At 45.0% G+C, this 144,179-nt stretch overlaps 4 protein-coding genes, 1 long non-coding RNA gene and 1 other non-coding gene across 13 annotated transcripts; 4 read left to right on the plus strand and 2 right to left on the minus strand.

The window, feature by feature from the left end:
* Positions 1-1,675: 1,675 nt before the first annotated feature.
* Positions 1,676-14,867, minus strand: ggps1 (geranylgeranyl diphosphate synthase 1). The gene is made up of 4 exons (XM_076742264.1): positions 14,562-14,867; positions 12,295-12,387; positions 9,734-9,804; positions 1,676-3,326 (listed from the first exon to the last, which is right to left on the minus strand). Exons 2-4 carry the CDS (start codon positions 12,365-12,367, stop codon positions 2,523-2,525), a joined length of 948 nt encoding a protein of 315 aa, XP_076598379.1. The 5' UTR covers positions 12,368-12,387; positions 14,562-14,867; the 3' UTR covers positions 1,676-2,522.
* Positions 14,868-15,290: 423 nt separating this feature from the next.
* On the plus strand, positions 15,291-52,169 carry arid4b (AT-rich interaction domain 4B). 8 transcript variants are annotated; one of them, XM_076742337.1, is made up of 24 exons: positions 15,291-15,501; positions 17,830-17,878; positions 27,043-27,153; positions 30,466-30,531; positions 30,838-30,928; positions 32,147-32,226; positions 32,628-32,719; positions 35,146-35,287; positions 36,585-36,664; positions 39,521-39,597; positions 40,305-40,453; positions 40,545-40,617; positions 41,107-41,201; positions 41,311-41,408; positions 41,719-41,917; positions 42,012-42,214; positions 45,542-45,724; positions 46,705-46,789; positions 46,876-47,083; positions 47,218-48,447; positions 48,594-48,698; positions 48,873-49,097; positions 49,218-49,364; positions 49,894-52,169. In XM_076742337.1, exons 2-24 carry the CDS (start codon positions 17,873-17,875, stop codon positions 50,040-50,042), a joined length of 3,894 nt encoding a protein of 1,297 aa, XP_076598452.1. In that variant the 5' UTR covers positions 15,291-15,501; positions 17,830-17,872; the 3' UTR covers positions 50,043-52,169. The 8 variants fall into 8 exon arrangements, with proteins under 8 accessions (XP_076598452.1, XP_076598455.1, XP_076598454.1 ...); XM_076742340.1 differs by having other exon boundaries at positions 46,876-47,011; XM_076742339.1 differs by having other exon boundaries at positions 40,548-40,617.
* Positions 52,170-52,857: 688 nt separating this feature from the next.
* Positions 52,858-54,949, plus strand: tomm20a (translocase of outer mitochondrial membrane 20). The gene is made up of 5 exons (XM_076743205.1): positions 52,858-53,047; positions 53,335-53,381; positions 53,485-53,566; positions 53,881-54,023; positions 54,334-54,949. The coding sequence occupies exons 1-5, from the start codon at positions 52,927-52,929 to the stop codon at positions 54,376-54,378; spliced, it is 438 nt and encodes a 145-aa protein (XP_076599320.1). The 5' UTR covers positions 52,858-52,926; the 3' UTR covers positions 54,379-54,949.
* On the plus strand, positions 54,079-54,213 carry LOC143328708 (small nucleolar RNA SNORA14). Its single transcript, XR_013077842.1, has one exon. It is a non-coding gene; the product is annotated as a small nucleolar RNA SNORA14 (small nucleolar RNA).
* A 24,292-nt stretch (positions 54,950-79,241) lies between the features above and the next one.
* On the plus strand, positions 79,242-82,590 carry irf2bp2a (interferon regulatory factor 2 binding protein 2a). The gene is made up of 2 exons (XM_076743088.1): positions 79,242-81,163; positions 81,471-82,590. Exons 1-2 carry the CDS (start codon positions 80,329-80,331, stop codon positions 82,187-82,189), a joined length of 1,554 nt encoding a protein of 517 aa, XP_076599203.1. The 5' UTR covers positions 79,242-80,328; the 3' UTR covers positions 82,190-82,590.
* Positions 82,591-140,125: 57,535 nt separating this feature from the next.
* LOC143328510 (uncharacterized) lies at positions 140,126-142,842 on the minus strand. Its single transcript, XR_013077822.1, has 3 exons — positions 142,628-142,842; positions 141,877-141,969; positions 140,126-140,964 (listed from the first exon to the last, which is right to left on the minus strand). It is a non-coding gene; the product is annotated as an uncharacterized LOC143328510 (long non-coding RNA).
* Between the last annotated feature and the right edge of the window lie 1,337 nt (positions 142,843-144,179).

Below are 144,179 nucleotides of genomic sequence, written 5' to 3' on the forward strand. Positions count from 1 at the left end.
TGTGCCACACTGTTGGATGAGGTGACGTGCTGTAGAGCACTCTGCTCTCAATATTCAAAACTGTCTCAGCCTTTCTTAAGAATTAAAGTGGCCCGTTTCAAAATCAAATGTCTTCAGGGAGAATGAATGGGTTTGGGCTGAGAGCAACAAAACAAGGTGGTGAAGTTGCAAAGTGCTTGTTTTGGTCCCTTCATGGGAAAATAACAGGTACAGAATATCTCTCACTTTATCCCTGAATGCAGCAGGGAACAAACGAATGAGTCGCTCCTTCAAAGCATCCTTCATGGGTACCATCACGCGACATGCTTCAATATGTAAGCCAGTTTAAGTCACATTGAAAGCATTCAACAGTGTGCTGGTGGTTTTCATCTCAGGCTCTTGTAGAGGAATAAAATGTGCTGCCAGTTGCTCCAATGGAGCAGCTCGGCAGCCCTACAGCGAAGGACCGCAGTTGTTCTGGCATCTCCAAAAAGCAAAATGTGTGTACATCTGTCAAGCAAGGTGCACTTAAAGGGAAGCGCAATCTCTGAAAACTTCTCCCAAGCGAGTCATTTTTTTAAAGAATATATAATTAAGCCAACACTGAAATCGGTGAAGCCGTACAAACTCAGCGCTTCTCAACATTTTGTTGTTGCCATAAGAATATTTATGAAATATCTATTGGAGAGCTACCAAGCATCACAAATGTGTAAAGTGCAGCCCAGTGATAAATAATCCAAAGCTTGCAGAGGATGAGGGAGACAGTGAGTGAGCCATGTCGCTCTTCACACAAAACCTATTCTGTTTTGCTCTCAGAGCTCAGACGCTGTGGGTGGAGAAAATCAATCCAGTAAACCTAGAGCGCGAGACAGAGAAGAAATGAGAACTGTGAGAGGCTTTGATTACTGTGATGGACTTATGTCAGCTCTGTGAAAGCCACTTCATACGTCTCTGCTGTTTATCAAATCACAAATGCATTTGCATCACATTTTCCTGCACTTGTGGCTGCTTGGAGGGAAAATTAGCAGAGGAACCGCTCCCTACAGGTTTTCAAGAATTTGACATTTTGATGAATAGATGTTTTTTCAGTGAAGCCACAATTCAATCTGAAAGACACACAATTAACTGAATTGCAGCTGTCAAGAGCGAGAGCTCGGGTGAGTCAACAGAGCTGTCTGGGACAGATAGCCTCTGTCCAAAGGGCTGCGCTTCCTTTCAGCGGCTGAAGAAAAACTCACAACAGTATTAACAGAAGCAACAAATAATACAGGATTTAGATGACTGGTGCCTTGTGTTTCAGACCCAGCTCGCATGTCCATAGCAACCGGGCTGTGTGAGCGCTCTGTCAAGGTTCCTCCAAACAAAGCACAGTACAAGCAAATTCTGCAATAACTTGAATCAGCACGCAGTTGCAGAAGTACTGGCTGCTGTGGACAGAGAGCTTATTATCGCATATATTATGGATAATGATGGCTCAGAGTTCTGTAACGCTGGTGTGTGCAGGGTATATGTTCCTGGATAAGACATCAGGTCCAGTGTAGGAAGAAGCCCAGAACTACAGACACAAACACGTTTGATTTCAATTACAGCTGTGTGCTCAGTAGATGGTGCTGCTTACATGCATCTGAGGACAAGGCTCCCCCTCCTCCCCCTTTACATTTAACATGTTCTGTTCAAGTCAGGACAAGGCCACAGATTATCTTTAAAAGGTTTTTTTTTTTATTCAACAGATAAGTTATCAACTGCAGCAGTGTCTACTCACAAATTTCAAACTTAATCGCCCTAAAAAAATATTGGAGATGTGAAGAGCTGTGTTGAATCTGAACCAGATGGAAACAGTCTGCCGATAAGCCAAAGCATCAACAGAGTATTCATATACAGCCGAGCATAAACAGCAAGAGCGCTACTTTGCATATAATGCCGGCGTGTTACGTAACAAGTAGACAGTTGCAGAGGTCTTTTCTACAGGATTGGCACTCTGGCGGCTTAATGATTAAGGATCCCCAATTCACACGACACACAATCGAGACCTCCACGTCTTATTTTAAACAAGGATTTCAGAAAAAAAAAAAAAAAAAAAACACCCAGCATTCACGCAACCCTAGATAAACAACTTTCATTTGGTGGCAAAATATAAAAAATACATGTATATATGCACTGCAGTACACGTCGAAAGGAAGGAAAAGGAAGGCTGTGACGATCCGCTGCCAGCTTCTTATTTTTCCCCCTCAGAAAAGCAAACCTAAAAGCAGAAGAAGTTCGTTTCTATTTCAGCTCATTTCCTCCACTGACAGCGCAGCTACACCTGGGTACAAAACTGGCTGATGCGTACTTTGTTAAGCAACACTTGAAGGATGCCGTCCAGCACACGGAAGAGAGGCGACGTTTGGGGCTGCCGGCCAGAATTCAAATGCTCAAGTTAAGTGATTCCTTGTGAATGTAACATACAGGTATGTGTGTTGGGCAGAATATGTCTGCGTCGGTGTATTAGCAAAGGTGTGTGGAGTGTGCGTGAGTCTCGTAGCAGTCAAAGGTGGATGAGGTCAGTGGTTGTGGCTTGAGTGTGGCTCAGTGCTGGACTCCGCTGTGGCTTCGGCCTCGTGATGCATTTGGCTGAGGTGTTTGACGAGGCTCTCCAGCTGAGGGTTTCCCCCGAACTCCCTGATGAGGCGGTAGGCCTCCACCTCCAGGTCCCGCAGAGTCTGACGGGTGTAGGCGAACGAGCCCACCTTCTCCAAGTAGTCCACACAGTACCGTTTGATGTCCATGTTCTCTGTGCGCTGCCTCAGGATGTTCTGCACCTGGGTGCTCTCTGGACGCGACCAAATGGCATGAATGGTGGGGAACGAGAACTTGCCCTCGGTCAGGTCCTCGCAGAAGCTCTTGTTCTCGCTGTACTCGCGAGAGCTCAAGTTGGCGTAGTCGTCGCGGATCTGGAAGAAGAGGCCCAGTGTGTCCAGGAGGGGTTTCAGGTCCTGCTTCCAATCTGAGAAGAGCTGCATCAGACCGACAGCCAGGCCAAAGAGACCTCCGGTTTTCTGCAGCACCATGTTGCGGTACTCCTGCTCAGTGGGGCAGGTGTAGGTGTCCCTCCAGTGGATGTCCAGGCCCTGACCGCGGTGCAACTCCAGCAGCTGCCGGGTAAACACCCGGACAGCCTCCGGATGCTCCAGAGTCAGCACCTTCTCCAACCCCAAGAAGTAGACGTAGTTGGCTGAGTTGATGACGGAGGGAATGCCGTAGATGCTGTGGGCCACGGGGAAGCCCCGCCGCAGCTTGGAGCTGTCCTCGATGTCGTCTATGAGCAAGCTGGCGTTGTGCAGCATCTCAGTCACCTCGATGATCACCTGAACAAGACAAACGAACCCCATCATTAAATTATACGATTATGCAGAAATGAATTAATAGTTGGAGAATTATTGAACCTGGAAAAAACACTCAATCATATTTTCCATTTCATCGTATTGAGTGTTTCTGAGTTTTTCTGTACGAACTTTCAGGAGCTGTCGTGATGATGTATACGCTGAGAAAACTTGCTTTTCCCTACTGTTGACTACTAACACAGACAGCTCTGTTTAAATTATGCATTACATCTTGTATACAGCAGAGGGTGCCATGTCTACACTCTTGCCTTCACTGCTCCACCGGCTACAGTCTTCATCAGCAAACCAAACAGATGTTGCTGAAACAAACCAGGTAGTCATTCAGAGGGAGTGAGTTCAGACTGCTGCTGTTTCACATTCAGATTCAGAGACTGACCACTGTCCATTTTATTAAAATGCAGGTGTTGTGACCAGGAGAGCCACAGCAGCATGATGAGCTTAGAGGAGATGTATTCACATGGTTGAGTAATTACATGTGACACTACAGGGCTTAGCACACTTTCACCAGGGCTCAGTACTTAACTTAAGCCATAAATGACAACAAGCTCCAACAGGGTAAACATTAACACACATGCACTGCTGTGGTGAGACGACGGACACGTCCTTGTTTAGACTTTTTCACCAATATGAGGCAGGAAGGGCCTCAACCTGATAACAAAAAATGGCTTTGTCTCAAGACCATGTGTGACACAAAACAGCCAGAGCTGCCATCAGGTGTCTGCTGTCTTGAGCTGGCCCTGCAGCCTGCTGGAGTGCTCCGCTGATTTAAAAGACAAGTGGTGTGGCCCGGTAATGAAAGCTGTTTGCATGGGGCTGGGGGAGCACAAAGAGAGGCTCAGTGGGTCAGGCAGATGGCCAAGGCTGGGCCAGTCGAGCAGTTTATCCGCCAAACACAACCTTTCCTTCTGCAGGGTCTCAACTCTCGCTCGCCCTGCAACCTCCGTGAGCCACTTACACGAGAGGGGGGCTGCGGGTAAAGCTACAATGAACGCACACATACACAAACATACTACAGGATTCAGAGGTTTGTTGCAAAAACGCTGCAGTCTCTCTGAATTACAACTCCCTGTCAGGATAAAGGGAAACAGGCACAAAATTCACATCAAAACAGCCTGAGAAAACAGCAGCAGCTATCAAACCCGAACACAAGCACCAACAATTTTCAAGTTTTGGTCTTTGAGTGTCGAGGCTCTCCAACTACTCTTTGAACTAGTCAGGCTGTCGCTGTGTGATGCTGCTGTTTAAGTGCCGAAAGCCTTCGCTACTCCGCAGGACTTCATTGATTATCACCGGAGGTTACTGACTCAGAAACTCACTGTTTGCCAAAGCTACAATCAGCGGTCCATTAAGAATGCAGAGCCTCCTTCAGAACAAACGAGTGCACCGAGTCCAATATGCTGAGGAGAAATAACTCCGAAGCAGACAAGTCAGTTAGGTGCATGCATAAACCTATCTCACTTAGAGGGACTATAGTAGGTGCTAACCACTACAAGTACACCTGAGTCAGACTGCAGCACTGTTGAAGTCTGGCCAAGGTTTTAACATGTTCATCCCACATGATTACACAGCACGCCTACTGGATTGTGTCATTCAAACATGCTCTCTCATTCAGTCAAAACAGTGGTTTTAGTGTGCAAATATAACAAAATATGGCAGACGTCCTGCCATTTTTGCTAATCTGATCAAGAAACCACTCTTAATCTTTTAATTCATGATGTTTGCTGATGCCCTGTCCCTTCTGTGTGCCCTCATCAATAGTCTTACATTGTTTTTGATGCTGTGTGGTGAAGCCAAAGGCAGTTTTCCCCAGTGTGTGTAATGGAGCCCATAACTGGTCAACTCCATCATACTACAGGGTTTCCTTGCATTGTTTTACAGACAAGCAACACCTTTACCCCCATCATAAAGAATTGATACTTTTAGGAAATAAAACATTAACATTTAAGGAAAAGAGCAGAGGAGCCATTTCAGCAAAGGTCATATATTCAATGAGTGTGGCAACCGTTCAGTCTGTCATCCAGTAACTGTATTGATCTTGAGATGAGATGTGTCAGGATCTGTCTGGTTAACTACAGCAGCCAAACTATTTCCTGGGGAAAACGCTACAGTGCAAATGTATTACAGATGTACCGTCTGGCCTGATCCAGGCTCTACTGCAATATAATCTGCTGTTGTCACAGCTTATCTGCTCCATGTAACGATAACCCTCTGACACATTACAGGTTGTATCTCGAAAATTGACCTGCTTAAAAAGAGATAATTTTTATTATTATAATGTCATCCAGCATTCATGAGTAGCTGCTTAGGGTTACAACAGTATGAAAATATCACTGTAAAACACTATTATTATAATTATTATTATTATTATTATTAGTAGTAGTAGTAGTGGTATTATTATTAACAATATCCCTTAAAGTGTCAAAGAGCAGGAAGACAGCTGAAGGCCACAAGGCAACTGATGTGTGTACAGAGGGAATTTCCCAAACCTCCACAAGCTGTGCTGTACTACACTGTAGAGGAGCACATATGGGGGCCTGATAAAAAATTCATTGCCGAATGAATGAGACAGTGTGCCACTGTCGCTGCCTCCATCTATCTGAAGGCACGGTTGTTTCCATGGTGGCGACTTCTTGGCAGCAGTGTGCTAATGATGACGAGAGGAGTCTGTATGTTGGGTTCAGCAGGAGTTTACAGAGCTACTACACACACAGAACGAGTGTGTGTGTGGGGGGGGAGTCACATGGGGAGATAACTGCCCAATGTACCATAACAAGGAAACTGTGTCTGAAGTGGAATCATCAGGAGAACAAGAGATCTGGCTCCAATCTGACATCTATAGTTTAATCTCAAAAACCGATCAGTCAAACTCAAAACTCTCAGGCTACCGTGTCATCGCAGCCTCCAGGTGCATATACGCTGCCGCTTTGAAAATGTCAGCGCTCCAGTCAAGAAACAGCAGCGCGTGACGCGGAAACATTCAAAAATGCCACTTTGAACGCTGAGTCAATCGTTTGATTCGAAGACATACAACCTGCTGTAACAGCAGCAGTGCGAAAGCTGGAATTAAATACATCTCTACCGATGCAGTGTGTGAGATGTAGTAGCAGGAGGAGGGCTGACATGACAGCACTGATCTATAATATTCCTGAGAAGAGACTGACAACTTTATTACTCTTTCGCGCGCACCTATTTTTCTCATTGAGGCTTTTATCGTGCACTGGAAATGACCGCAGGAGACAACAGTGCCACCTCTGAGCTTCGCTGCAGAAGCAGGATTCCCCGATTTGGGGGAGGGTTTATAAAACATTCAGGACAAAGGGAGACCTGTTGAACAGCAAACCTAATGAGACCTGACAGGCTCAACACTTCGCATTCTGCAGAGGCATGTAGATTCAGAAGAACGCAGATTAGTCTCCATATCTTCATCGCTGGACACAGAACCAGTATTCAGCCGTAACAATGCTAATGCTCTCAGTATAATAAGGTCGATGGCCTGATCTCCCTAAGCGGACAGTGGGGAGGGTCCTGCTCAATAAAACCAATAAATCCTAAATGGCAAGTCTGAAATTAATCGGAGGAAAAGCAGTAATGCCTATCAGCCCGCTATCTGTGTATGTGCTTCAATATGTCTGTTGCAATCTAATCAGGCAGCATTCAACAAGATGTTACAGCACTGTAATGGATGAGTGGAGGCGTACGTTTGCCTGCTACTTGAATCATGCTAATCCTTTGCTCACAGAGGTGATCAGGGACACAAGAAGCTGAAGAAGCAGTAGCCTCTCACTGGAGATTAATGTGGGTGCAGTATGTCTTTAACTACACAAACAGTCCTCAAATGCTGCCAGATATTTCCTTCTCACTCTCATTCACTGCCCCGACAGGAACAGACTGTACAGTAAACCAGTTAGCTGCCATGATCTACCCGTTTTCATTTCAAAAGCATAAACCAGCACTGATTTTATGCCATTCTTTCACCTCACTTTCAAAATAAAGCGTTGCATTTTATCACGCGACATTAGCATACAGTAAGTTTATCCGGCCCAGCCACATTCAGGGAGACCCCTGGATTAGAAACAACTACTGCAGCTGATATCATCTCCATTGCGGTCATTAGAACTTCCGTTTTCCATCCAACTTTTCAGACAAATCCAATGTGACAAGGGAAAAAACACAATGCTTTACAGTCTGGGATTTCATTTTGCAGCACTTTGCTTGACAACAGCTCACCTGCAATCAGTTAAAGTGCTTTGTGAATACAATTTAAAGACCACCTCAACTCGCAGAGGACTCATCCTTGTTAGAAACTCTGTTTGAATAGATTGTTGTTCTTTTCAGATGATGTAGAGGAATATTAAGAGTATGACAGACAGAAATCTGACTGTTTGGTCTTGTTCAGCCAATTGTCTGAGTAATAGTAGTAGTAGTAGTAGTAGTAGTAGTATTAGTATGAGTAGTATGAGTAGTAGTAAGAGGGTTGGATGTCACATGACCACCATGCATACAAAGCCACAAAGATGTGGCCTGAATGTGAGGCTGATATGAATGAAGATGCAGTGACGTGAATGCAGTGCACACTGTGCATCATTTGCACCTGTCGTCAGGCACATTCCCAACCCAAAACTGACACATATGGATATGGACACTAGCAGCCAAACACAAACTACAGTCTGAGCAAAAACCATCATGACCGGACTTGGAAGCAACCTGCAACTCTCCAAGATTTAAAAGCAGAAGTGAGAGAAAGTGGAAAACCTAGAATCTGTTTCATGTCAAAATGCTGCTAACCATTATGGAAATGGTAGAAATACAGTTTTAGTGGGCAGGTTTCCCTTCCCTTCTGCATGGAAACTTCATGTGAAAGCCTTTGATGACTGTATTATGTTTCTGCTGTGTCGCACTTTTGTTTGTATCGTAGCCAACAATAGCTACTTAGCCGACATTGTTTTACTTTCATTTTGTTTTGTGTTCTTTCAAACATAATTTTGAGAAGTGCTCTTTGTAATATTATTAAATGAAGTTATTTTAAATGCACCACCACTGAGCAACTCGAAAGCCCTGAGTCACGAGCAGACATGAAACAGTCGACGCAACAGAAAGCGCCTTTTCAAGAAGAACAATAGAGAGCAAATAGTGTGAGTGTTATGAACAAATCGACAGTGGGAAGGACTTCATCAGTGCCACAGTTTGAATGATACTTTGTGATTTAGGTGCACATATTTCATTCATTTCAGGCTACATTTGTATGCAAAATGTTCTTCCATTATTCTTTATAAAAGGGGCTCGGCTGTGGATTGTGATAAGACAATGAAGAAATATGAACAGAGCATAAGACGCCCTGATCTGACACAGCTTGGTACCGTTAGTCACATCGACCGTAATCTTAACCCACAAATTCACCGATGAGCGCGGTTGTTCTTCCAGCTGGCTGAAAAGCCGTTCACCAGAGCAACACCAGACCTTCCTCAATTGCTCCAAAATGTGTGAAGTGGGTGGCAATTCAGAGGTCTGGTAATGGGCTACTGGGCTGAGCCTTAAAGCAGTAAACCTCACAATCATCTCTTAAACTGTTTGACAAACCCACAACGAACCACTCTATCATCCAACTCTGCAGCTTTTTGGCCTTCTTTTTGCCTCTTGCTCTGTTTTTAGGCCCCACCACTTTACTGTGTGGCTCAGTCTCACTTCAACTTGTTTGCAACAGCCACAGGTAGCCATTTTCGGGGGGGGGGCTCTGATAAACCCACTTTGAATAACCAAACCAAACCACAGAAAACAACTAGCTGATGAAGACAGTCAAACATAAAGCAAGTTTAAGATCCCGATAGAAACACGGTTCAGATCGGATGATAACGTTGGACCATGTCTGCTGGATGCTGAAGTGGTTTAACTGGTTGATAACATGCTAGTTTCTCTGCCCCCTGTAGTTTAAAATGGTTTAATGCAGCTTTAACATCTCGGTTACTCAAGACTGAAGCTCCACCACCTTCATAAGGAAAAAATGCACCCAACATCAACAATTCATGAAATCCGCACTAAGGAAAAGCTGCAATTTTCAACCAACATATGAAACAAATATAGAAGAGGTTTGTTTCTGAAAGCATCGCTCCAGCTTTTTCAGTTCTTTCCACTTGATCCTCGGCTGCATTAAGAACCTCCTGTAATCAATCATGGATGCTCTGCGCTCTACATCCTAGCTTTACATTTACATTCAGTTTGGAACAACCCAGCTGACAGAACACTCTGGCTGCATTACAAAATAAATTGCCTATTCGGAACGAGCGCGGCATCGTTTCACCTTCGTGGGCCCATCTGCAACAATAAACATCAGACAACCCTGAATGTTAAGAGGCTTGAAATGGCTGATTTCTCACCTGCAGTTTGTCCTCTGGAACATTAAGCCAGTGGTTAAACGCTTGGGATAGTTTTGTCCTCACTTGCTTTCCTGAGAAGAGAGAAGAAAACAATTGTTTTAATGGTCAAAAACGTGCGTACTTTAGTATACAAAGGAAAAGACAAAGATATCCCTAAATTGCATCCTGCAAATCATCAGCTCACTCTACACTCAGAAATGGGGCGTTACTGCTCAGGCTTTGCTGACACTAGTATTTTTTTCTTTGAATCCTTTTGTCGCTGATATTTGAGAATGAACACGTTGTTGAGGTCTATGGTGACACAGCTGGTGGGTGGTAGCTACACATTCCCGGAGAAACTGAACTTTAAATGAAAGTTACATTGTTTTAGAACAATGGTTCTCAACCTTTTTCGAGCCAGCGCCCCCAAATCATTTATACAACTCCCTTACTGACCCTGATCAAACAAAACACAGGCTAACTGTCCTCCCTGAATCATAATTTTGTATAATTTTTCTGTTACATCATTAAAAAGTCTGTAGACTAAGCTGACTTGGAGCTGATGTACTCGGTCACGTCCTTTGTTCCCTCTGACACAGTGTGCTTGGACAGTGGTCTGGATCTCTCTGGAGGTGAAGTTGGAGTGTTTTTTGTAGTGAGCTTTTTTGGGGGCTTTAGATACGACTTTCTTTGAGCCCTTTTAACTGTTTAAGAAGCTGCAGAGAAAAATATCTGCTACGTAACCTCCCCCGTCTCTGCTGGAATTAAGCCGGTTGACGGTGTAGCCGTGACTCAGCTTGTCAGGTGGCAGGTGTCTGGCTTTAGAGTGGTGTTATATTGTGTGTCTGAATGCTAGAAGCTAAGTTGATGTCACATGAAGTCCAACGGTGGAATATCCCTCTCTGAAAATGTGTGCGGCGATAACAGTGTTCACTGTGTATCCTCGGCTTTAAGAGGAAGAAAGCTTGTTAAATTTCCTCCACGGGGAGTGCAAAGGAAGATAGCATCCATTTTCCTGCATTGACACAGTAAACGGCATGTTGATGAAATTTTAGAGATGATACGACCCCACCTCAACGTCGCCCTTTCAAAAATATTACTTTCAGGGCCCCTCAATGTTCTCTGAGCTCCCACTGGGGGGGTGGCACCGCCCCCACTGACAAACACTTTTCAAACTTGTATCTTATTGTGATAACTTCAGCCAGTATAACCACGTAAACATGACACTGATCACGTCCTCGCTGCTGTAAACACAGCTTACATCAATGAGACCAGAAAACACCAGCATGGCACACAATTTGAAATATCTCAGTCCATCCTATCGCATGCAGTTATCAACACCACGAACATCAACTCCGTTCTTTCTTTTTCTACTGGAGAGCTAATTCAGAGTTGAGCTTGCCGAGGCACACAGCTCTGTTTAGGCAACAGCGGAGGTGGGATGTGACCTGACTACAGGAACTGTCAACTGTCAGGAAGTCAAAAAAGAAAAGTCGTCCAGCTGCTCTAAATTAAGCACAGGAAGTTTTCTGTTGTTCACAGACACAAGTTTAAGGGGAGTATCTCTTTGACCTGACTGGGTTTTGTTCTAAGGCCATTTCCCGCTGAGCGCTCACATCCACAATCTAAACAGTGACATGGATGAGTACAATTGCCAAAACTATGACAAAAAACTCTCCTTTAAGGAAAATGTCTGTGGCAAGACTTTAAAATAATCTTACTTTATGAGCCTGAATGACACAGCGGCACCGCAACAAAGGAAAGCATCCCAACTAACCGAGACCTCTGGGACTTGTCCTATTTACCCAAATAAAATTCTGGTGTTAGGTCAGTCACTTCTCCACTGACAAAAAGTGACCAATCAAAACTGAACAAACAAATAATGTCTGCCTCCTCAACAGCTGCACATGAGCTCTCTATCAAGAGAAAATAGACTCCAAAAAACTGGGATGTGAAACATTTGCAGAAGTACGCACAGCTTGCTGACTTCTGGGTATTAAAATTGTAATTTCTCAAACTGTTCTGTTTTATTCCCGTTTGGAGTCATCGTTGTATAAAGACAGTCTCACATACCGACCGTCTACTGTTTTTGTAGTGAAATATTTACATGAAAAGCCCATCATTTAGGCCTGGACAAAACAACATCTTTAACGTGGTGAGACCATATGCTGCTGCCAAAACGCACATTTGAAATTTAGGCACCATATTAGTCAGATGTCGCAACTGTGTTCCAGGCACACCATGTCAAACAAAGTCTGCAGTAACATGCATGCACTTACATGCGACTTGCATGCAACACCTTGTAATAACACAAAGCTGGGTGTTAGCATCGACCAAGAACTTACAACACATCACCGTACATGTTGTGCTTGATGGTGTACGTTTTCTGTGATTATGTCTACTGTGTGCACACTGGAGCCTTTCATCACATTCCTCATTTAAGGCATCTTGCTGATGCTGTGAGCCAGTGTGGCTAACAAGATGTGAGTGGGTCAGGGCTCGGTGTAGCTCTAATTTCTCCATGTCTGTCTCTGCCCACCTCTCCCACCTCTCTGCAGTCAGTGACATGGAAAAAGACTCACCTGGCAGCTGCAACAGGTACTTGTATGGCTCTAGGAGAATTCGCTCAGAGGCGGCTTGCGAGTCACTGTCCATTGCTTCAAGTTTACACAAATCTATATGGGAGGACAGGGAAGGCAAAAAAAAAGTAAGCAAAACCAAAACGCAACATTTTTGAATAAAAATGAGCAGCCTCGAGGGCGTTCGGGACGTGGGAGGCAATTTGTTTAGAGAAATGAAGACAGAAGCGAACGCCATGTTGATATTTTTAAACGAAAAGATTTCTCTGTTAAAGCAGAAAACAACAATTTTCCAAGTGCTAATCTCTCAAGACTCGGATGTGAACTGACAACGAAGATCAATACAGACACAACACACAAGAAATACAATTTGCACTTCACTTAATGTTTTCAAGCGGTGTTGTTTATCCGTAGTCTCATGACAGTAAACAGTTACTTTCCAAAAAACAATTCAGACATTCACTCTCTAAACTAAGAGATGATTACTTTAGAGATTAGATAACTACAGGTGGCTTTCTGAACCGGTGTCGCAGCAGTTCCAAACCACAGAGGTCTGTCATCCCTCGAGCCTGTTGTTTAAATGGGAGCTGGTTTAGAGAAATGACAGTGATCACTGAGCCCTCAAAGCTAGAAGGCTTGGTGCAAGTCCACAAGCTGGTGAAGATGTGTAAAACTATAATGAGTGAATGCTTGTGGTGTGTTCTTGATACCTGAATCTCTTATTTCTCAGCACCAAACTAGACGCTGGCTATTTACTGACAGATCGGGGAGCCAGTGCTGAGTAGAGCCGCGGCTGAAGAGACTGCAGAAAGGAGCTTGTTGACATGACAAAAACTATGTCCGACTCGAGAGCCATCTTGGTGTAACTGACATCAGATATGACACTGCACAATGCTGCGACACACTTAGCGGCATAACGCACGGGAATTGTGCAGGTGTCATTTGTGAGCGATACTTTCACTCGCTCATTGTATTCTCCTTTTAAAAAAGGCACATAATTGAGACACACGCTTGTCAAGCTTTACATTAGGCTTGCTCTCATTCATTTAAAGCAAGCAGGAAAATGGGAGGTTTCAACAAATGAGATGAAACATTTTCATGAGGTCATGCACTCTGCGCCAGACACATGCAGAGCCATAAAATCCCCATGTGCATGATGACACACTTAGCACATGATTGGATAGGTGAAAACAAGCACATTACTGGTGAATCACTGAAACTGGTAACGAGTGATGTAGCAGTAAAAAATAGAAAAGCTCGGCCTTGCGTGGCAGCTAGCTCACCAAAAAATGACTTAGGCCTTACATGAGATGGCACTTTAGGTTCAGTTTCATAGATTAAGTTCATTCAGTCACATCATGAAGATCTATAAACCAATCCACCTAAAAAAAAGTTTGAAACTTTTATCTTGAGAAAATAATATAAGCAAACTAAATTCTGTTGAAAAAGGAATCAATTCACTGCAGCTCTGCGTCTGACACTGATGCACAGCCTCACAGCAACTCATTATAATTAAATTATCAGACTGCCATGGACGTTTCTATCAAATAACACAGTGCTGCATTCCATTTCCACCAAGAGACGATGCAGTATTATATCTGACAGAGCTGATCTCTTGTCAAATAATATTATTTACAGAGTCGTCATTGATTTTGAAAAGCTGACACAGCCTCGAATGTAGCTGGAGAGAATAAGTATAAATGCATTATTGAAGACAGCTCTGAAATAAACTTAAGTGGTAATTGGAGAGCAGTATAAATCCACAACTTCAATTGACAGTTAACAATTTTTGGATTGATGTAGAAACATACGTTATGAATTCACATTTTTCTCTCATCTGGTCTGCAACAAGAGCCTAACTACTGGAATAATCACAACCTAGGTTAATTTCTCATTAGATAAGCCAATTTCACTTTAAGACACAGCCACTAAATCAATTAGATCGATTCCAGACGTACACTTTAAAAATTTGTGATATAGATTCAACCAAAAAAACAATATAGAGAATTTTAAAAGAACCAATAATTTTTATTAAGTTTGTGAAAAGAGAAGTTAAACTTTTGCAGTAAGTTTTCTCATCACGTTGACAATGTGCATCCCTTAAATTTCCCCTTCTCTTCAAATACTAAACACGGTATTAATTACTTCAAACCTGCAGGGACCAATATGACAGACATACATACATACATACATACACACACACACCACGTCTCAAACGCTATTGTGAAAGCTTCCTTCAGGTCCCCTCCAGTGTTTTTAACTCCACCCACCTCGGCTGCTGTCTGTCAGTCTGCTGACTGGCCGGTCCCGTCTTCCTGTTAGCCAGACTGCTAGTTAGTTAGCATTAGCAGGCTAACATAAACGCGCCGGTATGCCACAGTTCACCATTTCTTTCTTTCTTTCTTTTTCAAAATAAAATCCTCCACTTCGACGCTGGTCGACTAAGGCACACGATATAAATGCCACATCCACACTTTCACATCATTTTTAGGTCCGTGTGTTAGTGGCTAATTCACCACGAGCTAAGCTACGCTAGTGATATCAACGTTACGCATTATACATACAGTTTTCAAGACAAGCTAGAGTTGATGAGCTACCTATATATGCTTCGACTGCGTTACAGAGCAGGCGCAGAGTAGGTGGGGAATGTAACATGGGTGCCTCTCATATTGTGTATTGCAATTCTATTGCTACATTTGCCGGTAAAGCTTCCGTCCTTTAAGTAAATCGGACAAACGCATCCCCGTGCTGTCGGGCAAGTCTGTAATACAAATCGAACACACACATGTTCCTGAACTGGGTGTTGTAGTTTTTCAGTGTTTTTCCTCTCTGTATTGTGAGAACCACCCAGTAGGATTACTTCTTACGCCTGGCCATGGATATTTTTCTCCTCCATCAGCCAATCACGTGCTGCTAAGGTGTTTCTCCACACTGTGCCATCCAATGGAGAGGCGAGGCGGGGTCAGTAAACCCGTCAATCATTCTCAGGAGGCGGGGCGAAGGATCATAGAAAGAGCTAGGCTAGAGGAGCTACTCAACAAGGCAAACAGCAGCGCTCTGCAAAAACGACTTTTACCCATCCGCATCCAACATCAACTGGGGGCCAACGGACGACGTTAAAACCCGTCAGATTTTTCACATAAATGTTCCTATGGATTACTAATTCACTTTCGTCGAAAAACATAAGTGTTTCTCAACTTGACAGCATAGGTAAGCCTGCTTTTGTTCGGCCAAGCCATCGCTATTTTGATTATTTTACTAACGTTAGCTTGCTTCCCTGCTGCTACCAAGCCAACCTTGACGTTAGCTAACTTGTTAACTAATGCTGTGGTGTGTTTAGGGGGATTTTAAGGAATGAATGAATTAGGTGACTGTACAGCAAAAAGCTGACGGTCGAGAATACAGAAAAAAAAAACTTGGGTCAGCTCGATAACAAAGTTATGCTGTAGCCAGCCAAATTAAGCTGATGAGCACAGTGAAAGGTTATGCTACTCTGGGGTGGAATAGTTTGAAGCCTGCTGGACAGGCACCGGAGTGTTGTGTTGTTGAGCGGAGGAATCCTCGGAGAGGTTGTCGTCGAGCTGCGCTTGTCATGGTGTTCCCTAATAGCCGTCAAAAGTGAGATTACACGAAGCCAACGGCGCCCTGTATGTGCTTGACATCGCTTCACGATGTGATTTGTCGACCAGCGACTAAACGGTGTCATTTAACAGGTAAATTGCATTGTCAGGCTTTTCTTTTGTGACCCCCATATCGTTAGCTTCTCTCGGTTGACTTGTCCAGTGTCGGTTGGACCAGATCAGCTACCTTGTATCAAGGAGCTCACCCGTTTGATCAGTTGTGGCTATTTTCCCAGATGCGAGGTGGACTATTTTCCCTCTGCTACGGAGGACTTGTGTTATTCTCTACGCTGTGTGTGCGTGACCAGTATTTTGCACATTTCCTTAACTGGCAACATCACCGCTGACAAAACTGACTGGGCAGGAATCATCACTGAGGAGGTTTAGATGGGCTCGACGGGCTTTAGTTAATCACAGTACCGGGCTTTAGGACGGGAGAAAAGGCGGCCGAGGCTCGGACTGTGTGTGTGTTGTGTGTATGTGTGTGTCTGTGTGTGTGTGCATTATTGTTGGCGGTGGTCAATCACTCACTTGCAGCGGCTGGTCTAGCAAATTGTCTGGGGCGGATGACATTGTATCCTCCGCGATCGTTCACCGCCACAAATGAGGGCTGCGACCTTGGCTTCTGTTATAACAATAAAAATGCTGGAGGTATTAATGTCGCCGCTACAAGTCTTCCTCGAGCTTGACCTTGTTGCGAACCGTTTCGTCGACTTGTTTCTTTGTCAGAAGCAGCCTCACTCATCGTTACTCAGTGAGCAGTCAGCGAAACGCCAGACCAGTCGATAAAGAGAACATTTTGTGAAGAAACAAAGTGACTTCTAACAGGGCTGCACGGCCGATCCGCACTTTGTTCAACTCAACGCTGTTATTGCGATCGGCTTTAATGACATCTGTGTATAGGTCTGGTTCGGTGGCCGTGTCGCCTGCACATAATCAGTGTTATTATCGCTCTCTCTTTGCTGTCGAGCGTACTCTCCGCAGAGAGCAGCGCACCGAGACAAGGGAGAGAAGCGAAAACGAAAATGAACGGTGTCGGGGCAGTTTTTCCGGTAAAAAGACGAGAGATTCGTCTCCGGGAGAGAAAAGGCTCGAACGGGGGCAGGTGAATTGCGACCACCGTTCCCGCAATTTCCAGTGTTTGGGCGCTCAAGTGTTCTCCTTTTTAGCCGACTGTCAGCTACAGAAATGGCGTCATCCTCTGCTGTAGTGTTGGTACAGTCAGTGCAGTGCAGACAGCAGGCGCACCACGCTGCCGTACTCAAAGAGCCGAGCACCGTGCGGCGTTCACTGTACCTATCGCTTCATCCCAAACCTCTTCATTATCCGTGCATTTGTGTAGCCCCACGGAGGGGGTCGTGGTTTTGATCGGCGACTAGTTACTTTGTGTTTGCTCGCCCTTCGTAGCCACAAGCCAAGTCTGACTGCTGACTGACTGACTACAGCGCACTGGGCATTACATAAACGGCTTTAAGGGCTCTGCGAATGAGAGTGATCAGCCCTGCCACGGTTTACTTTGCAACACAGATATTTTTGGGAATGTGGCTCGAACACTCGCGCGCGCACACGCACGCATGCACACACACACACACACACACACACACACACACACACACACACACACACACACACACACACACACACCATTAGCCTCTTGTGTTCGTTGGGATTATTTAAACTTTTCTGAAATCAATTGCAGCCTCAATTCCGATTGAACCCCCTAAATCCCTAAAAGCAGATTTCGTGTATTTTTCTAAGCGTTGTGAAAGTGTGTGTCAGCCGCCCAGCTTTTTTTCATGGCACCCAGCAGTGTGGCAGAACAAGTGATGTCATCATAACATAACCGTGTCTTGTTGTGGCAGACTGAAGTTGGCACTGTCTGTAATGCCTAACAGCTTCTCCAACCTTTGTTTTGCAGCCTCGGATTCGTCACACTGGTCACCTAGAGGACTCATAGAGAGATGAAGGTACGTTCATTCATTTTTCTTGCATGCCTTTAATGCCGCGGGGTAAACTCAGTTAGATCACTGCTACTTCTGCATCACCACCAGCCTTTGCTCAGTTTCATTTAACTCCTGTATAAACATGCCTTAACCAGGCGAGTCAAACAGAAGATGTTAAATGTAATATCAATATTTCCTATGCATGGCATCATCCCTTTGTTCTCATGAGTAAGGCTGGGGTGAACTTTTGCTAAATGTCAATTTTGGTCTTGTTCAAACACAATTGCCTTGGACATAGGCCAAAGCAATACATTTATTTGATAAGCATGATATTGAGTTTCCAGTGGCATCAGCTGAATTTGCAAACACAAATTGGGATCTGTTATTTTGACGTTATGCTTTGTTATGCCATGTTATTGAATTACATGCCGAGATAGTGCCTGGACATGTGGTGATATATGTGAATTTGATTTTAAAAACTGCCTTTATAGACAGCGTCTAACCTAAATCCATGCTAAAGCTGTTGGTGCATAATAGTACAGTAATAGCAGAATAAATGAGCTGTGAAGTTTCCAACACATTCAGAAGCTCTGCCATTGTTTTCTCCAGCCCCATTCAGTTGTGAAAAGCCACAACTGTCATTGTATGGGAACTTATATTTTCAATGGATCATATCTGTGGCAGGTGTCATTTTGTGTCCTGTCATTTGTTGCCATGTGAGCCATGCGTAGTGTCACAACCCACAGAGGTGTTTCACTGTTAAGTTAACTGGTATGTCGTGCAGAAACTTTGGTAAGCAACAGTCTGCGTTTTTAGTTCTGCTTTATTTGCAACACATAATATATAGTGTAACAGGATCATGGGGAAAGAATAAGGCAAGTAGAAGGTGGGAGCACTTCGATAAACTTTGCGATCGGAGAGTTAGCGGTGGATAAAATTAAAGCTGCTCTCGTAGTGATTAGTAGTGTGTCACTTTGGCCCTAATGATGTTATGCTTATTGCGGTTAATCAAAGTATACCACCACCCACTAACAGACACTAACAGTCTACCAAAGGCTCCAATTAAAATGCAACCTAAAGCATCAGGTGATGTGAAAATAGCTGCCACCACATTTTCCTGCATTATTCATTAAATTTGGTCAAAACTTGACCAAATGAGGAATGAGGATTTTTTTTAAATTTCTCTGGTGCAAAGCTTTAGTTTTCCTTTACTTCACAACAATTTCCCCTGCATGCATTCATACTTGTACTGCTGACTTGAACTGCATGATGATTTGTATGGTTATGTAATGAATTGTTTGTATCAGAGGAAGACGGTAGAATTCTGATCGTCATGACTGGAAATGCATCCCGGTGAACAGGGAGCATCTAGGCACAGATGATATGGAAACAACAGGAGATAGCTCTTAATTCGCTCCTTAGGCTAGCTCTGCTGTTTAATTTCCTACAAGTGTCTGCTTGAATAAAGCTTAATATGTGAACATTCATTTAACTGTTGCCGTTAGTGCTCATGATCATTTTGCGGTTATTATTCTCAGCAGCTGGATAGCAGTGGGCTCTTATTAGGTGATTATTATGCTTACACTTGGTTATTTTCCAAACTGCTGACAGGAGTGATGTTTTCACATTGACATTTCTGGTTTAATGTTGTAGCATTTGTTGTTTTCATTGTGCTCTGAGTCATCAGGCTCTATTGCTGCTTGAGGAGTGCTCACTTACTTTACTGCTCTCTATAGTAGGAGCATCTGCTCGATGCCAAACTGTAAATTGCTTTGTAACTAGGACAACTTTTCATTGTGTTCGCTTAGCATTTCATGCCACTTTGGCTCCAAGGCCGCATCCTGTCTTCAGCACTGCTGTAACATTAGGGTCCTAAAAGTGGACCAATGTGTTGGATAATTGTTTGACTTCTTAATTATTATCTTCAGACAATTGCTTGAATTCTCAGTTCACTTAATTTGCAAATATCACGTAAATGTCTCTGCTTAAGCTGGAATAAGGAAAGTCCTTGCTTGAGCGGTATTCTGGTAGATGTACTGAACTGTTGCATTTTGTCCATGACCTCGGTAGCCTGGACAAGATGTATTAAAAATGTCCCAAGCCCATACTTAATATTTCATTTCAGATGTAAGCACTGTCTCATACTGTCCATGCCATCCATTCACCCCATCAATAACCTGATGGTGTAGTCTTCATGCATGCAACTGTGTGCTAAGACAGTGGTGCCTCTAACAAGTGTCTAAAGCATTACCTCACACCACAACAACCAACACTGACTGGTGTGTATGTGACAGTAGTGTGCAGTAGCATAGTTATGTTAAAGGCCCACTGCACCCATTTTACACATGAAGTTTAGTTTGCTCGTCACTTGTCATGAGGAGTACTACTCAGCCTGTAGAAATGGATGTCAATGGAGGCATGTAGGAGGCAGGATCAGTCTAATGAAAGATGCAGCTGAGTTGCATTATGGGAAATGTAGGATTCAGTATTCATAGAGCTTGACTTGTGCTACAGACAAAAAGCTGCTTCAATTTTAACCACTCTGTTTTAAACCTGTCTTTTGTGAGTCCCCCAGCTTCATGGAAATGCAAGACTAAATTGCTGGATTACTCCTTTAACTGCAGCTGGCAGTTCAAAGTTGCTCTATTGTGTCAAAAGAGTAACCATTGCGACAGATTTTGATCGAAGCTGTTGGTAAGAAAATTGCTGTGCCGTGGGAGAGAAATGTTGAGTTATTCCTGCATTTAGACAAGTTGACAGCATGTGGTGCTGTGGTAATATGGTACATATAAGGAGCATTTGGGAAGAGACCCTCAGCGGACCAGGTGCAGCAGGCTGCTGTTGTTGAGGGTGTCCCTGCTTGGGAACCAAGCACAAGTACTGAAGCCCCCACTGAGGCCTCATGGCAAGTGAGAGACTCCTACAACTCATTCAGAAGGCTTATGCAAAAATAGGGCATTTGCATTTTGGAGTTGTCCATACTTGTGAGTCCACATGCTTGGTACATGGTCAGGAAATGGATTGCTTTAAGGTTTCAAGCATCTGTGATTTATTTTAATGCAGAATTTTATTAGACTTTCTAAAGGTCTGTTCTTGGTTTGGATTGTATGCTATGCTGCAGGCGAAGTGGATTTGCCAGACTGCTCTAAATTTTGTGAATAAGTTAGTCAAAAAAAAATATTAAGATAGTTATATTTGTTTCTAGTTTGAAGCTGCCATGGCATTGCCAAGGCAACTCCTGCTGAAGCACCAGTCACTGGAATTGTGGTGACTCTGGTTTGGACAAAGAGGTGATTCACAGCAGGATTATTGTACGTGTGAGCTTGGCTGGGAGCAAGCTTAATTCTTTCCTGCATGCCTCTTGCATGTTCCTTTGTTCAGCCTACAAGCCTATTCATTACTGCACAATATAATGGGTCAAAAACTATTGTTTATAATATTCCAGTAACGCTGCTTAGTGCCTGAATGGTATGTTGAAAAAGAGGAGGTTTATACAGACATCAGTACATGTAATTCTCAGAATGAAAATAATTGATTTGTTGCTGTGAAATCTAGTTCACTTGATTTTCACTTATACATCTAACTGTCATCCTGTTTCCCACCGCCCTCACTTGGAACGACAGCTGATTATTAAGCACTTTATGTTCCTAACATGACCTTGCCCAGTTGTATGACTTGAAACATACCAACATAGAATATTGACACATTATATGACACCAGTAGTGACCCTACAAAAATCAGGTTTTCCTTAAAATGAAGAAATCATTAAGAAGATGGTGAATCGTTGGTGTGAAAATAAGACACAAACTGAAACTCTGATCTGAAGTGGAAATCACACATGGTTATATAATCGGATTTCCGATGCCTTAACAGGAAATTCGGCAATTAGCTGAGGCACTCACATGCTCAGGGAAATAGTGAGAAAAAGTTAATAACACAGCATAGGTAGTTACAAGGTGTGCCTCTAATTTCAATTATGTGTAGTCTGTTAATCTTATCTGCTTCTGCATCATCTCTGAGTTAATTAGCAGTTATTGGCAGTGGTAAAAGTTACAATACCCAGTGGAAAAATGCTGCCACTAGTAAAAGTCCCGGACTTTACATAAGTAAAATCTCAAAGTGACTGCACACCCATAGACCATGTCGATGCTTAATTAGACCTCTTCTCAGATCAGCGTCAGTACAAACTAATGCATGAACATCAGTGATTATCACCTCCCTAACCCTTCTTTATGTTTTTTTTTTTTTACCAGTCAGGGCGGATAACTTACCTCATTATTATACTTAATAGTACACAGAGTCAGGTGAAATCACATTACTCCCAGCCTAGCTCTACTTAACTTACACCTGACTAGAGGTTTAATGAGCCAACGTAATGGAAAACACCTTTTGTGTGTGTGTGCGTGTGTGTGTGTGGAAAGCATTTAGTAACTATTAGCAATGGCTTTCAAATACATGTGTGCAATAAAAAGCACAATATGTCCCTGTGAAATGAAATAAAGTATAACGTTGCATAACATGGAAATACTTCAGTAAATTACACTTAAGTACAGTGCTTTAGCAAGTGTACTTAGTTACATAACTTACATTCCACCACTGATTCTTCTTCTGTAATAATGACAGTGGAGTAGTTGACGTCACTGTGACATTTCCAAAAGGCTTGTATCGAAAGTATGGGTCCATCAGACTTGGATTAAGTCCAGCGAAACAGTCCTGCACTCCACACCAAAAGAGGGATTTAATGGGTCTGATGTACATAATGTGGAAATAATGATCTGAGCAACAACAGGCTGTAAATAGTGTGTGATTACAGTCTATGATAGCGGACACAGTGGAGCTAAAATAATTGACTTTGCCACAAACACATCTACAAACAAACTGAAAACATTGGTACTGTTGGCTTGCAATGCAAATTCGTAGGGGAAAGTACAGCAAAGGTGAACTTTGGCTTGCGAATCTGCAGCACATGTGAGACTGAAACACATTCTTGAATGTGGCATATTTGCAGAAACGGATGCATGTGTTTCTGAATACATCAGCAGAGGATATCTGCAGGCTTCCACGGGACAGCCTCCAAGAAACGTCCTGTGGTCTGTTGAGTAACCAGGGGTTCCTTGAGCCACTCCCTGATGACTGATACAAAACCACCGTCAATTACAGTCCGCAGTTTATATGCCACCCTGCAACTGTGCCATCAGTATTTATTTGTTTGTTCATTTTTTTTGCAGCTTTTACCTTTTGATGGCGTTCAGGAAGCTCTTTTCACTGAGTTGTAGAATGAAAACGCTACAGTCACTCAGGCTGTCCAAGAAATGCTCCATAAGCAGCGGCTTATTTTCAACTGGCGCTCTGAGGAGTTGCCTGTTCAATTTTTCATGACCTGAAAGTCTTTATTGAGCAGAAAGCGATCTCATTCTGCTGTCGCCAGTGTCACTCCAATATGTTTTGTTTTGGTGAAGCTGGAATGATTTCAAAAGCTCACGTAGCAGCATTCCCTGTTTTGTCCTCTCACTAGAAACACTTGCATAAATACTGAGTAGGCTTTGCATCACTAGTAATCAGTACTCAGTTTAAATTGTCTGTGTGATCCAGCAGCCAGGGCAGAGGTACTTTATAGCTGACAACACTGGTGCTCCACCCCTCGGGAATTTGTTTTAGGTGGTTCCTTTGTGGAGGGGACAAAAGCTTTTATGGCACGAACAAACGTAGGTTGTTGTCTAATGTGATATCTGTGCTCGTCTGATTGATATCCAAGTAGATCACCCACCCTGTGCATGCCCTTTCTTTCTCTCAGACATCACGCATTCAAGCACAGTCAGCCACAGTTTTTCAAACAGTTTAGGTTTGTTTCCAGCTGCAGGTGCGTTTTGTCACCCCATGCCAAGTCACATTTGTGTGTGTTTAATCAAGCACGTGTTCCTGGAGAGTATTTTCCACATCAGCGGCACTAGGTGAATAGCCAGAGAGGTGGTCTCGATTGTAGCACTGCTTATTACCATTGGCTTTTTCGTGCAGAAGCCGAATTGGCACTTAAGGCTCATGATAGATGCCGCTCTGCTCTTTTAATGACAGAATCTTAGATGCGAGCCGTTCTTCTGAGATGCGTGGCGTTTTATCTTATTTTAAGTCGGTGAGAGGATGTAACGCCTCCAAAGGCACAGGAATTCTGCCTCTCTGAGCTTAGTCATCTTGATTGGTTGAACTTCTGAGTGGGGAAACATTGTCTGACGTTCAGCACCGGCAGGAACAAGGAAATTCAAAAAAAGGAGGCAGTGTTTTTCTCCAGACAGCTGAAGGCTAAATGGCAATCTAATCCAAGGAATGGAATTTTCTTTCATAGTTTCAGCTGAACACAGGGAGGTGGAGCATTATCTGTGGAAACAACAAACTGTCCTCTGTTTGTGTTGGCATGTGAGCATGACAAATGTAAATTTGGCCTCAGTGGTACATTGTCACCCCTGCCTTGTTAAGTTTGGGGCGTTTGGCAGCCACAGCTGTCAAACTGCCCCCTCTGACTCAGTCCTCTTCCTGGCTTGGGGCAGGGGAAGCAAAAGGAGGTAAGTGTTAGTATGACAGAAGAGCTTGAACAGCACACAGTAGCAGGCCATCTCTGTGGCACAGCCATGACTGACAAGAGCGGCGGTTAGCCAGTGGAAATGGCTTCTGCGTCATGTAAACCTGGTGTTGGCAAGGGCAGCTGGTGCTGAGGCCAGACTGCACTAAAGACTAATGAGGTGTTTATCTGAGAGGTGGGGAGGCTGAAGTGCACTGGACTCTGCCCCTGAATCCCATCTGTCAGAATCGCGGAGACACTGGAGAAGAGGCGTCTTGTCCTGGCTTGACTGAGACAGGCTCGTGGCCTTCTCAGCACAGACGATGCAATTTGTCCATCTGTTAACAAACATGTTTCTGGGCTTTTTTTTTTTCTGTTTGCAGCCAGAGAACAGCACAGAGAACCCCATCAGTAAGAGTTTCAAGTGCAAAATCTCTCAACACAAGATTAAAAAATGATGTGAAACACTGCTTTTTAGTCAACACGGTTATTTCTCACAAAGCTGCACTGGTTTGTTACAGTTGATATAGAGCATCCCATTTGCACAACAGCCAAACTTTGGCCAACAAGAGTTGAAGTAATACTTGTCTGATTAATGGAAAGGGAGGATTTCCTCATCAGATGCGCTGATCCAGATAATCTTCACCTCTGTTAATGTCTCATAAATCCTATTATTTTTATGGTTTGAGTTTGTGGCCCACAGTTCGTACTTGTTTTAGTTCTCAGCCAGATAAGATGATGTAGAATTTAGCCTCAGGCCACAAATAAATTAAAGAGGGATATGAAACCCTAATGTTCATTTGGATAATTGAGCAGTGGATTTTTAATCATATTGGTGTTTCACTTGTCTGAGTTGCATGCATGTGCAGTGAATTTCACCGAGTATTATTAGTGATCCTGTGATAACTCTGATTAGGGATGCTCTGATCATGTTTATGTGACCCAGATACCGATCCTAGTTAATTAGTATTAAATATTTGCAAAATTCAAATCCTGATTGAATGTTTCTGTGTTATTTTCCTACATGTAGCAGCTGTACGCCTATGTTTGATGTAGACCTACATAAGTAAATTCAATACAGGTGACGCCCTTAATGTTAAAGTGTGTATGGTTCCACAGAGAGAGCAGCGTCGGTGAGAAATGATTGTAGCAGGAAGGTTTGAGCAGCATTTCAACGGCTTCTGTCTCCAGATTGAACAAAATACACAAGTTCAAAAGCAGTATTCAATCAATGCTAGCACTTAAGAAGCCCGATGCACCTGCAAAATGTTGCTGACATCAAGGCGTAGCAGCTGCTTTTCTTTGTACTCCTTCCTCCCAAAAGCTGCTGTGCTCACCTCTGCTAAAGCACTCTCTCAATGTGGAATGCCTCTATAAAGCCGCTTTTTTTTTTTTTTTTTTTTTTTTGATGCACTCACGGATTTGCCCACGTGCAATACGGAGCAGGTTCAAGTGTTTACATGAAGGTCGGAGGTCATTTTTGGTCCAGAGCCCAGTGGGCTACAATAAACAAAGGATCTGACTTGGATCGGGGTTTATAAAGTTGATAAAGTCAGTCACAAAACGCCTTGATAGGAGCTCATCTCTGTGGAAAAAAATACTATTTAATCTGCAAACAGTTAAACATGTCAAAGGTCTCAAATTCACAGATGTAGACTTTTACCATTCCAGTCCTGAAAGTGGTTCGGTCATGGCACAAGTATGTGCCACGGAGGCTTACAGCAGCTGGTTTCAGTGATTAGTTCCTACACCGCTGGCTTAGTTGATAGTTGGAATGGCAACCTGTACACTCTTTGCCCTCGTGGTGGGAACAATGAACAGCTGTGATGAACTCAGACACCGCCGCTCAGATTTATGTACTTGATTCATATCTCTGAAAGTGAAGTTATAAGAAAATGAGAATGAAAGAGGAAAAATTGGACACTTGACGTATCTTATTGAGTCTTACATGTAAATAACTTGTTGAAATGTAATATAGATGATGTGTTTTCATGTTTCATGATCTAAATGAGATATATTTGTAGTTTTGTGCTTTGAGTATCGCTTGAGTCGTCATGTGCACACTGTTGAAGTTGGTCCGGACGTGTCCTGTCAGCAGGAAGTGTGGCCCACTTTGGGTCTTATTCTAGAAAGATGTCTAAATATACCGCTGTTAGGATAGGCCTTTCCTCAGGCCTTAGTGAAACACCCTCACTAAATCCATCCCTACACTCCACGAACCACAAACATCATCTGCCCTCATCCACACACAAAAAATCTGTTTTCTCTGTGTACTCTACCCTCCGCAAATCTGTTCTTGAGGGGGGGGAGAAAAGGTTTGATAAACATCCAGTGATGACACAAGATGGTGCTATGTGTTTCGGATAGCTTCTTCTTTGTAGTCATCAAAGCAGTAGTGAAGTGGCCTTTTTGTTTGCTCCCTCAGAGGCTTGTTTTCCAATACCCAGAGCAGATGGTATGTGTTTTCCATGGATGAATCACTGAGCCGGGTGGGTTTTTACGTAGCTGGCCTCGGATGTGTGTGTGTGTATGCGTGTCCTCCTGGCTTTAGCTATGAGAATACACCTGTGTCAGTAATCTATATATAAAAAGGGCTTTGAATTCACTGGTTTCTTGTTTTTTTTTATTTCCTCAGACTCTGGAGGAGCCCCCCTACTTGACAGTAGGGACGGATGTGAGTGCCAAGTACAGAGGGGCTTTCTGTGAGGCCAAGATTAAGACTGCCAAGAGGCTAGTCAAGGCCAAGGTAAGTCACATTTCAAAGTGCTCATGATCCAAAATGAAAAATGTATTGTCTGTCTGTGTTGTGTGTGAAGTGGAGTGCAGCAGGGCGAGGGGCTCTTGTCTTTGTTGGAAGGGTCTACAATCAAGATCACAAAGCTCTAATGTACATCAAGCAATTAGACTGGAGATGGCCACATTTAAAAGACAAAACATTGCTGCAGAAACCAGGTTGTCAGGACAATTAGAAAGTCCTCATATTAGATTGATTCTGAGACATTTAAATTATTTTCTTATCTTTGATATTCCCGCTGTGCTGCTTGCATGCTAGAGCCCTACCACCTGGTTTAGGTTGTTAGTACTGCTCACACAGTTGAAACGCCAATCAGGGCCCCAGCTGTGTCTGATGCGGGGTCTGGCGTAGCCCACCTGGTACCCACCAGCTCCTCAGGCGTCCGTCTCGCCCACGGCTTCCACGGCTTGTGGCGAGGGGCGGTGCGGCTGCTATTTCCCCGCTGGTTTTATGCCTTGCTGATGAAGGCATTGCATGATGCTCGTACTACAGTATCTCATTTCCCAGTGGGACTGGAGCATCTGGATAATACAATAGAGACAGATCGCTTGTCTCTCATTCTGCTAGTGTGTGAGTGGGAGGAACAAAGATTGGATGCTGGCTTTTTCACTGTGTCAATGCACTGTAGTTCCCCCTTTAGAGACAAAAGAGCAGCGATGTTCCGCTATTCTGACACACGAGCTGAAATCATCAGATGACATGCCTTTTTGTCTCATGGACAGGGACAAACAGCATGACCATGTGATGTTCTCAGTTTAAATATTGTGGACTAAAATGAAGCTAATAGGACAGTCTCAGCTCATAGATTAATTAGCATGCAAATTGGCTGAGTGTGGCGTTTGTTTTTTGGTTAGCTATAATGTGAATGTGAGCTCTGTTACACAAACGCTGAAACATGGCAATTATTCAGTGGTTGTTGTGCGTCTGAATATTCCACTGTAATGAATTCCTCTTTAGCTCTTTGGTTCATTAATCTCTGTCTGCTTGTTTCACAAAGTCGATGGCTGCAGCATATGGCGCTGATGTCTCGTGAGTGATTTTTAAAACCCGGGGAATGATCTGTGTGACATTCTTATTTATGATGATGATCTGCACGAGGAGATCTGCAAAAAGTTAATTAGGACCATGTCGGCGTCACTTGCTGTGACGTGTCCAGCACACATATGATCAGTCAGGACTAACCTTATGGCACAGTAACAAGTACTGCGTCAGAAATATAATAATATACATGTTACAAGTCAAAGAAATCACAGCTAACTCAGAATTTGTTGTGATTCATTTGAACTGAGCCCATGTAGCCTAATTGTCAACTAACAGTAGTTTTAGAATAGGCGTTCTGTTAATTCGCAGTGACTCTGCTGCCTCAGTAGAAGACGTCAGATTTGTTGCTCGACAGTTTCTGTGAATCCAAAGTACTTCCACATGTTGCTTTTCTGATGGCGTAGTGTCATTATTATCCGTTCAGCAGGGCACGCTAGTTTCCGCCATTTTGTGTTTACTGAGAGTTTACTGAGAGGGCAACAGGATGCAATAGATCAGAGTGATAGTGAATTTTAGCTGGTGTCCAAACTGGTGGCCAAATGTTCAATTATCCATTAAAATAACAATGAAACAATATGTTGAATCAGAAGAGCAGAAGGCTTTATCGATGTGAAGAGGCAGACAGGAGGGAGATGGTTTAGAGATGTATAAGTGAAACAGTCGCTGCGTGATTGCATCATTTTGCTCAAACACATCAAGGTCAGGTTCACTTCATGTTGCTCCATCAAGTTAACAGAAACATAAAGATTGTGCATTTTCATATTGGACAAATGTTCACTAACTATTTTGAACTGAGTATAGTGAAACATCCTGCGGCTCAGCAACATTTTTCGGCTTACTGGAAGAAAGAATCTTGTTATATAATGGACTGTGAGCTCCACCTAATCACATCACGTGCATTCGCTGGACTGACGGTCTCCTTCTATCAGAAATGTGTTTTCATGTCTTATTCCGTTGTCTGTTGTTAATTCTAAGCGGTTGCTCAGTTCGTGTGTGCAGCTTCAGGCCTGTGTTGAGCCGCGCAGGAACCCGGCTCACAGCTGGGAGGTTGTCAGGATGGTCAGGTGTTTTTGATGCTCTCTCGCTGTGGCTTTGGACGGTGAGCGTCACCCTCCCTCTGGTTGTGGAGAGCCCTGTGAGGAGAGAGATTCCTTTATTCCACCGGGCAGGAATGTTATTATCTCCATAACAGATGAAATGCTGCCTCAGGAAGCTTTTTTTTACGCCTTTCTCTTCCCTCTTATTTTATGACCTGACAATTCAACAGCGTCTTACAGAGTATACTTCTTTCATTCACTGTGTTTACCCTGCCTTCACAGCGAGCTTTTGATTGCTGTTCCTGCTGTTGTTATATTTGAAACTGACTGGAGGGAATATTGTCCGACCATCTTTTCCTGCCCTGTATGGCGGTTGATTCTAAACTAATTCACAGTCAATAAAAGCGAAACCCGTTTTCCATTATGATTATGTTACTAATTTACCAGCACATGCTCTCAAAATACTTTTAATTTCCCTTAGGAAACAGAGAAGGAAGCGCATGAGCATTTTGATATATAAAGCAGGGAGGGACATTTGTAATGCTAAACAGATTCTGTGCTTCCGGCTGCCTCGACACTTTTCACACATGCTCCTTGGAAAATATGTGACAGTAAATGGCTCCGCGCGTGTGTGTGTGCGCCTGCGTTGTGGTTTTTTCTGTCACTCAGTGTTGCCAGGTCGCCATGCAGATGCAAGACTACCACAGCGTGATTAGATTATGATCTTCCGTGGCTCACTCAGGCAAGGCTGCAGATGCAGGGAGGGGGGGGAGGGTGGTCAGCTAGCATAGCCCTAACATTCACAACAGAAATCCACCACAGTTGGCGCCAGCAGATGCGCCGCAGTTGCCAGTTCGGGGTCAGTCACTCAACGATGCCAGAAATGAGCCATAGTATTAAATGTTCGCCCACGTGCTGCTTGCCTAATGACACAGACAAGTCTTTGCTAGTATTTTGTCTCAAATCAAACTGATGTAAAGCAACAAACCTGTCTCACTGCCAAGTCTTGCGCCAAAGAGTCCATCATTGTAATCTGTGTATCGCCGTTATAAAGTCCAGCGGCGTCAGTAGGGACGTGCTGCCTCTGTGAAGTGGAATGTTGATGTGGCCCGGTCAGGCCTTTGGGGAACTGTTTGTTTATCCTTGTTACTGATTCTCCTCCCCTGTTGCCTCCCCCCTCCCCCAGGTGACCTTTAAACCAGATCTGTCCACAGCCGAGGTTCATGATGAAAACATCAAAGGACCACTAAAGGTAAGGCAGGAAAGATGGAGGAGACTGATGTTGCCCCACGAACACCGTCACAACACACATAATGTCATTAATTATCCACTATTGCTTTTGTGTTTTTCGGCTCGGGCTGTGAGACCACAGTGAATGTAGAAAGAGGACAGGAAAATTGACCTATGAAGCCGTAGCTCAGCAATTTCATTTCATATCAATTATGATTCTTGTAGCAGCAATATGGTTGCCTCATTACTTTAAAACACATCATTAAATGCAGCATTCGTAGCATTTTAGGACGCCAAACACAATAACAGCACTGTGTCTGTTGCGCAGGTGGGTGCTGTTGTAGAGGTGAAGAATCAGGATGGAGTCTACCAGGAGGCTACAATCAATAAACTGACCGATGCTAGTATATATACTGTTGGTAAGTCAATAACAAACTGTCTGCTTTCCCTCCCCGCTCAAAGACATGTACTCTCCCTTCAGCTGGATTGTAAAAAGCATGTTTGTGTACGATGGTTTTTAGCATTTGTATTGTCCTTTTCCCGAAGCTTCATATTTAAAGTTGTTGCAAGAACCATCTTCAATTGATTCCTCAGAAAAGATGAAGAATAAGTTAAAAGTTGCAATGCCTTACATGCTGAGACTGTCAGACTCCAAACCGTTATTAGTGTTTGAAATGTTGAGTAAAAATCAAAGAAACTGACACTGCAACTAAAGATAACTTCTATTATTTATTCATATGCCATTTTTTTCAAATCATGAATGAATCATCTGGTCTATAAAATGTCAGTGTGAAACATGCTCATCACAACTTTCCAGAGCCCAAATTATGGGCTCTGGAAAGTTTTGTCCAACAAACAGAGGAGAAAAAACCCAAAGATAGCGAACTTACAATTACATAAAACAGAGCAAATTCTCATGTTTGAGAGGCTGGAACCAGCAAATATTTTTGCTTTTAATTTGTGACTGAAAGTCTGTCAAGAGTACACAGTTACAGTGTCGGATAATCCAAAGTATACAGAGCATAGACGGCTGCTCAGATCTGCAGTCTCTCAGCAGCTGCTCGTCGCTTGAGAGCGCCCGTGGGGTTTACTGTATCTCGAAACACTCGTCTTGGCACATTTTCATTCTTTTCATTCATCAATGAAAAAAAAACAAAAACATGAGTCAAATACACTTGAGCAACGAATAATGGAATTTAAGGATTTACACAGCTGGGTTTATCTTTGGGAGGGATGTGACTGAAGAGACGCTTCCTTCACGATGCGTATTATTTTTGTATTTAGTGTTATTTAATGTGGATGCTTATTGGAAAAGTTAGTCGGCAGAGATTTCATGTCAGGCATGTTTTGGTATCACTTAATGCATGAATGTCGTTTATGTTCCCTCTTACTCCACCCTGTGTGTAGCAGAGGGCCCTTGAAGTTGTGATAAAGCTGCGAGCTGAAAGCGGCTAAGACCTGTGCGAGCCTTAAAAGCTCAGCATAATTTGTTTCTAACATAGATCAAGCAGGCATTTTGTAACCGAGACAGGGTTTTATTTGTGCTTGAGTGTGTGTGTGTATGTGTGTGTTTGTGCGCGCTGGTGGACTGCAGGCCTGCAAACAGCAGCCTAATAGTTTGCTTCTCATCTCTTCAGTGTTTGACGACGGCGATGAGAAGACCCTGAGGCGTTCCTCTCTCTGCCTGAAGGGAGCGCGCCACTTTGCAGAGAGCGAGGCGAGTATTGTGCTGTCTTTTTAGTTTTCTGCTAGCCTCATCTCTCAGCCTTCTCAGCAAAGTTCATTTCTTAGTTTTTCAGAGGGTTTTTTTGTGTGTGTAGTCACCAGCAATCTCACATCTACTCACAGCGCTGAAATTGAAACACAGCTTATGAAAGGTCCCATATTGGCATTTAGGAGTTCAACTGTGAAATATTTCCAGGATACCTCAAGTGGCCAACAGCTAAGTTGCCAAATATAAGCTGTGTCTGTAGTGCTGGGTAAATCCCCTCCATTTGTAACAGATGAAGTCCCATGTGGGGAATTTCTTGCAGGTTTAGAAGATAAATCTTTTGTCTTGCAATTTATTGTCTGAGAAGGTGGCACTGCGGCTCTTATCTGTTGTTTGTTTCCCCGCAGACACTCGACAGACTCCCTCTCACCAACCCCGAGCACTTCGGCACACCTGTCATCGGCAAGAAGGGCAACCGTGGCCGACGATCAAACCCAATGTGAGTATTGTCCTCCGTTTCTTAACGTCCTCTGGGGCTCATAGCAAACTTAATGTGTCAGAGGTCTGTGATGCCAGTGCGGAGAGATTTTCTGTACCAATCCACAGCCATCAGCAACAGGCTCCCCCTGCAAGTATGCTGACAAAATGAAAGATTTACTCTCATCTCAGTTCGCTCATAAACAGCCCCTGAGGCCTGCAAGAGCAGAGCCCACTCGCCTTCTCCAGCGCCTTCATCACGCCAGGCTCCTGTGCATGCAAGCATGCATGCTGGAGAGGCAGTGTGAGCATGGTGTGGTCCCGCTGAATATCATGTCTTTTCCTTTTTTTCCCCCCCTCCTCCTTTGACTCAAATGTTCCAGTGGGTGTTTTATGCTCTGATGTGCCTACTCCTGGGAGACTGCAGAGTTTTCATTGGGGAATAGGAACTGCTGAGGGCTTTTTGGGGCCTGGTATAATTGTGGCTCCCCTCTGTTATAAAGAGGACACTCTGCTACGTAATCTCATTTTCTGACACCCCTCGCTAATGGCACTGAGAGAAAAGTCAATATTACTCTAAACATTGAAGCAATATTGACTCGACAGTCCCAGCTGCACATTAGCACCTTGGACCTTCCTGTGCACTGATAGTGTCTTCACTCTTGAATTTCAAGGATTGATAACACGGTAGAGATTGAGATTACTGGAAATTTCAGAATTTCTTCTTCCATTAGTGGAATAGTTTGACATTGTGGGATATACATTTATCCTGTCTGTAGGATAAATATGAAGCCAGAGCCGACAGGTGGTTATCTTTACTTAGCTTAGTAAATACTGAAAACAGGGAAAACAGCGAGCTTGGCTCTGTCCAAAGGCAAAAAAAAAATAAAAACACTGACCACAGTTGTATCGTGTAGTTTCCAGGGAACCAGCAGAAAGTTACTCCAGGAAGTCACTGGTCCTAGCCAGGAAATCATGGAGTGGATATCCCCCAGCAGAACCACAAAGTACCATTTTTATACAGATTAAACAAATGAGATATAATCATGTGAAATAGCGAGCTTTAGAGGCGCTTGTCGGAGGATTGTGTGACTTTTGGACAGCTCTAGGCTCGCTGTTTTCTCCAGTTTCCAGTCCTCATAAGCTAAGCTAACTGGCTGCTGGCTCTAGCTTCATACTTAGCGAACAGATGTGAGAGTGATACTGGCTGTCTCATCTGACTTGCGGCAAGAAAGCTAATAAGCGTATTTCCCAAAATGTCAAACTATTCCTTTAAATGGCTGTCTTAAAAATAAGGTTGAGTGTCAAACAGTCCCTGCTTCAATAGTCATTATATGAAAAGCAAACTCTGTCCGACATGAATTACAGTCTCCTTCATTGAGTGACTTTGATTCACAGCTAAGTTGTTGTTGTTGTAGTATTAGTAGCAGCCTGGCTGATTTACTGCTCTTGAGTTGTGCCAGACTCTGTGTGTGTGTGTGTGTGTGTGTGTGTGTGTGTGTGTGTGTGTGTGTGTGTGTGTGTGTGTGTGTCGGGTGCTCAGAGCAGACCGAGCGAGGCATAAAAGAAGGACGGAGGATCTGTTTGCCTGCTGGTGCTGCTCGCATGATCACTCAGAGACATGGCCGCCTGTCTGCTGGTCGCAGTGAGGGCGTCATCCTGAGCATCAGGATGACTGTCAGACAGCAGAGACTGAGCTGGCTCATCAATGCACTGATCCTAATGAGTGAGCTCATCAGTCGAGCGGGCCTCATGTTTCGCTGCGCTACATAGTGATAAGACCAGACAGTTCGTGGAGGCTTTTTGTTGTGCTGTGGATTGTTAGTTTGAGAGCTTTTGATGTTTTCTCGCTGAGCAGCAGTTAAATGAAAAGATGATTGGTTTGCAGAAACCAGCGCACGCTATTTTATTTTCCTAACTGGTTTATATGTAGCATGGATTTAATTTGAAATGTCAGTGTCTTTTGAGGCACTATGAGCAACCAGAATGTTTCTCTTTTTATGCAGCAGTGCTACACTTCTGTGTAGAAATGGAGATGAGTTGACAGCACTTTCCTCAATCAAATGTCAACATTTTCAGATTGTGTTTGGGGACTGCAACCAGCCCCCGCTGTGGGGAAACAGGTTTTGATGACATGCGAGCATTTACAATATACGGAGGCTGGCACAGCTTCGTGGGAAACTTTGCATAGAGTCACCCAATTTCATGCATTATTCCAATACAGAGGCGTTGTGTGTCAATGCAGTGGGGCTAAAAGTTGTTATTATATATTAATTATTGTCTTTATTTAACTGAGTTATCATTTCGTTTAAAAAGTTGTCCTCAAACTGAACTGACATTACCAGATGTGATGAATGTAAAAGAATATGTTTATGAACATTTCACGCTCTGGTCACATCTGTCTGAAGTGCCTCCGTCCCTGGAGTAAACTGTCTCTTTCCCCCACAGTCAAGAAGAAGAGTTGTCTTCATCCTCCAGTGAAGAGGAGGAGAGCGATCAGCGGCAGAATGAGGATCTGTTCGGCAAAGTGGTCTGTGTGGAGGGGGTCGCCACCGGGGACAAAAAGAAGACCACATGGTATCCTGCCCTGGTGAGCTCATGGTCTCCCTTCCTTCAGCGCTCTCTGCTGCATCACAGTGAACAAACAGGGACCACTGCTGCTGCTCCTCCAGCACACTCACGGCATTGTGCCATTTCATCTAAATGCCTGCTTGTGTAACCTCAGCAGGATTATCTTTTTGTGTAAGAATTCACCCATCGTGCAGTGTTGCAGTTTAGCTGATTGCTGTGAATAAGACAAACTTTTTTCAGCAGCTGCCACTTCTTGAAGAATTTCAGAGAGTAGAACAGCTCAACTCTTATTTTGGAAGAAAACGATATGACTCTTTATGATGTGTGCAACAATACATCACAGCCGCCGAGCCACTGGTTTGATGTTTTCAGTGTTTTCCAGTCCATTTCTTTCCACCCACCCTTAACTCGCAACCACTGTTAGCGCACAATGCAATGGTAACAGGCGTTGTTTGTTTATGTAAGTGTTACAAGTTGAACAGGGAGACAGGGAGAGGGTGGGGAAAGCTGTCCCTTTAACTGTGTAGTCAGCAGAGCCCCACCTCTAGGGTTTGTTGTTCTTGGCTTGCTGTCGACTGAGCTCCATGCTGCCTCCTTGTGACAGTTCAGAGAAGTGCATGACACAGTGGCCTGTCATTGTTTACACTTTGACTGTTTGGCAGAGGGGTGGAGTAGTGCACTGGTCTCATGCAACAGATGATAATGGATGGAGCACACAGTGTGCACTAAAGTAGTAAAGTCAAAAGAAACAGGTCTCCGTGTGCGAGCTGGGTGCTTTCGTCGCACACTTGCAGTGCAGCATATGAAACGGTATCACAGAGGAAACATGACTCACAGCGTTCAAGTAAAAGCATCCACCCTCTGCGTGTGCACGCGTGTGTGTGTGTATAAGAGTGAGCAGGAACAGAGTCCTGGTGGAAATCAAATATCCATAACAGCAGTGCTGCCTCTTCTGGGTTAGACCCTGGCACTGGAACAACTCCCACTATTGTGTTCCTCAACTCCAGTAAACAGCGACAGCACATGCTGTGTGTGGGCGCGCACCCCTCACACCTCGCTCTTCATCCACACTCGTTTGTTTGTCTTTGCTTCGTAGACAGCGTATTTTGCCATCCATCAGCATGGCCTTTTGCTGAAACTTCTTTAGTCATTGACTCGTACTCTGACACCCCCCTCCCCTCCTCCACTTTACTGTCTGTCACACACACACACACACACACACACACACACACACACACACACACACACACACACACACACACACAGAGTACCACCTCGTCTGACCTCTTGGCTGTCTCTTGTTTCTGTGCAACAAGGTCATCTCCCCGGACTGCCATGAAGATGTGGCTATGAAGAAGGACAACATCTTCGTTCGCTCTTTCAAGGACGGAAAATTGTGAGTCATCTCTCATGTGCTGAAAACCATATTTACACCGTGTGTGAAGGAGGGCTGCACTAATCACTATCACTGGATCAGTTTCATTAGCAATTGATACATACATGATGTTTTTATTCTAGAAGGTTATTCAGTTCACAATAAGTGAAAAGCAAGCTTCCCTTTGAGGAGCTGTGATAAATGAATAATTGGCATTTTCACCTGACAGATTGTCAAAGTTGTTCTTGATGAATTTTCTGAAAGTCAATTAATCAGCTAATCATTGAGTGCTGATGCAGAACATCCCCATAAGGAGTCTTTACGCAAGTGCTTTCATGGGATACACATGTACTGCTTTATATACTAACAAATATTTGAACATGTTTCACATAATATATACATTTTGTGTTTTTTCTTGCCTTTTATGCAAATCTATTGTAATGTAGTTTGAGCTTTCCACTCATGACAAATCTCCGTATTATCACCTTATTTGATGGAGCTCTGTCAGATGACGTTTCTTCCTCTTGACTAATTCATTGTGCATGTTTAAAAAAAGAAATAAGAGTGTCAATGATGCTTCATTTGTAGCTGTAGAAGAGTAAAACCTCAGATTTTGTTATCCCCCAACAAGAGTTAAGACACTGTGTGCCTTCCCTGGCAGCGCTGGGCTGTGTGATTTTATTTGTCCTAAGGCTGTAAGTTACTGTTGAGGTAAGGCAGTGCAGCTTCCCTGCAGCAGCTTGTCCTCAGCGTGGAACCACACAGCCAGATTGTTTTGTCTGTGGCAAAGAGGAATAAGCCCTGTTAGGAGTCTGCACTCAGCTGGCGGATTCAGTCTCTCTGTAAGTGGGTAGAAACACGGCCCACACTTGACATAAATTAATCTGGTGTTTGCTCGCTGTTCCAAAGTCTACTTTTCTGTCCATTTGAATTCCACTGATGACAGAGCAGCCTTGAGTCTGCATTCCTTAATAGACTCCCTGCTTAACTCATCAGCATTAATCTGGAGCAGGAGAAGTGTGAAATGTCCCTCTTATCGCTTGTATTTTGGCTAATAGGCAGGTGAAGGCTAGAGGTGATGCGAGGGATAAGATAAGGGATGATAAATCAGAGAAGACCTGGAAATCATATACCTGTGAAGTATTTCCTGTCTGAACATGGCACCCTTTGATGGCTTATGTTCCAAATTCAATCGCACCGTGGCAGTTTTGCTCCGTGTTCTGTAGCAATTTGATTTCACTCCCTGAAATCAGCACAGTGTGTCCAGGGGTAGATACGAGAAATAATGACGGAAGAAGTCGGAAAATCTATATCGTTGTTAATGAGATTTTCAGGTTTGTTTCCCTCCGATCCTTGTTGCTTTTATGCGGATGGAATAACAATGATGAGAAGTGCATATCATTACTGTTACTCGTGTGATGTGATCCACCAGGTGTGTCTCTGTATGCTATGTTACAGTTTGATCTATGGCAGGTTTTGCAAGTAACCCAGACTGAGGGAAGTTAATGCGTTTTCTAAGAGAGAACAAGCTTATGACGATGTCTCCCATGCATCGACACCACCTTCAGACACACAGCCCTCTTGTAATGGGCTTGTTATCGTTAATGTCAGCCTCTTTTCCTCTATGATTACTGAGTTATTCAAACTTGCTGCTTCCTGTGTGATTTGTTCTTTGAAGAGAGGTCAGATCCATAAGCCATGTGACCTCTCTTGCACAGCGCCGGGGTCAGCGTGTTCACTTTCCTCAGGAGAGTTTGGCATTGTTAGTGATAACCACTCAACAAGCCTTTCAACAACAATGGCTTTGGAAAACATTTTTTCATTGAAAGCAAGGTCATACCCAGAGTGGAGACGGGAGTTTTCAGGAAGTGGTTATTCTTATTTGGTCAAAGCGGGTTACTATAGTAACAATGGAAACAGAAGCTGTTTTCTTGTCGGGCCACCTTGCAGTCTTGTCTGTGCTTTCGACGCGCTCTGAAAAAGATCAACCACTGTGAGGAACTTTGTAACCAAGACTCACTATCAGCTAAACAAAACTAGGCTGCAGAACTGATGAAAAAAAAAAAAAACAACTGGATGATTTAACAATCAGTCAAGCAGCAGAAAATTAATCAACTATTTTGACAATTTGACAAATTATTGGAGTCAAAATGGCCAAACATTTGCTTGTATGTACTTCTTCAATATGAGTTTTATATTATTGTTAATATATCTTTAATATCTAGAACTCCTGTTCTGTGCGCGCACACACACACACACACACACACGCGCACACCAAAAACACATATATATGTATGCATGTATGTGTATGTATATGTGTATATATATGTATGTATGTATTTATGTATACATACGTGTGTGTGTGTGTGTGTGTGTGTGTGTGTGTGTGTGTGTATGTATGTTTGTGTGTGTCATTACACCAAAGTGTTTTCTATGACCCCCCCCGATTCACTCCATGACAAATTTAGTGATTGGATCAGTTCAGCTACCTACAGATACCGGAGCAAATCGTCTCTCTGGCACGCTGGCCAAGCCTCTGACTGCTTTCAGCTGACAAGCTCCACTGATCCATCTATCTGCCAAATCACCAACACTTTGTCCAGCTGCTGTAGGCTGAGAATGCAATCATGTCTGCTCAAATTTTGAGGCAGTTGTTGTTGCTGAGCTAAAAACTCAGTGCAGTACCCTCCCTGCCAGTGTTTTAATGAAGAAGACTCCAGGGTGGCTACCTTCATCTCTATAGTCATACTAGATTTCGGCTGGTTTACAACTCACTCGGTTACAGTTGCATGCTGAACCTTGACGTAGTCGCACTCCGTACTGTCCACGCTACACCACTCCTGTGCACACACTAATAAGAGCTGCTGTGTTTTGCAGTTACACGGTGCTGCGAAAGGACGTCCGCGAGATGAATAGCGACTGTCCTCCAAAAGCTGACGCAGGGCACAAACCAGGTGAGTGGAAAGTAAAGCTTTGAGAGGTGAACCTCACAGAACTGGTGCATAGCACGTACCCAGTCCCCGACATCTGCGGCTGGTCTGTGCGCTGACACACTTGGCAGAAAATGCTCCGAGTGGGTTGCAGCGAGACAGACTGAAGAAAGAGGAGTTTTGTTTTTGTTCTGCGGAATGCAGCGGCGGAGAGCTCCTGTCACTGTCGAGTCTATTTTTATTTGAAGTCCTCACCAGGCTTTTTATATAGTGCCCCCATTTTTCTGCAGCAGAGCTCTGAGTCTTTCATAATTACAGTTAGGAAATAGCTCTGTGTTATACCAGTCTTGGTATTCACAGGTGGTTGACTCACAACTGTGATATTTCCGCATTACAAAAGCATAAAACAAGTATCTGCCAGGGTGCTCAGATACTACTTAAACCCACCTGTGACATTGTGGCTTAATGCTTGTGCTGCTGTGTGTCACTGCAAGTACTCCTGACAGACTTTCATGCTCCTTTCTTCCACGGCTGCTCCTGTTCACGTTCATGTCAAAATGTCTATTTTTTACTGTCCTATTTTGGTATATGGGTCTATTGTTTCAGTGTTAAGACAGCAATAACCCTTGCATAAACATTTTTTGCTGATTGTCAGGTATGTAGTAGTGTTTGCCCGCCTTTGTTGGACGTGGTTAGTATGTAATATTACTGACTCCGTGTGTGTTTGACAGCACTGGACGCAGCCTTGGAGTTCCAGCAGCACTTTGTCGTGCCCGGCACCTGGAAGACCGAGGTGAAAGAAGAAAGCTCTAGCAGTGAGGATGACGATGAGGATGAAGAGGAAGAGCAGGAAGAAGATGCCAGCGGCGAGGAGGAGGAGGTAGAGGCAGAGCCCTGCACACGTTCTTCATCCCCACAATCTCAAAGTAAAAAAACAAAGATCGTCAAACTGTCTTGTTTCCTGTCCACAGGAGGAGGTGGAGCCCTTCCCAGAGGAGCGGGAGAACTTTCTGCAGCAGCTGTACAAGTTCATGGAAGACAGAGGTGAGCCCGGAGTGCAGATAAGACTGATGTTTACAGGGTTTCTTAGGAAAACAAACTTTTTTTTTTCTTTTTTTAGTGCACTAATTTTAGGGCTTAGCTTTTCTATTTTCATGGTTCAATGTTCATGTGTAGTTTCCTAAATTTATCTTTTTACAAGAAGTGTCTCTTACACATGGCTACTTGTAGTAAAACACTCTGGAATACTCAAAGGCAGTATTTTTCTGCATTGTGCATACTTTTACTTTTGATACATTATGCCAATAGTACTTGCCTACTTTTCCTCATGCGACCTTTTCAGTGCAGGATTTATACTTGTTATGGAAGTACATTTATTCTGCAGTATTGCTACTCTTGCTTAACAAAAATACTTCCTCCCACACTGCAGAAAACTTATCAGGTGGCTTTAAAGAAGGCTTTATAAGGCTCTTACAGTTGCAGCACTGCCTGACACATTTCTGACTTAAGCTGTGCTGTGTTTCTCCTCTTCAGGAACTCCCATCAACAAACGGCCTGTTCTGGGCTACAGGAACCTGAACCTGTTCAAGCTCTACAGGCTGGTGCACAAACTGGGAGGCTTTGACAACGTGAGTGCCACTCTGACTCCTCTCAGTGTTGTTGAACTTTGGTCACACTAGCCTCGTTTGATGTTGACTGACTCTGGATGCGTCTACCTCCGTCTTTGTGTTTGAGCAGATTGAAAGCGGCTCCGTTTGGAAGCAAGTCTATCAGGATCTGGGAATCCCTGTACTCAACTCAGCCGCTGGTTACAATGTCAAATGTGCTTACCGCAAGTACGTACAGATGCCGCCTCCACAGCTCCCCAAAGCTTTTGACTAAGCAACTCTGTGTGGCAGATGCGGCTTCTGTTTATGTTGTTTTCCACAAAGACTGACATGTTGTTTGTAGCCTCCTTTTTTACGTCCATCTGGATGTCTTTTGTACCACTTTTATAGCCGCTCAAGATTAAATTAAGCTACTACCTTTGCAAGATTAGCTTTTAGCCACGCCAGGTGTGATGGAACGCGTACATCATTGAGAGAAGCAGTAGAATTAGACTTGGGGATTTTCTGGATATGCTGACAAGGAATGTTTATTATCCAGGTACTTGTATGGATTTGAGGAATACTGCACCTCCACCGCCATCACCTTCAGGATGGATCTCCCTTTGAAGCAGGGTCCCAAGGGGGAGGTAAAGTCTGAGGTGGAGGCAGGAGGAACAGCTGCCACATCCTCCAGCTCTGAAGAGCAGACAGCACTGGTGGATGGAGAAGCTTGTAGTGCACAATCTGTAGTCTGCAAGGTGCATACTCCTAAATACTGTTTGATTCAAATATTTGTCTCTTGTTCGGTAGACTTCCTGCTGTCATTATACTTAAAGCATTCTTCTCTGATAGGACGAGAAACCCGATTTGACCCGAAACAAAATGGAGTCTGAACCACCACAAACTGAGGGAAAGGACAGCGGAAACGACGATGACGACGAGGACGACGGTCCCCTCAAGGGAGACGCTGATGAGGGCTCGTCGACGGCCCGTCTCGGAGTGGAGAGCGTGACGCGGGAGTGCGACGAGGAGCAGGAGAGCAAGGACAACTCTGGGTAGGTGGTCTGAAAGGATGGTCCCTCCACCAGGGCGGTAAAAAAAACCCACAAATCCTCATGGCACAAACACAAACTCCATGCAGGGCCCCTGCATGGTGAAACTGTGTTCATATCCAATCTGACTTCAAATGCATGAGAACTTTCAAAGTTTCTCTAGACTAAAGGACCTGAGGCATTCACTTTCCTTGGTGGCAGTAAAAACCTAAAAGACCATTAGCTGATGAGGATCCTTCTGACCTTAATGACACTAATTCTCAGTATACCCATAATCCACCTCTACCTGCTAACCAGAGAGAGGGAAGCTCTCCTGTCTCTCTCTCTTCTAACTAAGCTCTTACCCACTGCCCTCTGTGCTATTATTATTTCTCGTGGCTTAGTCGGCATCAGCTGGCAGAGACATCTTAGAGCAGCCTGACTGCTGCCTTTCACCTGGCATGTCATGCTGTGCTCTCTCTCTCTCCCTCCCTCTCTCTCACTTTCACTCTCACTCGTTCTCTCTCTGTCTCTCTTTCTATTTCTATCTCTCTTTGTCTCTCTATCTTTTTCTTTCTGTTTCTCTCACGTTCACTCTAACTCTTTCTCTCTTTCTATCTCTTTGTCTCTCTTTATATTTTTCTCTCTCTCTTTCACTCTCTTTCTCCCCCCCACTCTCTCTGGCTAAGATTGTTTGACCATGGCCAGCCTCACTCACTCAGCACCCACAACATGGCCGTGCTCGTCTCGATTTCTGCCCTTTCCTGATCTCTTATCACTGTCTCTCTCTCTGTCTGTCTCTCTCTGTCTCTCTGTCTGTCTCTCTCTGTCTCTCTCTCTCTCTCTCTCTCTCTGTCTCTCTCTCTCTCTCTCTCTCTCTCTCTCTCTCTCTCTCTCTGTCTTTTCTCTCATTTTTTGGCTTTTCAGTGTTCAGCTTTATTAAATGTTCCATGTGTGTGAGTGTTGTCACTGATGCATTAGCACACTAGATGCAAGATAGTGCTTCAGAGGCAGTACCCTTTTAGAGGAAAAAAAAAAAGTCACTTTCAGCATTGAAAAGTGTTTGTTCTGGGTAGTTGTGTGGTTTGGTCACAGTTAGGTGCCTTTTCCCTGGTTGTTTCCTGTCCAGAGCATCTCCATCACTGCTCTCTGTCGAGTTCAGCCTCCAGTTTGACACTTGTGTTAAGGTTGTTTGGGCTGCTGGGGACAGAGTGGAAAACAAAAATGTTAACCATCCACATATGGAGTGTACTGCAGTTTGTTATGGTCTGGTTGAAGGGATTAAAAAATCCCCCAACTTCAGGATGTTCTGGTCATACCAGTCTCTCTCTCTCTCTCTCTCTCTCTCTCTCTCTCTCTCTCTCTCTCTCTCTCTCTCTCTCTCTCTCTCTCTCTCTCTCTGTAGTTTTTATCACCTGTGGCTTTTAGCACACTACAGTGCGATCACAGTGATTACCATCATATGTGGACTCTCGTTCAGTTGGGAGGTTCTCTGATCCGCTGGCTTTGTCAGGATCAGTGGTCCTCGCAGTAGATTATGTGGTAGTGTGAGGGTTTACAGATTCAGCCTGCACACTGATCAGATCTGAACTTTCCCGATGATATCAAAAAACCTGTTCAGTGTTTACAGCCTGTAATTGGATGTGTGTGTGTGTGTGTGTGTGTGTGTGCGTGCGTGCGTGTGTGCGTGCGTGCGTGCGTGCGTGCGTGTGTGTGTGTGTAGATCACATTTTCATTCCAGCAACAGAGACTGTATAGCCAATGAGCTAGTTTACACTGAGCTGAAATGAAAAAAATATGTTCTAATTTATATTAATGAGAGCAATTAATTATACAGAGAGAAACTCCTGTTCTACAGTGATTGTTAAGTGACTACCTAAATACTATTTACCTTTGTTTTTCCTGATGAGGCCTACTCAACTGCTCTATTCAAAGTGTACAGCCCACTTGGACTGAATTTTTCTGTGCATAATAACACATTGACTCATGCTGAATACTGCAGGTTTTGAGGAAATTAGAAATCTGGACGTAAGTCTTTCTTTTGCGTAAATTGCTGCACCTAACAATTATTTTAATAACTGATTAGTCTGCTGGTCATTTTGCTTTTATTAATTGATTGTTTGGTTAATAAAATGTCAGAAAATAGTGAAAACAACTCTTCACAAGCTCACTGAGACATGATGAAATGTCTTGTTTTGTCCAAAAAACAGCCCAGACCCCCAAATATTCAGTTTGCTGTAATGTAAGGCCCCCAAAAAACAGACAAAAAATGACTGAAATGATAAAGCAGTTATCAGTGTAGTTGCAAATGATTTTCTGTCGTTTGACTGATGATTTGATTCATTGTTGCAGCTCTGAATGTGTTGTATCTGAGTGTTTGAGACCCTATCTGCGCTTGCTTGTGTTTTGTAACCACATTCATCACCGAGGGGTGGAAAAGGTCTATGAGACTGCTTATGTGCAGTGTGTTTAGAAAATCATCTGGCATTTGGAGTCTAGCGTGTCCCCAGTGTTAAGGTGCTAACAGATTGTTCAGTTGTCACGCTTGGAGTGCTGCACAAAGAAGTGCATCTTCTTCATTGTGGTTTGTTGAGAATGAGCTGTCAGCAGAGAGCACACGCTAGGAGCAGTTAGGTATTAGTGGGGTTGTGTGGAGTACTGTGTTGAAGCTGTTCTCTGTGGCAGCAGACCAAATGAAATCTGGTAGTCGTGCTTCCTCCCAACGCTGTAGTCTCGCTTTAAGTTGCTGTGCTGCCTGCCAAGTTGTGCTTTGCCGTGCTAACCTGCCCCTGTGGTTCCTGTGGCCCCTGCGCCTAAACCACTTACTGGCACTCCCGCACCACCCGAATACCCTCCAGCTTCGACATCTCCTGACTGTGTTTCCCACTAGCTCCTCCCTGTGGCTGCTTTGTTTCATACAGTGTGTGTGAGTGACAATCCCAAGTACGTTGTGGTGTGTGTGGATGTAGGGTTAGATAGCCTAACAGCAGTGTTATTTCCCATGCAAGATGATTGCTTTTTTCCATGAAAGAATGATGTTTTATTTACTGAAACACTCCATGTACTGTTCTTTGACTGGCTCACTGTGAATGATTCAGTTGTTAATACTGCAGTTTGATGAAGGTTACACTGGACTAGAGTTAAGGCAGGCAAAAATGGGAAGTGTATGTTTCTTTCTGGGTAAGGGCCTAGTGTTGTAATGGGACAGAGAAGGCAAGGGTGGAGCAAATTAGTTAGAAAACAGTCTTCCTAGCAGCAGGCAGTGAGTTGGGTGGCTGGGATTGGGTGGGGTTCTGTGGTGTTCAATGGGGCAGCCTAGGGCCAGGAAGTGCTGAACTGTTTTTCTTGCAGGGATGACAGCAGTCAGGAGGGGGAGGAAGGGGAGGAGTTTGAGTGTTACCCCCCGGGGATGAAGGTGCAGGTGAGGTATGGGCGAGGCCGCAATCTGAAGACGTACGAGGCCACTGTGAAAGAGGCAGACGTGGAGGGGGGAGAGGTGCTCTACCTGGTGCACTACTGTGGCTGGAACGTCAGGTAAGACAGGACCTGGGGAGAAATCACCTAACGTCTATATTCACCCTAAAAAAAGACAAAAAAAAAAAAGACATCTTTTAACCTTCAATTCAGCTCAAGGGATCACCGCTACATGGGTATCCCCGCAGCAGTAACAGATACATCCCTTCCTCACAATTCTGCTTCACCTGATCCAGTCCCATGGTCAGTACTCTGATTATGGAGAACACTGGGCCATCTAGTGGCAGAAACAGAATTGAGTATTGGGTTGATGTGGCTCATTCCTCAGCTTCCCTCACTCAATTTTGTCTGAATCCCCTGTCTGTCTGTCCCCCAGCTGTCTGTCTCAGCAAAATCTACAGACAGGCTTGAATTTGAATCGGTTTTACTCAACCAGAGGCTCTGGTTGGACAATCTTTAGATCCTACGATGTGATATTTTAACGTGAGCTACCCTTTGGGTCTCTGAAAGGCCAACCAAAGTGCTGCTACACTCACCTCTACCTCTCAACCCTCTCCCCCCTCCCCAGTGGGTCAGGGTTAATGCAGTGTTAAGTAGAGTGTTAGGGTACCATGACACAGAGGTTAACTAGTGCAATCAGCATTTCATTGTCTCAATGTTGTTGTGTGGTCCTCTAGCACTCTATAAAAGACAGTGGGATGTTCTCTGCATTGTGTCTGTCGTGTGCGATGTCGTGAAACTTTTCATTTTCCTCATACGACCCAAGTAGCACCCTTGGTACTGTCGGAACTTTGTTGAATATGATTTGTGTGGTGGTCGGTGTTAATATTGTTTCTTTCTTCATCGTAAAGGTTTGTCTTTTTCCACATAACACCATGGGATTTCTTCCTTTGCTGTTGAGGCTTTTTGTATCACAGCAACATGTTGGGGTCAGACAGTAGAGGTGTCTGTGTGGTGGGTGGTGTGAGAGGATATTTCTTGGCTCCTTTCAGAGATCTGATTGATGAAATTGTCTCCTGTCTTTGTACTTGATTTTTTAGATATGATGAATGGATCAAAGCAGACAAGATTGTGCGCCCGGCCAATAAGAACGTGCCAAAAATAAAGCACCGCAAAAAAATAAAGGTACGAGTTTGGACAGTGGCAACTTTTCAACTTAAAGCTGGTTTGATATCATGAAGCGAATCACTTACTGTGTTGAATTCTGACAGAACAAAGCTGAGAGGGAGCGAGACAGGTTGGAGAGGCTCAATGACAGAGAAGTCCTCGGCCCTTCATCCAACGCTAACCGCGTCCCACGCTCCAAATGTGGCCTGAGTCAGGATGTCTTTTCCAAGATGGACGAGGGTGAGGACAAAGGGACTCAGCAGTCTCCAGTCAAGTCTATAGAAATTACTTCTATCCTCAATGGCCTGCAAGGTAGCAACACTCATTAGCCCGTAGTCCTCATGCACACTTAAAGCAGATCAGGCTGTTTGACTCTGAAGTGGTTTATTTATGCCTCTTAGGAAATGCTGCTGAAACTAATAGAAGTTCTGTCCTTGTTGCCTCAGCCTCTGAGATGTCCACAGATGAAAGTGAGCATGAGGATGAGGAGGGAGAGCATAATGAAGAGGATCGCCCAGGTTGCAGAGGCAGCCCCAGAAAGGCCCCACCAGAGCCCACGCCAACTGAGTGCTGGGAGAGCGGGACCCCTCCTGAAGAATCCAAACCTTCTCCCGTCTCAGGAAAGAACCAGGATTTAGTTAGTGCAGAGAGCGCTGACGTCGGGAAGCGCAGAAGCCAACCAGAGCTAGAGGGAGAGGCGAGTACCAGGAAGAGGAAATCTGACAGTGCATCAGAGAGGACCCCGAAAGGCCAATCCAAAGCTAAGACCAGGAACACCAGGAGCGCTGACTGGTTGCTTGGAGGCCCACCCAGGAAGCTGGAGGAGAGAGCGGCTGGTCCCGGGGAGGAGAGAGGAGCCTCGTCTAGCAGCAGTTCAGATGATGAAGGTGCAGCACTGGCCGAGTCCCAGGCGGAGGAAAGCGAGCGAAGCCGGCCAAAATCCAAAGGCTCCCCTTCCAAGAAGTACAACGGGATGAAGGAGAAGACCAAAACTGGCAGACAAGCGGGGTTCTGGGAGATTCCTGAAAAGAGGGCCAAAATGTCTGGGAATGCAGAGGAGAGGCCAGCTGTCCGCTCTAAAGGCCAGAAGGACGTGTGGTCCAGCATCCAGGCACAGTGGCCGAAGAAGACTCTCAAAGAGTTATTCTCTGACTCGGACACAGAAGCCGCCAATTCTCCTCCTCCACCTGCACCCCCGTGTCTGGAGGAGCCGAGTGTCGAACAGGATGCTGGACCTGAGGACGAAGCTTCAGAGGAGCAGATGGAGAACGACAAGCTGCAGGAGTTTCCGAGCAGCGGCAGTAACTCTGTACTCAACACACCACCAACAACGCCAGAGTCCCCGTCAGGAGGAGGCAGTGCCGTGGAGGACTCTGGTCAGCCGCAGCCCTCCTCCCCTCCACCGTCCATACCCCCCACTTTGCCTTCAGAGCCGGTTTCTGATGCTCTCCCCCCAGTGCCCACGCAGGAGGAAGCGGCAGGTGGGCGCAGCGAGACAGACAGCAGCACGGTGGAAGTGGAGAGTCTGGGTGGAGAGCTGCAAGACCTCCCCCAGGAAGAGGGGGCAGGTTCCCCCTCAAAGGTGTTTGACGTCAGCCTTTCCTGCAACAGCAGCAGCAGCTGCAGCCTAGAGCTGAGCAGCAGCAGCCAACAGGAGAGTGAGCAGAAGTCCAAAGGTACAAGTAATAGCCAGCCTCATATACCAGGTCCTGTGAATGTTGTCATTATTTTTCTTTCAGATGGAATACAAAAGAAATACACGCTGACAACTCATTTCACAGTCTGTCTGTTCCCTCACCATCTCCTTGCAACTTCTTTGTAGCATCTGCAAGTCAGAAGCGGCAGAAAGAATCACAGACAGGTGGAGCCTCAAAGAAACACAAGCCAAATCGCAAGATTGTGCCTCCCAAAAAGAATAGGAAAACAGGTAAGGAGGACTGTAGATGGGATTGCTGACACCCCGCTAGCCTTCCCATTTCATCAGCTGTAGAATTTCTATTTCATATTTACTGGTTTCCTGACATTAAATTATAGATTTCGGGTGGGAAAGGAAATGAGATTTTGCGCATCTTTTCCATCTCTGCTGTCTTCTCCCCTCCAGCCAACAGCAGTGACAGTGAAGACCAGTCTGTTGTTGAGGGCACTGCCAAATCAACTGCCTCTAAGAACAGCGCCTCAGAAGTGAAGGCTGCCACTTCGCCCAAGTGTCACGGACGATCTCCCCCTTCGAGCCATAAGTACCACAAGCAGGGTGACGCCGACCACACCCAGCACCGAGACAACCACGGAAGATCGCCGCGTGTGTACAAGTGGAGCTTCCAGATGTGTAAGTGTCGCACATTGAACTCATTTGTTATTGTGACTAATTTATATAGTAATTAGAAACTATTTTTCATTTAATTTGTTCATGTTGAATTTTATATAAGTTTATATATGTTCCCCTCAGCTGACCTGGAAAAGATGAACAGTCTGGAGAGGATTTCATTTCTTCAGGAGAAGCTGCAGGACATCAGGAACCACTACCTCTCCCTCAAGTCTGAGGTGGCCTCTATCGACAGGAGACGAAAACGCATGAAGAAGAAGGAACGGGAAAGTGAGTCACTGATCACCAGGACCAGCTGTTCTCAAATCTATTATTGAGTTTGTGAGGAAAGTCCAAGTTCTTAGTAACTATTAGGTCATTCAAAACTACTGATTCAATAAATTTGGTTGCACTATTGAAAGCTAGTAAATAAATTAGTAATGTGTGCATTGGTTGCTGGGTAAATATCTGTAGCACCATCTAAGTTAATTACTAAACATGACACATCATCTAGTATCAAGTCAGATGTGTTGTCCATATTTCCACTTTTACTCTTCACTCTAAATGTGTCACATGTTAGCAAGCTAACGTTAGCATTGTCACTTAATTCAGTTATCCATCTAACAGTTGCACCTGATCTTTACTGAATGTAAGAACTGGTTTGTGTGGAGCAGCCCATTTTAATTTCATGGTGTGTAAATCTCTACTCAGATTCTAACTAGGGTAACACAGAAAGTCCCACTTCAGGGGTCTACTGTATTTCATCTCCACCTACTTGCCTCAACTCTCGCCATAACCAAATCCCGCCTCTGTTCCGTAGGTACGGTGGCCGCTTCCTCTTCATCCTCCTCCTCCTCTTCACCGTCCTCCAGCTCACTGACTGCAGCAGTCATGCTGACACTGGCCGACCCTCCGGTGTCATCCTCATCCTCTTCTCAGAACTCTGGGGTATCAGTGGAGTGCAGGTGACAGGACGAACCAGCAAAAGCCCACCGCACTAAGCACTTAACCAGCACCCCAGGGTCACCGCCCCCATTCCCTTCCAACAGCACGGACAAGTCAACCTACATACTGTAACTACTGGGGCACAAAAACCAGACCAGAGACAAAAAAAAAAAAACAAGAAACAAGCACTATTTTCTATTTACAACTGTTTCCTTGGCAAGCTAACGGCACTTAAGTGCACTTTTATGAAGATTGTGTAGGGGGGGTGAAATTTGTGAAAAAAAAACAACAACAACAGAAAACAAAATTGTCTTTTGCGTGCTCCTTAATTGAACATTTGTAACAATTGTTTTTGCAAGCAATAATTGTTTCATTTGATAAAGTTGTAATGTTAAGGGATGATTTCCAGTGAAGACCCCTCTGTGCTCTGTCCTCATAGCTCAACATGGCGCAGCCTGTGCTCGCCGTGTTATCGTGGGGAATTCAGAGGAACACTGCCACATTGGCATTAAGGACGTAGGAAATGTAACTTTGCCACGTTTCTCTGTCCACCCTCATTAAAAAGGCCTTCATGTGGTTAAACCTCAAGTGGTTGACGATGCTGCGGTCCCGTACAGGCGCGTGGTCCTGTACGTGTTAGCATTGGTCCATATAGGTGTTGATGGATGGGGTTTCAGACCGTCTGAGGTCCACTGACAACATCAGTGGATGAATACGGAATGATACTGTAGTGCCTTTTTGTTCTTTTCTGTGGGGCACTTTGAGAAAGGACAGCAGCTTGTTTCCTGATCCTTCTCTCAAATCAGAGGGTCAGCTGGAATAACGTGTCCCGTACAAAAGACTGAAGAATGCTGTATGAGTGAGCAGGCAGTGAAGGGCTGAGTCTGACAGATAATGATGGTTTTTATCAGTGTATGTAATAAGAAGTATAATTGTAAAAGCAGAACTCTTAAACTGGATCACCTGTAATCTACTACTGAATACTCATGCAGCTTGGGTATAACTGTTAATTTTGGCAGTATAAAATGTGCAATGAAGGAGGTGATGAATCCAGTGGTCACATTACTTCAGTTCATCAGCCTTTTAAAAGCCCATCTGCTTCATTTTACTACGTTGTCATCTCCCCATACCCATCGTTGCACATCTGCAGCTGGATCAAATTAACGTGAAGGCAGCCATATATAAGTATTTACAGCATGTACTCAGTACTGCAGAACACATGAATTAAGCTGAATGCCACGTTTGCAGTGTTTAAACAGCAAGAAGTTATGTAATTATGTTTGCGTCATTACATACTTTGTTGGCATCTCTTTCCAATTCTACCCATGATCAGTAATGACATGCCAGCTTCCTCTCATACTCACCCCTACCAAAAAATGTTTGGTTCTGTTTCCTGTACTATGACCAGATTAAAGGTAAAGATATTGTAAATGTGCATTTATATCATAAAGTGACGTACGTGTATACATTTCTGAAGACATCTCCAGTGTTTCCTTTGTATAGACCCCCTACTGTATGATAACCTGAAGTTACATTTTGTTTGGCACTTGTATGTAATTGTATGCTTTTGTTATACATTTGTATATTGAGAAGTGTTTTGAGTCAAGCTATTTAATATCTTGCACTGTTAATAACATGTACTTTTCTGTACAGACAGTTTTACGGTTTTACCTGTAGTTTGTGTGTAAATACTGAGGGTTACAGCATGTTTGTTCTGCCCCTTTGTCCTCATTCTCGTTCTCTTGTAGGAACAGATTTATTTGAGTTCATTTCTGTTTTGTTCTGCCTCTTTCGTCAGTTTAAATAATTCTTTTTTTTTTTCCTTTTTTTAAAAAAAAAAAAATTACATGTTTTGCTTTAGTTTGTATTCTCTTTTGTTTTTCTATAGCTTGTGCTTGTAAGAGAAGAATGGTGGTTTGGGATGCGGCTGAACTGTTTTCCAACCTGTACATGGCCTGAAGCTAAAGCTGTATGAACCTGTATATGGAAAGTGGTCTGGATCATAGATTAAGAGAAAGTATGGAGCTTATTGAAAAAATGCTCAATAGTATTTATTAGGCTCATCTGATGATGGTCATTGTGTAATTTATTGTAAAAATGTAAGCAAAGCAGAAGCCTCCGTTTGAAATAAATGCCATAGTTTGTGAAGTATTCAGTGCGTCTCCTGCCATCAGTGGTGGAAATTACATTTTTCTCAAGAACTGTGCTTTAGGACAACTTTGAGGTATTTCTACTGTAATTGAAAATTTCCAGTTTATTTAGACTTTTGGTCCCTTTTAGAGACGAATGACATGTTTACTTTTTACTTCCTTTTTACTTTTTACTCACATCTATTTGACAAATGCGTTTACTGCTTGGCAAACGGCAACATTATAAAATGTGACCACATCACATTATATACTAAGGAAACTTTAAAACAAAAGGCAGTTCAAAACTATCTCCACCTCCACTACAACAATAACAAGCAAACAAGCTCCTTACACATTAAAGCATTGTGGACCATTACTTTGCTCAGTGGCTAATCCAGCCTAGAGGTAAACGATCTGAATCCGGCAACGTTTCTTTGACCCCTGATCACCAAGCATCTCAACAGCTCCCACTGCTGTTACTGTGGATCCAAGAAAACATTAGATATCCATTAATGAGCGACTACCGAGGACAAACATGTCAAGTTTGCAGCTTTTCGTTAATATTGAGTTGTTAAATTATTGTAGTATATGAGTGGAGGAGGAGTTTGGTTATATTTACCCGTCAAAATTTTCATTTTATTAATGTAGTGTATGTCACGCTTGTACCGTCTGCTTTACGCCTTGCGTCACGATTTACGTACTTCCGCTCCGGACTTCCTTAGCAGCGTGCTAGCTGCTGGTCAGCTAGTGGTGTGCGGTGCCCATGAGTAGTTTCGGATATGATGGGCGGTAAGAGCGCGGCAATTGCCGGAGTGTGCGGGGTCCTTTTTGTCGCATACTGCATTTATTTCGACAGAAAGCGACGGAGTGACCCTCGCTTCAAGGAAAAGCTACGTGAACGTAAGTGTTTGAGCTGGAGGAAACACAAGAAGTTCGCCCAACTCGTGGCGACTTTTCCATGTAACAGGCAAACCATAAGTGCGCGGTATCAAAAAACAGTCTGACTAGAAATAACGCTATACACTTTCCCCATGCAATTCCGCATGTCGTAGAGAGTATTAGCATTTGATTGTTAGATAACTTGTGGAAGAAACATGCTGCAGCTAAGAGCTTAACTTCAAACCACGTGTTTCTCGAGTTGTAGATGAGCAAAGCGAACAACGTCTAAAGCCACTTTTGTCTCGCAGGAAGAAGAAGGCAGAATGCTTCTAGCGAGAAGTCTGGACTGGCAAAGGTAACACGAAGTGAAAGCATGCATTTCAGACAATGTTCTGTGGCTTACTGGGGCCTAATGGGCCTAAATGTGCCTTTCTGATTCTTGTCTGTTGACTTTGAAGCTGCCTGATTTGAAGGACGCGGAAGCTGTTCAGAAATTCTTTCTGGAGGAAATCCAGTTGGGAGAGGAGCTCCTGTCTCAAGGTCAGCCACGTGTTTGATCACTGTTCATTCAGACATAGAATATGTGAGATCATGTACATTATACACTCGTTTAGAATACACCATGGAAAGCTCAGAGAGCCCTGTGCTGTTACTAGCAAATACTAGAGATGTGAACCATTCAGTGACACAACCTCTGCAGCACATGTCGCCCTGTGCTTTAGTGCTTCTAGTGGAATATTTTGTAATCTATACAAGTTTTCGATTGGCAACCAACCTGACCTCTCTTCTTAACTTGCTGACCTGCTTCCTCATGTCTGCGTGGATGTCTGAACCTTTTTCTAACCCAAACTCAGGTGAATTCGAGAAAGGTGTGGACCACCTCACTAATGCCATTGCGGTATGCGGTCAGCCTCAGCAGCTGCTCCAGGTGCTCCAGCAGACGCTGCCACCTCCCGTCTTCCAAATGCTGCTCACCAAACTGCCCACCATCAGCCAGGTGAGGGTTCCCTGCACCTCCACACGTAACGCTTCAGTGTGATGTTTTTCTTGCGGAGCATCCTTAGTAAACCCCCCAGTTGCCATTTGTGGTCTCTGGGACAAGAAAGGGTGCAAGATCAACCTTAGAATCATCCAAAGCTGAGAGCCTTGTGTCAGTAGCTCTCAGTTATTTCACCTCTAAGACAGAAATGCTAACTTTTCAAAGCACAACTGGTTGTTAATTTTCTGTGTAGTTCAAGAGAGTGAATAATTTTACATAAGTTTGGCTGTTCTGCAGCGTCTCAATGATATTTTCCTCTGTTTTTCAGCGACTCATCAGCTCTCAGACTTTAACAGAAGATGACGTGGAATGAATGAATGAATGAATGAATGAATGCACATGTGAGATGGAAATCTTCCTTTTCCGTGAAGATTTCAGACACTGGTGTTTGTGCACTGTTTAGTAAATGTGAATACAGTGTGTGTGTGAGTGAGAGAGTCGCGAGCCCGATGATTAAAGAGCTCAACCTTTGGACATGATGATGACAAACACCCCCCCCTCAATCATGACACTCCAATGTTAAAGAACGTCCTCGAGGTTTCTGGGAAATGTTTTAAATACATTCCATCTTTCTAATCTTTCTTCCACCAGATCTCATGTTTTCTGCTCATCTGTTTATTCTATTTATTTACCTCAAAAGTAATTATTTCTTGTTGTTTTTGTTTTTTCTGGGGGGTTGCTGATATGTGCAAAATAAAAAAAACAGATATGTAAATGATTTGTTACATATTGCTGTGCAATTGACATGTACATGTGAAATCTGTGTGAGTGCCTTCACTAGTTGTTGGTGGAATATTTCACTATCAGTTAAATGTTATTTTTATATTCCAGTCTATTATATATCTGGATGTATTTTTGTGTGTAAAATCCTAAAATAAATCATGAAAACACACTTTGGGTCTCTGAGTTTGCAGTTGCCAGTAGATGGCAGTAGCAATGCACAGAAAAATTTGAAGCATTTACACTTTGGGAAATATTTAATGTGTGTAGTTTTTAACTGGAGCGTCATTTTGCTGAATGAGCGTCTAGTGCATAAGTCAAGGGCGAATATTTCTCATGATTTAATAAAGATGATACTGAAAAACTATGTTAAGGAGCATGAAAGAAGGTAATGCAATCTAACAGGGCTGAATTGATGGGATCCACACAATGAAAAAAAAAACAAAAAAACCCTTGAGTCCTGACGTTCGATGTGTTCATGAATCCTTGGCACTGCGTAATAAAATACAGACACTGCCAGAACGAGGCTGGATTGCCATCTTGAGCGTGCAGCGTTTCTATCTCCAACCAGCAAGGTGAAACATACAGTATGAGCTCGTGTGAGCCACCATGTCTCCATATTGTGAATGGTTTTATTGTGTGTGCAGGAGAGCGAAAGTGGAGCAGCTCGTAGGGGAAGGGAGTGGGTTGAAAGTGTGTCTCTTGGAAGACAAATAGAGCTGTAATTATTTTTATCCCTGTCTGCAGCTGTTTTTCTAAGGGCCCTGGCCAGAGCAGCCGAGGCCTTGAGGTTGCCAGGAAACGAGAGCGGGGGAAAATAGTTTTTCTACATTAGGAATGAGAAATGAAAATTGAACGGCGGCCCAGAAATGTCGAGTGAAGACTAAATGGCAGACAGTGTTCCATTTTCCATGAACTCGTGTGCTCGTGCTGCAGTCCTTTCTTCAGCACTCCTGCTATTTTGCCATTTGGTGGAAAAGGAGAAGCCTGTCAAGAGGCCCGCAGAGTCGTCTGGCCCTGTGTGTGTGTGTGTGTGTGTGTGTGTGTGTGTGTGTGTGTGTGTGTGTGTGTGTGTGTGTGTGCGTGTGTGTGTGTGTGTGCGTGCAGAAGAAGTGACTCGTTGTTAATCTGTCCTTTGGGGAGGCAGAGGAGAAAAATAACAGACTGTATTGGAGGTCAAGCCGGAGCTGTGGGCTGCTGCTGGCGCTGGGGGTAGGAGCAGGTTGAGACCCCGTCCACACACACACAGCACCACTGGCCTGCTTCTCCTGTAAATAAACAGTCAGCTGCTGGCCACGTACTCTGTCCCCTGCAGGCTGGAGAGAGCTGAGGGGTCATTGAAGGATACCAGACCAGCCTGCAGAGACAGCACGCCATCATAAAGTAAACCAAGTGAAACAGGCCTTGACATAAGGCCGTGACACTGTGTTTGATTTCAGGATGACACAGCAAATCTTTGGTTTTTATCTAAAACAAGGCCTGCTCGTCGTCCTCCATCCGAGCAGAACGTTAATGCAATCGACGAGGCGTTTGTTGCGCTCCTTTCAATTAAACGTCATTATTTTAATTGCATTCCTGCTCTATTTGAGCCTGCGCGAACGGATTATGAGTCAGCTCTTCATATCTGATGTAGCAGGGCAGGCGAAGGAAGAGGGAAAAATAAAGAAAGTCCCTCTTCTCGTGCAGTAGGGGGAACTGTTGCTCCAGGCAGTGTCTGCGGGCCTGGACGGCGTTCCGCTGAAGGAGAGCTGAATGGAGAGCGCTTAGAGCATAACAGTTCCACTTGACAGCAATAACAATGGCTGTGCCTGCAGCACGGAGACCATGTGCTCGGGAGGGGTGATTTTTGAACAGTTTGTAATGCTTTCTTCTAATGAGCTCACGATGACAGATGCACCCTGTTCCTTCATTACAGGTGCAGGGAAATAAACTGTTATTGAAGGCAACATTAAAATCCCAGGATTAGGCGTAGACGGGCTGTAAGCAGCGAGGACCAAAGCAGTCTGACTGCCGCTGTAATTTGTTTGCATGGATTCTGATCGTATGTCAAACGCTGCATTGGGAATATTGTAATCACCTCAGCTCCACGACTCATTACTAGAAATCCTGTCAGCAAATTATTCACCGCAGTAATTACCTTTGCAGTGTTATTCCAGTTTGTGACTTTGAATGTCAGAGCTTGATTGCTGCTCTGTATGCTGAGTGCCATACATACACAGATTGGGTATCTGTAGGAGCAGCTGTGTTTGGGAGTTTTAAGGCAGCCAGAAATAACTCTGTTGTAAGAGGTTGCTATGGCAGCTTCACGTAGCTCTGCAAAGCAGCAGTCTACGTTCGAGATCCTCTGAGTGTTGCCTCCGAGCAGGGAGGCATTTGCTGCCCGTAGCTTGCTGATCGTATGTTGGGCAGAGGCGTCCGCAGAGGCCCGTGTCTGTGTTTTGGAACATGTTTTCCCTCTGGCCGATCACGCTCAGAGTCACGCTGTCTGTGCCCTGTTGCTGATGTCATGGCTGTGGTGCCAGAGTCTGCAGCCTACTGTACGCTGTCATGGAGAGGCCAGGCTGGGGAGAAATATGAGACATGTCCAGGCTGTGCCAGCAGCTATAATAAAGACTGCTGCTCTCTCCTGCACTGCCACTTGTGTGCACAGCAGCAACACGGTATATTAATTACCCAGCGCCTTCTCTGTGTCATTCACCAGTGAGGGAGAGAAGAGGAGAAATTTTTCCAAGGCACGTCCTTAAAATAAAGCAGCACTGTACGTGCTCAGAATATTAACTTCCACACAGATGACCCATTTTTCCATCTCAAAGGGTCTGAGGATGGGTGGAAAAAAAGAGGGGGTGGGTGAGGCGGGAGGGGAGGCAGCAGCGGAGCCGATCACGTGAATCTAAAGCAGGCTACAAATCCTGGCAGATTTCTCTTCCTCTGTGCGGCACTGCCTGAGTGTCATCTGTTTTTCCGTTTCTCTCCGCGTGGTAATTTAACTTCTTCTGCTGCCCTTCCTCCATGTGCAGCCCCAGCCTGTCTATTCAGCTCTGTTGTTTACATTCCCTGTGAGTGTGAGCTGCAGGGTGTGGACAGCACCCCACCTCCCCACCCCCGGCACCCACCCAGCCTGAATGCCTCTCTCTAATGTCATCCGGCCCCCCCATCCTGCCCCCCAGCCTCCATCTATCCCCTCATCACTTGATGCCCGATAAGGCAGGCATTCAATAGCACCACTCCGCCTGAGACACAGAGTACATCACATGATTTGTGAATTCCTGTTTACGTTGGGTGGTTTTCATGTTTTGGTCTGGTTACAAGCTTGTCTAGGGGCTGAATTAGTCATGAAGGGAGACAAAGAGGATAACAGCAGCAGAGCTGAATGGGAGAAAAAAAAAAAAATCGCTCAGCATCGGTTCTCATCCTGTCATCTGTCATCAGCATTATCTGTGCAGAGTGAAACTAGAAGAGGGAAGTGACACACACGCTGAACATGAGGGTGAGGAAAGGGTTAACTAAGCAGACTGTGCACAGTTATCCCCCCCCTCTGATCTGCCTTCCTGTCTCACAGGCAGTGCAGTGCAGTGGCTTTGAAAATCATGAGAGAGTCAGACAGGCTTGTTTTGCATACTGTAGGTCTCCTGCATTGACTTGTAGCAAATCCCTGCCCTCGGGAGGCATGTCAGAGGGGATTAATGGGAGGGCTGGGGCCTCACAGTTTCCCATTGTCGCAGCCCAGCCCTGTGCTGTATTTTCATCCCGCAGAGTGAGAAAAGAGCGAGCAGGTGGGGTGGTGCTGGTGGAGGGAGGGTAGAGCTTGTGTGTGCAGTGTGTGTGTCAGTGCATGGGGGAGAGGGGGGAGGTTATACAGTGGTGTTATTTCCCTCTGCCCTGATTCTTTTGAGCTGAGCTGAGGGGAGGGGAGGAAAGTGTAAATAATGTATTTGGAGCTGCGGGGTAAAGGGAGCTGGAGCTTGACCGAGCTAAGAACAGGGAAGGGAAGGCTTGAGCGGCCATGCTGCTGCACAGGAAGATGGGGGCTGGAGGGGGGCGTGGGTGCAGGGAGGGACCCACAGGAGGAACTGTAGGAGCTACAACAACCCTGTTGCGGTGCTCTGGGGAATGTGGGGCCTCCGCAAGAATGTAGCAATCCTCTACTTCCGCTCTATCCTCTAGTTTTACCAAGACAAATAGTTTGCTCCTGCAGACTGCCATTAATAATGCAATATTAATAATAATGTGGCAATGTGAAATGCTATGTCAGAACAGGCCTGGGGCTGGTGGGGATTCAAATAGTGTCTCAGGAGGAGCAAGGAAACTGGAAACCAGTCCTCCAGTTGCAGGACAGGACGATAGTCAGATTCATCTCAAACTAATCTCTATATACTAGTCGAGGCTTAAACGCTCTTTTTAAATGAGAAGTTCAACATTTTGGGACACATGCTTATTCACTTTCAGGATTTGAGCTGCAGCAGGCTTGCTTAGGTTAGCATAAAGACTGGAAGCAGCTATCCATCCTAGCTAACCTCTGAAGGTGTGTTCAGACAGAAGGTGAAGCACCTGGCACTGTTTGTGCAGATTTGAGCGTGAGGTCATTAGTGTGTATTGTGTTGAAACATAGCTTGTGCGGATGCTTGAATTCATGGGGCAAATTTGCATCCAATCCCGTCTTTCCATTTTCTTTGTATACAACGGCACCTCCTCTAAAATTCATGTTCTGTCTGAACAGACAGTTCAGATCACAGATTAACATGTGATATTGTCACGTGTGGATATGGCAATTCACTATTTCTTATGGAAGTTGTGTGCTGGACTCTAGTGTCTGTTTTCCTCTCTGATCTGTGTTCCTTCACGTGAACCCAAGCTACAATCTCCCGTCCTGCTAGGAGGCGGATGTTGCTGTCTTTGCACAGAGCCTCTTTCCAGTCTTTATGCTACGCTAATTGCTGCTGGCCGTAGCTTCATGTTCGTTTGCAAGAGTGCTATTGATCGGCTCATCTAACTTTTGGCAAGAAAGCAAATAACTGTGTTTCCAGAAATGTCAAACTATTCCTTTATGGCTCCCCTCCCTCAGCATACCGCCGTTTGAGTGTGATGAAACTGTTCATTTGCACTTTTATACCATCGGCTCTTTATTTCTCTCCTTATCTCTCCATGTCATTCTCTTCTCGCTCTCCCTCGCCGTTCCCGCTCCTTTCTTTCTCCCACACCTGCTATGTTTTATGGCAACGACAAAGGGGACCTTAACCTTGAAACATGATAGAGCAACCCCAACTCCCACACTACAATCATCTAAAAAAGAAGAAAAAAAAAGATCACTCCTGTTCTCCTTTACACGAAATGTAACCTTGGTGTAACTTTGTATTTTATTATATTTTCTTGGGCTCGCAGAACTCTGTTGCCGTATCACCCTGCGCAGCTCGGCAGCTGCAACCCACTCGTTCACCCGAGAACTACAAAGTGGGTTTGACGCCTTGCATCTTGTGTAACCGTGGTCTTTGAAGACTTTGGCTTTGAGCTCTGTGTCTCATCAATTCCCTACGCAAAGCTAAATTTGAATCTGAGGCGAGCACATAAGGGGGTAGCTTATCTGCCCCACTCGTTTAATGTTATTCATTCATGCACACTATTTTTACGACAGGCAGTGCATGCACAAGTTTACATTTCTGTTGTTTATGTAACCACCTTCAGTCTACATATGGATGCGTGTGTGTGTGTGTGTGTGTGTGTGTGTGTGTGTGTGTGTGTGTGTGCATGCTTCGAGATGACAGTACAGTAACTTAACTTTGCACAGGGGACAGGAAGCACTGGTTGCTTTTCTAGGCTCTATGAATAGTGATGGGCCCCCTCATATATTGAATAGCGCAGCTTGCGTTGTTCGTGTATTCTTGTCTCACAACGTTCAGCTTGAAAGTTAGGAGATGCCATAGAGAAAGACAAAAGAATCGATCTGATCACCAGCCTGGCCAGTCGTGGCTCTTTCTGGGTCATGCTTTGATGTGAATTCATGTCTCAACAGGAGTGAGAGCAGAACGCAGAAAATGGAGTGACACAGATATCCCCCCATTTCCAGTCTACGAGGGAGCCGCGCCATAAAGCGAGTGGTACTTATCACAGCAAATTCCTGACTTATTTGTCATGTGGGGCTCTGGATTTGTCACGTCAAATCTGCTTTTCTCAATGAACTGGGGAGGGAGATTACAGGCTCATAGTCAGTGAGATAATAACGGCGAGTCGGGCTTTGACTCTCAAATGAAAGTCCTCAAGAGGGTTACAGGGGAGAATAGAGCCACGTCGTACGCAACGTCTGATTCTCACACTACCACTGAAGCTCCTTTTGTGTCCTTCGGGAAATATGATTTCCCCCCCCCCCCCCCACAATCCCTTTGAAATACCGGTCAGCCTTGCGATTGTTCAGTGAACCTAAGCCGCAGAGCCACGCCACTCTTTCCTATCCTTCAGCTTTTCACTTGCCACCAAATCCTCTTCAAGACTGAGATGATCCACCATGCAGCTGAATGCGCCATCAATATGATGAGAGCAGTTGCTGAAGAAAGCAGTTGTTAGTCTATTCTCTCTGTCTGATCGACTTACATGCATTTCATTCGACTGTTCTTGCAATTTTCTCCCCGATTCATCTCTTACATTTCAGCCCTCAGCACCAGTTTTGTCAGATTTGAGTCCTCTCCTCCACACACTGTTGATTTACGTCAGCATAGTGCCATGCAAGCTCACAGTGACATATCCCCCGTTTGCTTAGAGATTCAGCTGAGCTCCATCAATATCCTCCATCTGACCTATTTTACACTAAAGCCTTGATCTCCCTCCGTGTTTGTTTGGAGTCTATTTGCAGCTACTGTGATGATTTGATATTACTGCCGACAATATGAGCGACTTGTTGTGTTTGTTTTCAAACCACAGTACTACTTCATTAGCATATAAAAGGCTTTTTTTTAATATCCTTATCTAATTTGAGGTGTTTCTCTCCATAAATTATTTCACAGGGCAGGGGAGTCAATCAGACAGATAAGTTCTCGACCATTTATTTTCACCCAAAAAGCCCACATTGCTGGACTCGATTTGAAGTTAATGGACTTGTAGATGATTAATGAATCAATTATTGGATACAGCATCTGATGTCTGGGCGGCTGCAGCGGCGACACTGACAGCTTTTCAAATTGAAAGAAGCACAATCGTTGTGGAGACTCGCACACTGCCAACTCAATGTGTGCCTGTAATTAGAAATGCATGAAGTAATTAACAAACAAGTCCACTGTGAGGCCGTTACATGCCGGGTCATTTAGGGTCACCGGCGAGGGACGGGTGGAGAGTGGAACTCGCAGATGATTGCACTTTGTCTGATAAGGACGGTAACACAGATTGAGTTAATCTTGTAGAGAGAAATGCACTGTAGGCTTTTAGTCCAGATGACGCTCAGTGTGAGGCCTCTCGCTCACGTAGCTCAGTGAAAAGCTAAGTGAAAGCAACCCCCCCCTTCCCTCCACCACCACCATCCACACCCTCTCCCTCTCCACGCCCCCCCTGCCCCCCTGCTCCATTCTTCCAGAGGGATGGCTTGTTGACATCCATTAGGAGGTTTCCCAGCATTGAGCCAGGCCAGGAAAGAGGGCTAATGATGTAATTCCCTGAGAGATGACATTAAAATGTCAAAGTGCCGCAGCTGACATCATCCATTTAGCACACATTTTCCAATAATATACATTTGTCTTCCTTTTTTTTTTCTCTCAGCTTTTCTTCCTCCAAACTAGAGCTCCCCACCCATCCCAGTGCCTCCAGGCTTTACTTAGGTGTGCAGCCACACGACGGAGGATAGCCTGGAATACAGGGGGATATCGTCAAAGCCTATCTTCCCCTGCAGCTATAAATGCCCTGCTCCAGAAAGCAGTGCTTTGAACAGGCTATGTGTGTCGCCTTACATTCATCCCTCCCTTTTTTTAAGCTTCAGCTAATGCTAATTCGTCTTGTCGGTACAACAAAGACCCTCGTGCCCTCATTCCTCCACCTCTCTTACAATTCCTGCCACATGTAGGAATGGCCACTGGATGATTTTAGGTCAGCTGTGTGTGTTTATCCTTTTGGTTGTGTTAGGATGTGTGACAGAATGAAGAGAGCATCTTGTGCAAATTACATTTTCTACCGTGCCTTTCACGCTGGTCAACAAACACAGTGTTTTTCAGAGGAGATATAGAACCTGAGTTATATTTCTATGAGGGAGACTTGACAGCTCTCTATTCTTCAGCCCAGCGAGTGGGCAGGCTCAGACGTCAATAATGGATGCTTGAAGGCAGAGTAAGTAGACGTGAACTGGAAGCAGAGAAGGAGGGCTGCGCCTCAGTTAATAATGAATCAATTGATCCCCCTGCAGATGATGGATCGGGTTGCCATGACGACAGATGCAGTGTTACCCAGAGCGTGGAGAAGCGGTTTGTTTCCCAGAACCGTACAATCAGGGCTGTGAGTGGATCCTGGCTTTTAAATGTATGGTGACGCAGGATGTGGCTAATATCGGAGCTGAAAACAGAAAGTGTGAGGCGGTGGATTAATGCAGCCAGACGGGATACACTCACATCATGTTGTGTAACTCCAAATCCGTTCTTCTACCATGAGCCCAGATGTAAAGATGCTGCAGGTGTGTGAGGTTACACTGGCAGCTATTCCCTCATTAATTTGCCCCTCCTTTGATGAATGTTACAGTGCTGAATACACATGTGGGTTTTTTTGGTGCATGTAGTGCCGGCTTCCAAAAACACACATGTTTACCGTGTCTGCGTGCGTGCGTTCTGTTGCCGTGGCAACGTGGCTGATGCTGGGTCCAGCTGGGACCACGTTGCCAAGTAACAGCTGAGTTATGAGAGTGGAGGAGAGGAGCATGGGCGTTGGGAGGGGGAGAGGGTGAAGGGAGCGCTGAGGATACGAGGACTTTTACAAAGACGGCGAGCAACAAAGACTGGAAGCATGGGGGGGGGGGGGGGGGTACCCTGTCTCTGAGGGTAACAAAAAAAAAGCCTTTATTTGGGTTAGAGCTCCGGATTGAAAAATAAGATGTTTTTCATCTCTCTCTCTCTCTCTCTGCACCTTCCTGCCAGAGAATATTAATACTTGGGTGCATCACAAACCATCTATACGCTCTGGAAAAGACACACAAACAAAATAAGCCACGCCAGCAACATGAGTGATGTGCTCGGTACTAAACAGCAGCAGGGAAACTCTGATCGCTCCTTTCATGAACAGAGGTCTGGAGTAATGAGTGTAGTGCTGTGTGTGCAGAGGTCTGGCCGTACTGACCCTGCTTATAACATGACTACACAGAGCTCGCAGCCTGTAATGACTCACAAGCAGGCAGAAATATCAGAAACAGTCCAGCTCCAAAGCCCTCAGCTATAAATGATTGTGTGTCCTTGTAGTCCACGAGGCTCGGGCATGGAGCTGCAGCAAATGGCCCGCTGTTGAGTCAGCAGTGGTTGAGCATACGGACCGGGAAGGTTACGCTGTGCTCACTCCTGAGCTCGGTTTCATGGGTCTACTGCGGAAATGTGGCCTGTAATCCATTAATGAGTTAATGGTTTGAGATAAGAGCAGCTGGTTGTGTTTTTCAGCCACCCGGATTCTTTCATAGACAGGCTACACCCACAGAACCCCATCTGTGTGTCGGGTCAGTATAATCAAAGGACAGCAGTATGTTCCTACCATCCATCAACTCCTTTACCTGGCGAGGCAGCTGGATTTGTGTTTCATGAGATCACGCGACGTGAGAATCCATCTTGCCAGCATTCAAGCTATGCACTTGTGGCTGAAGTACAAACATTCGGACCAATCAGTGTCTGATGAGGAGCTACTCTCAGCTACAAGTGTGGTTTGGGTGTGATGACGGCACGACTGCTGGTTCAAAAACAACAAGGCTGGCTCCTAAAGAGGTTAGCATAGATGCTGCTATAGCATCAGTTATATCAGAGTATTTCTTCACTGAAAGAGAGCAAAGAATGGCACTGAAGGCTTTTCTCCATGGAAAACATGTTTTCACTCTTCTGGCTTCGCCAAGACTTTCGCTCTCCTGCTATGTCAATGTGGTTCGTTGATGTGATTGGTTCAAGTTAGCCTTTGATAGATGGCAAGAGACAGATGGTTAACCCAATCACCTGCCAAGTATTTTTTGAAAGTTCCTGCCCTTTTCCAAACAGTTTCCATGGACGACTTCCCAGATAGTTCTGTGTAACAAACCATCTGGCCCGTCAGGTTATCTCCTCCTCCGACCTGCTCACTCTCTCAGATACTCCCATGAATAATCTGGACCCAACCTTCAATCTGCCTCCACCTCCTTCCTCATACTCAACATGATTATGCAGTTTTCCTGTCATATCAGTGTAGTCTCTGGCTTCTGGCTCAAATGCTTTTGTTCGTGCTCATCAAGACCACATTTTTCTGGCTTCCGCCGGCTGAGCAGTCTGATTTGTCACCATGGAAACTGGCCACGAAGTGCCTTGGTGCTACATTTGGGATTAATTGTCGCTCCCAAAGCAGCACGCACACACTCTTAGACACACACTTACTGCTGAAATCACTGTATTTGTCGCTGTCTTTGTTATAATATTCTCATGCTCCAGTACTTCTCAACAATAAACCTCCGACACAAAGCCCCCGAAATCCGGAGTGAAATAGCTGAAAACAACAAACTCCACAAAACAAAACAGCTATTGAAGTTCCTGGAGCGGTTCCCAAGCTGCTCGATCCAAATATGCTTGATGAATTTTTAGCCTGGGAAATGTGAAATTTAATGCTCTGTGCACAGCTGACACATTCAGTCCTCGGCTAAAGGTTGCGCTAAGTGACATGTCAGAGATCAGAGGACGTCGTGTCCGTCCAGATTTGTGCAGTACAGGAATCACAGGCAGGACGAATGAGAAAAACAAAAACAATGGAGCCAGCGTGGCCCCATCTTTATATAACAGAGCTTGCCTGTGGCGATTGTGCAATGCGGTGCAGTTGTCTGGGCTGATGTAAACAGAGCCTTAGTGCCTCTGGAGGCTCAGCCATGTGCCTTGATGCAGCAGTTATGGGCACATGCCCTACTTTCATAAATCAGAGCTGGAAAAAAAGGAAACAGCGTGAGGGGAGACGAGGAGGAGGGGTGAGAGGGGATACCGAGTGAGCAGGAGAGGGAGGGAGAAAGAGTTTTAGAGGGGGGGGGGTGCTGAACAAGGCTCATATTGATGTTCCAAACACAGCTGCAGGCGTCAGCTGACTAGCTGGCCTGGAAGCAGCCCCATGCGCTGCCTCCTGCCTTTATCAGCTTACACTGTGACCTTTCTCTCTCTACTGGAATAGATCCCCCCCCCCTCTAAACCTAACCCCCCCACCCATATCTGGCCCCTTACCACGCACTGTCCACACAGCCCCAATGACTCCGGACCCTGTCTGTCCTCTCTGACATCTGACTTCTGCCGGGGGTTTTTGGATCTGCATGCCTCCAGAAACACTGGCTCTCTTTTCGGTGCATCAGCACTTTCGTTTGCCTCACATGGCTCGGTTTTCAAGCCTCGCCCCACGCTCTTACACAACTCACCATGAAGTCACTTTTACTCCTCACGTCCGCACCCGATGGCTTAGGATAAAGACAGAGTGGTGATGAAGGGCTCGGTTACTGTGTAAATACATGTCAGTTCAGCAGGATTGTTAGGTAATGTGCGGTCCTCTCGTGTCAGATGTCTGTAAAGTGTTCCTCGAAACAAAGATGGAGAGCAGGATTTGGATACCATGCTTAAGCTGACAACTCAGGTTTGGACATATTTAGTGAACCTGAAGTTAGCATCGGTTCAGGGTGAGTTTGAAGCAGCAGCTGTCGTCGAGAGTCTGTCCCTGAGGGGCAGTAATCAGCAGAGGTAACTGTCAATCACAGGTCTGCAGGCCTCATGGGCTTTTTCTCAGAAAGACGCCCCCTCCATGCACACACACACACGCACACACACACACACACACACACACACACACACACACACACACACACACACACACAGCACACCTCCCCTTGATGACGCTTTTCAAGTGTTACTGGATAGTGTTTCTATGGGAGCTGTCCACCCACACACATACAGCAGCACCTCCCTCACCTCCCCTCCCAACTGTTTGCAGGAAACACTCATCCTTCTCTGGAGATGTCGCTCGCGGCAGCTCATGCACTCATAAATCCTGGGCTCCTTTCTGGGAAATGAAGGGCTTGAAAGATACATACATACACACACTGAGAAAGGGGGGAGAGGGGGGGGCAAGGCAAGGCAAAACACAGCTTGCCAAGTATATCTCCAACGCCTTTTTGACAGTGAAGAGGTTGGATTGAGTGTCTGCCTCCTGTGGGAGGCAAATAAGGAGCATATTCTGCGCTTCCCCGGTTACTGTGTGAGAATCGGAGACACTGCGGTGTCTAGGCAGACCTCAGCGATACCAGAAAACATCACAGGAATGAGAAGTGTTTGGCGGTGGAGGACAAAGAGGGACGGATGGTGGGAGCAAATAAGAGGGAAGGCGAGAGAAAGAATAGAAGCGTTTAAAGGCAGCCATCGCCGGCTTCAAATGTCAGTCAGCTCCCGGTGAGACAATGGAACACAGCTGCTGCTCAGATTTGAACTGCAGCTGTCTGTCTTTTGTTGGCACTATTTGTGTGTACATGTGGTCACGGGTTGTGTTTGAACATAGGGCTGCTATGAAGTATTATAGCAAGATTAGTGTGTACAATATTCCAGTGTAAGAGGGTGGATCGAGGTCACAGGGAGTTGCAGAGAGAGACACATGAGTAGGTGGCGAGTATGTCAGATGTTCCTGATTTAGAAACCCTAAAGCAAGAGGCAGAGATGAGGAGGGGTGGGGTGGCAAAGAGGCTGCGGCGCTCAGTCTGGAGTGGGCCGTAATAGTTTGGGGTTGAGGGTCAAAGAGGGGGAGGGAGACGGAGGACGTAGCTGCGAAGGGCATCTCACTCACTCAGAAAAATTCTCATCTGATTGAGATTTGAGAGAGGAATCTGCAAATGAAATTAGATGGCTTTCCTTGGTGGGTTCGTGACTAAAACGGCCGCAGTGTCCGCCACGCCTGAAAACTCCTTCAAGTGCCTCATTATCAGTGTCATCCGCGGATCATCGCAGAACATCTCATCCTCATCTCGGCTGCCTTTTGATCACCCTCCAGACAATGCGCCATTAGGCCTGGGCTGATTTTCTAAAGCACAGCTCAATTACTCAAGGGGAGTTTCATTAGCATATCAGAAAGCACGGGCGTGACTCTGCAAATAAAAGAACACATTAGATCCCCCCCACAATGTGTTTCAATTATTCATATAATGTAAGAGTGAGCCGATAGAACCGGATCACACCTTGGTCGGCATTCAGCTGAGGAGATTAACATTTTCTGAGTTGTCCCTCGAACACACCAGCTCACGTCTGAGAAGTTTTACTCGAGCCGGTGTGTGAGTGTGCTGGTCTGCCGCACACAGCCGATTAAGCAGCCTGACAATATGCCTTAGCGTCAGTATGCCTTAAATGTCACTTTTCATGCAACACCATTTTGTCACAGTAGTTCAGACTGCCACCCTGGGTGCCCAGTCAGTGCCTGCTCAACTACACAAGACAGGACTCCTCAATTATTCATAAGAGGGGAAACATGTGGTCTCACTTTGCGTGTCTGTATGTGTGTGTGTGTGTCTTTTTTTGGGGAGGGGGGCATGATTCTCCAGAAATGATGTGTCTTGTTCTGGCATTTTAGCGAAACAGGGATGATGAACTAGCACGCATCTCAACAATGAAAATGTCAGTCAGCACCATTGATCCCAAAACCACCACCATCATGAAGGCACCTCAGCCTGTGAGGATCAGATGAGTCAGCAGTATGTTACAGGAATTTGAATTGAGGAAAAGCAGCCACAAGATCGGCTCTCGTGGTCTGGAGTGTTGCGTGCAGCGAGGTTGAAAGATGAGGGATTGTAAACTTCAGCCGGAGTACAGAGGGAGATTCCCTGAATAATATATCAGCCCTTTGATTCAACCTCAGTCTTACTATTTTTTTGCATGCATGAGTAAATTCCTATGCGTGCTTGTCTGTGCAGCTGCCTGCTGCAGTGCAGGGCTCTGCGTCGCCGCTGCTGTCGTACATAAAGAATGTGTGAATACGTGTGTGTGTGTGTGTCAGCCACTGACTTTGTGTTCATTCCACAGTAAATTGATCTGGCTGCTCACTAGACTGGATGGAAAAGAGCCCGGGGCGAGAAGTGCACACTCCATCAGCAGATGGGAGAGCCCACTGCGTTGCCATCGCAAGGCATTCCTCCTTACTGGGCATGCTCAGTGGGCCACGCCCCACACACCACCACCCCCTTTCCTCCCAGGGCCTGTTTGAACCAGTCAGTCGGAGGTGGCGGTGGTGCTCTCTCTTGTTTCTCATCTGACCTTCAAAGGCAGGCATGGGGACAGTAGGTTGACAGGGGAGGAAGGGAGGAGGGGTGTTTTTCTAAAAGCTCTTTGGGTAGCAGGGCTGATATGTCACTCATTATTTCCACTCTGTGCTTTGGCTCTGTCACAGCCCTCGGAGAGGCATGCAACAACCCTGTGCTTTGCACGCAGAGCTACCAGAGGCTTCACAATGAATTTAGCACAATCTATCACCATCGTCTTATATCACTAATTCCTGGCTGTTTGATTATAAACAGCTGATAAGGAGTCTCTTAAACGTGCATATCATGTTGACATTATCACAAAATACACAAATATCCTGTTTAAGCGGATTTAAAAAAGGGAACTTGTGTAACGTTTACCCAGAAGGGTGAATTACAGGGAAGTGAAATCATTTTTGTCACTGTACGCTTCAGTTGTTCAGCCTGATAAAAATGAAAATGGAAATTAATTTCAACTTCCCAAAGTGAAGTCTCACATATTTTGCTTGAAAAGGAAGTGTGCAATTAGAGGTTCAGTGCTTTTCTGAGGTCTAAGTACATACAGGAGCTTGGTTTCTAAATTCACAGCAGCTATTTCAAGTTGGGTCTATCACACCCTAATAGAGTTAAAGAAACTGGACACAAAGATTCAGATAAAACAAGAACGACATGCAAATATGCGGAGAGATAAAACCACTGCAGGTGCAGAATATTATGATATCATTGCAGCTTATGAGTGGCAGCATTTTGTCTCCACCTCATCATCACCATTATCATTGCAAACTGCTGACGATGCAGAGGACTGAATCACAGGCTGAATTCCTCCATGAGTCACATGGCACGCTACAAACAGAAAGACCTTTTTTTTCTCTTCTCAAATCTAAATCCCTCAGGCTTTTACACATTCTCTCTTTGTCTTGCCACCACATTCTGCTTGTCTCTGGTCCTTCCGTCTTTGTTCGCTCCCCTCTCTGACTCGCGCGGCCGCTTCCTGTTTATGTCAGGCAAGCATCAAGCCAATCAGCTGTGAAGGCTGTGATCCTCCTCGTAGCTATTTACTACCCTGTGGTCTGTTTAAAAAAAGACTGAAAGCGAGCTGAGCTTGATGCAGGCTGCTGAGTAAGCAGACACGCAAAGCTCCAATCAGAGTCCACAACTGACCTATATACATCCCTGCTTATGAAAGTGTGTGTATCTGCCAGTGTATTTTTACTTTCTGAAATGTGCTGCTGCTCACTTGGTGAGGTGCTCATTTATTTGCTTATCGTGTTTCTCACAGCGCAGCAGGATCTGCACGCTGACATTTTTTGTTGCCGCTGAGGACTGGAATGTGCTGGTTTGCAAGTTTTGAAGATAACAAAGCAGCATGAGGCGGCTGCGTGTAAACTTTGGATGAGGTCACGGTCCGCCAACACAGCACGCTGTGACATGAGAGGGGATTTTGCTCTGGGTTCTCCCTTGGTGGTGTAATACCTTTGCTCTGTTTTGCTGTTGCCTCGTTGCCCCTGTGCACATTTCAGATTGCAATTGCAGGTTATCAAAACTGCAAGCCTTAGCTTCACATCTGTTATTATATGGTTGGAGCAAAGTGCAGACTGCATTGAAAACAACAAGAATAGAGTACGTAGAGGCCTGTCCAGAGTCCAGCCAGTGCCAGTTTCCACTTGGAGTTCACAGTGTGCTATAAATCTGTTGGACAAGGAGAAAATATAATCAGGGCTTTGCCGGGGCGTTTGAGTTCACTGCAGCATTACATGAGTACTAATGTCTGATTCAACACTGGCTCTAGCAAACATGCCTGACATTCAATGTTTACACCCCCCAATGAAAGCTGCTAGTCAGACAGTCTGATAGCTCGGCCTGGAATTAGATTCAGGAAGTCATGAGATTTCCAGGTGGCTTGGCTTTCCTCGAATTGTTAAGCAGGGATTTTTCAAAGCGTTGCCAACACACATTAAACTGAAGAAATCCTTCTGTAACGACTTACACCGATATGCTTCCTGTGCTTATCGCACATGGCAATGTCTAAATCCAAGAAAAAAATACCGAACACTTTCAAAAAATCTGTCCCCATTGAAAGCATAAATAAATAAACCTCCGCTCAATTCTCTTCCTCCACATTTGATAAAGAAAAAAACACGCAACTGGGAGAAAATAGCGGAGGAACACTCGAGTGCCTGGACCTTTTCAGAGAGAAAAGAGGCTCCCCGGTGCCATCATTCGATACACAGAAATGCATGAATAATGAATGTGTGCTGAACTCCTGCTGAACCTTCTGCACCAGCACCGAGCCAGAGATCAGCACATGGCATCCAGCACACACGCGCGCACCCAGTGACCTCTGCAAAGCTCCAAACATGCACGGCAATCTGCTGTGGAGTATTGTGTCTGCTGTGTGAATCATTACACAGAGCTGCACCTGGCTGCAGTAACAGAGAGGACTTTTCCTTTGATAAACCTGACGACCGTTGGGAGGTGGCGGCGGAGGCGGCAAACCAAAGTGGAAAGATAAATACTAACTGATGACCGACCGGTACTGGAGCAGTTACAGTTCCCGCCCTTTTGGCAGCTTAAGTGTGTGTGTGTGTGTGTGTGTGTGAGCGGTTCAATGTTTAACCCTTGTGTCAACAGCGTGAATGTGTCACAACAGCATTCCTGTGAGGCACTCGTCTTGTGACAGAGCGGTTTCATAATGGGAACGCTGCTCTGCTCTGACCCGCATGCATTGTTTTGTGGCAGGAGGAAAGAGCTTTGTTTAGGTTGGTGTTGGATGACTTGTAGCCCGACAAGTTTCATGTCACTGCGTGTTGTGTGTTAATGAGCAAGCTTGACTAGTCCAAACAGCAAGCACAGCACCCTGTTTACCCAGAGTAAGCCTCTCTCTGCTCTTCCTCCTCGCTGTAAATGGTTAACTTGGCAGGGATCATGTGAGAGCTGGAAAGCTTTTTTTTTTTGGCAGTTACATAGGAGGTGAACTTTGCTCGTCTTGTTGTTAGGCAACGGCGTTTTTGATCAGAGTGCTTGTATCATGTGAGCAGAAACAGGGAGAGAGCAGAGCACGTCACACAGCCTCAGGAAGGAAGGAAGACAGAAACGAGCGCTGTGCAAAGAAGCTTCTTGATGAGCAAAGTAGATATGTACATGTGGAAATAAAAGTGTGGAATTGAGGGAGGGTGGTGTGTTGTGCTCCAGGGCAACCCAGGGTGTAGTCAGACCTGCCTGTCAGAGTGAAACCATTTCTGCTTCAAGGCTGTCTGACTCCTCCCTCACATTGTGTGGCAACAAGGTGGTGGTGAACTTTATCTCTCTTTGTTCAGAGAGCTTTCACATCATTTGCATAGTGCAAGGTCAAGTTACACATCTGTGTGCCGGCTGAACAATGTGGATCCCATCATTTGACGCGAGAACGGGGGGGGGGGGGGGGGGGTAATCACAACCTTTTATATGTTAAAACAGTTTGAAACCTGCCCAAACCTGTATGCCGACTGTGTAAAACAACCCCAATACACACCCAGTGTTACATTACCATCACAAACTGGAACTGCACAGATAACATCCACCACTCCCAGCTCGATGTGCCCTTTGGACAAGCAGGTTTTCTGCAAACACATGGTGTAAGACGGCTGTCTATCAGCAGCCAGCCTGTAGTCGTTACAAATTTGCACAGCGCTAACACGCGGGTCCATATCACCTTGGGCTTATCAGGCTCCTCCAAGGGCACTGAACTTTCCCACAGCGCTCCCTCTGCTCTGTCCTTTCGTGTCCCTTTGGGACTTCAGCGTTGCATCAAGGCTCTGCTATTCACCCCATGTGCTTCCCACAGTATTAATGTACCACTTCAGCTGAGCTTGTTGTGGCGACTGTGACTAAACTATCCACTATGTGCCTGTTGAGAATAATGACTGTATGCATGACAACATCTATCACTGCCTTTGTTGCAGAACTAGTTTGTCATAGATGAAGTTCAAGTTGAGGTAATGTGAACTGTCATCACTTTCATTTCAGTTAATAATAAGGGCTGGGAGTGTTTCCATGAAAGCACTGGGGGAAAAATATTTATTAATTATGGGGTCTTATTTACGTAGTGCTGGCCATTATTCCTATCAGCAATAATATTTTACTCAGAAAGCTCTGAAGAAAAAGTTTGGACAAAGTTAAACACAATCTACTGATACAATGTAAATGTAGGTTTAACGTTCTCTTCGTGGTTTCTGGCCTCGCTTGAATGCTAACATGCTAATGTTGCTGTACGTAAGGTTCACATTACTCCTCTGATGGTTTGTTGTTATACATTCAGCACAGCTCGCTAGTTTTCTCTATTTTCCGTTAGCAAAGATCACAGATTGACTTAGAAGTTACATCCACACTGATACATTTCTGTTTTAAAAAGCACGTCTGCTATGTTTACGCCTAACGTCCACACTATTCTGACGTTTTAGAACAACGCAGACACCCACGTTCACTCGCTCATAATCAGTCACGACGTGTCCTTCCCTGATTCGTCAGGCCCCTACCACATGACCAGGGAGAAACTAAACAACATCAGCCTGTATATAGCTGAGCCTTGTCCACCAGCAGTTCATTCAGCATGGATAATGGATTACAGGTGTTGCTGACCTTGCTGTCTATGCTAGCAGCTGTTGTGTAGTTAAATTGTGCATTTCATCATGTTACTACTGCCCACGTGTGCAGGAGGCAAACACCAGCATGTGCATGCCCAGTGTACATGAATTGTTTTTGTGATTGGGTGTTAAAATGCTCCAGACAGAGATTAGTGTGGACGTAGCCTTACAGCAGCTGGGTCAGGTTGAAAACGCATTTTAAGAACTTTGGAGAGCAACACTAAGATAAGAGATCAGTACTGATATTACCAGTATTCTCACTTTTGATTTTACCTTCTGACAGTCATACATGTTTTATTTGTTGACAGGCGGTCTGACTGTCCTTTTCTTGCTCCGTCACTGTAGCAGTCTCGCCATGTTCCAGATTTAAGCTATTACTTTCGTGAGTATAATACCCTCACAGCAGATAGTATGAATTCATGACCACAGCTATGAAAATAAGGCGCAAGTTGTAATAAACTGTGATAACCCTTTAACTTGACTGCCAGTGAATTCGCATACACACAGTTGCACTTGTCATTCCAGCTCCATTTTCTATTTCGGCTCCTCACAGCGAGCTGTTTTCTAAGACAAGGCTTTGAAGTGAATGAGGGAGGCGAGGCATCGTGTGCCCAGATGCCCTGACACTGTGGTTTTAAGGGGGCTTTATCACACAGACAGGGGGACAGCACTCATCTCCTGCCCTCCCATCTTTCACTGTGGCGGGAGGCTGAATGTGACAACCAATGCTCCCCAGCTGCTCAGGGGCCAGGCCCGCAAAACCACAGGCGGATAATGAATGCCACACCATCGTGACAACTTGCACTTTTATGGAAAGGGGAGGAAGGACATCTCTGGCACGGACGCTCGCAGCACATGATGAAACATCCTCCATAAACCAGACAATCAAAGAGAGGGCAGTGAAGCATCTGTGGAATCCAGGATGGGAACCTCGGCTGATTTATGGCCGCTACCAAAAAAGGGCTGTTTCCAAGTAGATGTGTTTAGAGCTTAATAGCGGGAAAAGAAATATCACTTTTCAAATGTAGCCACAACATCTGTAAACAATGCATTACAGCTGCATTTATCCATGATCTTCCCTACTTTCCCTAGCCACACGCTATCTATGAACATTTCCCCCCCAACATTCAGAGACTTGAGGTTTTCCAATTGGGTCAGTATTTGCTATTCTTGGCTTTCCTGCCTCTCACAGTCATGTTATTTAGTATTCTATACATCACAGAAATGTCTCTATATACCCTTTTGCTTTCAAGGCAAATGTTACTAGAAAAGGGGTAGCTTTGATCTTCTTCCAATAGCAACCCTGAAATAAATAAAGGCGTTATAAATATGCATGTTCACTCATATTTTTATGTATTATTCACCAGGGGTTTATGCAACTGTTTGGCTGAATTAATATATGCAAAGGAGTAAATTCAAATCACTAGGCCGTTTCACCAAATGGCAGAAGAGGACAGCAGCAATGTGAAAAATGATGCCCACTCTTGAGTTCATGACATCCGAGCGCTGCGATAACTGCTGTGCCGGGGATGTCAGAGTCCATTTTCCAGCATGGCAGCTCAAAAATAGACAGGAGCTCCGGTAAGAAATAAGCCTACTTTGGGAAAGTTTTATTTTGGCTCAGAGGAAAGAGGTTACATAACACGTGAAATGCTCTTTCATTCCTTTTGGCTCAGGAAGAAAAAAAAAAGCAAAACAATATGTAACCTTTGTCAAGATAAGATGCTGGAAAAAAAAAAAAACTGTCCAAATACAAATGTTCCTGTAACACATGTACACACAGACACACACACACCTGCTGTACGCATACATATTCATACTACTGTATGCACTACAAAGAGCCTTATAATGAACCTGGATGTGCCAAGTCCCTCTGGAGTTTGCCTGAGGATCAGCCAAGGCGTAAGAACAAACCAGCCGTACAGAAACTCGTGCAGTGCTGATGCAGGAGTGGCTGTGGACGACGCTGTGCTTCTGGGAATTAGAAACGTGTGTGTGTGAGTGTGTGTGAGAGAGAATGCAGCAGAATGACATTTTGAACATTTTGTCTGAGTCGGTTGCAAAGCTGGAATGACTGCACGGCTCGGTACAGTATGCTCAACATAGAAACTATGAGTCAGGCTTGCAGCTGCCTTTTAAGGGCAATCAGTATGAATCCATTTATGTGCGCAGGTAATGTTACTCATTCTAATAGCAGCTTATGAACTGGACAACCCAAACCTCAGTGACTTCAAGCTATCTGCTGATTTTGCAAGAAGAGGCAAGGGAAAGTTTGTTTACATCAACGTCTGGTTGTGACTGAAAATATCTGGGGGGGTTTCCACTGGACAGGAAATGATGCTGTCAGCTCACAACGCATGCAAGGTTACCTAAGCGTAACACTGCAAAGTTCAGGTCTTTCTGTTGCTGGCTACCAGAATTAACTCGGCGCTGCAACCTCTTGAAACTACCTCCTGCTTAAAAATGGATGTGAAAAAAAAAATGTTCATTTACATTTTTCGGCGGGGATCGTTTCCCCCCTCAGCCCTCTGCTCTTTACCGCATCGTCTGTCCCCCGACAAGCCCTGCAGATTAAGGGGATATGTTACCATCGTGTTTTTTTTCTAAATGGTTACACATGTGGCACATCTGGGTCCAAGCCTGACTCATTACTCACTTTTTTATGTTCCATTCTCTGCAGCCATGGCAACTGCTGCATGTTTGGCAGAAAGCTTTTGAAGGCAGTGGAAAAAGAGAGAGAGGGAGCCTAGGGAGGGAGCATAAAGGGAGAGCGAGAGAGAGAGGGAGGGAGGGAGCGAGCGAGCTCTCAGTAGTTGGCCTACATCCAGTGTAATCATGCCATGGAGCCGAAATGAGGCCTTTGGCAGCACACCAGGTTTCTGAGAACAAAGATGTGAGCTTCTAATGTTGGCGGTGGGGCCTGCTTGGCATCCTTTGCCATTTCCCAGCAGCCCTTGCCTTGGCCGACTGCCAGACCCCCCCCCCCCCCCTCACACACACACATACACACACACCCACTGGAACTGCAAAGAGGATCAGAATAAAGAGAGAGACTTGTTTTTCACTCGCCTCTTGCTCTGGCCCAATGACATCACCTCTGCAGCCTCCAGCCCCCAGATTCCAGCCGCCCAGCACATTTTTCCCTTTCGCCGTCGACCCTCCATTTTATTTGAATTCCACCATTTTATACGTATATCAAAGCAGACTCCTTCAAATGCCTAATCTATGTTTTTCCTGGGGTTTCTGTGCATGTGCGGCACAGCATTTCTCTGCACTGTGCAAACCAGGAAACTGAGTTAACCCATTCAGAAAATCAATAAGAAAACATTCAAATGAGCATTTCATAAAAAAAAAAAAATACATAAGCAGGAAGCAGCTAATATGGCAGACGGATGCTTTGACATTATCTTTCAGAGCTCCCCAAATTTTATCTGTGCTCTAATCCTTGCTGTGCAAATCTGTGGCTAAAAATAGCAGCATAAACAGGATATATATGGTAGTTGGGGTACTGTGATAATCTCCATGGTTGGCTCTCCCCGTTACAGACAAAGGAAAGCACATTAGTCTTTACATTCACTCTCCTGACAGTTTCCAGCCTCTGCCACTCTGCGTAGCTATTAATCTACAAGGCGGGTCACTACAACAGCTGCTTAACTTCAGCAGGATGTCCTCACTCTGTCCTGTTGTAACCTCCTTTTATGTCTGTGCAACATGTTACGGTTCAGCTTAATGCGCACCGCAGCAGTTGTGCTAAAAAGGTTATATAACATGAATGTTGTTCTCATGGAGGAATGAAAAAGCAGGAGAAAACATCCAGGGCTGCGCTCTGCTAAGGCAGGAAACTTCAGAGAGAATTTGTAATGATTCGCTTCCATGAATAAAAGATGGCCAATATAAAATTTAACAGCCTCAGAAAGCGATAGAACAAAAATAACGTCATCTCGTCAGGCCTGCGATGCTGTCACATGCTGGGTATTCCCCTGGCCGTCACCTACCTCTCACTCTTTATTTAGCTGCTTCATGTCTCAATTTACATACCGCTTGGAAAAAAAAAAAGTTCAAGGCAGCATTGTGCAGCTACGCCATCTGGTTTAGTGGCTAGACTCGAATGAGACGGCCGTCAGCCGGGTCACACTGTGGTGATTTTACTGTATACACGGTTCATATTGCCAATCAGAGCCATCTGTGCATGTCTGGCTTCCTCTCAGACCTTTGTCGCCTCTGCTCAGTAAAACAGTGCCTTTGCTATGCAGCTGCTGTGGCTTTCTTTCTTTTAAAAAAAAAAATAAATGGATCTTCCTATTACAGATTCAGGTCATTTAGGATTTAATTGAATCTCAGCATGCCTCCGTCTTGCATAACAGTGTGCAGCTATTTGCTTACACAAACATCGACGGAGTGGAAACCAAAGGATCAAAGCATTAAGCAACGGTTTCCCACCAATCTTAAGGAAAGAATTTGTTTATTCTGACCCTCGCAACAGCCGTTTCCTAACTGTGTCATAAAACACTTCCTAGTGTTGTTCACCCACAGCGGAATGAGATATGAGTGAAAGTGGAGACTCGACACGGTGTGTTAATACAGTAGTGTACAGTGAGAGTAACACTGAGGGCACTAAAACCTCCTCATCATGTCTCTGAATCTCCTAAAAGGGAATAATATTATTGTGTTGCAAGGTTAGGTGCCTCGTGTTAGCAGTGTCACCGAGACAATCGTGTAAAATCATATGGCAACTGCACCACAATTACATGTGATGGGTTGCAACAGATGAGCAACATGGCCGCCTCAGTTTATGGAAAGCCTTTGAAGAAAAGCCTCATGCCACAGTACGTGATCATGGCCGCAGGCAGGGAGCCAATTGGCCTGACGTCCCGTAGATGGGTGAGGCGGATGAGGGTACGTGACTAAACATCTTGCTTCCTGTTTCCAACGTCACATGGACTTGCACAAACATATCCTGCTTTGTGTCTGCAGGTTACAGACGCATTGCCTCACCCAAAGCCTGAGGCTAAGCTGCAATGAGCTGGAATGAGCCCAGATGAGAGGGAGGAATCCGAACTACTGGGACACTCCTCCAGTTCAAACCTATACTTTTACTTCAGGGGATTTTTGGCATATGACCCGTTTCTAGTCACATATTTCCCCCCTTGTCGCGTTAAACATTCAACCTGAAAATGTTATCATGAATCTTGTTACACCCCTCACACGAAGACATCCTTTTTTGTTCGTTTCAGCTTGAGTTTAATGGTTAAACTCAACCACTAAAAAAAAAAAACAGTCTGAATGGCTGATTCATTCCAGTGTAATTTCATTTAGTGGTGGCAGATCTGGATGACTGACTGTTCAGTGCACTAGAATAAAATGTGGGCAGAGCTATATTCATGCTGTAACCCCAGATCCATTCAAGTTTACAACACACTGGCTGGAAATCCCCATCTCATGACAGAGCTTCCTGCTTACTGGCTAATGGAGGCGCCTCTGTCTGTCTTTCTTTCTTTCTTTATATCAACATGGCAGGGAAATAATAATCTAAAAACCAAAGTCAGCGCATGTTGAATTCACGCTGGTAAGCTGACACAAAAACGAGCTGATCCTAAAATAGTCCCTATGAATTGACTTCGTTTTGCTATAATAAAATTACGCTGCAGCACATTTTTTTTTTTGCCAATCTCTGAATATATTTATATTTTAAAAATGCCATTGAATGACAATAGCCTAGTTTTTGCGAGGGTCGACCCACCTCATTCATTGCACAGCAGTAGTAGTAGCAGCTCATGGCGTCGAGGCGCTGTGCATTGAGAAAAACAAGCTGCAGCGAGCGTTTTTCAGCCTGAACCGGATAAAGCTCTGAATTTAGGACAAAGCAGCAGTCAACCGGAGGAGCTGGCGACTCTCTTTTTTTTATCCCCTGGCGGTCCGCTGCTAACCTACAGCCACGCTTTTTCATCAAAATCTCTTTGTCGCTGCAGGCAGGCTGGTATCGGCGGACCCGGAGTCCTATTTTTTTGCAGGTTTGATAATAATAACACGAGCTGTGGGTTATTCCCTTCAGTCAGGAGGCGGCGGTGGAAGCTGAACTGGGTGCAGTTTTGGCAGGGGTTCAAGTGATTAAATTAAAATGAAAAAAGCAGTGAGTGACAGAGGCTGCAGTAAACCGAGGGGGGAGGATGGAGGGGGGTCTGTCGAAGAAATCAAGTCAATAGAAACTGAAGTGGAAGCAGGCGTTTAGAGCTCCGTGGTGACGTCACTGCTCCACATTGAGCCAGTAGTAGAGAGTCAGTGGAGATAGATAGAGGAGCGCCGTAGTAAAGTACACACCGACATGAACTTCTCCCTCTAAAACTTCAGCGTTGTCGCTCGAAAAGTCGGGAGAAGACGAGTTTCTCTTTTTTTTTCCACGACGGGAACTTGCTCTTTTATTGGCTTTTAAAGGGAGCTCGGAGGGAAGCGGGAGAAGAAGACACATTTTGGGTTTGTTTTCGGGGGGTCGACGACGAGCGCTATGTCGTCCGCGGCGGTCGCTGCTTCTTCCAGGAGGCAGTCGTGTTATTTATGCGACTTGCCCCGCATGCCGTGGGCCATGATCTGGGATTTTACCGAGCCCGTCTGCAGGGGATGTGTCAACTACGAAGGAGCAGACCGCATTGAGTTTGTCATCGAGACGGCCCGGCAGCTCAAGAGGGCTCACGGGTTTCAGGAGGGCAGGTCTCCCGGGCCGGGGAAGTCGCAGCTCTCCGGGAAAGAGATCCAGGCGATCAACCACGCTGCGGCGGGAGACCCCGGCTCGCGGCCGCCGCAGCCGCTGGACCGCTACCCGCTGTCCTCCGACCGCCCGCCCAGGCTGGGTCCAGAGTATCAGTCTGGCAGGCAGGCGAACGGCATTCCCGTCCCCAATGGATTTCCTAAGCCTGACGAGCCTCCGGAGCTGAACCGCCAGAGCCCCAACCCGCGCAGGAATAGCACGGTCCCCCCGAATCTAGTGCCTTTGGTTAACGGGAACATGCCCCCGGTGCACGCCGTCAACGGGAGACCGGGCCAGATGGGGCTTCCCTCCGCAATGACCGGCGGTAGTCCCGCCGACCTGGGCAAGAGACCCGCCTCGGTCTCCAGCACCGAGCACGACAGAGAGGTGAAGGAGAAGCACAGACCGGACAGCCTCACGCCGGAGATCTCCGAGAGCCACAAAAACAGGGCTGACGCGGACTGGATGGGGAAGGGCAAAACGGTGAGGGACCTGATGGCTCTGCACACTTTCGACAACAGGTTCAAGAAGGACCATGCGGCCATGCAACAAAGGGTTATGGGCTACGAGGCCAGCGCCACGGCTTCTAAATCAGGTGAGCAACCAGTAGACTTAAAATCCACGCACATTGAGCTTATTTTGCGCAAATTTTCATTTTTCTGTTGTCTTTGTGCGAGTCCAGGAATGGGTTAATAATGAACGAATGCAGTGGCATGTCTGCAAAATTCAAGCTGCTCAAACCATTATTTTTCCTCGTATTTGTCGTGCTTGTTGTTATTGTTTTGTACCCTGTGGTGCAGCGTGGAGCAGCAAAAAATGCATGTCTCCATTCCAGGGTAATTGTTGATGCTTGTCTGAGCTGTGCAACTCAACTATTTTGTTTAACCCTTTCCCACCTCCAGACAGAGGAAAACACCCCCGGAACATGAAGAGAAAAGCATCGCCTGAACCAGAGGGAGAGGGGACAGCTGCCAAGCTCAATGGAGAAGGACAGCAGTGGTTACCACCACCTACTGATGGACTGAAAATGCCTCCAGTTCCCCCGCCAAGCTTCGCCTCTCCCCCCTCCACAATATCCCCCCACTCCCGCACCACCCCACCTGAGGCGGCCCAGAACGGCCAGTCCCCCATGGCGGCGCTCATCATGGCGGCAGACAATGCAGGTGGGAACAGCTCTCCCAAGGACGCCAATCAAGTCCACTCCACCACCCGGAGGAACAGCAGCAGTCCCCTGTCGCCGTCCTCCATGAATCAGAGGAGGCTGGCGCAGAGAGATGCATCTGGTGCAGGTACCCCCCACGTGCCAGGCATGGACCAAGTGCACCCCCAAAGCATTCCGGACTCCTCGGTACCCGGCAGCATACCCCTGTGCTGCACGCTGTGCCACGAGCGTTTGGAGGACACGCACTTTGTTCAGTGTCCGTCTGTGCCCTCTCACAAGTTCTGCTTCCCGTGCTCGAGGGAAAGCATAAAGCAGCAAGGTGCCACGGGTGAAGTGTACTGTCCCAGTGGAGAGAAATGTCCCCTGGTTGGCTCGAACGTACCATGGGCTTTCATGCAAGGAGAAATCGCCACCATCCTTGCGGGAGATGTCAAAGTAAAAAAGGAGAGGGACCCTTGATTTTGTTTGAACACTTCTTTGGGGAGGGGAAGCAAAAATATGAGTATAAATATATAAATATCACATACATACCATTCAAGCAAACTAACGGACTTGTACATATTGGACCCAAGGGAAGAGTATACTTCGTAAACATGGTTGTATAATTTTTGATTTTTGAATACATTGTGTTTCTATATTTTTGAAGATAAAGGTATGTACTCATTATAATGGACTACGTTCCTCTTTGTTGATGTTTAACAAAATTCTTGATGTACTTCTAGGTCTGGTGGCAGTTCCTGTTTAACGTAGAATGTGACTAATGCTACTCTACGAGCACTTGGCAAAACTGAAATGCTTTTAGCTGTACTTGTATGCACTTGTTTAAAAATTGCCAAATACAATTTCTGATCTTGTATGAACTTATTGTCTGAGCTTGCTTCATTTGAGTGATTAAGTTACACGGGACTGTGGACAGACGATGAGACTAGGGCTCTGTGCTCTGCTACGCAGGCTTGTTGTGACAGCTCAGGAGACTTGATTTACGCTGCACAACATGAGTAGGCTACTGTTTCACACTGCAGAACGGCAGCTTTTCTGCACAGATGCCTTCTTCGTGCTTCGTGGAGAAAAGCATGGCTGGAAAAAGAAGCCAGACACATTGTCCCAAATTTGCTCCAGTTTGTGCATTGCTGTAAGTGATTGCAGCGTACAGGAATAGGTGCCAAGTCATGTTCAGTCAGCTGGAATCTGTTGAGTCAGTAATGTGAGGAAGTGCATGATTGTCAACATGATACCATAGTGTAGGCATGTTGTGTAACCACAAATTAGGACTTTTGCTGAAATTAACCACTCTGAACGACATTCTTAGCTTTTCTACTGGCGCGACGCATTTTCAAGCTTGTGTGCACATTCTGAAGGTGCTGATTTTAGACAAATCTGTTAGTTTTCATATAACCATATGTTTGATTCACGAAGCAGTTAACAAATTCTGAATAAAAATCATTATTTCGAAGACCCTCCAAGCATGAGCTGGACACATTAGCACTGCAGCAACACCCCTTTACTTTCAATTTTAGCATTTAGCGTGGTGCACTGTGCCACACGAACGCACACCAACACTGATACTACTGCATTCTTCCACATGCTAGGAGCAGATCTCTGCCTCCGTATGCAGTGTGTGCTCTTCCAGAGTAAACAATAACGCTGTTGCTGCCTTACATACCAACCTCGCTCTGTATCTCCAGATGCAAATGTAATTGTTGCAGATTCATAGCAGCACGGCCATAAAAACAGCAATCTCCGTTATGGCAAGTAGGCAGCCAGACTCATCCCTACAAAGCAATGAGCGGCTTATGGGGTCGTTAAGAGACAAACTGCAGTTGTTACTGTGTCTGCAAAAGAGAAGCAATCTTGAGACTGTGTTTGCTCCCTCAGACAAAGAAATGTCACTCCCATGTAGCTGACACTGCACCAAACAGACACTGACATGGAGATTAATATCTGGCAGAGAGGGGGACTTGGTGTAGTAGGCAGTTGCATAATTATTTGACACATAATCTGCTTCCTGCTCGTGTTTTATCAAGCTGTCAGTGCAGCCCTCAAAACAGCAGGTTGTTTTTTGTTAATTAAGTGCCCACAGATGGCTCCAATGTTGCTTTATTGTGCTTTAGTTCACTTGGTGAATCTGTTCATCAACTGGGGATTTATTGATCTCACTGCACTGACAGACGTGTTTCAAACGTATTTTGGTTCAGCCACCTCAATGTCTCAACAGGGATTACCCGCTCCTTAATAAGCCGTGTGGTGTCCTGATGAACTGATTGATTCATAATGTTGAGTGAAAACACAGCCTTTGCACCCCACTGTTTAGCCAACTAAAAAGGGCATGGATAATTATCGTCCCCCCCAATTGAGGACGCTAAAAAGGGAGCCTCGGACAAAATGAACTCATTTAGAGCAAATGGCAGCTTTTACAGTGTGATCTGAGGCTGAATAGCATTTGACCGACAGAAACCTGTTTTTCATGGGTACGGCTTTCAAAGACAGCTGTTTGTTTATAGTCCTTTTCCTCTCTTTCGTGAGTTATCTTATCAGTTGGACTTTAAACGCAACCCCAGTTTGATAAAGGGAAACGCTTTACTGAGCCCACGAACACACCCACTCCATTTTCCATCTTATAAACTGGTCTCAGAGATTATTTTTTTCATATACATTAGTTGGCATTTTGACCTACTTGTTCCTCAAAACAGGGTGCTGGGAGCCAAACTTAAATAGCCACATGTGAGAATATCGTAGACGAACCTGGCGTGAAATATGATGCAAGGAGACACAAAAGAACACTTCCCTCCCCCACTGCAAAGATTTATCGCCGCAGAGCCAGAACCTGTTTGTTCAGTGCTGACTAAAATAACCTGCACCGTATCCAATACAGTGATAACGTGTCCCTGGAAGTGGCTCTGTCATAACACAATGCTCTGGTGTTGCATAGTTACCAGTGAAATCGGTGCACAGCAGATGCTCCGGTGCAGCCTGTCGATTCATGTGCAGAGAAGGGGAACATTATGGAGAGATTTCAGTAAACAACCAGCATGTGAAGACAAGGTCACACAGAGTTGATGGCATAAAGTGCAGCTTTAATTTTTATGATTATATATTTTTTTTGTTTATACTACTACTCCAGTGAAACATCCCCTCTGTTTTCAGTATAATCAAGCAGGAGCCATTTGTGGTTAATGACTCACAGGCTTTCATTTTGTTTACTTATAAGAACCTTCAGGGATTTTTAATGTTTAAGCTCCTGCTTATGAGACAAACATTTATTGACTTTGATGTGCTCTCAGCCTGGAGCCGTTTTATGGAAAACCTAGTAAGACCTGTCATCTGAGGCTGAGCCAGGTGAAGTCCAGGTGAAACTGATATCTCCTCAGGCAAAGATTAATTTGGATCCCTCCTCCTTCCGCTGCTTTATGATAATAGCTTTTGTCTGAAGCTACAGCACAGGTTGGCTTGCAGTCATGCGGTTTGCAAGAGCGGAGGCTCCAGCTGTGAAATATCTCTGCAACCCAGACATTCTTTGTCAGGCGGCTGCAAAACACAGCCTGATCAATGGTCATAAAATCCCTCATTGGCTGTTGGATTGATTTACTTGACGCCGTCTTGTTAATCAAGCTAAGTGAAAGGCAATAACAGATAGGTGAAACGGAGTCTGCTGCCTCCCTGCCTCCCCTCTTAATGGTTAACTGAACTGTAGGCTGGTATGCAGTGTTGGTGTTACACAAAGATGTTTATGTGACAGATAAGCCAAAACTGGTCAGAGTTCATATTTGTTGTCTTTGGCGCATGCGACGCGTTTTCTCGTGCACTTCCCTGATCAGATAAGCACGACTTTGATGTTCCTGGTACAATTACGCCACCTTAATCTTGATAAAATGAAGAAATACTCCAGTAGTTTATGAATTATTACATTTAGTCAGAAAGAGCAGATAACACTAATTCTCTACATTGAAGCGCACTATATGCTGTAATCCTGAGGCATTTATTTTACATTAAAATGTTGAATATGGTCTAGTGGGGTGGGTGGAGGGAGGGGAGGCCTGTGTGGGAGACAGTGAAGCACTCGATGTAGCCAGCTGTTTCACTAATGAATCTATGTTTAGTCCAATAAATCAAAAGGCACGCTCGTGCTGCTGTAATCCCCTGAAAGCAAGCAGAGACAGGGACGCGCCAAAAGGAGAATCTGGTCCACATTTCTCCACTCCCAGTATAACTGATCCGCTTGGTTAATTTTAGACCTGTCAGGGAAAACAAGGTCACAGCAAATGTTGTATCGAGGACACGCTCGGATCTGCCTCTTTTTTCTTTTCATCAATCAAAGTTTCCCTTTGGAGTTGGGCTCGGGCTCCTGCGAGACTAGTAATGACGGTTTCTCTTCTCAGCACTGGGGGAGAAGCTGGAGCTCCAACCAGCAATTAGGAGGAGTACGGCTGAATCCGCAGGATGTGTAAAATTTCCCTTCTGATTCTTGGCTCGGCCCATAGAGGGGGGTTTTTACATTTGACTGCTCTGGCCTGTTTACCATGAAGGCCTGCAGAGTTAAGATGATTACAATGCTGAGTGCCAAATTTGTGTTCTCTCAGACTGGTATGAGACCCAGTTACTGCAAAAGGCCTACCAATGGTTTGGTGTTTTTCTGTGCTGGAGTTCAATGAGTTTGAGTGTTTTTTTTGTATAACAGTTTGTCTATTTTCTTTGTAGGGAATAATCTAGAAACAAAAACAGTGTGTTCCAGAGGTCACACAAGCAAAATGCATATTTTTCCTTTTCGCTTCTCTCCTTTGTCCCTTATGTTTGCCTCTGCATTTCTTTACACATGCAGTCATCATACTTTGTGAACCTAATTTTCCTTTTTTTTCTTGCAATCTAAGATCTGTGTCTGCCTTTCCCCCCCATCCTTCCTTTTGTCTCTGACTGGCGGTTACGCTCACACTCTCGATATTCCTGTATTCCGTCTTTCTGTTGTGGTGTTGCTGTGAATCAATTCTGTGAAATGGAAATGAGGTCTCGCTCGCTCTCTCTCACTCTCAGCCTCCCTCTCTTTCCAGACATCAAAACGAGGCTATGCCTCCAATGTTTTTCTCAGATCTTGGAGTGCTGCCAAATCTTATAAGTGGAGCAGAGAGAAAGAGAGAGAGAGGTGGAGGAAGAGAGTGAGCCGAATGCAGAGGAAGGACAGGGGGTGCAGGACAAAAAGATGAAAGGAGAGAGGATAAAAAATGAACAAGGGAAAGAGGCAACGTGAGAGATGAGGACAAAGCATGGGACTGATCCAAGAGCATTTGGGTTTTTTCTCCTATCATAGCCGAGCCCAGCACAATCCCTCCTTTTTCTGCTGAGCAACTACTCCTAGCTTCTGGCTCAGGATCAGCTGATAAGATGGCGTGCTGCTACTGTGCCAAATGAAAAATAGGAGGCGAGAGAGGGGAGCGTTGTCTCCTGCGATCGAGAATATTCTGTGCATAACAATATGGCTGTAGAACATAGCCCACGAGGGGTTCTAAATTTACTCCATTTGTGAAATTTGTAATGTAAAAATACCCCAGCAGATATGAACAGCTAAAGAGATCCAGTTGTGTTAAGCAGAAGTCATGACTTCCCTTTTTCTCTGGCTGAACTCTATCTTCCAGACATATATATTCTGGGCCTCTGGGAGGGGCATGCCATGTCACAGTAGTAAGATGCTTGTTGCCACCTCTGACATGCAGAGCTTAAGTTAGAGTTAGCTTTCAATATGAGCCGAGCTAAAAGTAAACATGTGAGCAGCTAGCACGGCTTTGCTCTGGAAGGATCCTTGGCCAGGTGATCTGCTGTACACTGGCAGTGCTTTGGCAAATCACAAATCAGTTACGGATCATCAACTTGCAGCGCGTACGCTGGACGACAGTGAGCCAGACCTTTTCAAAAACTCAGATGCAATCACAGCGATTGACTGTCTGCTGCTGTCTTTCTCTGTATGGCTGGTGAATTGGCTTTTGGCTGAGCTGTCAGCTTTGTGGTGGTTGTGGCGTGTGTGTGGCATGTGTGTGTGTAAAGGCATACGGGGGGTAGCAGGTGACTGTCTGTCCCTCTTCACCCCCGAGGTGCTTGTTTAGTCAGCTGAGAGACTGGATTCAAATGGATGTGATGGCTCACGAGGGCCATCTGTGCACGGCCTTTTAAGCTGAATAACGACACAAAGCGCATGTAAGGAGGCGTAGAATGCGCCCAAAATCACCATATACCACCATTCAAATAGTGGACTGGCACAGAGATTCATGTTAAGATCAGAAGGAAACAGCTACAGTGATGTGATGTAATAAAATATTTTGGCTGACCATCTGAATGCTAACTGGCTTCACTTGGCTGGTCTGCGGAGGGCCTGACGAGAGCTGGTGGGCTGATGAATAGCTCGGTTTCCGGGGTGTGTCAGCAGATCTGTGGTGATGTATTATGGGATGCTCATTTCCTCCTGTCCCCGTCTGCTCTTCGCTCGCTCCTCTGTAGGGCCTCGGCCACGGACAATTATCGCCAGTTCAAGCTGGGACACAGCGCTCTGTGTCTGCATGCGAGGAAATCAGCTGCCTCCACCACAACCACACAATTAAACTTTCACCATCACTTTGCCAAACAACAAAGTGCCACAAAAAAATCTCGGAGACAACTTTTTATGTGCTGCATAAATCCAGGATTCCCGAGAGATCCTCGGTGTGTTGTACATCGCCTTTCATCTCCTTGAAGGCATACAGTTGTCAGATGATAAGAGCAACTCTTAGATATTCTGTCACTTGTGTTTTTATCTGGGAATACGACGCGTGTACATGCCCACACACACACGCACACACGCACATAAGCCCATGCACACTAATACCCATCCACAACCTCGCTGTAGTTTCTTTGTATGTTACATAACTGTGAGTGGGAGCTATTTCTCCTCTGAGTGCTAATGTTGTTGTCAATCAAGGCTTTATAGTGGCAGCCACCGCACAATCTCTGCAGAGGCAGAATAAAGCTTTTATCGCCTTTGTTCGCTCTCCCTCGCCAGTCAAAATGTTCCATTCTCTTGCTTTTACCTCCACCTCTTGTTCCTCCTTCTCTTTGTGTCTGCGTTTGTTGGAAATAATTTTCTCGAGTAGTGTTTACGTTGTCTCCCAGCCATGGAACATTTGAGTCGGAGTTAAGGAGCGAGAGGAGGTCAGGTCAACAGAGAGAACAAGCAGGGCCTGTGTTTGACAGGTGTGTGCTATTACTGGAGCCGGCGACTTCAAGTGTATTACACAACTGTGTCGCTTCGGACAGGTTTATTTAGACCGCTAGCAGAGCCTTCGGAGTATCTGATAACTTGGGCAGAGCATGTCACAACAGGTGTTTGGGAGGGATAATGGTACAGTAAATAAGAGAAGGGTTTTTATAGCTCAAGGCTGATCTCAAATTTGGAGTGCTTGGAGAAAGCATTCCCGAATTTAATTCTGCGGTACTGGCACGAGGGCGATCCAGTTGGTTGGATCCAACAAAAGCACACTTGTATTTAGCCATCATCAAATAAACTATGCTAATGACAGGTTGTGCTTGATATACTGTATACATGTCTGCTGCTCTGTAATGATATAATCACAGAGCAGAAACGGCAGCCACTCCCCTCCCTTGTCCTCCTCTTTGGCTGGAATGTGCAGGGGGAGAAAAATGATCCGATGTCATCCGGAGTGATGGAAGCTTCTCTGTTGAGCCAGAGGGATATGTTCAGGGGAGGGAGGGTGGCGGGGAGCTGGGGGGGGGGGGGGTCGGATATTTCTGGTTGAGTGTGAGTTTGAGTAAGTCCGGGCACCAAGCCAAGCATGCCGATGGAGGGGAAGGGATGGGCGGGAGGGGTTTGTAGAGAGAAAGAAGAGAGATAGAAACCCTTTTGGGCTGGCGCACTGTCAGCTTCACTAGCACACAGCTGCTTCTGGAAAATTCTGCACCCTGCCCTACTAAACCACCAGGCATGACATGAATAACAAGAATGGCCTAGCCGTCAACAGCGGATACTTTTTCTTTTGACGTGGGCCTAACAGACTGGTACAAATGCCCTGGCCTTGCACATAGTGGAAAAATCAACAATGAGGGGGACAACGGGGCACAATGTGGAAATGAAATCCAGGGTTTAGAAGGCTTTGTCTGGACAAGGACGCAGTTGACACAGACCCTGAGGGCTTTGGAAAAGGCTGTGTAACAAAATGCCAACTGATGTGTTTTGATGGCGTTACTTGTTCACCAGCCAGTCACTAATTGGACACTAAGAACCCACTAAATTGCTTTCAGTCAGCATGGAGCTTTTGCAGATTTCCTTCCCAAGCTGCATGTGTCAGATTATGCCCTCATGCATAGACAGCTGCAGCAAAACAAAGCAGCTGAAAAGGCGCGTACGAGCTGGTATGCATTGCTATGTTTCGAACATGACCAGTCAACACTTGTCTTGGGTGCAAGTACAGCTTCACCAGCAGTGTGTGAGTATTGCTCTGCAGGTGAGATAATGCTAGCTCTTATCCATCCGTGAGGTTGTTAGCCATGCACAACCCTCCCTGGTGTTGACATTTCCCTGCCCAACCTGTCTGAACACATAGGGCCACGGAGGCTTCTCTCGGGCTGTCTGTATCCATGGCAGATAAAGAGGTGAGTCACCCACTCATCTATCCTGCTCTCCTCCTCCTCTGCCCAGCAATACTCTCACCCTTAACCCCCCTGTCACCCTCGTCCACCAGGCCTTATGTGTACATCCAGCACATGGTGGATTGTATGAATAGCAGCGACCGCGTGGCTCTCCGCTGACACCTGACATTTTCATGCCCGAGCAAGCCACTGATACATTTGGCGCTTGGCACGCATTCTTCTCCCGGGTTTATCCATCTGTTGATGTAGAGCCCAACCCCCCCAGCCACTACTATGTTCTTGTAACATAACACGAGGCTCGCCTTTCCCTCTATTCATCTTAACATGCAAGCACTGCGTGGCACAGACTTCACCCCTCCCTCCTCCATGTTTTCTCTCGCTCTTACTCGCTCTCCCTCCCCATCGCGCTGTCTTTCTTTCCCTCGCACACACTGCACAATCCACCCAAGTCATTAGTCTTCAGACTGGCATTCAACTGGTCTAAGAAACCCACCAAGATGGAGAATAAAAGTGAGATGGGAATTGCATGAAGCTGGAGTGATAGCGCGGGCAAAGACAGAATGTGAGACTGTGTGCAGGCAGGGGGCGTCCTGGCTGCCCGCCAACTTCCAGCAGCAGCACTGCAGCATGTCAATATGTCCGTTGCCAGGGAAACAAGGAGAGCACTCACACAGCAACGCGGTCCATAGAAAGCCTTATCGTTACACCCTTTTCCAATTTAAAATGCTGAATAAAATTGTACCGCTCTCTGTCCAGCGAGGAGCGTCACCAGGAGGGTCTGATGCTCACAGAGTTCGTCTCAGCCAACCAGCATGAAACCAACAACACGGATGTGATCCCTCACTGGCTTCCCACTGATCAAAATGACCAAATGTTGAATGAGCGATCAAACCCAAGTGTCACTGCTGAGGACTGATGAGGCATCTTCACAGTGGAGGCCTGAAAGGTTTCAGCCCTTAATTTGAGATTTAAAGGTACTGTAACATTTGCCAGCTGTGTTCCAGCCCAGGATCAGTTTAGATCAGCGGTTTGTGAAATAATCACAAAGGTTAAACTATAAATTAGTGTACATTGGCAGGAATGTTCCTCCTCCACATGACTTTCAAACCAATAGGTGCCAATGTAGCTAAAGAGCAAAAAATTCCTTTTTGGGTGTAGGTGGCCAAGGTGGATGGATAGTTCAAACACAGGACCCCCACATAGGAGACTGGGGCTTGATTAGCGTGTTAAACCACTAGTCATTGACTGTTTGAAGGAAGTATTTACTGTATGTTGGCACGGTGTTATTCTTGGTGAAGAAAATAAAATGCTTTCTTTGAGAGAATAAATAAATGAGAATGAGAATGCATTTTCTTTTTTAAATATGTCCTTCATGGGCTTTGCAGGCTGTGACTCTCAGTGTCCTCACTGCACATGCTATCAGGTTGGAGATTGTGCCCTGCAGCAAACAGCTTGGCTGTGAGTTATTACTGGCAGGGGTATACTCCTCCATCAGACATTGTGAAAGAATGACCTCAGATACATCAGGCAGCGCAGTGGCTCTGTTGCAAAGTCACAACTTGCAACATAAGTCATGCGTTTTAGTCTGTTGAACCGCAAAGTGCAACAGTAACATAATCAGTCTATCTCAAGCTGTGACCTTGATCAGAGCTACCCTCTCTATCTCCTTGTGGACACTATAATGCCCCCCCTCATTTAATAGTGATAAAGTAAAATATATATCTCAATGTTTTATTTGTGCTGTGATACAATCTGTCACTCTGGAACAGCCTGTATTGTGCTCAGTTTATACTCCGTAACACAAGCTGTCTAAAGTGACCTCAGCGAGACATTGCTTCCGCTTTGTCTTTCCACTTGTTCTCAGCTCAGCTTATGTTGTTACATTTTATTAAAAGGCCATCATTTCTGAATCAATAAGTGAATAAAAAAATGAATTAAACTTTGTATTGTGGCTTTGTGTTGTGAAAATGTAACTCTGTTTGAACACAAGCCCCTAAACGCCACTGATTAATTCACAATCTAATAACCTGACGAGAGCATAATTACAATACGATGAGGGCGATTGCTTTCGTGCGTACACGTGTCTTTTTCGTTGCGAGAATATTTGCATGTAGCTGAAGGACAGCTAAAGGACAGCTCTGTCAGCCACACCTAGCCTGGCACTCTTATCCAAGTCTGGCTCCGTCTGTGCTCGTATCACTGGAAGGGAAAGGGGGTGTGCCAACTATAGCGCCTTGGTACTTTTCAGAACTCTATCTGTGCCTGTGAGTGGTCTAACAGCTGCTGCTGCAGTGTCTGAGCTTGCTCGGGGATGCAGATGAAAGTGCTGATGTGTCCTGTTATTTTGGGTTGTGTGCTGCCCTGGAGGCCAAGGAATTTTTGGAGGAGACCGGGCAAGATTGTTGGGGTGGTTGTGGGGGTGGGGCTGTGCCCAGAGGGGATCTTAGCTGAGAGTTTCTCCCAGAATGCAATGTGACCCTCATTGCCACATGGCGCAGTGGGAATCCTGAGGGGGTGTGGAATTGCTGACAGTACCAGGCTGAGCGATGGGCACAGACACGAGCTCAGAGATGGATGTCTCTGATGATTGGCGGTATTTCTGCCCGTCTTTTGTACTTGAAGGGAGGGGCTGCTGATGGCCTGTCATGCTCTAAGTTTTACACATTGTTCGATCCAAACGACGCTGTCTTGAGTTTCAAAGCCGTTCTTGTCATGGGAAACAATACAAAGTCTCCTTATGGTCTATTTACTCGACATTTCAGCACACGGTCTTCATCAGCAAATGAGTTTGAGCTTTGAAACTGAACTTTTAAGCCAAGAAATTTCAATGCAGTGGAATATTTTATAATAATATGCATAATCGTATGATCATAAACTCTATTAATTAGGTATATTATATCTTATGATGAATAGTAGCCAAGGAGGAGCAGTAGAATCATAGAGCGACATTAGAGTTCGCAAGCACATTAATATTACTACCATTTTATACTCATGTCTAGTAAATGACAACACTAACATAACAGATTCACGAGTCAAGAGATTGAGAGGAGTTTTATTGTTGTTGTCTCAGACCATCTCCACTCAATGTCATTCAGGGAAAAATAACAGTATATAGAAACCAAAATATACAATAGAAAATAACAGTGATGATATAAAAGCGTAGGTGTATTTCTGTGGTAATAGAAGAAACTTGAATAGATATGATGAAACGTGATTCCTGGTTAAAGACCTTTTCCACACCCTGGGAATCGAAGGCGCCCAGTTTAAACAAAAGTTTAAATTTAGTGTCACTCACCTTAATACATAGTGTGTATCCATGAGCTCGAACAAAATGAATGCATTCCTGTCCTCAATGAACATTTTGCAAAGCTCAATGTTTCCAGGCCTGGTTACTAGCATCTTTTTCCCTTTCTTTTTTGGCGCATTGCAGCACATACCACCACCTGTAGATCAGTGGAATCGTGTTAAACCGTCAGCAGGAACAAACATGGCATCACTCCTGTGTGTGCGGGAAAAAAAAGTTTAAACCTCAAACCTATTGTTAGCGGTATCAACGTCTCTGCGTTTGTTCATAGTTTTAGACAGTCAGTCTGAAGTGAAAGGACAGCAATCATGATCCTCTGTTTTAATTTGAGCTAAAACTGCGTGCTGTTTCCCTGACCTGTTCACTGCTCACTTGTTGAAGACTGATCGTATCCAAATATTTGAGCAACACGGCACTGTTTTTTACATGGTCCATTAGTGCGCTGCCATTGTTGTTGTTGCAGTCTGTGTTATTGACTTGTAATTTTGGTGAAACATGAATCTGAACTCCCTCTACTCAGTCTAACTCACTATGCATCTGTTCAAAGCCTCTCTACATAACAGCAGCTGCTACATGCCTGAAATGCTAATGTCAGACATCATACCAGCATCAGCTCTGTCTGCCGGCTGTAGATGTTATCATAGATCTTTGCACAGACACAACGCTCCCATTTACATTCAAGTCACACGTGCTAGTAATATCACAGCCCGTTTGGCTTGGCATGTGAGAGAAAGATGCCATGTCATTGACTTAATTACATGTCCCCCACGGCTCACACCTTGAAAAATACTTGATTTATTTGGTTGCCACTTACTGAGAATCATCCAGGATTCCCGGCTCCTTTCTCATTCTGTACTTCATCAGAGAAGTGATATGACACTATATTAATTAAGAGGGATACTCACAGATTGCTCCATAAATCATTTCCCCCCACATTTTCATGCTTGGTATAACATTGCAATTTGCATCTTGTTCCCCTCATAACAGTGTACACCTCTGTGAAGAGGCAGGAAGACAGAGGACTGTGAAGGCAGCAGGATCACTGTCGTGTTATCCTCAGAGGAGTTTGACAATAACCTTAGACGGATGGATAACTCTGCTGACTCACTGATGTTGTTATCCTCGACATCTGGGACATTAAAGACGCACTTACGCCAGGTTGAAAATGAAAGTCATGATGCAGATTTCTGCTTCTAACTGAATAGACCAAAGAGTCACTTGACAATATTTCTACAGCAGGCCTGTAAAGGATTTATTGACCTTTTTTTTTTATTTTTGTGCCAACAAAATACATTAAGGAGTAACTTTTTAGTGAGAACGTCAAGTTCTCTCTTTTTATGGAGTCTCCTTGATCTGTATGGAAGGAATGATATGTGATTCTGTTTGAGTGTGTGTGTGTGTGTGTGTGTGTGTGTGTGTGTGTGCGCGCGCGTGTGTGTGTGTGTGTGTGTGTGTGTGTGTGTGTGTGTGTGTGTGTGTGTGTGTGTGTATGTGTGCGTGTGTGCATTAAGCGCATTATGCATTGTGATTTCAGCAGACCTGATTGGAGATACAGCCTAATTTTCTCCTTCAATCAGATGACAAAGCTTTCAAAGCCAGTTCTCTGTTCACAATATTGCTCATTATATTATGTGTCAACATTGGTTCAATTCTTTGGAGATCTGAATCATGTGACTGTATGTAGACAAAGGCCCAAATCAGACTGCTTTGTTATTTTAGCCCCTCATGTGATCAGTACTCAACACCAAAGGGCCACTCTCAGCCTCGACCCCCCCCACCCAAATCCTCTGCAGACTGACACAGAGAGAGTCTGTTACCAGAGAAACAAAGGTCAGTGTACTGTGTCGTCACATTTTCAACTCACAGGACGAATCTTGAGAAAGAAAAAAGGGCCGCAAACAAACATCTTTTGTTTTCAGTGAAACAAGGCGGCATTTGTTGTTGCGCTCTGGGCTCTGATGTCATCCTCGTGGTTCATCCTCTCTGTGACCTCTGGGCCGACGATTCCCAAATAGCTTCATCAGGAGGCTCGCACCAATTAGAACATTGATTTTGTTTCACTGTCACACCCACGGACCCTCCCCCCCTTGCACAAACAGAAACATGCATGCATGCATTCATCTGATATCACAAAAATAGATCAGTGAGTTCACTGTTCTCTGAATCTCGTCTTTCTCCCAGTGGGAAGCGGTGCTGTATAGACTCTGCTTGCTGGAGCTGCACAAAACTCTATGATCTGTGCTATACTGTGTGAGTGCCATCATTATCTGAGGCAAAAAGAGAGGCTGAGTGACATAAAAACTGATTATAGTGCAAGAAAGCACTTTGACATTTTACAGTTAACTCTTAAAATCTCAGCATGCCTGAAAGAGTGAAGCAACTCTTTCACACAGGAAACTATGAACCCCTAACACAGCTGACCTTTGACGATGGTGATGTAATCCTCTTTACAGATGCGCTGGGCTTTGGCCTTGGGCTGCTCTGAACGCTCTACTCCCTGAGGGTCTAGCAGGCTAAACCCGCAAAAGCGGCCCCCATCAATACACGGCCAAGCAACGCTCTGGATCACTTCAACTGGTGCAGTTAATCTTGGCCCTGTAACAGGATGTCAGACCCTTATCTAAACAACAAACAAAACAGGCACTTTCCTGCCTGATGATGACGGCGGGGGCCAGATGCTAATTTGGCTGTAGCTCTGCAGTTATCATCCTAATAAGCGAGGTTGCACACCGCCTTTACCTGAGATTAAAAATTCAAACGCAGTGTGATCAAAGTGGGATTACTCTGCTAAGCTTGCTCTAACAAAAGAAGAGGTGGAATATGAACATTGCAAAAATGATGTATTTTCACCCCCTTCTGCAACGCCTGTTAATGGGATTCATTCTGGAAAGGATGTTGTGTTTTTTTTTAGTTGACCTTATTACCACGCTACTCAGGTTTAATTTACATAACACTGGAGGTTAAAGATACCTGAAGGATGAATTTAACATTCACGGTATAAAACTGACATTTCTTTTCTTTCAGGATTAGTTGGACATTTTGGGAAATACGCTTATTTGCTTTCAGTTCAAGAGTTAGATGAGAAGAATGATACGTTTTCATGTTTGCATGTTAATTACGAGCCCACAGTCAGGAGACAGTTCATTTCTGATGACATGAAAACTAAATAAAGGAGGAAACAGCCCATCTGTCTCTGTCTAAATGTAAATAGTCTGCATACCAGAACCTTTAAAGTTCACAAATTGTTTAACCTGTACAAAAGCCCAAGTGTACAATGACAAGTTGCAGTTTTCCAGGAGTTATGTGTATTTCTTGGCTGGGAGCAGGTTGTCTTTATGCTAAGCTAAGGTAACTGTCCTGGCTGGACATCATATATTTCATGCACAGATATGAGAATGGTATCAATTCATATATCAGACTGTATTTATTTGTCGAGTATTTGTCAAATAAGTCTTGAGCACAACTACAACTGCTTAAATGTACTACATTAGTATGATAATACAGTAGCTACTTAGCTAGCCAGCGTAGCTCGCTGAACATTCAGCTATGCCGTTCATTGAGCTAAGCCCTTTATGACCTTAACCTAAAGTGTAAGTATTACAGTATCAAAGGAAATAAGTAATTAATTGTAATGTTTAAAATGTTCTGACAAATGCTGCTGATGAGGAACAGAGGCCAAAGAGCGAGATCTCCATGGATAACAATGACAGCTGTATCTGATACGCCCAAAACGTAACTTCACTTCAGTGTGCGTCTTGCAAGTCAGGCGACGCCAGTTGAAGGATTGCATGAAGTAGCCTGTACCATTTTAAGTAACCCTTCCAGTTTTATGCAGATTATAATTAGCTCCCACAATGAGCTGCCTTCTGTCTGGAGGATGGTTCATCATCTGCTTTGACTATAATACGCAATGCAGTGCAGGGGAGGTTAGGAATTACATTTTGAACTCATCAGAATGTGATCTGCCCTAATGGGTGTCACATCTAGTGCATAATCAGCTGAGTACACCATGATTCAAGAGATTACATAACCTCTGTATTTCATGAGAGTTCATTGGTGTTGCCTCACTCTTGTGAGTGTTTACAGGAGGAGCATATGAGGAATGCAGCTGTGAGTCAGCACAGGAACGGCAGCGAAAGTCAGTATGAGACCAAAGTCTGATTATACAAGGTGATGTTTGACAGAAAGAGTAACGTCATCGGTTCAGTATGTGTGACTTAGCCTGTACTGTGACTGAAATGTTTCATGGGGCCCGCTGGCTGCTATTATGCAGCTTTGTTCTCCTGTCACAAAGGTAGCTGTGCTGATACTGAATATGACCATATGTACCGTTAATGAACTGCAAACAGGTGACACACAATAGCTTTTATATAAACAGGCACAGAGGGAGACTGATGATATCCCCACAAGCACTCTGCTGCTCTTTATTATGTAAAAAATCAAATCAAAATAATAAAATCCAAACCGGAGGACATAAAAGAGCAGCAGTGGTCATCAGGTGGTGCTGGAGGATAAAACCCGGTCCTGTTCTTACTGAGGGGCTGATGCACACACTGGTCGTCTGATATTCTGCGTCACTGCTTCGTTCAAACACAAGGGACTGATAGATCTCTCCAGTTATGAATCTCTGTCCAGTAACTGCAAGCCAGTGGCATTTTTTTGACAAATTAGCTATTTCTCAGTTTCATCCACATTGCATAGTCTTCATCAGTTTGCTCAGTTGTCACGGAGGTGGCTCTGTTGACAGAGCTGAGTAGCTGTTATGACTTCAAATTAAAAATTGCATTGAAATCATTAGGGCTGCTTTGCATAACTGATTAATATGCTGATTATTTTTCTCAAACAGTTGATTCTCTACTGAGCTCGCAGGTCAACGTTGAGTTGGGATTGTTTTGTTAAGACTGATCTTTTATGCTTACTGGTGGTATTGTGCTTTAATTGTGAGTAAAAATAATGAATTATGGCTATTGATTTTAAAAAACTATTTATCTAAGCTTGTTGATGTTATTTTAGTTATATTTATTCATTCATTCTTCATTTCCTTCTTCCTTGATTTCTTTGCAGTGTGTTCCTGCACCTATTTATTGTGATTTAAAGGGCTACTGCAATATTATGAACTTGTTCTGTCATTAAAATATACTGTCAGGCTTTATGCCACACTTATACTCTACACATGAGGCACCCGCAATAGTGTGTCTGGAAATAAATATTTCTTTATATTTTTCTAAATAAATACTAAAATCTTTAGCACTCAGTGATTATTAATTACAATCACTTCAGTTTTAACCCTGTTAGCTCTTGCCTTTCACGCCATGTGGAAAGCTGAGTCCTGTGATGTTAAAATCTCAGTAAAACTGAATAGTGACCATCGACTGCAGGACAAACATTCACGACAAATGAAAAGAACTTGTCCTTTGAGGCTGTTATAACCACCAGGCTAGTGGAGCCACACTGACGCACAAACACAGAAAGCTTACCATCAACTTGCTGCCCTGAACACGACAAAAAAGTGTTATGTCAGCGCACAGAGAAATAGCAGTAAATTGGGAAGCAGAGAGGTACAAAGAGGTGTGGAGGGAGGGTTGGAGGGAGATGAGGAGGAGGAGGTGGGGGCTCTGAGATTCAGGCTGTACCTGAGGCATGGAGGGGTACATCATTATTCAGAGCAGCGCTTTGATGTTGAGGCTGGGTGGATCTCAGAGAGCAGGCAAGAAGCAGTTCTAATTAAAACAGTAACAATGCGGCCCGAGTTGCCCTGCAGAAACGGGGGCTTTGAAGAGTCACTGAATGCCCCATTTAGAGCCGGCTGCCCATAGATAACAGCAGATATTACGGACTCTAAGGCCTCTGTCGCAAAATGTGTATTTTTTACTACGTTTCATAAAGCATTTCTCACAGTGTGTGTGTGTGTGTGTGTGTGTGTGTGTGTGTGTGTGTGCGTGTGTGTGTGTATGATGAGTTCTCAGTGTCCTACTTTCTGGGTTCTTTGGTGGCGTTGTGGGCCTGACAGGAGTGACAGATTGAGATGGGCTGCTGGTACTCAGAGGCCAGGCGAAGACAGGAAAGCCTGGGGGATCTTGGTATGACAGGTAGACAGAGGAGGGACAGAACTTCATTATAACTGCTGCAGAGGGGAGCTTTGAATATCAAATTAGTGTCCCTGATCGCCACAAGAAAAATGTTTTCCCTTTCATATATTTATATTTACTGATGCATTTCAATAAAAGAATTTCAGATATAACAAAGCCAATTATAGTCCAGGCATCATGTTAATAGTGCTGGTCCCCGACTTGTATGAGGCAGATTTTCCCGTTGTCCGCCAAGCATGTTTCTGCCTCTCCTCATATCTACTGAGGCATATTGCACTGAGATGCCCAAGTGGGCTGCCGAGAGAGCTGAGTGATGCTCTGAGACAGTAGCAGTTCAAAGAGACTGTCTGCGTAGAGAGAAGGGTCTAATTTTAACTTGGAGACAGAGGGGCTCATGAAACAGCTCTCCGCCTGACTACAGCTCAATTATTCATCAACACAAGAAGTCTCTCAACTAAAAAGCCTGACACGTTATTCATTCCCCCCTCTTCTCCCATGCTGTTTCATTCAGACACAAAACCAGCCACCCACACACAGACCAAAGCTACTCTCCCTAGCCTCATCTTGAACCACACAGTGCCCCCCAGAAACGCAGGCATGCTTTGGTGAAGGTGAGTCTGAAAAGGCACATAATGAGGCGAACACTGTGCTGAGGAATTTTACAAAATCATGTTTTCAAAATACAAAAGCAGTTGTTCAGAGCTTTTATTTTGAAAATCAGAATAAAATCATCCTTTGTTAATTGAAGTTGTCTGCTAAATAAATATTTTAAATCAATACTACTTCCCAAACTGCTGCCAAACTTATTCCCACTGATTTCAACAAATGTTTTATTTTCGAATCAGGCAGGTTTATCATCTATTGTGGCTCACTGTGAATTATCCTGTTGACTAAATAAAGTCAAGGTGTTGATAGTGGCTGTAACCTTAAAAACACAAGACTCTCCTCTATTTTTGCTGAAAGCTGCAACATTTAACATTTTCACCAGTTAACAGGATATGAAACCAAAGTCGGAGTGAAGTGCTTGTTTTAGGTGTGGATGCTTTGCCTGATGACTCAGTTTCTGTTTTGAACAAGTTGCAGCAGGCGTCATCTCCGACAGATGACCAGTCATGTGACACCGAGCTGACTTCACCATAGCTGGTGATGTAATAGGAGAAATTACAGAATGAAGCAGTTTGTTTAGTTTCCAAACACTCTTTTTCTGGAGTCCTTTGTGCGAGAGCTTGGCCAGCCATAAATCTTCTGTTGCTAGCGGAGGACACAGCTGAGAGCTACTTTCTTATCTCAGTGACTGTAAATCAACAGAGGCCATAAAATATCCTAAAGATTCCCTCCAGTTATTTGTTGACTGCAGAAAACACTGACAGACCTGACTGTTATTATTTAACATGTAGGTTAAAAGCATCTACTCCAGATCATATGACTGCAGCTGCACATAAGCTCTGTGTGATTACACAAGCAGCTACAGATTCCTGGTCAGCAAAAACAACAGCTCGACCCTCGGCTCTGACTGATGTGGACCTGTTGAATGTTTGTAATAAGTTTATGGCTTTGGAAGTCGCTGGGTGGCCTAAGCAGTGCTACCTCAGGCAATCTGGGAGAGGATTTGTGCCTGCTGTGATAATAACACCATTTTAAGACCCATCCGGACAAGCTGACAAATTGATGCTGAGGCCGTGTTTTCATGTTTACTAGCAACTGTAAGGCAAACACAGATAAGCACATGGATCTCTCTCCCTGATGGACAGTGACAGTATGATGGTGTGTGTGAATTTATGTTTCATTTTAAGAGCTAATATCAAACCCACTGAGAACTAAAGAGGCTTTGTGTAAATATCTCACTCACTGTGCCAGACACATTTTATTTGTTTTCAACAACAGACAACAAATCCAAGTGCGGGTGCATAAATCTGCAGGATCAATAGAGAAAATACAATAACGCATCCTCAGTATTATTGCTCTGCAGTAAGTACTTCCCTGAACATTTTTCATTATGAAAACTGAGATTTCTCATCGATTTGCCTGCCATGACATATAATGCTGCTGAACTTTGCGGTGTGTTTGCGTTAATGTGGACGGCCTGGATGGATTTAGTATGGGCTAAGTCTATCTGTGACAGGCAGCAGGTGCTGTAGTCATGTAGAGAGGGAGATAGGGCTGGCTAAAGACAGTCATCTGTGGCGCTGTTTGGAGATAAGCTACAAAGGCTAACTTTAGCATCTGACATGAGAAAAGAAAAGCTGTGATTGCCGTTGCTCTGGAATACTGGCTGTGGAGCTGGAGATGATTTCTGAAATGTATCCTCTCTGGATATATGTCAGTTTTAGACAGGAGGTCAAAAACTCGGGAGAACACCCACAAGTCCTACCCCAAACAGCGATTGCCCAGCAGCTCAGCACGGCAGGCCTGTCGAGCTTTAGTTTCTCCACATGTTGAAGTGCCGCGTACGGTGCTGTAGTGGCAGAGATACATGCATTTAGAGGCTGGTGTCTTTCCAGTGTGTAAGCAACTGATAAACAGTGTCTATAATAGGCTATCCAACAAGGTAGATTTCTAACTACAGTAGTAAAAAGAAATTAAATTCCAAGGTCAAGGTCAAATAGTGCATACTCACACAGCCGCCATTTTCTTGATAACATCCAGCGCATTTCACTTCCAAACATAAATAAGTCTGTCAAAGACATTAACAGTTCAGAATTTATTTTCTTCTTACCAATCGAATCGTGTAATGCCATCGGTACCTTAAAATATGGCCCAATGTTCCTCTGGATTGTCACCGTCCATTGTCTTTTCAGTTGCTGATCAGTCGGGAAGCGGTGAAATGATAATGATTGGTCAGATTTCCTACGTTTATGTTTATACAACTTGCAACCTGTAACACAGCAGTAAGACATTATCCTTCTGAAAACAGCATTTGAACTCACAGGCAAACTCACAGGAAAACGTGTGAATATGGTCTATGGGCAGTTGTAATATTTCCATCATCGAGGAGCCGAGGTCATGCATGATGTCCCTTCTTATCTTGCCACACTAAGATGGTGTGTGTGGATAATGTTTTTTTTTCCAAAGTGGAAGGAGATAGACTGCAGGACACTGCGATAGGGACAGAGCGCAGAACACTCCAAAGTTTCCTGGCAGCATGGAAACAACAGAGCAGCCCCCGCTCTTCTCAGGTCTGAGCCGCTATCTGCTGTCTGTCTGTCTGGTTCCTGGATAAACGTGTCACAGCCTGACAGACTCTGCCAACACCCTGTAGCCTCACAGCCACGTCCACCTACTAAACTATGTGCTCTCCTGACGAGAAAACGTCACCTCTCATGCAGATGACATTATTAGCCGCGCAGATATTAGTGATGTCACGTGTCGTAAAAACCTCTATCTCCTATAATGCTATTGGAGGTCATCTGGAGTTCTATTGCTGCGCAAGTTTGTTTTTCCTGTGTCATGTCCCGGGTGATGGTTTGGTTGGCAAAAAAAAAAAAAACCTCTCTGAGCAAGGCATCATCCCTTTAGGAGCCGAATGCAGTGCCAGGCAAGCTAAGTATTTGGCTGCAGGCGGTGAGGGCAAGAAACTTCTTTTTTGCTTAGTGAAATAAGCAAACCCAAAAGACAAAGCATTAATTATTCACCCTCCCTGCACCAACCTGACATTCTGATTATGACTGGAGGTTTTTACAGGGTATCAGTAAGGTTGCAGAGTAGGCATGACAGGGGTTCAAATTCTAATATGTTTTCTGCCAAGAAATATGGGGCTCTGTGATGTGTAAGCCGCCTGCAGGGCACCAGAATGAACGGTAATAATTCATCTGGAGAGATTGCAGCCTATTTCATGAGCTACTCCCCTGGAATAAAAACGACAAGGAAATTACTACTCTCATTATTTTGTGAATGACATTGATGGTCATTTTGTTTTCCTACTTAAAATAGGCAGTGCAGGACTGTTATTGGGTAAACCTGGAAATGGTTCCACGCTACCCGTATACTTATGTAACAGACAAACACACAGATAGAGACTGATACTGTGATGCTTGAAAGAAGGGTGTTGGCCTTTCTGGTTTGATTACAGGTGAGCAGGTTTATTATTGTCTGCCAAAATACTGTCTCTGCCAAAACAAGCAGCCTTGAACTCCAAAGGGCTGGGCTTGGAAAGCTACCAGTGACTGAATACACTTTGTGGAATTGTGCTAGTGAGGTGGTTTTGGGCAAACCCAACAAAGTCATCTCTGTTTTGTTGGTGCACAACATAAAAATGCCATTGTGTGATCGTCACATTATTGCTGCAGTCTTTGCGTAACATCAGAATATGATCTGGTGCAACAGCTGCTCTGACACAGTTTGTGGAGGGCAGAGAGTTGACTCACTGCGCAGCCAAGGTGGAGCTGATTGAATTATAAAAGCCATTTACAGCCCTCAATGACAACAACAACCTTAGGCAACTAATGAGCTTATCTACCATCCCACTGCTCACAGAGTCGTACCTTTTCGAGACTGACTAAGACAAAACAAATCCACATCCTGATGGTAAAATGCTGCAGCAACACTCTCAGCAGCATCAGCACTAGTCTTTCCTGTGGTGTGGAAGTTGAACTGAAGTGTCGGTAGTCTTGGCAGGCCTGCACAGAGAGGGGTGCACTGTGAAAACTGGCATGTTGATGCTTTCATGCCACTGTCACGCTGTTCACAAGGTGCCCTGGAGGAGTGTCACAACGCATTCTTCTCACTTAGCCGAGCGTGTCCCTGTCACACTCCGGGTTGCCGTAGTCAGACGGCATTCCCCTCCTGCCATCTGTCCCTGGTATTACAGTCGCATACGATAGTTATTCAAGTCACTGAGATTCGAGCTGCACTCTGAGGTGGCTACATGCTTTACTGCGTTATGCTGACGCCACAGAAACAACAACAGTCTTCCTTTTAACATTAAATGTGTCTACATGTGTTCAAATTATACTTGTTTTTAGCTCAATCAACTAAACATCCTGAATGTGGTTAAGATGAAATATGACAGCTGGAAGTCATAACAAGAAACACAAACAAGCTCCAGCACTTGATGGTCTCCTGCCATCAGCCTTATTACAACCTGCATGAGTGCAGTCCATTTCTATCGCAGCCGCAAGGTTAATATGCCTTGTTATTAATGAGCTAATAGTAACTCAGGCTACCACTCGTAGTCTCCAGTTGAAGTACAAAGAGGAAGTCCTTATATAGTGGTTTTAGTGTCAAGCAGTTACCCCACACTAACTGAGTCTTCCCCGCCTGGCACCGGCTGGTGTGACAGTGTTATTAGTGCAACATTTGTCATGTTGCGGTTTCCTAACCAATGTGTTTCAACCCCCCCCGTCTTCCAACAGTCTCAGAAGCAGTTGAGAAGGCACCACATGGTACAACACGCACAGCACATGGTTTCGGTTACAACCAGGCTGCAGCCTAGTTTTTGGAGAAGCGGCGTACACAGCTTCTTCAAGGCCAAATCATAAGCGATAGCAGCGTGGAAGAAATTAAAACCCTGTAGATTTTATACCAATTTTGCGTGGACGGTATTCCCATGTATATGCAAAGGCTTGGCTGTGTTTGGTGATGTGTCTGCTCACATGACCATGATTATATGAGTCAGAGGAAGTGGGTTAAAGGTGAAATTTATTGCTAAGAGCTTTAATTACCACTATTGGTTATTTTTACAAGTACAGTATGTCACGATGGAAACTGAAACTAATCTAAATATGTGCTGTAATTTCTGAAAACCAGCATCATCACATTTCAAGTAAACTATGTAAATGTTAGTTCATAAAACCAGTTAAGGCTTAATTTCACTTTTAATACCATGACAAGTAGCTATTTTTATTTATGTTGTGATTCCTCGCTGTTAACATAAGCCTCCTCTTTTGTTGGTCTGTCACGCCAGCTGCAGCAAAATATTGACTAGCTGTACACACCAGAGACGAAAATGAAGCATATATGCAGAACCTAATTGCAATCAGGACTTAAAAGGTTGCAGCTAGGTGGATATGGCAGAATATATGATGTGATGAGTGCATAAATCAGAGATAGAGCAAATGCATTATGCAGAGTTCAGATAAGATGGACATCATTTGTCTACTTCCATTTGGAGTCCAGGCACTCACGGCAATTTGACTAGTGTTTCTCTTCAGAGAGGATCCATTAGTTATTGGCAGAATAGCTCAGGGCCAATAAAACACATTGACTTCAACCTTTGCATCCTATTTCCCTTCCTGTCTGAGCCCTTTCATGGTTCATGTTCCCCCATTACATTTCAGGGAACACTTTTTATGTCCGCGTTCAGCGAGAATACATGAGGGGTATCTTCACTGGAGCTTTTGCTCGGTGGTTTAAATTGAACGTGAACCACATCTGGGGGTATGGCTAAAGTGTTTATGAGTGGCTTTTGGATGGTAAAAAAGAATAATTTGATGTGTCACCTTGGAGGATGGCAGTTGACAGCTGTTCCTTGCACAAGCTGGGTTTAATTGGCGGGGAAATTAGCCTGACCTTGACTGCGGCGGCGCGGCCGACGAGCGCCGCCGCCTGCCACTTGAAATGACGTTGTTGTAATTTTCGACAGCAGCGAGCAAACACTCCGAGCATTAATTATATGGTGGAATGTGCCGCGGTGCGACAGACGCACACACTGAATACTTATGTAAGCTGTCGGTCCAGTCTCCATGGCAACCCGCAGCATTCTAACACACGCCTCCTCCGATCTGCCTCCCCTGAAGAGGGCTGTTTCCATGGAAACCAGGCAGCTGCCTTTGATGATGGCTCTCATGAAATGACACCCACTGATAACGCTGGCTCCTCCGAGTCTCCGAGAGGGAGGATGGATGGATGGGCTGGTGGGTGGCGGTGGTGGGGGCTCGCAGAGAGAAATTATGGAGAAAGAGAAAGCGAAAGACAATTATTTCCTGCAGAAACTGAGTCACAGAGCCACAGCTCGCTTTTCCCAGCTGGAGCGGTTTACCTGGCAGCGAAGCAGGCAGCGGCGGGAACACCGTGAACCAGATGAGGCGTAGCGAAGACGTCTCTGAGCCACATCAGGGCCGCCATGATTCACATGCCTCACGTTGATTCATGTGTCATAAAAAAAAAAGTGTCATCAAATTTTTGTGCCTTGGCTGTGAGGGTAAGAGAAATGTTTCAGGAGAGGTTCATGCGCCACCATCTGCTGCCCTCTTTTATCTACTTCTTCAAACAGATAAGTGTCAAAGTGTCAGAATACTTTCCTCCTCTCCTTTGCCACTCGCTCTGCAATCGTTTGGCAGTGACGATACAGCCCATATTTTCCACTGCAACTCTCTGTGTCAGCTTTTTGACCTTCCTTTCATATCAGAGCACTTATGATGTGTGGGAGATCCTGTTGCAGCAGGAGCAAACTGTTTGTGGTTAGAAGTGACTGTTATTCATCACCGTTGTGCAACATCCTCAAATAACCAGATACCGTTCTTGGCCATCCTAACTGAAATTGGCTCTGAATCGACTCCGCCTCCTGTTTAGCTGTAAGCCGTGCAGCGTGGGTTTAGCAGGAGCAGTCTGGGTGTCGGTGGGCAGATGAAACTCTAACCTGAATGTGTGTCTCCTGCCTGTGGGCTAAAGCAGCCTGCACGCTGCTCGCTGGTTGGAGAAAATAGCTTTGGCTCCGGCAAGCAGATCAAAGTGATCAGACAAGTAATCCCCCATGAGTCAGAAGGGAACCAGCTGGGGGGAAGGGAGGTGTGTGTGTGTGTGTATGTGTGTGTGTTGGGTTGGGCAGAGCAGCTTTATGCTTCTTATTTCATCACTTTCCCTTATTCGCATCCACGCATTAGATGCAAGTGTGTATTTTTGTTTCGAAGTGTTCAGACACATGAATTTCCTCCCCTAGTGATTCAGTTTGATCTTCCTGTAAGGTAACTTTGAAGTTAAAGGGTATTTTCACTTTGACTGAATCAGAAAATCACCCACTGAACACTGTAATTTCCCCTTGTGAGGAGAGCCAGCTGTGTCACTACATGTCTCACCCTGAGCCACGGCGTATTTAGCAACCTCGCACTCAGACACGAAATCTAATGGCTCGATGATCTTTTGTTTCTGAAACCAGACGCGCCATTCTCACAAGCCAAATTACTCAACCGCAGTGACAGAGATGTTACCAGTTTGTGGTAATGTCATGAAGGAGATCGAATGTGCAGCCCCGAGAAATAACGAAAGGAAAATAGAAAGCTTGAAAACAAAGCATGTAAGAACAAGAGCGTGAACTCATGGAGATAAAGATGTGATTGAGTTTGAAGCTCCGCTGCATATCTTGACCACACACTCGGTGTTCAATCCAACTTTCATTAACGCTGCCTCGTAGAAGACGGCACTCAGCTCTGCCCTCTTGACTGATATGTCACTGATATTTAAGATGTCTGGCTTCTCAGCGCTCTGAGATGATTGTACACTTGCGAAGTTTTAATTGTGAAGACGAGACACTTTCTAATAATTAAAAAAGGTTCCTGAGAGCCCTCTGTCGTGCCTTTGTGTCTGGATTAGCTGGTAATGGAGAAATGTCATTAGCCAGTCAACTCACTGGGAATTTCACAGAGCGCGTGCATGTGTATGTGTGTGTGTGAATGTGTGACTTCAGGTCTCAGCATTTTGAGGGAAGTGTTTTGATGCTCGGTATGACTCACATTTCCCTCAATCTATTGCACTCAGTGGGTGTACTTGCCTTCCTTCAGCAACAACTAGTCAGACATTGAGGGCGGTTTAAAGCACAGGTGCAAGTGAGAAAGTATCATCCAGGCAGAGGCAGAGCCAGGCAGGGTAGGGTGATGTTTGTTTGGGGCTTTGTGCCAAGGAGGAAGTTATTCTGCTCTCGAAAGCATGGTTGTGAAAATACAGCACACTCGCACAGATGGCCACGATGAGTCACGTCACAAGGCTTCCTCCATTTCTGCTGGATAATCCTCATCAATTAGCTCTATTGTCAGCTGGCTTTTCACTCTAGTGAAATTGGTGGCTGAGCGCTCGATGGCGGAGAATCTGGGCCTCTTTCTTCCTTTGAATGGTGACTCACCCGTCGGGGAAGAAAAATCTTTTATTGTTGGAGCTTTTCTCTTCAGTGAGTTTAGGTGATTTTATTTGCGGAGCCGCAGGCGCTCGTAGCTAAACCCTCCCACCGTGTTCTGTCATGAATAAAGACGCAGTTGCATCATAGCGGTTTTCATCAGTTAACACCAAAGGCACACCCAAAGGGGTATAACAACTGCCCTTGTGAGAGAGATGGTGAACGGGCTCTTACCTGTCCTTGTCCTGCTTTCAGCCTTTGAATGAGGTTTTGTTATCCTAGCGATTGCTTTCATGGTATCAGTGACGGGAAATGGATACAGCCACATGAGGTTTTCTGAGGCAGATGTGCTACTGGAAACGTTATCCCCGCCTCCAACACATACACACACAAAAGGAATGTCAGAGCTCAATGGAAAACGACACAACAGTGGGACAGTGTATCACTTCCTGTGCTAAACTTGACCTCTGAACCTACTGTGTACTGATAGCTGTGGCAGGTGTGGTACGAAAAGGGCAGGAGAAAGAAACAATTAGACGCTGAGTCATAAGCTTTCACACACATGACCCCATTTCCACGCACTAGTGAGATAAAAGACCTGAAGTGTAGCCAAATGTTTACTGATATCCCAATTCCTTCCTTTGTGGTCTGTTGCAGAATCTGGTTCGTCTACCTTACATCAAGCTCCACGAGGCGGAAGCATTGCAATGCACGATGTGTTGCTATGTTCAGTATGTGACGAAGAAAAGCTTGAAAATTAATATTCATATATAAACAATGGATCAAATAACTGAGTAATGTGATGCTTGTAGTGGCAAACTCTGAGAGAATTATCAGCTAACTCTGCACTTTCCTTCAGTTCTCAGGAGCTTTTTAGGGTCTTTCAGCTTGCAGATGTACTGCTTTGGTTTGCTCTCACCAGCCTTGTTCTCTGAGAAACAGCTGTGATAAATCCACTGCAGACCAGCACCAAATGACCAGCAGACAAGCTGGTGAACGTAGTAAATAATTAGCCACAAAAGTGGCAGATGTGTCACTCAGGAGTTTGTATAGACCAAAAAAAAAAAATCAAGAAGACTATTGGACTTAAATTTGTTGAGGTGTCCAGAAAACACTCCAAATGAATGCTACGGTCAGAGTAAGTCAGAGTTCTCCAGAGGGGCAACAAAAAGGATGCTCAATACTGATAAAGGACGGCAAGATTCAAAATAAATACAAATGCAAAACATAGTGGGAGGGAGGTAAAAAGAGGAAAATACACAGTCTAAAATAGCTGTTTATTTTGAGCATGAATTCATCATGTGACTGAGGCTATGAGAGGAAACTGGAATGAGGTTTGGGAGGGTGAGGCCGCATTTCAAAAGACTATAGGACCTATTTCCTCTTTGTTCATGAGCAGCGTTTACAGTATGAGTAAGTCTTCATGCAGGAGGAGGTGTGTAATCCAGTGTGACTTATAGTCTGTCTCTGCGAGGCACAGCAATGGAATCTGTGAATGGTACAAACGCATGTGTTGTTGTGGTGTGAACAACACTTAGATCATGACGGAGGTAGGTGTGTGACAGAGAAGAGCTTTACCATACAGGAAATGGGGACACTGCATCTGTTCACTGCTGAAAGTGGGACAGCTTCAGTAACTTGCTGCATACATGAAATCAGCCTGGGTTTTTTTTTTTCCTTTAGGAGGTGCACAAATTTTGCGTCTCGTTTGCTCCGCTCTGCACAGAAGCCTTGAAAATAATTTGCAGAGCCGGGGCATGATGTTGAATGTCTGAGGGCTGTTTCTGTTGATTCAGGGGAAAATCCATTTTACAGCATGTGCACCCAGCCAAGTGTCCAATTAGTGCTGTAAAAAGAAAATTCCTCATTGGAATTACATTCTGTGAATTCTGGAGCCGTCTTTGCCAAGGTCTGACACAAGGGAATCAATGACTTCACTGAAATATCAAACTGTGTCATAAATTATAGTGTTTCATTGCCTACAACCTTGATCCGCCGGAGTGAGGCAATTTCACTGTCTTTGCTGTTGAAGATGAGCCGCGGCACTCCAGCTGCACTCCTGCGGATATTCAAATAATTGCCCTCCGCTCTGTGTGAGAGAGAGAATGAATTTGAATAATGTATTGCAATGGGAGTGAGGCCACAAGGCCTCCGAGGTCGTAAATTCTGCTGCTACATCAGCTCAGCCCACGGGAACGGGAGGCACACAGGGTTGTTTATAAAATGCCCTTGGAAAAATGAGTCTAATCCCCAGCCAAACCGTAAGCCATGGGGAGAGCATTAGATAACCCACAAGCTGCAGAGTAATGAGAGTAATGAGGGAGATGGAGAAGCAGAGCCAGGACAGAGAGAATGCATCCATTTATTGGCTGTATGCTCTGATTGCCCAGACCATTTGAGACAAACTGGAGCCTGACACAGTGCTGGAGTCCATTTCGTCTGATCAGCAGCAATAAGTGCTTTCCACAGCCAGTGAGTGCTCCATCATGCACATGCACACACTGACTTTCAGGGATGATAATCTTGACCCAAAGATATCAAATTTTAACAGGAAATGCAATGATATAAGAGCACTGAAAGTCAAAACATGCTTTCTCATGGTGCTTTAAACAACTAGTATCCAGACAAAAAAAGGAATGATGATTGTTGCCTGCTGCCCAAAATGTGTTTCGTGTCACCACCCCACCTCTGTTTTCACACCGCTAACAACTCCATCAGCCTGTTAGGTGAGCGATAACTGCAATGCAAATGATGCTGCTGTGATAGCTTACACATCCACCAGTGTTAAAGCGTGATCGGCTGCTGAGGGCGATGACGCACACGAGATGAGCTGCAGCCAACTCTCCTGTTCAAACACAATATTTTTCAAAATGTACAAGATGAATGCATTTTCAGCATTACATTTCTCACGTTGCTTGTGGAGTAAACCACAGCCCTACAACATCATGAGGAAGCACAGAAAAGCAAACAAAGGCTCTTTACTCACACACTCACACACACACACACACACACACACACACACACACACAGTATGACAGACCAGCCTACCAGACCAGCCTGTACAAAGCGAGCCCAGATTCCCCAGCTCCCCTTGATGTCTCATTAGCAGCAAAAGCAGGCTTCCTCCTGTTTCGCCAAAAATGAGAGCGGTGGGGGATGTGTGTGTCTGTGCGTGTGTTTCTTTTGGGGCAGGGGGTGTTGTCCTAAAGGGTACTTTTGCAGAGTGCAGGTGAGCGGCGGGGCTGGCTGGCTGCAGTGTTATTGCCTCCAGAAGGGTTCCTGTAAATGAGGGCTGCCTGCCTGCTTGCTGCTGCATCCCCCCAGCCTTCTTCTGGCAGCCCACCACATAAAGCCTGGGTGACGGAGCAGGTAATAAAGGGCCTGAACGCAATGAGTCAGCACTTTAGCCTCCATTTAATTTCATCTGAATGCAGCACTGACCCCCCCAACACACACACACACACACACACACACACACACACACACACACACACTCCCTCCCCTACCCCCACCCCTTCTGTCTCCCAATACCTCCACTCCTCTCCCCTTTCTCTCTCTGCAGCAGACTTAACCCATTCCTGCCTCATGTGTCAGACTTAAATGACTGCATAGCAGTGCTTTCAAACCTGCAGAGCAAACACTGTCTCATGGCCGCGTGTTTCTTTATAAACTGCGTCCCTGTCCCTCCCCGGAATATGCCAGTAAATCAGGACCATGCGCTTCGAACGGTTCCGTCCTTTATTGTTTTTGGTATGCAGCCTCTTAAACTTTGCCGTGCTGACAGTGAGTCTTGGTGTTGGAGAAGCAGAGGTGGGGGCTCGAGAGGGAATGTAGGCCACACATTCCTTTCCTAGGAGCTGTCTGAGCACAAGCAAACACTGCTGCACAATCAGACCAGGATTTCCGCCATTCCACAGCGTGGGCCAGACTCTTTGAGTTTTCCTCTCACTTTGCACGAATCCCCAGCTCAGCTCCCCGCTGATGCTTGCAGCTCCCCGTCTTGCATGACGTACGACTTTCCATCTCTAACAGACCCATCTCCTTCCATTAAAATGATTGCTGGGTTGTTGCTCTTTGTTCTGTATCTGAATGATAAATCTTTCCAGACCGGATGCTATGCTAAAATGTGTGTCATACCTAAATACGCATACTCGGTCAGAGCTGCAGTGTTTGTTTTCACCTCCAACATCCTGCACTTACAGTTTGCAGTTACTTTTACAAAGTGGGTTTGTTCTCGTTCCAGATTTCACTCTACATAACACTTTCATCACCCAGTGCCTAACTATGGCTTGTCCCTGTGCTGTTCCCCTCTTCTGCTCCACTGGGCTCGCTCATTTTTTGTGATTGTTTGTGCTGTTTCCTGGGAAGTAGGGATGACATTGTCCAGACCTCCCCTCTCCATGTCTCCCCCTCCCATGATAACTCTCTCTTTCTCTTTCTGACTCCCTCTCTTCTTCCTCCTCCTTATTTCCAACTCTCTGCCTTTGTGTCTCATGCAGCTGCAGTACAATAACAGTATTTGAGTGCAATAGTCCAGACAGGACTTTGGTTTAAATAAGCACCCCCGGGGCCACGTAATAACCCAGCAACCCCCTGTCCCAGTCTCCCAGCCAGTCCCTCAACGCTGGGGCCAGCTCCACAACACATTCCTCCCTGTGCACCCTGCCAGCCGCTCAGCCAGCCAGCCAGGCAGCCAAACCACCATAGGAAAAATACAGACCATGGAACTGTGATTCACAGCCCTGATATAGAATATCACCTCCTCCCTTCTCCCCAGTCCAACAGCTGGTTTCCTGGAAGCAGACTTGTGCGGTGGGAGTTCGGTCCAGGAAGAGAAGGCGGTGGAATTGAGGAGGCTAGGACTCTGCTCCTTCAAAGGCCTCTCTGTTCATATCTGCAGCTCCCTGCTGCAATGTTGCAACGTCTTCATGAGCAGCTTATGTTTATGTCAAGAGGAAGACGTGCATTGTAGGAAAACAGGATTTGATCTAATGCAGGTTATCTCATAAATTACATCAGTTAAGGTTTTGGTTTTCCCATGCTGAAGGTCCCCCCATGTTTGGAGGTGAAAAGGTGAAGTGGAGGTGGGAGGGTTTCTTTCTCCAGCTGTCAGAGACAGATGACTTGTGCCCCAGAGAGATGCACACATTTGGTTGCCTGTATTGTTGGTGATCTGGGAATTATTAGCTTATCACTGAATAAGACCATCAACTAAATGTCTAAACTGTCAGTTTAATTGCTGGCGTCTGACCATGACAATACATCCCTCTGCAACAATAAACCTCAATTTAGCCAAACCCCTCGGGGATCGATGTCATCCATGACAATAAAAGAATCATTTAGCTTAAACATGCTGCATTCTTCCTTTGATGCACGGTTTAAATAGCGTTCCTCTGTATTTTTTACATTGCAAAGTACAGTACCCTTAACCTACTTTAGAGAGCGTGTCAAGTCATATGTCTGTGCAGCCTTTCCTGTCTACACAATGACCTTCGAGTAGAGGAGAAGAATAGGAGCAGGGCTCACTTCCCTCCTGTGCATGAACAGCCTAATTTCGGAAAGCGTGTCAGTGTGAACCTTTGTCACATTGCCGGGCTCAGAATACCCATTGTTCCCTTGATAGAGTCATTCCACTTAGAAAAGGCTTTTAAGAGAGCATAGAATATCCTGCATCCTGCACCCGCACAGACACATCTGCATTTGTATGCATGCATCCGATGAATTAGTGCATACATACTAGTGGGACCACTCGCTTACGCCTGCACACACGCGCATGATATAGGGAGATTAAGAATGGAAGTAGGGTAGCATGAGATCATGCATGCTCTGGCTCATTAGGTACATTTAATATAGTCTGCCTGGAAAGCCATCTGTTCCATGTGGATGGTGCCAGATATGATGTGATGCTGGCAGGCATGGATGTTCCTGTTTACCATTTTGAAAGATGGTTGTTATGTGTTGTTAGGCTAGACTATACTCCTAAAAATACTCTCATTAAATGGTTCAGTATGGAACCTAAGGTCCCTATCCCTCCAAATGAGGAACATCTTGCCACAAAATGGTTTAATATTGATATTCGTACATATTTTGAGGGGGGTTAAATGAGAAGATACCACTCTCATGTTTTTACCTTAGTGGGGGCTGATTAACTAGCTTAGCATTAAGACTGGAAGCATGGGGGAAACAGCTAGCCTGGCTCTGTTTTCAGCTAACCCAGACTGGTAGCACTCCTTTTTTTATTTAGACATGCAGCTTTTGAAATTACAGACTATAAATGTTCTGTAGACAAAGACCTGGCTGTGGATGCTACAACAGATTTTACTTCTATGTGTGGCTTCAAAGATATATTCTATATTCTCACAAAAATAGTAAATGAGATTCAACTGTCAAAATGAGTTTGGTTGGCGTATCAGGAGGTGTTTCATATCTCTGCCGTGTCTCATCTGTATGGCTGCATGTGTTTTTGTGGCTGTACGTGTCACTGCAGCAGGATATGTGTGCCTGTGTGTGAATCCGCAGAGACACAAAGCCCCCATGCCTCTTTGCGGTTGCCAGCAGCCCCCCTCTTCTCAGCTCTGACTGGGAAGGTCTTGGGGATTAACTTTCCACTTCTCTGATCCACTTTTCCACGGAGCCAGTAGCTATGCAGGTCTGGAAATGTGTTATGTGGCAGGGTGAGACAAAAATCAAGGCCAATTCCAAAATAATTTATGACCCCTGCCTCAAGGTTATTTCTGTTCTTTACCTTTGCTGCCTGTTCGTTTCGATGACATCATCTTCATGACGCATCTCACTGTAAACAAGGACACCATTTACATTCAGAGGACATCCATCATTGTACAGACAACTGCCTCACAAATACAGTTATCCAATATATTTCTAACTTAGCCAGCATTAAAATTCATCTCCTATTTATTACATAAGCTTGTTTCACATATTTCCATTAGGTTTTTGTATTCACCCTTCATTCCAAATCACAGTAATTGCTTCCTCCTCTTGCCTTTTTGAGTCTGAACAGATTACGCTCTGCAGCTGCAAATGATTGTTTTACAATTGGATGGGGAATCCAAAATTAGGATGTGTGAATACATAGTGACAAAACTGAAGTTTCATACTATAATTTCACCTCCAGCTACCCCAGCTCTTAATGCACTGCGGTTTATTAGCGCAGTATATCTCTGATTTCAGGGAGCACTGTAACATTTCAGCAGAGCGTCATTCAAACCGCAGGGTAGAGATATAAAATGGGTGAGTCCTTTAGGAGACAGGAATGAAAGCCTCCATCAAGGCAGCCAGGGAGGAGGGAGCTGAGGTATTCCTTTGAAGTGGGTGGCTCAGATATTAAATAATTGAGTTGCAGGAGATTAAAGTTTCAGAAGCTAATTTGGCCCCCTCCACGGCCTGTCACTCTGGGGCTTGAAGAGTCTGCAGCATGCAGACGACTGGTGAATAAGTGTGACTCACTTCCTGTGTGTGGCTGGGCTGGAGAAACCCTATATCTGTGGCAGACTGAAACAGGAAGTTCATCCAGGGCACACTCTGTGTCTCTGACTCACAGCGAGGGTGACGCCATTTTTGCTGTCCGAGTTTTCAGGAATCCAACGCAATCCAATCCAATATGCTCTAGCAACAAAGAGGCACAGAGAGGTTTCACTTCCCCTCCTTTTTTTCCTCATAAACACTCACCATAGTTGCTGACAGCTGAACTGTTATGTGGAAAGAAGTTCGTTTGCTGATGCAAGAGGAATACGTTGCTTGTGCAAGCCTGGATTTCAGTGTTATTTAGATGGGAGGGTTTCAGTTTCAGTCACTGCATGCTGACGGGGAGGCTGAACAGCCTGGAGGTGAAAGCTCTGTTATTTTCGTCTGGAATGTGCCTCTCAACTGACATTGAAACCTAATTTTCAAGCACCTTGAGGATGACACTGCCCAAGTCGTAAAGTAATTGATATGTATGAGGGCACATAAACACAAGCACGCTGTCTTTGAGGACAAACAACAGACTCTGTTGAAGGAGGTCTAAGGACATGATGGTGAATTACCTATTCTGCTTCCTTTTCTGTCTCTTGGAGACTTATGGTGGTGCAGAGGCACCACAGTGGGCCAGAAGTCTTCCACAGTGACTCTCAAACCCCTGCGGCGATAATGAAAAAGAACAACTCCATCATCCTGCAGCTAGAGATTGGCTGGATAACGCCCGGGTGTGAGGGGCTGTAGATTTGTTTTGCAGAGTCTTTAACCTTGCAAAGATGTCAAGATGAATCAGACTTACAGTAGATGTGGCCCAGCTGAGGCCTGAACTGTCTCTGTGGCTTTGAAATATGAGACTCAAACGTCTGGTTCTGCTGCTCTCCCCGTGGCCCTGAGCTCACACTCTGAGCTCTTTTGTTTACAGTTCCTCTTTGGAAAATTGTCATTTAATAAAGTAAATACATGCTATCTGCTCGCCGTGTATATTCAAATCTCCTCCGGTGACATCATGTTAGTTCAACAGCTGCTCTGAACACTTACAGCATCCTCCTCCTGCACTATTTGTATTGCTTAGTGTAAAGCTCCTGTCACCTGAGCCAATAATATGTTTTGACTGTCAAGGGTCAGAGTTAGCTCAAGGCGGTGTTGCTATGTTGCAGGGAAAAACAGGCCTCCTGTTGTCATGCGGGCCAGAGGGCTGCTGGGATGGAAAGCCAAAGCCCTGCGGTGAGATCAGTTTCTGGAGGAGGACTATGTTTAAGAATGAGCCCCTGTGGGCTGTCTACGCCGTGCTGAACCAGCACTACTCTCATTTAGCTGGAGGAAAAACAAATAAAGCTTATAAACTGAAACTAAAAAACACGTGATTACTGCTGTCCTGCTATATTATTAGTAGTTGCTGTCAGTTGCATCATATAGCAAACAAACTACATGTGATTTTGTCTTGAGCGTGTTTGCAATCTGACAAAATATGCTGCAAAATGGGGCCATTTTATTGACGTGCACATTTATTGGAAATTCCTTGTTGTTAAAGCCTTTATTGAGATTACAGGAGATGTTTGGGCATGTGTGTGACGAGACGTGAAGAGAGTTTGTTTTTTTGGTGTTTAGTGCAACATGAAGTCCATTGAAAACCCGTTTTAACATGCCATATTATCTCATATTCAATTCTGAAGACTCGTTTTCAGGTGAGCTAATTTCACTTGTTTGCAGTTTGGCTTGCTTCAGTAATTTTTATCTCTTCTCTTCTCTCTATCTTAAGCCTGGAGGGGCTCATGCTTTCGGTCATGCATGTGTGTGTTTCCTTGTGTGTATCCGTATCTGCAGCTAGTCTCTAATACAAATGGACCCATCGGCGTAATATTTTTATGGCTGTATGCTCACAGACTTCCCATGGTTGCGCCGCCACTGACTGCTGACTCATCACTCCTCTTAACCAGCTGGTAGGGGCCACAAGTGGTCAGGGACTGCTTCAGGAATCTTGTTTCTGCCAGGGACATACGTGGCGATCACATTAGCCATGGTGGATTCTTTTGTTGGCTTTACATGGACATTGTGTTAGGTTAAAGGACAAATTTCAGCACTATGAGAAATGTGTATATACATGAGTAACAGTGTTTTCCCCTTTAAATGCTTCCAAGAAAAAAAAATCTGGATTAAGAAATACACACAGACACAGAACCAGGAACTGGCAAACTGTCACAGACATTTATTCTTTTTCTGTCCAAAACGTTACAACAGCCACCACTGATGGAACAGCAGAGCTGCCTTGTAAGTCACCAAGGGAACATCAGCATCAGCTCCAGATAAACACACAGTATTATGACTAAAACAACAACCCCAACAACAAACACAGGGGTAGCCTTCAGCGGCGAGCCACGGCCCCTCACCTGCATCCCCCTTCTGTTCATACTAATCCAACCTGAAAACTTTACTATACCTCACAAAAAGACAGCCAAAGGGCTTGTGTGGTGTTTTCAGCAAGGCACTTAAAACTACCTCTGTCACTTTACCTCTCGCTTTTACTCCACTGAGATAATGTCTTCACTGCCTCGAGGGATGATCTGGAGGATGAGCCCTGCAGATGAAAGAGAGCAGAGTGACGACAGGTGAAAAAAGAGAAGAGCAAACACGACCTGGCGGGGAGTTTTTCGTGGTGGCAGCTAAACAAAAGGCCTACAGCAATGTGGATCCCTCCCTCCTCTGGTATGGTGGCCAGGCATGCTGGAGCTCTGTCTGCGTCTGTGCTCCTGTGCAGACTAGCTCTATTTTAGCTACAGGCCAGGAGGGAGGAACGGTGGGTAGGGTGTGTCTGCTTACCATGGTAGCAGGTGGGCAGATTGCACTTAGAAGTTGAAAGGAGGGGAGGGAGGTAGAGCAAGTTGAAGTGACGCCGCCGCTGATGAAATCACGTGGATATGTAGCTTAGCCATTCACCCTTTCTGCAGGAGAGACAAAGGCATGTGAGCGAAGAGGGTTGACACTGTGCAAATATGTTGTGAATATAACATCTGCTCTTCTGTGTCTTCTGTCTCAGAAACACATGTAATATTTGTGTAGTCATCTGTAATTTTACCTTTATTTTAAGTAACGCAATTAATGCATTCAACATTTTAAAGTGCAGAAGTCTTATTTGTAAAATATACTGAACTTATCAAAATGAAAAGAATTGCTATGCAGAAAAACAGCCGCTGTCGCTGATATGCTGATATATATTATGTGTGATGATTGATAGTTGTTAGATTCAAATGTATCATTGCACAAGTAACGTTTTATTGTTGCAGCAGTGAAGCTAGTTTTACTTACAGTTAATTAATTTGCATATCATGATTGGTTTATTATTCAACAATGTATTGTATTAAGCTTATGCAATGTTTTTTATGTAAATATAATGTTGATTAGTGTCAAGGAGTTAAACATAGACTATTTCCCTCTGACATGTAGTGGAATAAAAGCATAAAGCAGCAGAAAATGTAAAAAAAAAAAAAAAAGTACCTCAAAATTGTACTTAATTACAGCACTTCAGTAAATGTACTTAGTTACTTTTCACCAGTGAATATATATTAGTGAATATGTCAGTGATATTTTCAGGAGGTGCTTCCCTCATGGTCACTTTATAAGACATTTTTTTTTCCCGGAGGTTGTCCCAGATATCTGGTAATGTTTGATCTAGGCCAGCTCCACAGCAGGGAAGCCAAGGGGAAACCAAGGAGCCAAGTTAACTGGTTCATGTCACTCATCAACTTATTTTAACAAATATGGGTTGCATTTACTGTGGAAAAAATAAGGCAGCTACTTGCATGAAGAGTTTCGAGTTAAAAATGACCTGTTTTCAGTAACACATCATTCTCAGACCCCAGAACGATTTTTCTGACACTAAGCAGCTTACAATATATATATGTAAATATATATATATATATATATACATACATATATATTCATTTACAGTCACTTTCCATTGCATTTGCCAGGTCAAGAAAACTGAAGAGAATGAAGTTCAGGCTGGGGCTAAACAAAGCAGCCGCTGTCACAAGCCATCAAATTCTAATAAGGCATAACCTAGTCCTGGGTGGGCGAGGGAAGCCGCTGTTTTTCTGCTATTTCCATTTATAGACTGCACCAACGAGCCCCCTGGGAGATTGCTCGCCATGACTCATGTCTCCAGTGCTTCTGGTCCAGACTGCACTCTCTCCCTCCTTCATCATCCCTGAGCACCGCTGCCTTTTTCTACCCTGCAACTCGCTTTGTGTTTATCTCACCTTCCTTATGTTCATTATTTGCTCTGTGTTTCTCAGCCTGGGCTTTCCATTTATGCTAGATAAAGCCCTGTAAGCCTCGACAGAGAGCGTGAAAAAAGAGGAAGAGAGGAGGGAATCAGTGGGAGGAGTGAAGCGTGAGGGTCAGACCAGCCACCGTTGCTGATGATGAAAGCGATAAGCGGGCTGAATCAGTCCCATGTAAATAGTAGCTACAGTACAGACGGCGGCCATTTCCCAGAACTGTTGTTGTGGTGAAACGGCAGCGTCAATATGGGGGGATGTCTCTGTCTGCCTTTCCCAGCACAGCAGCCTGCAGGCTTTTCACCATCACGTGGTCTGCTTGTCCTCTCCCTCCCCTTCCCCCCCCCCCCTCTCTTTGGTTATATTCCAGTCACGGCACCCCCTCTACCACCACCACCACCCCTCTCTTCCTCCACCCCACCCGCCCCGCCCCTCTATGCTCTGTCAGGTCACCCGCCTTGTTTGTTCAGATGGAACAGAAGAGGAAATGAAAGCCAGAGTCCACTGTTAACCCATTCCTGGGACTTTGCTCCACTATTGTGTGCATTCCTGCTGGTTTTCACCTTGCTGTTTCCATGCTTGGATGATGATTTGTATCTATATCAGGAGGCAGCAGCCATGTTGGTTATTTTCAAGCATTGTTTGGGAAAAAAATAGACTGCAGAGACGATTCAGCTAAAAATACAAGTGAATCTCAGCTGCTCCAACTACAACACGGTGCATAAGCTGCACCATGGCGTGCTATACATAATGTGGAGCTGGGCATATTCGTGCATGTATGGCTTCAGTGGAAAAATGCTGTGTCAGATGAAGCTACAATTCATACCCCTCTATTATTCTTTTTGTAAAGATTCACCCTTTCTCAAATGCACATGACCTTTGTTTGTACGCTGTAATAATGTGTGTGTGTGTGCCGTGCATGTGTGAGCCCGTGCTCATGCTCAAGTTTATCCTCCAGTCTGCTATGTTCTTGCTTGGTTACTATGCAACCAGGTCAGAACAACATGGACACCACAGTAGCTGAATGGCCATTTTGGGTAAAAGCTCTCTGCAATAATAAACAGCTTCTGGCACCGAGAAGTTGTTTTCCAGCTGCAGATCGGTGCCAAAATACAGAATTAACTGCAATACCATTTACTGCTGTGGAAAAACATCAGCCGTCCAAACCCACATACCTACAGAGGCTTTGAACAGCTTGTAATCCCTCAGCAGCTAGATGGCTCTCAGAAACACGCCAGCTCAGGCTGCTGCCAAAGAAATTACTGCGCACTTATAGTGTTACGTTCATATAAACTAAATAGTTTCACTCTGTTGGGGAGAGTTTTGCAGGGGACATAAAGGTAATTCCGTGATCTTAAATTGTCGGTTTTTATTTCAGCTTGGCCACAGCTGCCTATTGTGTTTTCTGGGAGCCCGGAGATGTCTTTACATGGGGACGATAAGCCTTAGAAGCACAAAACAGCTGCCTTGGATTTTTACAATGTTGGAGCAGGAATTCTTCATGCTTATTTTGAAGCGGCGCCAGAGATATTTGGAGTGATTTGAGGGGAGATCAACTGAACTTTACCCTCTCTCAGAGGAAGGGAAGGGAAACAGGGAGACGGTTGCTGCCAGAATCTGTGAGGCTCAAATTAATTTAGAATTAGACAAAGTGAGGTGGTATGGTCAAAAATTACCATCCTGCGGGTCGCTCATTTGTTCACGTGTTTCATCTTAATCCACCACTTATGCTCTGCCAGTGATCTCTTATTGGCTTGAATCAGTGAAAGCACGTGTGAGCACAGCTTGTGCAAACTGTCAAGGCTACGGTTTGTGCTGAGTTGTGGCTATAAGAGTTGTGCTGTGTTAGCCTTGTGCTGACATGTCATCATCATGGCCTCCGTGACCACTATGCTAGGTTTCTTAGAATTGCTGGCAACGTGACTATTTTCCCTGGCAGTGAGCCATATTAAACAGATCCGTCACAGAGTGTGTTTTGTAATTGAATCAAATAAACAGGATGAGCTGGCCTGTAAACAGCGGAAGGAGAGCAGGGCATCGCAGGAGATCTCAGGCGTCTCAGGTGCTGCTCCACCCTCAGCATCGAGGCAGTAAGTCTGTGTAGGTCATCCACCCTGCTGTCAGTGGCCCCGTGCACATGCACTGTAATGTAGACAAGCTGAACAAGTAGCACGACGTTACACTTTCATACACACACGTGCATATTTCTGAGAAGTGCAGATAGTACTTGTTAATACAAAAGCATGTAGCTACTGTAGCCTCATTATGCCACTTAGAAATTCTGTAGCTGGAGAGGGCTTTTGAACAGTGGCATGAGTGTTACAACCTCAAAGAATAGTTTGACATTTTGGGAAATGTTAATGTCTGAGATGAAGCACAGAGCTAGAGCACTAGAGTGTGAAAGTGGGGACACAAAAACTAGCGTTGTTCTTTCCACAAATAAACTAAGACATGAGCGCATGATTTCCCCTATAACCACAAATTGTCATTTTTGCATTTCTTTTTGTGTACAGGTTAAAGAAGTGCAATACATGTTAATCACTGAACCTAGAGCTTCAGTGAGAGCTACGCTAGCTGTTTCCAGTCTTTATGCTAAGCTAGGCTGCTTGCGTCCTGGCCCCAGTTCCAGATAACACACGGACATATGAGTGGTATCAATCTTCTCATCGAGCCCTTGACAAGAAAGTGTATTTCCCAAAATGTCAAACTATCCCTTTAATAGAATAAAAACAGAAGAGGACACTGTGCCATGGATTATGTTACAGAATTATACAGCATGCTGTTAAGTACACAGTAAAAGTGCATCCAGTAACTAGTACAGAACACCAGCATGAGTCCACCTGCATGTGGCCTTTTCCCTCTTGTTTGTGCAGTACAGGTGAAATTTACTTACACTGTAGATGCTGGTATTTCTCCACAGTCGCTGGCAATTTAGTGTGGCTCACTTTGAGCTCCGGTTGAGCAGTTTCTTTTGCACTATAAACTCCAGTCAGATCTTTGAAATTGTTGCTGGTGAGTGTTTTGAGTTCAACCACCAGTTGTTACAGCCAAGTCTGGTCCCTGTCAGTGTTTTATTTAGAGCTCCTTATTCTTGTTGTTGTTGTGGTGCCAGCTACTGACTTTTGAGTCATTTGAGAGTATTGAACACGAGGTCATAAAAGTGAAGTGAAATCCTGTGATCCTACTGGACAGACCGGAAGAGGTCAGAGGTCACGATCCAGCCTGAGGACACAGAGAAGGTCACCTTTGTGATTTGTGGAGAAATACATGATGCCATTGTGCCCAGGGCTGTATCCAGGCAGGACTTCAATCTGCAGCCCCCTCCCCCCACGATCAGTGGGTCTGGGCTGTTGTGACTGGGCCAGTCTGACAGATAGACCATGATGAGAGTGAAGGCTGAAAGCCAGGCTCTGTGACTGCTGGGCCAGGCCAGGCCACGGATGACGCAGGCCCAGGGAAACAGAGAGCACTGTGGACAGCCCTGGCCTCGGCCCTGGGCCCCCCCAGCCCCCCCGTGCCTCGGAGCACTTCCTGCCTCTGTCATTCTACCAGCAAATCCAATCCCTGATCAAAGGCCAAGGAGAAAAAAGGAGAAGAGAAGAGAGAGGAGACAGAGAAGTGAAAAGGGCGAGGGAGATTGACGTGTGTGTTGGGGGGAAAAGGGAGAAAACAACAAACCGCTCTTTATCTGACAGGGGAGGCAGCTGCTCAGGCCGGGGCACCTGTGCGCCTGCTGCCTCCCAGGCCGACGCCAAGCTCCGCCCTGGTGCCCGCTAGTGCCAGACCTATGAAAGGTTGCCATGGCAACACCCCTGGCCCACAGTCTGAAATAAACAACCTTTCAACCTCATCTGAGGAGGGTAACCTTTAGATGATCTGTGGTCAGACCGAGGTTCTGCTGGCACCACCGGCATGACTAATTATGTCTCTGCCAAGTTCACATGATAGCTATTTTATGTGTAAATATCTGTTTGTGCTAAATGAAAATGAGAAGTGCCCAATTTGTGAAGGCAAAGAGCGTACCCACCTGTTCCTGTGCATGCCCAAGGCAACACAGAAACCCTGCAGGACCAGGACAGCACCATTGTTTCAGGCCAATTACCCCGGCCAGATTAAAAATCAACTATCATTGAGCAGATGTCCTGGCTCTTTCTCCCAGAAGGGGGAGGGGGTATTATTGTCTTATTACATCTCACCAGGCGGGGGACGGACAGTAGAATCTTTTCCTTCAGATTGGATATGTCCTCTCTGTTTAGAGTCTACACACACACACACACACACACACACACACACACACACACACACTCACCGGTGTAGAGGACAACTTGTGGTTCTAAGCAGAAGTGACATCCCATTCATTTGTGCTGGTCAGGGTCTGATGTCCCCCATCTTATCTTACAAGGCTTAGTGCTGTGAAATGACATTGGCCCAGCTCCAGCAAAGACCAGTGCAGTGGCTAGCATCTCTGAAGCAAGCTCGCTCTGCAACACACACATGCACACGCACGCACACAGCACCACTCTGCAGTCTGTCTGCAGCTTAACACTGTGTTATGGTTAAATGCTGCCATTCAGCATCATTTCACAGCTGTTAATGTTCCAAAGTGGTCACTGTCTGTCATTTCTAAAAATACCCCTGACAAGAGCTCACTAATTGATGTCAAATGTGAAGCTGAACTTGTCAAGTAATATGAGCTGATTGCTTCATAGATTGGTGCTATGAAATTGGACAAGTACAATTTAAATGTTAACTTGATCAAGTCTGCAGTGTGAATATAAAACAGGCTGAGATTGCCGGGCTCACATATTTTACTGAAAGTCCCCAATCAAATTTGCCTGAATACGTTCTCTGCTTTGTCTTCTCAGTCTCGCTGTTAGTGGTCACTTGCCGGCGATGATGCAGCAGGATGAGGAGACGGTTGCCATGGCAAACCCACTCACAGGAGTAAGAATCCTTTGTGTACAAGACTTGTGACATAATTACCTTTATTAATTTCCTTCTTGGGAACAATGAAAGATGTGCAAATATATACAAAGAGACAAACAAATAATTTCTTGAATGCATCGCAGAAGCAGGACGATTCAGGCGCACGCAGGATAAACACAATCACATTCACTTACTCCATGTATGTGGGCTATACACTCACCACTGTATATCCACTTGTCTGCGGATAGCTTAGGCGTGCACACACCGAGTAGAAACAATTAGAAAACAGATGACATTCTAATAATGCGTTGTGTGTTCAGTCATCAGCAGCATCACAACATGTTGTTTGACTGGAAGGAGCCTAACAAGTGAAATCCTGTCAGCACCACCGTACTTAAGCCTGCTATCCATGTCAGTAGTGTCATTTGTCCGGCTTGTCCGCGTCTGTTCTTTTGAAGGTTTTACTCTTTAATCCCCCTTCATTTAATCTCGCCTGTCATGACGGCAGTACTCCTGTCCCTGTGTTTCCATGCAGGGCCAGTTCGCAGGGACGGGTGGAGTGTGGGAGGGTGGATGATTGATACTGGTGGGGCCGGCGGCACTGGTACAACATGGAGCAGGGAGCATGCGGCGCCGCGAGATGATAGAGGTGGCATATGATAAACGAATAGGTGATGAAACAAGGCCTTTGAAGGGAAACTATTTCTGTTCCTGCCTCAAGGGTTCATTATTAACTTTTTTTGTGTGTTTCCACTGAGGCCAGAAACAATCTTCAAATGGCATAGAGCCCCGAGGAATAAGTGGGATTTCTCATTTAGTCCTTTACCTCTAACATTTTCCCAAACTTGAAGTAAACATTCTGGAAAGATGCTCAAACATAAACACCAAACCCAGCTTTAGTAGTCTGAACATCACTGACAACACTGTTTGACTTCATTCACATTCACTCTTTGCTGCATCACATCCTCTTGATTGCTGAATAAATCTGCCTGGGCATTGCTTGTGCTCTGCTCTGTGTAGTCCATTAATATTCCAATCATCTCCTATTTCAGATAAAGGGGAGAGACAGACTCCTCTTCATCTCTCAAAACACCAGCTGTGCAGAGCCGTGAGACATCCACACATGAACGTAGAGCTGTAAACAGAGCACTGCAGACACATTAATAGATTCATACATGCAGGCAAACTTATATAATTGAGGAGTTTGCAGGCAGCGGCATCAATTTTGCATGGCGTTCATCCTGCATGATTCACGACGTGCACAGACTCTTGTTCTTTCCTCAGAAGAATTTAACAATTTCAAGTCGAGGTATCTGCACATTATTGGACGGGAGAAAACGCGGGGAGGAACTGAGGACCTAGATGGGCAGATATCACCTCCTGCAGTCAGGTGGGTGTTGATATGCTCCTGGCACCCCCAACAGTCCCTGCTTTCATATCCTACTCATCCCCCCGCCCCCCCCCCCTGCCAGCCCTTCATTTCTCAGAGCCTCTCTCCACACTATCCTTGTGTCCCCCCCCCCCCAAACTCGAGAACTGCAGAACTGCCCCTGGGCTTTGCTGGTCCCCGCTCCTCTAAAGCGATTAGTCACTCAGGCATCGAGTGGACCGAGAGTCTGGAAGCTTCTGATAGAGGACCGCTTGCAGCCAGAGTGACAAACTCAAGGACGTTTTAGCATTGTTGTTGGTGTTTGTTGCAGTTGTTTATGTGGAGGGCTGCGTGAGTGTCCAGCCGAGTCGAGGCAGTGAGCCATGGTAATTACATGCCACTCGTCACAGCGCTTTCTCCCTCTGCCATGACCATTGCCAGCAAAAAGCTAACAGCTTGTGTGCTATCTTCGTAATGATTCACCCATCAGTTCACATGGGCACAGCACTCTCCTGTCTCCCTGCACACAAACACTGGCTCCATGTTCTTGCTTGAATTCACCTAATGCACTGCTGGAATTAAATGCATGGATGTGGCCTTGGCCGTGCAGCTCAGTGTAACAAATATTAGGTTGCATTTCCCCTTCTGAATTTCGATTTTCCTCACTCCAGTGCCTCATTTAGTTATATTTAGGAACAGCAAGATGAATCTCAAACACAAACCCATCAGCATGCATCTTAACACACACAGGGTAAATTGGTAAGGTTGCTGAGCAATACAGTGGGTTACCTTGTTTCCCAGGAAACAACAAAATCCAATTAAAGGAGCCCATGAACCATAGCAACATGTGGTAAACACAGCATGGCACCGCCGCGAGGTTGTTATTCAATCATCAGAAGTAAAACAAACAATTACTGCAGAATGACCCTAATGCAGGAACAAATGAGAATTTATGCATGAGGAAGTGTGGGTCGGGAGTGGAAGCGATCCATCCCTCACACACGTCGGCAAGAGACTGCTCGAGCTCCTTATTCACAAGAATAATGATAATACTGATGAGGCAAGCATTGTGGGGAATTTATTATTTTGCCGTCTAAATGTCTTTCATGTCCAGGACAAAGCATTTGCAGTGGTTTTGCATTTCAAAGAGAATCGGTGGTATTGTTCTTATTAGGACTGATGGAGGTATGTTACCAATGCTAATTACCTGATGCTAATTGTTTGGTTGAATAAATTGTAATCAGAAGGGCGGCTTCTCAGAGTTGATTAATTTTTCATAATGCTTCATCTATTTCTGTTATTTGTTTTAAAACGTTGAGGAGATCGTAACATCTGGGGGAGGACTGCTCGGTGTAGGTGGGTGGAAGACGCTCCAACTATGACTGAGTGAAATACAAACACCGGGATAATTAGCTGATAGGAATTCATACATCCCCACCTCTGATGTTACGCCCTGAATACAGATCACCTCCGCAGACGGATGCATATTCTCGTCACACGCTGTGCTGGCGATGAGAAATCCATATGAATAGGATTCATTGTCATTTTGTGGAGGAATCACATTTCAGAGCTGGCTCACTCGCCCAGTTGCCATGGCAACAGTCTAACAGAGCCGGGGAGAGATGAATGGATGGATGGACTGATGCAGGGAACATTGATCCATACTGCCGATGTTGGGAACAATTTATTTAATCCGCCTTTTCAAGACGCAATACCATTTATTTTATCCCTCCTTATTTAACATTCATTAGCAGCATATAAACATTGAATGATAATATGTTAATGAGGCACTGTAAGGGAGCTGCAAGCGAATGTAAAGACATCTTTAAGCTCTATTTCTTTTCCATTTTTTGTGCTTCTTAATGTCTCCCTGCTCAGTAAAAGGAGTCACTGGAAGATGCATCTATGATGCACGCCAGGTATCATCAAGCTACAACTAAGGTGGGCGGCATTAGCATTTATCAAGTTTTTGTACACATGTACAAAGAATTCACAAAACTCATTAAGATATATCAGTTGCAACCATATTATTAATCATTTATTAATACACTCGTCATGAACACTTCATAAAAAGAGATGCGTATAAACAAACACATCAATGCCCTTTCATATCTGCATTAAACTAAAAAGTACAATTAGATTAATTAAATACTCTTTATTCATTCTTAGAAATAGTCTGAGTGATACCCAGACGGCTGTTGATTTTCATAGTATTTTTTCTCATGTTTTAGTTTAATTATAGAGACATAGCATGTATCAGTGCTGAGGGAATTGGTGGGAGAAAGATTAAACAGTGAAAAAGCAAACTTGATGACTGGTGAAGCGATGTCTTGTGAAGCGGCTTCACTCTCACGATGCCATGACGCCCTTTACATATTTTCTCTTTTTGGCTGATAGGATTGCTAGCAAGTTAGCAGCCAGATGGCCTGCGTGCATCTAAAGCTTACTCACAGTAACTGGTAGCAGAGGCTTTGCTCGTCGCTACAGGCTGTTAATCATGCTATTCGGAGCCGCGGTCAGGCGTTTCTCGCTTTCCCCTGATATGTGGCGTTTAGCAGAATGGCAGCGAGATGATTAAATCTTGTGCTGCAGAAATGCTGCACGGAGAAAGAGATTGCCTGTGTGCAGCCGAGCTGATGCTGGATGTGATTGAGTCGTCCTTGTGATTGGAACCCGGCCTCCCCTTCACTCGCTATCCGCCCCCCTCCATCTTGAGGCTGGTTGTGGCTTGTAACCATGGCGACAGCTGGTCTTGTTACCTGCTTAGAGGGGGAAGGAGGGGAGCTCGTGACTTCGAAGCTTGGGTTACTAGCCACGGCGAATGGAGGGAGGTCGAGCGGGGGGAAGGGGGGACTTCACACAAAGACCATACTGTTCTCTGCACATCCATTCACTGCTTGAGCAGCCAGCGAGGGAAACAAGATCAATAGCATGAAGCAGTTGATTAGAGTAACTCAATATTAGGCCTTAAGTTTCCAGAGATGCTTTTAGAGCAAGCCGAGAGCAGCTATATCAGGCCCTCTCTGTCTATCTCTCATGTAAGCAGACAGAATCATTGCCAAGCTCCACACACCATGAATAAACCCTAAACGTAGGCTTGACTTCATCGCTCCCAATGGGAAACCCGTGACACATATTTACCTTAGCCCTGTGCTGCAATCACATAGCTCACACTGAAAAGGGGCAACAGAGTTTAATGCGCTTTCCCCGGAGATCTGAAGCAGGTTTCAGTCATTGTACACAGAAAATTACAACGTGTCACAGCCATCAAACAAAGCATCTTTGAACTGCTTTGACGTAGTTTTCTCTCATTAGGCTCACTAATTTGTCACTCATCCTTTTGTGGATGTACTTTGCCCCGACTAGTCTGACTTCAAGGCCCCGTTCAGTCTTTATTTACACAGTGACTTATTATTGAGAGGCTGCGTTACACAGAGAGGTAATTAATTTTTGACCAATGATGTGCCAGTTGCTCAACAACAGCAATTACATCTTAATGAGTGAAAAGCTTAGAGTCAAATGATTGAGATGCAGCCGGATTGGTGTTTAATAGCTTTTAAGCCCTTAGAAAAGCCAATAGTGACAACATGCGCGGGCTTAAATACGCATTTTCATCTTCAAACGTTTTGTTGCAGGGTGTGATTTATGAGGGGCCCACTGAAGTCTGTGCTCAGTGAGTTACGCGTTTTATAAATGATTGAAGTGAAACACATAAGACCCGCAGGCTGAAGGGCAGCAGAAAGAGCTAAATCTTTAAAGAGAGAGTTTTCTGAGCTTTTACAAATATGCCAGCAGAGGCTCACCTTTGTTTTTTCTGTGTGGTTTACTTTCAACAGAGTGGGGTGAAGTCAACACTGAAACTGTACATCCACTCAGCGCTGAGCAGCTGTGCAAATGGCCTCAGGTTTCCCCCAGAAACAGGCCAACACATTCCAGAGACGCATCAATGGGATTTGTTGTTATGATGGAGCGAGGCTGGCAGCGGCCAGATTTGGAAGGACTGTTGCCATGGAGACCAATCAAGGGGCCAAAAGCAGCTGGAGACAGTCAGCTGATGCCCTTTGGGTAAATCCTTTCAAACATGATTTGCTTACTTCTTTATTTATTTATTTATCTTTCAGCTAAGAGAAAGCCCCTCACGACACACAAATCGCTTCCGCCATTTTGTATCCAGTGAGAGGATGTAGGTGGAAGGCTGCAATATCACACGCTGTCTGATTTTAACTAACAAGTAATACACCAGATATATAACTGTGCCACTCAAAAGTACAATCGATCACCATAGGGCTGCAACGATTAGTTGATTAATCAATTAGTCACTAAACAAAGATGGTGAGCGACTATTTTTGAAAAGAAATTAATCCATTGAATAACTTTTTAGAGCAAATTACCAAAAAATTTTCTTCTTAAATTTGAATATTTTCTGTGTTTTATATCAATGTACATGTAACTTATGAATTTGCCTAATTTATGAAGGAACAACAGCACATCTGCAGATATCACCCTGGACTATTTTTACTTTCTTCTTCCTCTGACAATCATTGGTTGCAGCCCTACATCACCACTCTTCTTGGCTCTGCAAAAAGAAGCCCACTGTTTCCAAGCGCGCTTACTTGTGTTACACTCCATGCTAATGTATTCAGCATGTCACCATGTGAGTCACATGTTGCATGTGTTATACGTGCCGTCTCTGTCGAACAGGCCGATGTCTGTGCGAGCGGTGGAGAATTGGACCTGTTTGAACAGATAATGCGGCACAGCACGTCAAAGAGGACAATGTGATCTTTTCTGGTGCGGAAGAGAGTGTGTAACACTATCTGCAGCTTAAATGGAGCAAGACAAAGAGTCAGGGGATCGTCATGTATCACCACTGCCACTATCCTGCAGGAGACAACAGTGGGTGTGTGTCAGCGCTCAGTTTCCAGTTTCTGTTTTGTGCAAGTCATGAATGATATTTTTACAACATGTGATCTGATCTCGCCTTATTATCGGCGAATATCGTGCTGCAACTGAGATAAGACCGATATTATGCAGTGTTCACTCACAAGCATGTTAATCCACAACTAGTCAGCTGCAGACAGAACACCTTCCAGCATGGCTGCAGGTGAATGTACTGAACAAAGTCGAGAAACCTTGCTGAGCTTGTTTGAACGTTGGGGAGCTGTCTCGAGTGATCCTCATTTGCAGCTGGTGGAACTTAGGTCAGTGAGAGTGCGACAGACATGATCTGCCATCATCCCTGTTTACTCTACAAACAGACTGGGGAACAGGTGTGTCTGTGTGTAACTTAGTTTGAAATGAACGTTAATGTTGTCTTCATATAAGCTTCACGGGTCTTGGAAATTCCTAACAAGTGTTTTCTGAAATGAACCTAAAAATTCAAACAATACCACCAAACATCTGGTCACTTCCGAGCCTGAGAAGGACATTTTAAACATGTGACATTTTAACCTGACAGCAGTGAAAGGTTCAGGTGGGTGTGGCGTTGTGTGTGCATGATGGCGTTTGTTTGCGCTGCGACTAATCCGGCTCGCCTTACCTCACTCTTCCAGTAATCGTGGGAAAGAATGCGGCTCCTCTACTGTATTTGTTTTCCTTTGTGTCGGAGGTGTGGCCGGGTCATTATGTGAAGCGCTGCTACCGCTTCTCATGACAGTCATGCCTCCCAGGTGTCACCTTTCCAGACCAGCGTGTATATACTGTAATGGGGAAAGACTCTAAACAAACTGGAGCTGGTGTGACCTCATTTGCCTTGGGAGGTTCACAGCGTTCAGCCATGGTTTCACTTTACATTCATCATTGTGCTCCGAAACCATAATTAGTGTGAAAGATGATTCAGAGGGAGCTGGTCCAGCTTCCCTTTTGGTAACAGAAATGATTACAATCTTATTGCTAGAACCTTATCAGAAGAAGTGATTTAATTATGTAGATCATTACACCGTGCCCAACGAGGAACAAAACTTAATGCATTAGACTGGTGATATTAATCCTGTTTGCAAGTATGTCAACTTTTACACTGATTTCCTGCATTTCATGAAGAGCTAAAGCCCATTTTAAAAGCTTGACAACAAAATTCAAGTCCGTTTTAGTACGCTCAACTGCTTTCGCAACTTGCTCTTCTGTACACATCAGCAAAAGGCCCCAGAAGGGTAAATGCTGACCACTTGGCTGAGGTTTGGTAGGGCTCCACCACATTTGGGCCCATTTAAAGCAATGTTTCCCAGCCATCAGCAGCTGCTTTCCATCTAGTGGCATTTTCCTTGTGGCCCCCCCAACGCCGTCCCCCTTCCTCCACCACCACCTCCATCCCCTCTTTCTTCACGTCAAACTTGGCAGGCAAGTTTAAACTCTGATTTTCAAAGCCGCCCTGTTCTCCGTCAAATGTTGCGTGGCAACATCAAACGCTCTGCCGGACAGAGCCTTCCTGGGATTCCAGCGTGGTGGGTGGATAATTGGAGGCAGGCCTCAGCGGATCTGGCAGATGTGTGATGAGTTTTTACTGGAGCGTTTTTTGGGGGGGTTTTTTGGAGTGGTGTGTATGTGTGGGGGGGTGGGGAGGTGGGAGGTTAGAGGGAAAACATAAGGGCTTTCTTTGTTGTCGTCCCCGGCTCCCTCCCTAAAGCTGGCCACAGGGGCGTCTTCTTGGCCCAGTGGCCAAGTAAGGGCTGAGTGTGGCAGTAAACATTGCATACAGACACGATATCTGAACCCAGCATGTGGAATTTGATGTCCTAGGTCTGACTCACAAAGCCTTTAAGCCTCCAAACATTTCCACATGTCCCGTCCTTCTTTTTCTCTGTTTCACTTTTTCTGGAAGCTGCCTTTTTTTCTGTGACTTTTGCGAGAAGAAACACCCAGATAATTACTGGGCACTCATGTCTGGGGGTTGACCGCAAGTTTGGATGAAGGTCACTGCAGTTGCTGTCAAACATATAGTGATTACAAAGACGCTCAGGAATTCCCCCGCTTTTCCCTCCACCCGCTCACCCCACTGTAAAAGCAGGAATGCTGGACTTGGATTCTTAGTTTTCCTGTCCATCCATCATTGAGCAAGCATAACAAGGACCCAGACCAGCTCCTCCCAAGCCAAGGGTGGGCTTCCACTGAAAGTGCAAGAGGCCAGGGCTCAGTGGAGGGCTGTGGAGAGGGAAGAGAGGATGGGGGGGTGGGTGGGTGGGTGGGGGGTTGTTAGGTTCAGGAAATTGTTAGACAGAGAAGGAAATGGACAAAGGAAAGAAAAGACATGCAGACAGAGTTCCAAAAAAAGAGAAAAGAATGAAACACAGCCCTCCCATGTTTTCGTTCAGTCCCTTGGGCTAATGCAGACAGTATTAAGGTAATTTTTTTCTTTTTACACAGGAAGGCGATGCAGATGTTCCTGAGAGCAGGCTTGCGGTTTCCCTGTTTTCTTTTTGCTAGTCTGTTCCCGGCTCTCCAGCGTTGCCAAGGCGCTCCCTTACTCGGTGCTGGCGTTTTTGTTTTTCCTGAGAGTGGGGCTCCAACAGGAGGGTCATCTCCAGGCCAGCTCCAAATGAGAAATAGTTGGCCGGCTGCCCTGGCGGCCGCTCAAATCCGCCCTTTTGAAAAGATTACTGTGCTGCTGCTGCCGCCGCCTCCTGTGGGGCATGCCAGATCTGCTGAGGGGAGAGGAATGTGCAGGAGGGCTTGTGGAGGGAGGGAGCGGGGAGGAGAGGGGGGCACCAAGGGGCCACATTTCATTCGACCTCTTTCAGAAAGTTTTTCTCATTACTTTTCTTCTCCCTCTCCTCCTCAAATGTTTCAATTTGTGCTGCACAGAACAGGACGTGGACTGTTCCCAAATAAAACCTGACAGGGTATTTCCATCCAGCCAAGAGCTGTGTGACACAGTCCAGTTCAGCCGCCTCCCTCCCCTGGTTGTCTTTTAGCTGCTTGTTTTTGTTTCTTAGGGACTAGTGATGAATGATCGATTGATAGCGTTAAGGCCCACTGTGGGACTGCCGCAGGCTATCTCTGCTAAGCTGCTTTGCCTGATAGGCTGCTGACTGTGGAGACTCCAAAGCTGGAGCAATAAAAGTTGATTTGCAGGGGCATTGTGAGAAGCCCCAGACACTTAAGAGAGGTGTGCATGTCTCCTCTGGCCTGTCACAATCAATACTACCCCACCACCGCTGGGCCTCTCTGTCTCCACCGTGTTTACCCTTAAATAATGCATCACACTCTCGCACAAATACCTTCCATTCACACAAGGGATGGAGACCATTAGCTGTAGCCATGTGGAACAATGAAATACAGCCTCCGCGTCCTCTTTCTTTTAATACAACCAGCAGACAGAGCATTTTCCTTCTCTTGAGTGCTTCTGCGAGGCATCATTTTAGTGCTGCCTGACCTAATTTAACAACCTCAACATCCAATCTTTTCAGGCTCTGATTACACACCCGCCTAGTTTCAGCTCGGATTAACCTCTGAAAAGAACTCTATAACAATTAGTGGAACAATGAAGATAAAAGGCCTTGCTTGAGCTAGGTTGTCTGAACCTCACATATTTTGCCCCTCTTAACTGCATGCCCTGAGGGGATGCATGTGTATTTATGAAAACAGTTGCCACAGTGTATAAAATGGTATGTTAACAAGGCGTCAAGCAGAAGGAAACAGTTCTCTGCAGTAATATATTACTGTTTATGATTTTCTTAGCGATGATGTTACTGGGGACTTTGATAAATGCTGAGTAATTACATCACTGCTCCACTATAAGAATGTTGGAGCCTCCCCAAGGATCATTAACTGCTGACGGATTTGGAGTGATGAGGCCTTGGTGGGTGGTCCTTATCTGAGACTCAGGAAATAGGGCCAGACCCATAAACACCCCACTCACCACAGAGGAAGCCCCCGTCTATGGAGACCACACCCTAACTTAATGTAAACCTTAGAATGGGCCCAAAATATAAGGAAAAAGGGGCTTAAAGTGTCATCCAAATCTTCGACTCACACAGCACTTCTGGGAGCAGCCGAGGCAGAAAAAAACAACAACCCAGCTTGGTTTAATTTGCAAGACTGGTCTGTTCCAGTAAACATCACCGCGCACGCAGGCAGAGTCAGAGCATTGCTATCAGTATGTCTGCTCCACGCTGACACTATAAGAATAGCAGTGTGTGTTCCTGAGTCACATCATCTGCTTAGCAACACGCACGCTGGGGAGAGCAGGACAAAGCGATGTGATTGGGGGAGACCAGGACCCTCAGGACACTGAGCACTAATTGCAAAGCTGTTTTTCTCCTCCATTTTTAACAGATGCAATACGCCCGCCATAGAAAAGGGGTTGCATAACAGGATTTTAGAGCAGATACCCCTCCTCCTCTGTGGCTCTCTCTCCATTTCCATCCTTTTATGCCCCCCCACCCCCACCCCCACCCTCTTCCTAGCAACTCCATCTCTTCCGCTCCATCCTCTCATAACAGCTGGAGCTGAGCCAGATATTTCTAATGCTATCCTAAAGATTACAGCCAGACAAACGAGTGAAGGATTGAGAGGTATTTTCGAATGTTTTTAGTGCAACCTGTGTGGGGGAAGCACACTTATATGTCTGTATTTTTGTGTTTTGTGTGTTTGGGACACAAAAAGAAAAATCCTTGGTTAATTGGTCCGGAGGCACTGTTGTTGACCTGACGTGGGTCTTTGGCAGTCGTGACAAAGAGCTCAGTGTGGCCAGCCTTTGTACTACAGAGCTGGAAGAGCAGTTTCCATATTGGGACAATATGCGCCGTGACCTCTGACCCTGCTCAGAGGCGGCGGCAAGAGAGCACTCGGAGATTCGCTATCCAGAAAAACAAAGCATTCCAGGCTCACACACATCTACAAATAAGAGAAACAGAAAACATGTTGGCACAAGTAGACGGCGCACACATGCACACCAACTGTTACTTCTCGTTCGTCAACCCTGCGGGCCAAAAATTACACATGCGAGCGTTTTGCTGTCTGACGGGGGCAGGGCAGACTTGGCTGGGGGAGCTGAGAATATTTGCAACACATACACACATGGACTGATGATCTCACTATGTAAGGGAAGGCGAACATGAAGTATTTGTTGCCACAGGGCCAAGTGTGTGTGTGTGTGTGTGTGCGTGTGTGCGTGTGTGTGTGTGTGTGTGTGTGTGTGTGTGTGTGTGTGGGATTTGCTGTGCCTTGTGGGAGATGGGAGTGGGAATTAGACATAGCTGTTGTATGACTTTTTGTTAAGCACAGTTTCCACATCAGTCCCAGAGAAAACAAAGAAGAATTACGCAATCTAAATGTTACTCAACCCTGATTACAGTCTTTCATGTGAACACCAGGAAAAGGGTTGTGCAGTGTGCCAGCGCATGTGTACGTGTACAATGAACTTACAAATTATAAAAGACATCTGCTTTTGCACAAAAAAAATAAATCAGCTTCTCTCAACCTCACTGATTCAGAAAGTGCCTGAACGGTTTTGTACTTTCACTTTGTGCACGCATGCATGTTCATGCGAGAGAGTGCATGTCCCCTTATCAGAGGAGCACACTGGTGTGCACTCTTTGCATGTTTGGCTGACTACATCTGCCATCCACAATAATGCTCGCAGTGATGTCCAATGTGCTGAGTATGTTCTGATGTTTGTGCGCTTGGTTCGCGAGGGTGAGGGGAGGATAGTCCAGAAATAGAAATGTTTCATGAAAACATCAGAATGGAGAATCATTTCACTGTAAAGGCTAGTTTCATAACTAGCCTGGAGGAACCAAGGCCTGTCTGTTCCATTTGAGCTCCCTTTTTGCCCTAATTCACTTCTGCGACTTGAACGTATTTAACCCAATGTCAACTCTGACTACCCTTGCTCTCTTATTTCAGCCTTTACTCCTGTCAGGTCATGTTTGCAACAAAAGACTTGAGTGCTTTTTTATTTTTTTCGTCTGGGGAAGTGCTGTTAACATCAGAGCTATGATGATGACTGAATTACAGTATGTGAGGTAGCAATCATCTTCCCTCTGAATGCCAGTCAGGAGAGGGAAGCACAGTCATGAGTAAACAAGGTGTGGCTCTGCTGAGATGATTTTCAGGGGAAATTCATTTCCCTGACCAATTGGTCTCTGAGTCCTTCTATTTTTGAGGATCCTCTTGGGCTTTGTATGCAGCACTGACAGCAGCCCAGTCCCAGAGCCTTTTCTGGCACGATGCTTTGAAATAGACTTCAGGGTTCAGGGCACGACAGAAAATGTTTATGTAAGTGGTCAAAAATAGCCAGCCCATTTTGTCATGTTTAACGTTAGTCATGAGTTCGCCAACTCTCTCTGCACAGCATCAAGCGAATATTCAAGTGTACAGCCGTGCTGGCATCTCTGTGAGCTTTGAGCCAAAAGCTAATGTCAACATGCCAACATGCTCACAGTGACAATGCTAATATTTAGTAGGCACAGGGTTTACCATGTTCACCATCTCAGTTAGCATGCTAACATTTGCTGATCAACATTAAAAACAAAGTATAGCTCAGGCTGATGGGGACGTCTTCAGTTTCTTTAAGTTTTCTTAATAAACCAAGGTATTGAACACTAACATTTTGACCCTGTGATGATACTATATGGGATGGGGACACAAATGTCTGCACCAATTTACAACCTCATGGTGGTAGAGCCACACTGCCAGTGAGGCTAAAAATCTAAGCAAATCACAGCATGAAACGAATAGTGTTCACACTGCAATGTTGTTACACCAGCACAAGCCCACTATTCCATACATGATGTCCCATATGACTTGCTAAACATTAAGCTGCATACTGTGGCCAGTCAGGCACAAAATTGAATCACATATTTCATGGCATGAATGAACAGTAGCTTCTGACAAACGCAGCATTTCAGACGCTGTTTTATTATTGCAGAGCCAGCCTGTAATTTCTACAGTGGTGTCTCTGCTGACGTAACATAATGCCCCTTTCATCATATACATATATTGAATATGTAAACTGTCCCACGCCTGCCATCCTCAGCATCTTCAATAATGTGAAAGCCATACACTGTGAGCTGTTTGTCACTGGAATGTCCTCACTTGCATACAGATAGACAGGTACAATGACACAGATACAACACCTAATATATAAAGACACCTTATGTGATGTTAAGCATTTATATGGCCTATTGAGCACCATGTTTCTTGTTCTGACCTGGCTAAGATTAAAGATAAGATAATCCTCATAGAAGAGTCTGTGCTTTGTTCCCTAAAATTAACCAAAATACCAATTTGAAGAAAAGGGAAAGACCCAATCCCAAATGGCCAAACTCATCTCTCCTCACTATTTATCCACACAACCTGCTAACCCAGATCGGCTCCCGCCTGAACACTGGATCAATGTGTATCCAGATCGATAGACTTATTAGAGCTGCAGTTGAGTGGTGAACAAAGCCGATTAGCTGAGTCTCCGCAGCATGTCCCTTCAGGTTGAAGAGAAACACAGGACAGGTCAGCAGTCACAAGGTCATTGTGTCACCGCAGAGCTGCTGGTTGTATATCGAGGCAGCCCTCACCCTCTCAGCACATATGATTAATAGAATTAGACTCTTGGAAACATTGATTAGCACGCTCTGTACTAGCTCTGATCCACGCAGAAATCCCATTAATTTTTTATGATGTTGTTAGCTCCCTTTTGGAACAATGCTAATGCTAATATTTGAAGGAACCACATAACCCCTAAATTTGGAGTCAAAAACAGGTTTACGATTAGCTTTGCTTAAAAAAAATGCTGCTGGTGTTTTAAAGGTCAATGAGTGCAATAAGTCTTAATTTAAGACTATTTCTGTGGGCGCCTGAGGCTGAGCTGTGAGGTGCGAGCTGATGGCCAGTCTATGACAGTCAAAGAAGGCAATATTCTCCGGTCAAAGGATAGGACATGAATGGAGTCACAGCTAGGCTCATTTTTGTTACCTTTTTACCAAAGAACATGTCTGAAACCCTACCAAAAGACACTAAGGACTTTGTGAGTTCTGCCTCTAAAGGTGGCATAAGACTGCAGACATGGATGGAATGAAAGAGACGTATTCATGCCTTCAGGGTCATTTCATGATCATGGATGCCTGGGGACATATAAATCTATTCAAACAGCAACTTAGGGTTTTAGTGACTAACATGACCATTCACTGATGTGTATACTGGATTACTTAACAGCTAATTTTCTTCCATTTAAAGCATTCTTATTGATAAGATTCACTCAGGTGGAAAATAAATGGGACAAATGCTGAATAAACAGTTGGAGAGGTGGGTCGGATCTTGGTGAACATTTGAAAAAAAAGACAAGATAAACAGTGTAGGTTTCATGTGAAAACAGAGATGACTGTGTTTAATTGGAAAAACAACTTTCCAGAGACCCTCGCAAGTGCGATTACCATCCTGAGACTGAAGATGAATGGGCTGCTCTTTCTCCTTCTCCACAGAGATACAGGCCTTGTGTTTTGATCCCCAGCTTGTGAATGGAAGGCTCTTTACACTATACTCTATATCTTGAATCCCAGTTCTAATGGGGGGATTGGGACTGTCTTTGTAGGCTCTGACACCCCCATACGCACACACACACAAAGGCCACCTTTGACTGGGAGGCCTGTAATGAGTTGGAGGTGGGAGCAGAGCAGAGGCCAGGGGAATATCTGATGACTAAGAGGCTACGAACGCCACTGTACACGACTGTGTGATTAATGAATGCAGCATCATCACAGACTGGCCTTCATCCTACACTCTGGGGTCATCACCTCCACTCTACTCTTGTGCAGAATAGGCAAGATTAATCTAAAAATGTACAACTATTCTTTAACATATGGATCATCTCTTCCATTGAAGCAAACTTGCCTGTCATTTGGGTAGTTTTTATAAAGTCAGTGAGGTGTGCTGTAGTCTGCAGATATTGATTTGGAGCCTTATGTCTTGCGTGCTGGCTCAGGGTTTATTTGCAGCTGCTGTTACTGGAAATGGATCCCTCGAGCGATCTGGATTCAGCTGATCCAATTAAACGCTGTGAATAATTGATCTGACAGTGAAACTGAGCCCTGTCACATGGGAGAGGTGACATCATCATTTCAGGGTTGAAACCGTACTCCTGTGCAGCTGGACTGCCCCGGGTCGTTTGTTCCACAATCAGTCCGCTGTATCTGATTACCGCCTGTGAAGGACACAAAGCAGACCATGAGGACAGAAGGGGAGGTTACACTGGCATTATCACGCTTGGCAAGACTGTACAAAGACAACAGACTCACTGATAGCTTGGAAACTCGTGAGATTGTCACATGTTGCACTCTGCAAACCTGAACTCAAAAAGCTTAGAGAGTTCTGATTTCATTTGGTTGCAAAAAGAGTTGCTTTCTGTCTTCCTTTGTTTCCTTTTCTCATAGTCCTTATTTGCTGCTCATTTAGGAGTTGTGCGAGCTGTGCTGCATTGCGTGCTACAAAGGCCATTCCTACACAAGACCTCCATGTGAACCAGATGGACTATGCGTGGGTCGATTATCTTCCTGGCCATGAAATAAGGTGCAAATAGGAGCCATCTTTGACCCTGGCCTTGGAGGAAGCTTAGATTGTAATATCTAATGAAACCCCTCCAGAGAGGTCTGCTCCCGCCGCTCGCCACCTTTTCATCTAGATCTGCACCGCAAATGAGAAAAGGAGGCTGTTGAACATCCAACATCTTGTCTGAATTAGACTCGAACCCTTGGGCAGGAACAGGGGGAGGTCTGCTCTCCACGTCTCCCCTCGGTTTCTCACGGAGGGAGGAAAGGGTGTGGGGTCCTGCTTACAGCTGACTCTCATGCTGCAAACATTTTGCTGGGTTGGCACTTCTGATCTTGTCATAATATGAACTCATGGGCCTGATGAAATCATCCCAAGAGTTTCTCCCCATGTGCTCACACAGTCATCATGCATCATTGTGTAATATCCAGGTTTGTAAAGTGGCATTATTGCTGTCTGCCTGTGGAAAGTCTGGAGACTCATCGACTGTGCCAGACAGTCAGACAAAGGTATGATTTGTTTGCTCACAGTAGGTGTTTGGTTGATGGCTCCAATCTTATTCATTTACCTTCTCTCTGGGGCGAAAAAGGACGATCCTTTACCACTTTCATCAAAGAGGGAGATTGAGAGTCCTCGCTAGTGGCCCGGGCAATTCTGGTATCTGTAGATGAAGACACATTTAGGGAAATTTGCTTCTTCAATCTCTTTCAGAGAGGACTTACCGTAGATGAAAAGATCATTACCACTCTCATGTCTGTGCATTAAGTATGGAAGTAGCAAGCCAGTGTCATTTTGAGTGTAACAGTGTCGCTATTGCAAGCAGGAATTTAGAGGTTTTATTTCTGTAAGTCGTCTTACAACAGTGCTGTGTTTCATACACTCCTGTCATCAGTTTTTTGTGGCCATTTTTGTAGCTACTTTCCATGGATACACTTGCAAGGTATGCTGAAAGATGATAACAACATTATTAATCCCATCAACAAAGCTCTGATTGGTCAACTCTTTCTCCAACTAAAGGAAACAGCTGGCAGTGGGCATAAAACCAGACCTACTGTGACAAATGAACAAATGAACAGGTCAGAAATTTGGGTGCAAAATTCAGATGTCTGGACCAGTTTAGCAATTAGCTAGCCAGCCTTTCTCCAAAAATTAGACAATCATCGCCGCCACATCTCACTGATTAATATGTCCTATCTTATTTATTCAATCCATAAACAAACATAAATGTAAGACTGTTGATTTTCAATAACATCTCAGAACTATTTCTTCACAAACAACAGTTGATTGATTGATTGATTGATTGATTTGCAGCAAGTTACCGTATGTGCAGCGTTTCCTGCTGTCGTGCGTGTTGCCTACAAACCGCCAAGGTGACGAGACTCTGGGAAGTTACTGTGTCCAAAAGCTGTTAGTCATGAAATAGTTCCAGCATGTAACTCCCTCTATAATCACAGCTTTTTTGTATCCATTTTTGTTTGTGTTCATATTACAAACAGTGTTAAGTGTTGTTAGCGAGAGCCAAGCTACCTGCCAATCCTTATGGTACACTGGACTAAAAAGCCTCCAGGCTCCACGCCCGAGCCCAACCTTAATCCAAACCTAAACCTGTCATCTTCTGTGGTGCTTAGCCTGAATCCAATTTAGCCTCCTCACTAACCAGTCATCTTCGTGACTCATAACCCAACATTACAGGTCCAGCGTGAAGGATTTACTGGCATCTAGCGGTAAGGTTGCAGATTCAAACAAATGAACAGTCCTCGCTTCACCCTCTACTGTGGTGGCCTTTTAACGCAACAAATGCGATTGGAGCTTTCCAGGTTAAGTGTTTTGTTTTTCTGGGCTGCTATAGAAACATCGCGGTGCAACATGGCAGACTCCATGGAAGAAGATCCTTTACAGCTCATTTGTAACGTGAACACAATTCTTATTTTCATGTGCTTTTACAACTACTGAAAACACAATTGAGCCCGAACACCATTCACAGACGGGACTTTTCAAGTCAAGCTGAGTAACAAGTTGATCCACTAACATTTGTTATATGCAAATTACTGGCAACATCAACAATTTAAGCTACTTAATAAATACTAGCCTCCAGGAGTGGTTTACTGTTGATTTGGGTTGTCACCTCCAGTATCAGCTGCTAATCTATCGCAAGTGAAGATAAACCTGATTCAAATATTCTTCTTTTCCCCCCTGTTGAGAAGGTTGGCAAAAGCAAATATGGCCATGCCCACACATTTCTCCATGAATTGAGTCATTGGAACTTCATTCGGGCAATGAGGGGACCTTGTCAGTTAATTGGACGAGGCTGGTGACGGCTCCATCCATCACCTTACGTTTTCTTTCACTCTGAGTCAAGTCCAGTTGGAACATTTCCCTCATCTGTCACACTGGAGGACATTTCCAACAGCAAAGACCACCAATGGGTGGAGAGCTGGCATGAAATCTTTCGAGCAACACACTGACATGAGCTCGACCTCCCAGGAAAGGTCATGCGGTGTTACCATGGCAACAGAGAACACCACCGGTATGTTAAAAAGGTAGCCAGCAGGGGTGTGGGGTGCGTCTAAACTGAATCCATGGCTGCGGAATTTCAGTGGGTGGGTGCGGATGCGTGTTGAATATTAAAATATTCTCTCTAAATGAAGTCTGAGTAGCTGTGCCTCTATTCATTACACCACTCTGATGTTCCATAACCATTAACATCTGTTAAAGCCCTATACGCACCACAACACATCCAGCTCTCTGGACAAGGAGGGTATTTTTAGACATGTACTCATTAGTGCTGAGAGATCATTTGTAATGAAGGACGGGAGGGGAGAAGGAGGCCAATAACACAGTGAAAGATGGTATCCATATTCAAATACCTGA

This window comes from Chaetodon auriga, chromosome 11, assembly GCF_051107435.1.
Source record: "Chaetodon auriga isolate fChaAug3 chromosome 11, fChaAug3.hap1, whole genome shotgun sequence".
NCBI classification, from domain to species: Eukaryota; Metazoa; Chordata; class Actinopteri; order Chaetodontiformes; family Chaetodontidae; genus Chaetodon; species Chaetodon auriga.

Bases quoted from the DNA above. Each gene is read 5' to 3' on its own strand.
- ggps1 (XM_076742264.1), bottom strand. From the start codon at position 12,367: ATGGACAGTGACTCGCAAGCCGCCTCTGAGCGAATTCTCCTAGAGCCA. The intron at 9,805-12,294 runs GTGAGTCTTTTT...CTCTCTTCTCAG, and splicing joins GTACCTGTTGCAGCTGCCAG to GAAAGCAAGTGAGGACAAAA. The intron at 3,327-9,733 runs GTGAGAAATCAG...TGTCTTGTTCAG, and splicing joins TTCCAGAGGACAAACTGCAG to GTGATCATCGAGGTGACTGA.
- arid4b (XM_076742337.1), top strand. The intron at 36,665-39,520 runs GTGAGTCATCTC...TGTGTTTTGCAG, and splicing joins TCTTTCAAGGACGGAAAATT to TTACACGGTGCTGCGAAAGG. The intron at 40,454-40,544 runs GTAGAGGCAGAG...TCCTGTCCACAG, and splicing joins CCAGCGGCGAGGAGGAGGAG to GAGGAGGTGGAGCCCTTCCC.
- tomm20a (XM_076743205.1), top strand. From the start codon at position 52,927: ATGATGGGCGGTAAGAGCGCGGCAATTGCCGGAGTGTGCGGGGTCCTT. The intron at 53,382-53,484 runs GTAACACGAAGT...TTGACTTTGAAG, and splicing joins AGAAGTCTGGACTGGCAAAG to CTGCCTGATTTGAAGGACGC. The intron at 54,024-54,333 runs GTGAGGGTTCCC...TCTGTTTTTCAG, and splicing joins AACTGCCCACCATCAGCCAG to CGACTCATCAGCTCTCAGAC.
- irf2bp2a (XM_076743088.1), top strand. From the start codon at position 80,329: ATGTCGTCCGCGGCGGTCGCTGCTTCTTCCAGGAGGCAGTCGTGTTAT. The intron at 81,164-81,470 runs GTGAGCAACCAG...TCCCACCTCCAG, and splicing joins CGCCACGGCTTCTAAATCAG to ACAGAGGAAAACACCCCCGG.